This window comes from Uloborus diversus, unplaced genomic scaffold (assembly GCF_026930045.1).
Source record: "Uloborus diversus isolate 005 unplaced genomic scaffold, Udiv.v.3.1 scaffold_589, whole genome shotgun sequence".
In the NCBI taxonomy this organism is placed as follows: domain Eukaryota; kingdom Metazoa; phylum Arthropoda; class Arachnida; order Araneae; family Uloboridae; genus Uloborus; species Uloborus diversus.
In genome coordinates, this window is record NW_026558779.1 from 1 (window position 1) to 120202 (window position 120202).

General features: G+C 32.3%; 3 protein-coding genes across 7 annotated transcripts; 1 reads left to right on the forward strand and 2 right to left on the reverse strand.

Moving 5' to 3' along the window:
- Window positions 1–11838: 11838 nt before the first annotated feature.
- LOC129233655 (zinc finger and SCAN domain-containing protein 5B-like) lies at window positions 11839–40593 on the reverse strand. The gene is made up of 8 exons (XM_054867630.1): window positions 40477–40593; window positions 38029–38641; window positions 36988–37032; window positions 28726–28773; window positions 21289–21761; window positions 20195–20392; window positions 17238–17488; window positions 11839–11926 (listed from the first exon to the last, which is right to left on the reverse strand). The coding sequence occupies exons 1-8, from the start codon at window positions 40591–40593 to the stop codon at window positions 11839–11841; spliced, it is 1833 nt and encodes a 610-aa protein (XP_054723605.1).
- Window positions 40594–49575: 8982 nt separating this feature from the next.
- On the forward strand, window positions 49576–75328 carry LOC129233656 (nicolin-1-like). 5 transcript variants are annotated; one of them, XR_008581473.1, is made up of 8 exons: window positions 49576–49832; window positions 51688–51772; window positions 52760–52866; window positions 54045–54158; window positions 61404–61481; window positions 65141–65242; window positions 67484–67638; window positions 75118–75328. XR_008581473.1 is itself a non-coding variant. In XM_054867631.1 (7 exons), the coding sequence occupies exons 1-7, from the start codon at window positions 49698–49700 to the stop codon at window positions 75151–75153; spliced, it is 657 nt and encodes a 218-aa protein (XP_054723606.1). In that variant the 5' UTR covers window positions 49576–49697; the 3' UTR covers window positions 75154–75328. The 5 variants fall into 5 exon arrangements, 2 of the variants coding, with proteins under 2 accessions (XP_054723606.1, XP_054723607.1); XR_008581474.1 differs by lacking the exon at window positions 61404–61481; XR_008581475.1 differs by lacking the exon at window positions 54045–54158.
- A 10088-nt stretch (window positions 75329–85416) lies between these two features.
- Window positions 85417–93340, reverse strand: LOC129233657 (uncharacterized). Its single transcript, XM_054867633.1, has 2 exons — window positions 92892–93340; window positions 85417–89386 (listed from the first exon to the last, which is right to left on the reverse strand). The coding sequence occupies exons 1-2, from the start codon at window positions 93275–93277 to the stop codon at window positions 88612–88614; spliced, it is 1161 nt and encodes a 386-aa protein (XP_054723608.1). The 5' UTR covers window positions 93278–93340; the 3' UTR covers window positions 85417–88611.
- Between the last annotated feature and the right edge of the window lie 26862 nt (window positions 93341–120202).

Consider the following 120202-nt stretch of genomic DNA (forward strand, 5'->3'; position numbering starts at 1 on the left):
TTTGTCTGTGAAAGAAAAAAAAAATCTGCAGGGCTCTTTAGAAGGCAAAAAGGCGCTACAGGAGGTTGCTTTCTGCCAAATAAAGATGAGTCACCTCGAGGATTGGAGGTACGATAGCAAGAAAATTGATGATTAAAATTGCAGTAGAAAATATTGCGGTCCTGATACACTGTTACAGAAACAAAACAAGCTATACAATTTTATTTCAGAAAAAAAGAGAGGCAAAACAAGAAAAAAGCACTAAAAGCAAGGAAGTTCTCATTTCTAAGGGGGGGGGGGCTTAAGCCCCCCTAAATGGGCGCCCTTGCTTCAGGTCTCAATAAGATAAGTTCTTTTAATTGTTGAAATGCAAAATCTGTTGTTGCTTCGCTATGGAATCAAGACTGACACTTAAGTAATTAACCTGCTTCTCTCTCAGAAGCCAATATGGTAATGTCCACTTTTCAATGCTTTCACACTTTTTCAAATCTTAATGAAATAGATAATACAGTGGTGGTAAAAAAAAATTGCATCAGCGGCGCCGCAAAGGAGAGGAATATCATCCCAACAGCATTCAACACACAGTCAAGCATCCTAAATCCCAGATGATTTGGGGATGTATTTCTGATCAAGAAGTTGATGGGCTTCACTGTGCAAGGAACAGTAAACACTCAGGTGTATATTGGCATTTTGGAGGAGAAATTGCTTCCTACTATCCGGAATCACTTTACTTCAGTTCCAAACATCATTTTCCAAGATGATTCTGCTCTGTGCCACAAGGCAAAACTGATAAGTAACAATTTAAAAACCTTTATCCTGCCATTAGACTTAAATTGACATGGGGTTAAGTATTTTTTTTCTTTAAAGTCACACACAGGTTCAGAAATGGAAAAATGAGCATGGGGTCAGCAGTTTGCCTTGGCCCGGAAGCAGCCCTGATCTATGTAAACAATTATCGGATTCCTGCTGTTAAATATTTATTTCTTAAGTTTTGCAGAATTTCACATACATTCATCGTTAATCGGTCGTCCAAAACTTCTCACATAATCCCATTGTTGTGAAAATGCGAGGGTGATGCAATTTATTTTACCAGCACAGCAGCATTAAAAAATCACAGAAAAGTATATAAAATAATTATCACATATTCAATTATACTTTTCTGATCAAATTAAAACACCCAAAATTGCTAAGTTAAGTGCTTATAAAAATACCCCCCGCCTCCGTTGGATAAAAACGTAATGAAAGAAAAGCACAAAGAAAGACATTAGACTACAAGAATACCAGTTGTATCTGAATTTTAAGTATTTTCAAAAATATTTACTTATTTTTGAATTGTTGATTTCTAACAATCCATGCCTATGTTTTGAGATAAATAAAATCAAGGTTTGGTTTTAGAAATATTTATTTACGTCAGTGACATAAAATTGTACATAGTATAGCAAATTTGCAATATATAAGGTCACTTGGGGCATGGAAATGCAAGTTTGTTTTCACAATTACACATAAAACTCACAAAAAATAAAAAAAGCACAAAATTTATTTTTGCGGAAAAATAGACAAAGTGCCCAGTTTCACTCTAAATTCTTGTTCTGAAACGAATCAAAATATTTTTGGGCAATATTTTCTTACCAGATATACAGTTGAACTTGGTTAATACAAAATGTCAAAAATCCACTAATTTATTTGAATTAGCCATCATTCCTAACAAACGGGAATGAATGATACTGTGAAAAAATGAAGAAATGCTTACCTATGTATTTAGAAAATAGTACTACTAATACACACATTGAAATTTATTAGTAGATTCAGAAAAAAAAAATCACTTCTTTCTTATAAATGAATGTTCTTGGGAAAATGTTGAAAAAGGAAGATGATAGTTGACAATTGCGGAATAGGTTGTAATTCACAATGGAAGATGAACAATTTTATCTCTGAATAAACTGAAATGTCCATGGGTAAAAAAAATGTATGGGCTTTATTTTCTATGCAAAATATTTAATATTTTCTTATCGATACACAATGGGACTTCTACTACCTAACAAAATGATGAATAATTTCTAAAAAAGAAAATTATAGTACTCAACCACGAACAACTCAAGCAAAGAGGTCAGTAATTTTTGTTCGTCTTAGCCGAAACTCAATTTATTGTACATATTATTCGTGAAATTTTTAATTAGATAGCAAAACAAACTTAACAAACAAAATGGTCATTTTAGCCGTGATTTTACATCAAACATAATTGTATTAAGAGAGATCAACTGTAATTCTGCATAGAACAGTGATCATAGCCTAACTAATACAGTACATTTTTAAAGCAATGTAATCCTTCCGAAAACAAAATTATTGTAAGGTATATATAAAATATATGCTGCAGTTCACAACAAGTGGCACCCCAATTCAATTTAGTTCCCGTTGAAAAGAACTGAAAAATGGCCTTCATGATTTTATTCATTAAAAATTACTTTCAATTATTTACATCAAATTTAAATAGTGATAATGAGCATAATTTAAATTTATGTTCATCACACTTCTGTTCTGGAATTTTTTTCATTTTATGGATTGTTCTTAAACTTTTAGGACTGTTATGTATAGTTTAAATGCTCAACAAACAACTAAATTTTTCTTATGTTATACATGAAGGTTTTCTTCCTCGTACCTTCAAGTTTTTTCATTTAGTTCTGAGGCAAAGCGAAGACAAGGATAAAATAGTCAAAACGGCCCGTTATTTAAGAGAGGGGGAGGGGGTGGGCCAATTGCCCCCTGTTTTACACAATTAATGTTTTTACATATAATGGGGCACGGTTTTCGTTTTCCAACAACACGGCACATTACTTAGTGTGTAGTCAACATTACGCATTACTTAATACCTTTGTTACGCCAAATTTTCAAAATAGACTTTCTAACAAAACTCTTTCTACAATTTAAAATCATTTAAAATATGTTTTCATGTAACATTTACAGAAGTCATCTTTAAAAGGGATAACACCAGAACTTACTGTACCAGGTGACAAGGGCGCCCATATAGGGGGGCAGAAGGGGGCTCAAGCCCTCCATTAAAAATGAGAACTTCCTTGCTTTTAGTTCTTTTTTCTTTGCAAAAATGTAAAAACATTTCTTCTCCAGCCATTAATGAATAAGTTATTAAAAATGTTAAATTTTAATAACTCTAATCTGTACTGAAATCGGTTTCCGTGGAGAAAATACTGTGCTAAACCATGGGGAAAATATCTGAGCCCCACTTTAAAATATTGCATATGGGCGCCCATGCCGGGTGACACTACTACTATGAATATAATTAGATTATCATTATTATACAATTCTTATTCATTGTAGAATAGATAGTCATATGCAAAAATTGTATAAAATTTGAGTTTAATAACACAGTAAAACCTCTCTAATGCAGACACTAACGGGACAAATTTTTTTTTTTTTTGTCTGCAATAGAGGGTGTCCGCAGGACAGAGGTGGGTTAAATAATGTTATTTGCCTTGAAATCAGAAAAATTGTCCGCATAAGAGGGGTGTCCGTTAGGAGGGGTTTTACTGTATATATCTAAATATCAACATGTAAGGCACTTCAGATGCTATCTATTTAAATTTGAAAAGTGTTTTCAACATAATATAAATGTCATTGCTCAATTAGTTTTAAAGTAAAATACTTAAAAACATAAAGCAATTTCAATAGGATATCATGATAAAACTAATACTTACTAACACTCTTGTAAAATCAATAATAGTAATAAAATTGTTCAAGTCAAGTTCAACATTTGGACCTACTTAAGATTAAATATCTGTACCTTGGAAGGATGCGACAGTATGTCCTTTTTTTCCCTTGACATAGTGTTGTATCTCTCTAAGGTACAGATATATAGGGTAAATTCAAATTCATATAAACAGAAAATTAAAAAATATAACCTCGGGAAAGTTTACAATCGACTAAAAGATCAACTATGGCATACTAATTATAAATTTTAAAAAAAGAAATAAACAAAAATTGCAATACATTATAATGCTTTTCACATAACACTTAATGTTCAAATTTTTATTTTCAGCAAGTTTCTCTCTTTTTTGTATTGTGAAATATGTGCACAGGGACAGGTAATTGCAGATATTATGTCCTGATGAATGGATAAAATATTTTAAGTAATAATTCATCACAAACTCTGAGAAAATGCAAAGATGAATTTAATAATCAACAGAAGAGAAATAGTGAAAATTAAAAAACATATAGCTGCCAACCAGATACTACTTGTTGGTAACAATATGTTGTATTGAGTATTTTTTTAAAAAAAGTATTTCATGCATCAACATTTTCTCTTGCACATTAGTCTTTGAATATGAAGCTCTCAGGTAATTTTGAATGGTTTGTTAGTTTTTCTTTTCATCTTTTCCCAAAATTAAATAGTTTATAGATAACAATTCTAAGTATTTTTCAAAAAATCAATATCAAAACAAACATGGATACTTTGGCACCTGACTGAAAGAGCAGTCATTTTTGATGCATTATTAAATAATTCTATGAATGTAACAAAGTGGAAAGTTTCTGAGTTAAATAACTCACCAACTAGGTTTTTAGAACTAACTCCTTTGCTTAAGACTTTTCTAAATTCGATTTATTGTTTGTTGTTGTATGTTTGTCAGTTGAGTGTATTTAAGGGATGATAGTGGACTGAAATAAAATTTTATGAAAACAGTGAAATTTTTGGTAACTATGAGGAAACTGCCCCCCCCCCCCGCAAAAACTTCAAATATGCATACAAAAATCATTGAAAAAAAAAACATTTTAAAAGTTTAATTTTTTTAAAAATAATTTTTCAGTTTTAGAATGTGTCAGCCCAATATTTTCGGAAACTGTAACTTAAAATTTTGGGAAAATTCGGATCACAAACACCTTTGGTCTATTTAAAAATTTAACAATTGTTGCCACAGTGGTTGCAATCTGAAACAAGGACCAATACCGATGTTGTTGGTAAAAATTTCGAGATGGTATGATTTTCTAAAATTCCCCATACTCACAAACTCATGACAACAGTGCTTGGGGGGGGGGGGGGGGCAAGCCCATAGGATGTCAATTCACCATTTTTTCCTGCATCCCCCCCCTGAAAATCAATATAAAAACTTGAAGCAAGATGGGTAAGGGCAGCAATTTCAAGTTTTTGCCTTGGCTCAGAAAACTAGAAGACCAATGGCAAAGGGGGGAAATGCGATTTTCAGAACTTGTTGATTTATAAGGGACATAATTAAATCTGAAGTATTGTAAATCTTAGTTAAAAACGTTTTTCAATAAATTAAAATTTATTTAAAAACTTATTTACACAAAAATGAGATTATTTTACCACAAATATTTTATAATTATTAAAAAAGATTTCATAGAAACAAAATTTGGAAATATTAACTGTTAAAAAATTTTCATACAAAATAAATTTGTTTTGAATCAACAAAAAAAAATTACCTTAATTTAAAAATGAAAAACAAAACAACTTACATGAGTTATATCAATACATTGATAAGAAACAAGTTTTTTATGCAAGTGAAAAATTCCAAAGCAATATTTATAAGTAACCTGTCATTGTTGGCACTCAATAATATTTGTCAAAGATTTTTTCTTTTTCTTTTTTTGCAAAAATTAAAAAGAATGACATTTCAGCAACAATGAATGGAAAGTCCACTAAGTACCCCCATCTTGATTAAAAAATAAATAAATCTTTTTATTGTGCTAACAAACGAAAGACATATCTGGAAGACAGTAGAACATTTGTAAGCGATGAAACAGGCTCCATATTTTGTAGTCTCACTTTGGCTACTGAACTTCTAGGAAGGTTTAGATATATGTATATATATTAGCTCAGCATAAATAGTCATAACAAATGCCTTATCATAAAACTTATTCGATTTTATTTAGTTGAATTGTGTGATGGAAAAAAGATGTGTACTTTAGAATAAATTTTGAGACTTATATAAAAACTATGCAAGTGTAATTTCTAAAAACTTAATACAAGAATAATGTTCAACATTAAACAATTATTTATAAAACATTAAAATATTTTTTAAAAATAAAATGCAATTAAACTCCCATTTAAAAAAAGGAAAAGAGAGACAAAAAATAGCATATAGAAATCTAGTAAAAATAATTTAATTTTCTTTAAAATCACTATAACCAACATCTAAGTACTTCAATTTTGTGCAACATAAAGAAAGTCTTACAGAAATATAAGTTTTTTGCCAATAACACAGTATTTTTTTCTCTCCTAACCTTACAATATTGTAATCAATATGTTTAATTTGTAATAAAATTATAAGATAAAATTTTCTTTAGTATAATTGAGGATGAGATAAGGTGCCCTTGGGAATTCCATAAACTGGCTGAATCCTTAAAAATGAATTAAAAGGTATTGACCATTTGATTAATATAACATTCTCTTTTTTTCCTCCTTTATTTTTTTTTCTTGCACATTTTCACTTACAGTACCTCACTTATGTGTCTTTATCACTTGTACATTGGTTTTTGAAAGTCTGGCACAAAAGTACATAGAAAGTAATAGCAGTTGTCCCCATCAATTTCAGAAACTCAGAAACATTTATCAATTGGGTAAAGATAAAATTTTCCCACACATGCTTTCTTTTATCTTCTATTCTTTACAAAAGTTTACTTTTTCAAAAAAGTTATTTAGTAATGGATTACAAGTAATTTTAAAATTACCTCATGTGGACTCAAAACAAGTGACATTCAGAAAGTTTACTGACTAGTCAACTAACAAACTATTCGACAAAACAAATCAAATTTTAAGCAGCAAGTCACTGCTTTTAAGCCGGAGCTACGGCAGAACTACATGCAATATGCCGGCAGCCAGTTTATCTCATCCAGAGACTCCAGTTTATCCATGTTATGAACTCATCAGTCTGGAATAGGAAATAACTGAACGGGGAGGCAGGTGTCATCTCTGAAAGTGCCAGGACGAAATTGCAGTCCCTGGATTGGATAACCAGGCTGTAGGTACATTGCATGCAGTTCAAGTTTCTTTTTAGATTCCATCAAATCTCAGCAAAGAAAATTTTAAGACATAAACTTGTGATTCTTAAACTTTCTGGACCAAATAAGGAAAAGAAATAACTGACAGTAAATAAAAAATCAGAGGTAAAACAAGAAATTCAAAGAGTGACCGTTCAAACATATGAAATAGCCCTCTGTGATGTTTCTAAACACGAATAAAAACTTATGCAGTTTGATTTTAATGTTACATAACAATTGTGCAAGCAATTATTGCTTGGAAGACAGTAAATGCCTTTCAAATACAAAGGGAAAACACCAGTGTCATATACATATATATCAATATATAAATCTTAAATTTATGAAGGCCAGAGGTCTAGCTCAGAGACTCCTATAGCTTTATACACTACTGTCAAGAATCAAACTACAAAAAAGTCACCAGTGCTTGTTCTTTTAAACAGGTCTGTCATTTTTGGGGCAGGGGAGGGGGGTCGTCAAGAGGGGAGCAATTTACTTTTTGGTTTTGAGAAATTTATGTGATTACATATATGTGAGGGAAGTTGAAGTTTTTGTTGTTTTCAAATGTAATATACATAGAGTATACTATCATTTGACATTCTCCCCTGGAGAAATCTGAAATTACAGGCCAGTGTTTAACACAGGGCAACATTTATGTAACATAGAAAAAACAAAATAGTTTGAAATCTAAAGTAATAGCTACAAATAAATATTCAGTCTTTACATTGTTTTTTTCTACAATGAAAACTAGATTTCATGTCAAAACTTAAATTTTTAAGTAAGGGAAAGAGGGAAAATTTATAAACCTAAACAATATGCTCTAAGGGGGGGGGGATCAGTTGGCAATCAGTATACAGCTATTGCATAAATATATATTTGTTCTTTAAAATTGAATGACAAAAGAAAAAAAACCATGAAACTTTGAAAATAAAATTTAAACAATGACATACATTAATAACAAATGACTTGACGAAAAAATTAATTTCTCAAAATGATTCCCTAATATTTAACTCTGTTGCATGGCATAAACTCACAATGTTCTGCACCAATACTTGATATTCGATGAGTAAAATGACAAAATATGAATGAAATTTTGTTTAAAAGTAATTAAAAGATTGGCCAGATAAATGATGATGTATAATTGAACACTTACATAAATGGAAAAAAACAAAACAATGGCTACCATTATAACAAAAACATACAACTCTTCTGATGAACTGATTCTAATAGTAAAAAATTGCAATTAATGACAACAAATAAAAATAAAACAAAACAAAGCTGCTAACTCTTTGAGACTATAAAATATTATGTTTTGGCCAATCTAAGCACATGAAGAATAACTTCATCAACTGTTTGATTGTTTAATAAAGTTTTCACAGCATTGTCATCAATAACAACGGTGAATAATAGCTTTGCATTCTCTCTCAAACGATCTTCATAAGAGTAATTATCACGACTGACAGGTGTGTGCCCACATCGCTGAATGACTAATTCCAAAACTTCATCCACAGCTTTATTTGGCCAACCAAAACCTACAAGTGTAGGTTCATCAATAAGCAGGTAAAGTAGTTCACGAATATTATCAGTAAGATCTTTCTCACTGAGGACACGAGAATTGACGATACTCGCATCTTTTTCATCTTTCTCGTCAAACAGAATTTTATCGAACACATCTCTATGTCGTCTTCTCATGTGCCGCAAAAGACAATCTTTGCGAATGAATGCTCGGCCACATTCATGACAGGAACGAGGCTCTTCTTTTGTATGAGTTAGGAGGTGGAGTTTCAAGGAAGGTTTAACTGAAAAGCGACGGTCACATGTAGGACACTTGAACGGTTTTTCACCAGTATGAGAGACAGTGTGCCTCATAAGGTCTTCTTTTCTTGTAAAAGTTTTGTTACAGTGACTACAGACAAATGGTTTAAGCTTAATATGAACATAAAGTTGGTGCATTTGAAGTCGAGCTTTTCGGTTGAAAATTTTCCCACAATCTTCGCATCTAAAACCATTTTCTCCAGTGTGGTAAAACATATGAGCATTCAACCCTCCAATCTGAATGAATTTTTTCCCACAAAATGAACACGAATGTGGGCGAATTCCAGTATGCGTCCGCAGGTGACGGCTCAATGTTCCTTTCAGAGCAAACCTAACAAAACAGAAAACAGGATAAAATTAAAAAGTGGATCAACCAAAACAGGAAACGCAACAAACTGGAATAATTTTACATTAGAGATAGTTGAATCAAGATGAACTTAAGCCGTATTTTAAAATATTTAGATTTGGAGAGCTAAACAAGAATACATTTTGGTATTAAACCATATGCAATTGGTAACAAATATTTTTGTAGTTTGAAAGAGTTCTGCTCACAAGAACTTTCTACAAGTCATTGAGCCTTTCACTTCAGTTCAAATAAACTAATCAAAGCTTAAACTCAGCTGCTTAAAATGTTTGTTTCTTGATTAGTTGCAAAACATGTATTGGCCTAATCCTTGCCCCCCGATATTCAAGTTGCATTTGTCCAGGCCAATACCAGGTAAATTTCTTAGTTTTAGTTAGGTTTGAAATTAGTTTTTTTTTTTTTTTTGAAATTTGATGGACTGAAACCTGTGGTGTGATAGTTTCTAGGGTTTGATCGATGGCTTTTTTTTCCGATGAGCCAATGCTGATTGTTTTTCTCCAAATGGCCAATGGCCAATGGCAAAATTTATATATATATATACAGGGTCGTTGAGGTAAATCCGGAATTTGTTTATTACCTGCCCTCTAGCGGTTGTTGAGTGCATATTTGCGAATAGGTTATCTAATGTGTAGTTCATATCGTCACGTGGCACGTGTATATAGACACGTTACAACAAGCAACAACATGAGCCGGGAACAAGACAGAAGAGCAGCGATCCTCGAGTCCCTTCGTGCCGGTAAATCACCAAAGGAGATTATTGAGTGCTTATCTTCAGGTCAGTTGAGTGGATGCTTCAGAAATGCCCACCGTCATGCACACCAAATTTCCAGCAGTGGTCATGGTCCTTGGGGTTATCAGCAGCGAAGGGGATGTTATGCCACCTCATTTCTTTGAAGAAGGTCTCAGAATCAACGCCGATGGTACGGTACATATTGGAAATGGTAGTCAAGCCCTGGATGGACATGGTGGCCGCCGGAAGAGATTATGTCTTCCAGCAGGACTCAGCGCCAGCTCACAAGTCGAGAAAAACCCAAGCGTGGCTTCACAGTAATGTGCCCTACCACTGGACACCCGACTTATGGCCATCCTCCAGCCCGGACTGCAATCCTCTCGATTACTACTTTTGGGGCGTAGTTGAGGAAAAGGTTAATGCAAAATTTCATAATACCAAGGACGTGCTGAGAGCAACCATTACTGAGGTGGTGCCCAACGTGGACAGGAAGGAAGTGAAACATGCATGCGGTTGGTTCCAGTCACGTCTTGAGCGAGTGGTGGCAGCTAACGGCGGCTATATAGAATAATTTCTTTCTATAACATATTTTCTATAATATTGAAAAGTTGTGTACAAAATAAATCCTTTTTGTTTGCGTTATAAGAGTTTTAATACTTGTGTCCCATTTTCCGGATTTACCTCAACGGCCCTGTATGTATATATATATATATATATATATATATATATATATATATATATATATATATATTTATTTATGTATATCAAACAGAATTAAATTGCTAAGGTTGTGAGAGATTTGAAGGATCCTTCCTCTTCCCTTTCTTACTCTTGTCACCATTTTCCTGACATGATGTTAAACATGATGTTCTGTTTAGAACTAAACGAGCTTACTTTCCCGCATACCAATATCGACTTTCTAGGATCTGATCAATATTCTCAAAATTAGCTAAAATCGCAAATTATTTCAAATATATTTTTTAAACACTTTAAGTTGATTTCTAGAAATAAAATATGTCTCGCTCATCGAAAGAATTATGTGCGCAAAAAATAAATAGACAAACAAATTAAGTAGGAGCACCTTTTAAACAAAGCAGCAAATACATTTTTCCATTAAAAAAAACCTTTAATTGCTTTCAAAAAGAAAAGAAAATAATTAAAATTAAAAGCTCATTAAAATAAATACATCACATCAAAAAAAAAAAAAAAAAAAAAAAAAAAATCCTGTTGCCAAAAAATAATTTTTAAAATTAATTAATGCATCTTTCAAAAATAAATGAAAACAATAAAATGTCTACTTAAAGAAATAATTTTCATTGTCGAAAAAAAAAATCATCTGAGCAAATTTTTATGCAAGACTATCAAGGACTCCGAACAAGGCCGAATTTAGCTCCATGCTGCCTCTATGCAGATTTGGAATCTGCTGCCCCCCCCCCCCCCCCCAAAAAGCAAAAGCTCAAAAACACGCAAAAAAGTGTTCCTGAAATTTAAACTATCAATCTTATGAAGAAATGATGACGTTTCACATTCAGGGGCGCCCCGATGAGAGGTCACAGCAATCTCTCAAAAAACTCCTTATTCAGCAAATTTTGATCATGATTCAGAAAATTTAGAGATGACACTGCAACATATTTTTTTCTTTTTTTAAATTCTAAAAACTGTTTTTTAATGACACCTAACGATCCTTCTGATTAGATGCTATGTATGTATGTATGATATGCATATAAGCTCGTGTTTTATCATTCGGTAAAATTAGAATTCTCCCCCTCCCAAAAATTTTAGTTCGATGCTCCTATGTTTATATTATTTAATTTTTTACATCGTTCATGGCTCAAGTACTGCTCTTGGGCATGTTATCAAGTGATGCACATAAGATCAATCTAAATAATATTTACAACATGTATATTTATTTGCATTTGTCAATTAATAGAGCATGTTTTTTTTTTCATGGCCTTATAGTATCATAAAACATGTTCTCTTTCATTCTTTGAAGTTTTAAAACATCTCCTTGTAATGGCAACGCAGATGAATTACTGAAAAATGATATAGACTTAAGTTAGATCTATAAGGTAAAATATAATAATAGAAAATGGGGATATAAAGAGTAACCAAGATTTTTCTAGAATGCTAAGCATGTTAGTATATTCCATATAAGATAGCATCTTTATTTTCAGGGGAAAAAAAACTAACTTCTTTGTTGTTTCATTATTTCTTATTATTTGCTAAAAAAGACATTTTGAATTTAGAAGGGGGGAGAAAAGAAAAAAAAAAAAAAAAAAAACACGATTACATTCCCAATAAATTGTTACCTTTTTTATCAAGTTACGGTATTAGTGCTCTTTTGATCAAAACTGTATTTTGAAATCAAACCTGGCTCAATTATTTAATATATATATTGTTGAATCTTTGATGAGCACTGAACTTTAGTGTCTTGTGTGTTTACTGTTTTATCAGTTGTCATCTTTATTTATAGCAGCATCTTTATCCTGTTTTTTTTTTCATCTACAAATCAACGATTTGAAAAACTTCCTCTGTTATTACGTTCCCTCTCTTTTGTTCTTACCGCTCCTCACTGCATTACGTTGCAAAGTCTTAAGTTTCTGCTTTTGAAAATTACCCATTTGGAAAAAAAAAAAACATATCATGCTTAAAAATTCTTTGATGAGACACTTTTTTGTTCTTTGGTTTTTAATTTAGCATGTTTCCTTTATTTAAAATCATTCAGCCTTTTTTATTCGTCACTTATTTTTATTTGCCTGAGACAATATTAACAGAAAACAATTTTTAAATATTAGTAATGTAAAAAAGAAAATAAACGTCAATCACTCAAGAAACCAGTGCTGAATAAACTTAGATATAGCACTAAAATCTTAGTCAAACTCCAATCTTGTTGCGAATTCTGGATAAACGCAAAGACACTTTTTGAAATTGACATCCTCTTTTTGTCTTCACTTACTATTTTACACTGATCAATTACCATGATTGAAAAATATTTGATTTTCATAAAATGTGTGAAAGAAATCATTATTAAATGATAAGAAAAATTGTATCTGTGAAAAATGAAAGAATGTGAATATTTTACTTTCAAGAATAAAAAATAATTTAACAAACGTGTAATTAAAGCAAAATTTGCCGCCCTTGAAAATTTTGCCGCCCTAGGCAGCTGCCTACTTTGCCAATTGAGAAATTGGTCCTTGACTCCGAATTTCTCCCCCAAAAACTGAATACATAAATTGAAACTTTAGAGTGAAAATAAATACAAACCATAATAATAAAAATAATTATTTCACAGTAAAAACTATGACTCTGGAGTAAGAGTCAATTTGATTTTGGGATAAAAGAGTTAGATTCGAGAGCCAAAAGTTTTTAATTCAAAGACTCGAGTTGGAATCGGTCATTTTCCCTCAAGTCCGCAAGTGTGCTAATGTTTGTGGAGTTGGAATTGGACTTATTTTTGATACAGGAGTCGGAGTTGAATTTCCAAGAGTCAGAGTCAGTCATTCAGAGTCAGACTCCTCCATGTATAAATTTTTGTCAAAGCTAGGAAGTCAGAGTCGAAGAGGGGTAGTCGGAGTCCGTCTAATTTTTGGGCACAGGAGTAGGAGTCCAGTGCACCAAAAATTCTTGGAGATGGAGTCGGGAGTAGGTTGTCGAGAGCTATTTCCAACTACATTTGTTTGAAGTAAATCCGTCTTTATGTTCGGAATCTATGCTGACTTTCAATTTCCCTGTAAGCAGTAAAGTTTAAGAGATTTGAACTGTTCAAAATTGAACAGAAAGTTGTTCAAATAAAAAACATATTTTCGATACATGTTCTTCACCAAAAGCTTTTTCCTATAAAGTTTGCTTGAAGCCATTACGCCTCTAAGTTCTAGATTTATTTTTGCCTTGAATTTCCCCGTAGGCACTAATGGTAAGTATTTTTGAACTGTTGAAAATTGAACGAAAATTGTTCAAATCAAAAAGTGAAATATGGGAATGAGGTGTATTCGGCGAGATCTTTCGAACAATTTTTTTTTGTTCAAATCGGACTATTCACTCAACAGTTATTAGGTTGGGGGGGGGGGGGGGGGGTTGGAGGCAAACAGACAAACCGACAGACATTTCCCCCATCTCAAAACCCTACTTTCCTATTTTCAATTTTTCGATATTTATTTAATTATTTTATTTATTTTCGACTTTTTTTGTTTTTTGCGACATTTTTAAGATGCATTAAGCCTTCTTTCATGTATTTTTTCTTCTTTCTCTGACTTTTACTGGGAAAGTAGGCTAAAAAGGGAAGTTTTTGTTTTATTAGGAGGTTTTTAAGAAACTCTTATAATCAAGCGTCAACTTTTTCTTTATAACGAAATTTAGGAAAACTTCATTGTTTTCTTCCTCCTCGAGTTAACCTCTACACAGTAGAAAAAAAATTGGTTCCATGATTTTTCTCTGCCATCCCCTCAGAGAAAAACAAGGAATTGTACTGATATGTATGCTATCAAGAAAAATTCTTGCTTAAGTAATTTTACTATGGTAGCGATATGAAAGACTTACATTTCTAAGAGATTTTCTATTTGCCTGCAAATATAGATTAAAAATATGCTATCCTTTTTGGGAAAATACATTTGTTTTTCCAAAGTATTGAGAGTAAATTTACCCCTCTAAAAAAGTGCCGCCTGGGGCAAACACCCCCTCCACCCCACTCTAGCTATGCACCTGGCCTCACATATCCCCTCCCCCCCCTCTATCACCTCAACTGTATTTAGTCAATACAAGTGTAGTGCAATTGGAAAACCGGGATTTGAAACTGAAGCAGGCTTTCAAGTGCAAGTAAAGTAAGTTCGTACGCAAAATGTATATATATATTACTACTACATTTGAGCGTGTTATTATTAGAACTCATGAAATCAAAGAAGCAAATAACTAATACACATTATTTTGAGGAAATTTATGATCTTTGTGAGATTGGCATAAAAGACCAGCTTGGTGGGAGGGCTACCATTGTTTGTGATTGATAAACTTCTGAATGTTATGTTGTAATTAACTCAGTGCATCAGATTACTTTTAATACCTTCTTCGATGCTTTGACTTTGTATGTGGTGTCAATGCTGAAAATTCAGATTCACTCATATGTGGATGAAAATTACATCAACAACCTGAAAAAGGCGATAATGTCGAAAATATTCACATGTGACCAAAAAATTGAGCAAATTAGTTTTACTTTTTCATTTTATTTTTTCTAAACATGCACGCCTCCCAGGACACTCTTCTTCGCCTACTAGGGAGGTGTGCACCTCCCTGCCTCAGTTTGAGAACCCCAGCCTTAGAGCAAGCAGAAAAACCCTTTTAAAACTTGCACCCCAGTTTGTTTTGACGTGCAGTGGCAAATTTAATATGTCGCAAATGTTGCAGTTGCAAGAGGCTCCCCATGACTGTACGCCCCGTAGGAGTTACAAAAATGCTTATGAGAAATGTTTTACAAGTTCCATGAAAGAGAAAGAGGGCCCCAAAATGTATTTCGACGAACCTCAAACTTGTAACTCCACCAAAGCGGTACAGAAAAGACTGCATTACTGTGATTCATATAACAAATATCCAAAAAATAAAAATTACTGCCGGTTCAATGGGAATCTAACAAAATGTCCCAAAAACCGGTTTGGCCATCTCATATTTGTTTCCAAGTTGGTCTCCAATTCGGCAATATATCACCAAATGATCAGTCTAAGATGCTATATTAGTTTTGCATTGAAATAAGTAATTGATAGCCACAAGAAAAATTAGTAAATAGGCCATTCAGAACACCTGATTGAAAACAAAAAGGGAAGTGCACAGCTGAATCTTACGCAGACCCCACATATGAAATTTTAACCTTCTAACAGCTTACCATTTTTGAGTTATTACTTATGAGAGATACATACGTGCATCCAGCCACAAAAAACAATGCAATAATTAACTTGTTTGTACCTGAATCCAGTATTAAAAATTCTTTCAGGGCTGACTAAAATAGATATTCATACTGAAATTCAAGTAAAAATTTTTATATGAAAATAATAGCTCCCTTTATTTTGTATTAAAAAGTAAAACAGCAAAGGTCCCTTTTCTTTTAAAAAAAAAACATCGGCCAATTCCATTGGCTTTGCGATGTTTTTTAAGGTCGATGGGCCGATGTTTCCTCCAAGTTAGCATTGGCTGCCAATGCCGATGGCTTAATTGTTGAACCATCGGCATCGATGCATCGGTCGAGTCCTAATATTTTCTCTTTCCATTTTGGTACTATCCCAGACAAACCCGAGTAAGTTTTTCAGTAATTTTATGAAATTCTTCATGCATTATTTTCTTTAATTGTTCAAAAGTACTAATTATTAAAAATAATTTCAATATTTTTTATAATTAGTACTTTTTTAATTTGCAGCAAAAGACAGCAATCTATCCTTAAGTGTCATGATTATTGGCTAATACTTGCAAAAAAATTTGACAGGACTTTTAAAGAGCTTTGAATAGATACAAGCTTTCAATCCTCATTCAGATTTGAAAAAAAAAATATTTACTGTTTTTAACAAATTGTTAATATCTTGTTTATGCCTATCAGCCATAAATATCTTCAGTAATTTTTGATATAATTTGAGCATTTATGGATATTTTTAAGTGATAGTAATTTTGTGAAAACTTTGTTAAGTCTAAACAGGCTCCTGATTTTTCTCAAAATATTCCAAACAGTAAAAAACACCTTTAAGACACAAGTAACAAAAAAAAAAAAAAAAAAAAAAAAAAAAAAAAAAAAAAAAAAAAAAAAAAAAAGCAAATTAACAAAATGAAATGCAAGTATATTTCAGGGTTTCAAGAAGTCCCCTTTTCTTGCAAATAACATTGAAACCTTATGAATGCAAATACGTCTGAAAATAGGTCAACTTTTGTAGTTTGGAGAAGGGTTTACCCGAAACCTTGAATTATGCATAAAAACTCTGCAATTTCTATTGCTGCTATTTGTACATCTAATGATAATTTTGATTTTTAACTCATATCAATGATTAATAAAATTTTTATACAATGGCACTGATTCAAAAAAATAATAAATAAATAAGTCCAAAAGAAAAAGGATAAAGGAAACAGTGGTAGAATTATTTGAAAATTAAAAAGTGAAGGAGTGATTAAAATGAAAAACAAGCCATGAAAATTTAGATTTAAAGTATAGCTAACTACTAAAATGATATTTAATTTGTTTCAAATGCTTGTTCATTACAGATTTAACTTCCCCTTTAATTTCAAACATATTTAAGAAGTGAAAAGTGATAAATTTAATTAGTTTAGCAATTAGTTAAACAGTTAATTTACATGCAAAAATATGAAACTTTTTTTTCAAACCTGCGTCCACATTCATTGCAAGAATAGGGTCTCTCTCCTGTGTGAGTCAAGCGATGTTTTGATAAAGCACCAGCAGACGGAAATTTTTTTGGGCAAAAATCACATTCAAATGGCTTTTCTCCAGTATGCTTGCGGATGTGAATAGCCAGTAATGATTGTCCATGAAATGCTTTGTCACAAAATTGGCATTTATGGTTTTTTCTACGTTGAACTTCACCAGTGTGGGAACGAAGATGCTCCCGAAGATTATCCTAATATAAAAAGAAGTTCATGTAATGATTTAATTTACAAATGATAACAAACAAAAACTGTTAAAGGACATAAGTGACATTTTTAAAAAAATTTAGTTAGCTGTGGTTTTCCCATGCTTGTATGTAGAGACATCGACTAATGTAGCAGAGAAGTCAATTCTTGTACAACAAAGCACTTTATTTAGGATCACATTTTTCGTTTAGTGCAGAAAGGGCGTAAGTCCTTGACTTATGCCCTTTCTGCACTAAACACAAAGGAAAAAATAGTAAGACGCAATGGAAAGATCGTAGAAGAACTAGAAATTTTGGCGTAATGAAGTAAAAACAAATAATTCCTTTGGTCTAATATAATTTCGGTAATGGTAGGTTTGTCATTTCGGGGGGTTAGGAGGGGGGTTTCGAAATCACGGAATCCGAATGAAATTCGCTAATTTCTCAGGGGTTTTATTAACATCACTCTAGGAACAGCAAAAATATAAAAAACGCTGCAAAATAAGAACAACACTGCAGGAGACTTTTTCTAGAAATAACACTGAAGAAATTTAATAAGATTGCTCATGACTTTCCTCTGAGAGGACATTCGTTTGTTCTTTGCCAGATTATAACCATGTGAGATCCAACCTCTTATAAGTGAAATAAAGAAATTATATCAAGATTCACTGTCAAATCAGTTGAAAACAATGAAATATGTAACTGTTCAAACAGGCGCCCTTCATTTTTTAAGAGGAGTTATCTCCCAAATTGAGATTTTGGAAAAATATTCTACTGGACGACAAATGTTTTCAATAATCAACCATCAACATTCATGATGCTTAAATATTCGATAGAACATCAAAGGAACGATTTCAGGCTAGTTATTTTATAGAGTTTTCAAGAGAATATTGCAAAGTAACGTTTGTCGACTGCACTACCTTTGCCCATATTGAGTATAAAGGGAAAATTTTCATATTGTTGAAAACAAATATCAAGATGATTATTCAGTGCAATTTTGAACATAGTCATACTAATATGTATATCGAACTTGGTACAGAAAACTAGACAAGAGTAGATTAGAAAAAAAGATTTCCACAGAGGATGTATTTGATGAATATGAATATAGTTTTATACACATGTAAAACTTTTGCTTTTTATCTCAGTTTGTTAGTTTTTGTATATATATATATATATATATATATATATATATATATATATATATATATATATATATATATATATATATATATATATATATATATATATTATTTTTTAGACTTTATTATTTCACTAAAACAAGACGAGAAAAAGAGGAAAATACATGTTTTTTTTTTCTTTTTAAGATAGTGAATTTATGAGTAAGGACTTTACTAATTATTTTTGTCACTTTGTAATATTTTTTATTATCACAAATCAGTTTGAAACAAATCTGTTTCACTTGATTTATATTTTCATCACTGTAAACTAGTCTTTCAGGATATTTATTGCAGAAAGGGCATAAGTCCAAATTCAAATTTTTTTTTTAAATTAATTTTAGTGACGAAATGAAACATAATTTAAGGTGAGGTAATGATCCCACTTGTAGCTAGATTAGTCATAAAATTTTTTGTAGAATTTAGTTCATTTCTGAATGAAATAATCACTTATTATTGATTCCTAAAAAGTTGCATTAGTTAGATTTATGCCCTTTCTGAAATAATCGATTCAATTGCGTAATGACTTAAAAATGCATAATCTGTCATAATTCAGGGATGAGCAGTTTAAGAACTGAAGCTGCATCAAGGAGTCAAAAAAAGTGAAGAGCATTCTTGCTACATTAATTTTAATGTCTACAATGTTGTACACAAAATGCTCACTTTGAAAATGCTATTGAAGCAATCCACTCCACTCAGAGTTTCAACCCTGGACCAGTTGGCTGAAAGTCCAAAGCATCTACTGTAAAAGCTACCCGAATCTCCCTTTTGACTATTCAAGCAGAAATTTGTAATTCAACCAAACAAATCCAATTGGATTCTTAAAGTTTAAATGGTTTATAATAGACAAAATATGAATTGTCTGCTTTTTTTGCCGAAAACAGGGGAAAATACCTAAAAAATGATATCCTACTTCAGTTAGATGACATACTGAGCAAGTTATGTAATTGCTACAAAAAAAAAGAGAAATTGTTAGTTGCTTATTTGTAAAAGAACATACGTCAGCAATAAGTTTTATCGTTGCACTAGGCCATGCATTCTCATAAAAATATTTCATTTGGGTAATCTAGTAAAATGAAAGAACTTGAGGGAAAAAACGAAGCACTCTCACTTTAAAAAATCATTTTAAAAGCCTTTCTTTCACAGCAGAGTGAGACAGAGAAAAGAACTTCTAAAGTACTTTAAAACATTGTATGCATCCTTTTAATTATTACTGGTTTAGTTACATCTAAAAAACTATACAAGAGGAATATTATGTTAATGTTTATAGAAGACTTGGTACCTGAAAAATATGCATACATAGCAAAACTAGAATAATTTATAAATGCTAGAAAATGAAAAGAAAAATGTTTAGCCCATTTCTTTCTTCATCTGTGTTTCCAGTCAATCTTAAACAAAGTTGTATCCAAATGTTAGTTATGAACTTCTGTCAAGCTTTACGGCTATATCCTTACAACAGCTTAACTAAATTTCCTTTCTTTGGTTAAAAAATAATAAAATATGATTATGCCATTGATTTTATAAAGAAATGTAAGTATACCTTTCTGGTGTAAACTCGATTGCACAATTCACAAGGAAATGATGGCATGGGTAAACCAGAACACCTTGATATGCGTAAATGTCGATCAAGGTGAAACTTTCTAGTAAAATTTTTATGACACACAGCACAAGTAAAAATTGTTTGATTTGGTAAGCGATCTAAAGCTCCAGGATCTTCAGAAGGATCAGGTTTTTCAGCCTGTAAGAAAAATAATATTAACATTTATTTCTCATATAAATTAAATTTAAAATATTTTTCTTCTTAATAAATTGAAAAAAAGCTCATTAATCCTTTGCAATAAAGTTTATCATTAGTTTTTAATAGTGCATTACACTAACTTAGTAAAAAAAAGGAAGACATTTTTGATAAAAGAAAGGCGTAAATTAATTTTAAATATATTGAGTGTTTATAAAGTCTTGCGCTAAAAAAGAAAATTTATTTAAAAACAAAATAGTGAAGATTTACATAAATTTCTGTTTCATTTCAATCCTTACCTCATCAAGCCCCTCCCCCTCCCCCATTGAAAATTAGCAAAAACTTAAAATGGCGTCTATGAAAGAAAAAAGAGGATTTGAGGGTCTACTTCCTGAACCTTTGATTTTAACACATATTGCCAATTCTAATATGATAGTTTAATTATATTTCTATAAGAGAAGTGCTATGAGCAAACCTTCACCCCAAAAAAGTAAAGTCTGGTTGCGTTGGTGCCTGGCAAAAAGTCGCAAAAATTGTCTGAATCTTTTCACAGCTTTGAAAAGTGTACACATAGAACAGGAATAATGTTGCAAAAAACAAAACATTTTTGAAATAAGGATTTTTTTTAAAAAAAAAAGCAAAAAAAAAAAGTATTTAAATCTTGAATAGTATTTTAAAGCTGAATTTTTTAAAAAATCAGTACAAGATATAAACAAACTGTAATTGCATACAAAATTACAAAAGTTCATAAAAAAAAACTAACTACAAAAATAACTTAAGTTTTTACTAGTATTGTTAACTAGGCAATTACTACATCAAAAGCATGCAAGTAAATTTCCATATCATACATGATTTCAACTAAAAGTCTCATTGCGAAGTTCGAAAACAAAATTACAAACCTTAATGGCTGGTGCAGTTGTATCTAGAGATGAATAATCAGTAAGAAGGTCCACCATAAAGGCTCTAGCATCTTCGTTATTGGAAGTAGTAGTTTCAGATTGAGTAAGAATTTCAACAGAACCGTTGGCAGCATCAGATGAGCCATTAGTCACAACAGGAGGGTCATCAATATCATTTCTAGATTCATCAAAATGTATATTAGGTCCATTATGACCTGAAGAAGGATCAACACTTTTAGAAGCTTGCTTACTGTTAACTTGTTTATCGACAACTGCTATTTCATTGGCATCAGATGTTGGAACATCAATCTCCACATCCTGACTTGATGCTTGAGAGATATCATTTGAAGATTTAGCACTTGTGGACTTCACACTATTTGGTTTGTCGTCTTTTTTACGCAATGGTCTACGACCTCTTCTTCCTTTAGATACAACTTTAGCAGCTGATTTAGATGCTTGCTTCTCTTCATGAACTAAAAAGAGCAAAATAAAAGAATGTGATGTATATTGAAAATTGCACCCAAATTAACATTTTATTCTTTGTTTTGTGACATTAAGTAGAAAATTAAATTCCCTATTTTAGGTACTTTTCTTTAAACAACATGAAAAGGGAGGGGGGGGGGGAATCAAAACTATGGTCAAAGTATAGTGAAAGAAAATTACAATACTTTATGCACTGTAGAAGAAACTGCTCATCACTTTGAAAACAAATGTGCAAATGATAAGACTGCAAAAAAGATTGCATAATTCAATACATAAGAGTTGTAAATTAAATAGAAGTAGGGACACTTTGGGGGGAGGGGGGCACACAAAAAATCAGTTATACTTTCAATATATAGATATATAACCATAACCATTACTTCATTCATCTAATAACTTGATAAATTTTTTGCACTTCTTGAATAATATTGGTAACACTTCAAAAATGTAGCTTTTGAAACAAAATTTGCAAAATTTTTGAAGTCTTCCTCTAAACCAGTGGTGCCTAACTATTTTCTACCCAAGAGTCTTACCTCACATTAAAATGATTATTGCTGGCCAGAACACATAAAATTTGAAAATATTTAAAAGTTTTCTAAATAACATGGTAAAGTATGGAAAAAGGAAAAAAAATTAAAACCTATCAATAACAACAATTACTCGATGCTTCTTTTACTTAATTTCATTTCTTTTCAGAAACCAATTTCTGAATATTTGAATCCAAATTTATAACATTGTCATTAATCATGCTTTTCGACTTGTAGCATTTAAACAAAACAATGGGCTGCTTGGATCAGCTTTGTGGGCCATAGGTCGGGAAACAATGCCCTAAACAATGAAAATTTTGTAAAATTAAGCCTTCATAATGTAATCTTTTCATGAACTATTGAAATGTATTAGCTCTAAGAATGCCTTATGCTTATAGTAAAATGAATAGCTTTAAATTTGCGTCTGGATTTTTGGTATGGTTACTCCCGGTAGTAAAAGCAGCACGACCCTGCGACATGCATCTCAGAATCTTGAGAAAGTCTGCAAACTATTTCTTATTTTGAGACGAAAAAACTTAAAATTTTTTAAGAAAAAGAAATTTTAACTATCAGCTAATGAAGATTTGTACCATATTTTCAGGGATATAATCTACAGGTTGCATCCTTGCATTGGCATCTTATTTTTTTTGGTGCCAATTTAGATTTTATGATTGATATAATATTAATTAATACTGGTCTACGGACCAGTTTTTGATTTTTAATCAATGTTGTAGAGGGCCGAAAAAAATTCTGCTACCGGATGGTTGCTTAGCCCACACTGGAACGCTCTTACAGGGTTGGCATAAAAGAATATCTCGGTTTTAAAAACTTATATTTCATAAACCATTACACTTAGCACAACAAATGATACATAAAAATAAAAAGAACATTTGAAGTTTGTTTTTCATTTGCAAATGTTTGATGTTTGAGCCTTTAGTACATACATTTAACATACATTTTGAAGCGTTTCACGGTCAAGTTTTTGGAAGGCTGCACATATGCAATCTTTCAGTTCTTGCTATGCAGTGGGGGTGTATAAAAGTTGTCTTTGACAAAACCGCATGAAAAAAAGATCACTTTTGCTTAAGTCTGGGGTTCTGGCTGGCCAATGCATAAAGGGTAAATCATCATCACCTGTATGGCCAATCCAGCGTAGTAGAACGTCAGTGACATTGCAAAGTGGGAGTTTTGGAGGTAAAAACAAACATTATTGCCGATTCCAATACAGTAGTTAATACACGTGTCAGGACTGTCGTGGGCAAAAACCCCCCTCCAGAAGGAATTTCCGGCTGTGCTGGTGCGGAACGTGCAACGTTTAAGTAATCACGTACGTTCAAAAAAACTTAGACAGTTTATCTTTATATTTATGCATCATTTTTGCAGTAAGTGTAATAGTTTATGAAATATAAATTTTTAAAACCAGGATGTCCTTCTATGCAAACCCTGTATATAAAATGGGTAGATAAGCAGCAAAATTATTTTTAAAAAAACCTTCCAGTCATTAGAATGAATTAAAATAAGTATGTTTTTTAAAAAGCATGTCAAAGTGTTAAAAAAAAAGAACAAAAAACAAAACAGGCATCAGAACCCCTTAAAGCACGATTCGACCAACTAGGCCACCCCAAATCAGAAGCACGGTACTGATCAACAACATCCTGTCCTGTTTGGAATTTGGATACGAGTTCAAAAATGAGGAAGCGTTGTGGGTTACAGCCTATACCATTGTTCCCTACATGTAGCATTCACAAAGAAAAAAAATTGACATAAGACACATGAATGTAAAGCAGATATAGCACATATGGCTTTAAAATGATATATGTCTGATGATAGCTGGTATTTTTACGAGTCTTATTTCTCATTGTATCAACTGATATACTTGCGTAAGATCTTATTTTTTTAAAGCTACAAATATCATTACTGAATCAACTGTTCAGTGTTATTATAGTACATAATTTTATTATAACTACATACTGTACATACCGTATTGGTTTATTTTATGTCTCTCCAGTGGCGTAGATAGGGAGGGGTGGTTTGCCATGGGCGGCACTTTTTGGGGGGCGGCAAATTCACACCTTTGATGCGGAAAAATTTAATGCATTTTCCCAATAAGGAAATCATGCTTTTGATCTATTACTGGAGGCAAAAGTCTTCCAATTGTAAGGTTTTAGTACGACTACGACAATAAAATTACTCTAATACAAAACATGCAATCACATGTTTTGTAATAGAGTGGTTAGTTATGGTTTGTATTAGAGTGGTATACTATTAGTTGTAATATTATTTGTGGACATCTCAGCACTATTGTTGTTTTTCCTCTTCTTTTGTCTGAAGCTACAGACTGAAGGAGGTGGTAGTGTAAAGTCAAGGAACCATGTTTTTTTTCTTTTCTTTTTGCTGTTAAGGTTAACTATTAAAGAGGAAACAATAAATTTCATAACTTTTTGTTCTATGATGAAGCTACTACTTGATTTTAAGTAAGTTCCTACAGGAAACCACCATATTTAAAAAAGTACTCAACAAGAGTAAAAGGGGAGAGGTTTCAAATGGTGGGTGATTTCTTGCTCATTTTCAGGATTGCATTATCTATTTCAACAATTGGTTTGATTAGTCATTGACTACAAAATTAACTCGAATAATAATTGCTTTTACTCCTGTATTATATCAACTAATTCCTTTATACAATGAGTTTTACATTTAGTCATGTATTTTAAAGAAAGGTTTTTAATTAGTAAAATGATCTCTAGGCCAAATCTTAGAACATTTCGACTTCCATTGGTGAAAAAGAGAATCATCCAAATTTGGTAATTATCCAAATTTGCTACCAGATCTAATGAAGGGTAGGGGATGAGGCTTGCTCGTACCCTGAGTGGTAACTTCTGAGTTTCTCAACATTAGGTGAGTCGCTCAAGCATGGATCCAAAAGGGAGTACAAATTCATGAGGGTGGTCTAGCCCTGACCTTTCCTGTATAATGATTAAAGATAGTCTAAGTGTGTATTTAGGACATCAACTTTGAACTTTATAATCCCAATGTCTCCCAAAATAGCTTAAAGTTGGGTTTTTGAAACTTAAACTTCAGAAAAATTCTGAGGTAAGGACCCCAGATGTGCACGAAATCACTTAATGCCATCACAGATGGCTCCAAATTTCGTTTTTAGACATTTCTGAGGGAAGACCGCAACCCCCCCCCCCCTTTTTTTTTGCTCAGTTGTGAAAAGCTTAAGATGAGCAACAGTTTCGAAAAATATTTTGGGTGGAAAACCCTTCTCTGAATTCTCTCTCATAATGCTGTCCGTCAAACAATGGCTAAAGCCACGTTTGTAGGAAGTCATTTTCAAGTTTCAAGGGGAGACGGAAAAACCATTTGACTTCCCAACATTTTTGGAAACATTTGGCATCAAAGACAGCCTACAATTGCGTTTTTGAAACTTCGTCGGTGAAAAATTTTCAGAAAGCTCCTGAATGCTCCCTATTCTCTTTAATGTCATCAAAGATGGACTAAAATTGATTTCTAGTTTGAAAATATTTCTGCAGGAAAATCCAGTCTTTGTTGGAATTAGGGGAGACCTGTACACCACTAGATACAGCCTACATTTACGTGTTTTTCAGTTTTGTTGAAAAGCTTTCTGAACAGCGCCCCCGAACTATCCCCAATATCTTCAGGTATTCAAAGATAGCCTAAAAATGCTTTTTTAACACTTAAGTTTCAGAAATTTTCCTTGAAAAGTCCTGATCCCCTAACATCATCAAAGAATGCATAAAACTAAGTTTAATTTAAAAAAAAAATCTGGAGGGGGCTAAAAGCATTTTTTCTACAAAAGTTACTGAAAATTGCTCAAAATTCCGAATTTTGACTTAACTTTTGGAATGTTTTGGTAGGACTCTGAATTCGTTATTTTTCTTCTGCAAGAAAAATAAGAAGGAAAAAAAATAAGTTTCTTTTCTTGTTTATTAAAATCTTTAAACTCTTTAATGTGTCAACTATTTCCCATCATAAAGGGCGGCAAATTGAGGAACCGCCCCCGGGCGGCAGAAAGTGTAGCTACCCCACCGTGTCTCTCTTTCCTGTTGATCACTGATTTTGTGCATCATAACAGTATTTTATGTTGATTAAAACAGCTTTTGAATACAATTAAAAATTCAGTTCTTTATGTAAGAAATGGTAATGTATAATTAAGGAATGGTTTAAAACAGTTTGAGGTGGTGTTAACAAGTGTCTAAAATAATTAGGTATGTTTATGAAAAATTTTATACCTTTCCTTTTCCACAATGCGAAATTTCGACTTACGCAAGGGGTCTTGGAACACATCCCTCGCCTAAGTCAGGATTCGACTGTACACCATCCAACCACATGTTAAGCAAATACAAGTCAGAAAAGTAATTGCTCAACATACTCTTTTACTCTAAAACTTACACGATGATGGAAACCTTATTTTTAAGCAAAGCCTAAAACAAAATCACTTCTTAGCTAAGTATTATAATGTATTAGTGAATCTTAAAAATGTATTGAATTGTTAAAGAACTTATCTTAGGTTTAAAAGTAAGCTTAATGGATTCATCTATTGTACGAAATATATTACATTAAAAAATCTAATGTAATTAATAACTACAAAGTTTCGAAAATTTGAATAAAATAAAAAAAATCCGATTTAAACAAAAAAAAAAATCGATATAAATAAAAAAATCAGACTTTTTTTTTAATTAAAAAAAAAAAAACCTCACCCTGCAAACTAAAAAATGTAGCTACTACAGTAACGTTGCTACTTATAGCGCAAAACTTCCAACCTCTGATTTAAGTTTATGTGAGAAACAAAAGACAAATTGAAAACAAGTTAATTACTGCCAGACCCATATTTTGCATATTACAGGGTGGCGACAGGAACTGTGAAAAAAAGTTCCCTGACTTTTCCCTGATTAAGTTCACCAAATTTATCTGATTTATGTTAGCAACGACAATGGTTTTCATTCTTTGCTCTACTTGAAATTCATTGTATGTTTGTATAAAATGCAGTATTTTAAAAATTTTAAGTTCTGTAAGTTGTTGAACTAAAGATATATTAAAAAAAAAAATGCTACTTTTTTAATAAAGTGGTTAAAAAAAACATATCAAGTAAATTTTTTAGGGGGGGGGGAACGTACAAAACAGTATACTAAATTTTTCTACAATGGAAAGATTATAGAAAATTAAAAAAAAAACTTTACTTCCAGAAACCACTTTAGCATAAGAATTTTAAGAAACTGAAGTAATGTAGTTATTCTTATATAACTAATTGACATATTTATGCAAAACAGATGAAACCATTTGACATCCATTCATAGGGAGCATTTTTCTAATCAAGAACATAGGTTTTAATGAATAAATACAGCATTTTAACAATAAAAATATTTACCTAAGTACACAAGTTAACTCTATTTCAAATGATTTCAGTATGTAACGCAAAAAGATCTTAGATTGCTTTTGTAACAAACAACATTGAAATGCAAGAAAAAAAAAAAAGCAATTAGTTAATTTTAAAATATATAAAAGAAGAATGCAACTTGGTTATAAAATAAAAGAATCACTTAAGTCTGAAGAAAAGAAAACCTTAATAATCTGCAGTGACAACAAATAGTATAACCGCAAAAAACAAAGTTTTTTTTATTGAAAGTTCAATTTTAGCAATTAAATTAAAAACGCAAAGAAAAAATAACTTTTAAGCTTTTATAGCGTTAATTCAAAAACCAAAGATTTCTTTTTGAAATTGTGATTACAGTACGCTAATTACTTTGAGACAATGGAATAAAGGCAAAGGAGCTAAGGCATTAATGAAGGCTTCCTCTTTGCCTGTATGGTTGTTTATTTTACGTAGCATTGAAAGCGTAAAAGGAAATTTCAAGTTTGGTAAAATAAACAACCTAACAGACACAGAAGCAAGATTCAGTACTTTGACGCTGAGGAAAAAGATGCACAAATATGTGGCAGTGTATAATCGCATCTCATTAATTAATTTTTTTTGAACAGATAATTGGCGGAAAGTGCATAGGTAATTAGAGTACTTAATTCTGTAAAGCAAAAAAAAAAAATTTTTTTTCTTTATAAAATCAATTTTCCCTGATTTTTTCAAAATTCCCCGATATTTCCCTGATTAATAAAGTTCCCTGACTTGTCCCTGATCTCCCTGATAATAGTTTATGCATATGATAGGGCTGTTTTGATTTAAAAAAAAAAAAAAAAAAAAAACCTTTCAGAAGATATTTTTGATCAAAAAAACCGCTACAGAAGGTAATTCCTGCTGCGCTAGTGAGAACAAACGTATAGGAAATTTGTTCAAAAACACTAGGATATGAAATATAAAAATAATCTATAAAATGCAATTATTATTAGTAATAAGGTAAGTACAGCCAATTCCATTTAACTTTTCATCATTGCATAGTTTTAATATTTCTATTACCTTTTACAACAGTGTCAGCATTATTTTCAGTCGTTTTTTCTTCATTCACTAAAAAAAAATCACTGTTTAGTACAAAAACAAATACTACATTATTATACTTCATAGAAAAGGGCTAACTTTGTTAACCCAAGCATCAATGACCTGGTACCTGGGTACTTTTTTGCGACTTTTATCATAATTTTTACGCTTTGTAACAAGATCTTTTTAAAATTGCTTTTAATCCTTGTTATTTACATGAATCTGAACTAAAGAAAGTTGTAATCGTGTTTTCAAAAAAAAAATTTGGGGGGCGTTTTTTAGCCTTTAAAATTTTTACATTTTAATATCCCTCCCCCCTTCGGCATCGCGCCCCCAAGTTGTATAACGCTTTGGGCAATTACATAGTAATTATTTATATTTGATAGGGAAAACAGCATTGTATTCCCCATTAATATTCTTCTGAAGGGTTAGAGAAGAGTATAGTTCAAAAGCATGAACATTTGTAGCAAAGCAAGTTGGGACACCTCAAGCGCGTACCCCCCTCCCCCCTAAAAAAATCTAAAAAATCCTCAGAAACGATTTTTTTTTCCGTTAAAGGTTCGTTTTTCAATTTTTTCTGGTGTAAAACTGAAGAATTGGACTCGCTTCCCATGTCCGAAAATTTTTTCGTGCTGTAAAAAAAAGTAAAATAAATAAAAATTAATAAACACTTGAAAACATTGCAATTACACAGAAGTCACACTGCGGATCGTAAACGCAAAGAAAGTTTCTGTATAATGTACATTTATTCAAATTACATATACAGATATAATTAAGATTTTAAATTAAATTAAGTATACTCATTATATTTCACAGGGCACTACACTCGTTGGTTTTCACCATTCGATCAAATGCTTCGAAATTATCAAAATTTGATCAGTCGTGTCAACACTACATTTTGTTTTGTTATAAAACGAAATCGTTGTGACTTTTGGTTGCTCCAGAACTTCTTTTGTTATGATGTGAAGTGGAAAACAATATTACGGCCTTTGTTGGTTATCTCTTTTTGTTGATGTACGAACATATTGTTACATCATCAATGATACCGAATTAGGAACTTCGTTTCGCTCAATATGTAGACAATAATATTTCAGTTGGAATATATTATCTGTCCCTTTTTTCTTTCTTTTTTTTTTGAGTATACCTACGAATGTCAGACGGCATGACAGCAAAGGTTGAGCAAATGATAGTGAGGATAAAATCACAGATAATATTTTTTGGTACAACAGGCCTATGTGTATATGGTATGAGCTTCATGGGCGTCATGTGGTCCGCGGGTCGTAAGTTGAACATCACTGGTATCTTTACTAATAATAAAGCAGAAAGTCTCTCTGTCCGGAGGATGTCTGGATGTCTGTAGGATATCTGTAGGATGTCTGTGACGCGCATAGCGCCTAAACCGTTCGGCCGATTTTCATGAAATTTGGCACAAAGTTAGTATGTAGCATGGGGGTGTGCACCTCGAAGCGATTTTTCGAAAATTCGATGTGGTTCTTCTTTTATTCCAATTTAAAAAAAACTATCATAAATTACGAAATTATCATAACGTGGAACCGTAACATGGGCACAAGCCAATTGGCGAGAATCTTCTTTACTAATAATAAAGCAGAAAGTCTCTCTGTCTGGAGGATGTCTGTAGGATGTCTGTGACGCGCATAGCGTCTAAACTGTAGCTGTCTGTAGCGTCTAACAAAGTTAGTATATAGCATGGGGGTGTGCACCTCGAAGCGATTTTTCGAAAATTCGATGTGGTTCTGTTTTTATTTCAATTTTAAGAAAAAAACTATCATAAATTACGAAATTATCATAACGTGGAACCGTAACATGGGCACAAGTCAATTGGCGAGATACGAAATTATCATAACGTGGAACTGTAACGTCGGTACAAGCCAATTGGCGAGAAAATTCACCATACATTATCTTCTTCTTCTTTATCTTCTTTACTAATAATAAAGCAGAAAGTCTCTCTGTGCGGAGGATGTCTGGAGGATGTCTGTGACGCGCATAGCGTCTAAACCGTTCGGCCCGATTTTCATGAAATTTGGCACAAAGTTAGTATATAGCATGGGGGTGTGTACCTCGAAGCGATTTTTCGAAAATTCGATGTGGTTCTGTTTTTATTTCAATTTTAAGAAAAAAACTATCATAAATTACGAAATTATCATAACGTGGAACCGTAACATGGGCACAAGTCAATTGGCGAGATACGAAATTATCATAACGTGGAACTGTAACGTCGGTACAAGCCAATTGGCGAGAAAATTCACCATACATTATCTTCTTCTTCTTTATCTTCTTTACTAATAATAAAGCAGAAAGTCTCTCTGTGCGGAGGATGTCTGGAGGATGTCTGTAGGATGTCTGTGACGCGCATAGCGTCTAAACCGTTCGGCCGATTTTCATGAAATTTGGCACAAAGTTAGTATATAGCATGGGGGTGTGCACCTCGAAGCGATTTTTCGAAAATTCGATGTGGTTCTGTTTTTATTTCAATTTTAAGAAAAAAACTATCATAAATTACGAAATTATCATAACGTGGAACCGTAACATAGGCACAAGTCAATTGGCGAGATACGAAATTATCATAACGTGGAACTGTAACGTCGGTACAAGCCAATTGGCGAGAAAATTCACCATACATTATCTTCTTCTTCTTTATCTTCTTTACTAATAATAAAGCAGAAAGTCTCTCTGTCCGGAGGATGTCTGTAGGATGTCTGTGACGCGCATAGCGTATAAACCGTTCGGCCGATTTTCATGAAATTTGGCACAAAGTTAGTATATAGCATGGGGGTGTGCACCTCGAAGCGATTTTTCGAAAATTCGATGTGGTTCTGTTTTTATTACAATTTTAAGAAAAAAACTATCATAAATTACGAAATTATCATAACGTGGAACTGTAACGTCGGTACAAGCCAATTGGCGAGAAAATTCACCATACATTATCTTCTTCTTCTTTATCTTCTTTACTAATAATAAAGCAGAAAGTCTCTCTGTCCGGAGGATGTCTGGATGTCTGTAGGATGTCTGAAGGATGTCTGTAGGATGTCTGTGACGCGCATAGCGCCTAAACCGTTCGGCCCCGATTTTCATGAAATTTAGCACAAAGTTAGTATGTAGCTTGGGGGTGTGCACCTCGAAGCGATTTTTCGAAAATTCGATGCGGTTCTTTTTCTATTCCAATTTTAAGAAAAAAACTATCATAAATTACGAAATTATCCTAACGTGGAACCGTAACATGGGCACAAGCCAATTGGCGAGATACGAAATTATCATAACGTGGAACTGTAACGTCGGTACAAGCCAATTGGCGAGAAAATTCACCATACATTATTTGTAAATATACAAGCGAACCAAAAGACCTTTAATTTTTCTATTAGGGGTGAAGCCGTGCGGGTGCCACTAGTAAATTAATAAAATACTACAAATTCACTATAAAATACCAAAGTGGAAAATCTAATACATCCAGTATTACGAAAAAACTGGAGAAACATTTGTTTCTAACAGACAATTTAGCGTGAAACGTAAACATAGAGCGCTGGAAAACAATAAACCATTTCGTTTTTTGGTAAAAACAGGATACACAAACTTCCCAGATGATGGTGGAAGAAAACGTTTCAATTAAATATAAGAGGTGTCAGAGAAAAAATTATTTACGCTCTAAATCTTCGAAATTCAAAATGGGTACCCGGTTATTGAAAGTAAGGGAAAAGTTTGGTCATTGACGCTAGGGTTAACGTTCAGCATATTCAATAATATTTTGTTCATGAATAACTTAAGTACAATTAATTCGTCCTACTCGTTTAGTATTTTTTGGGTGAAGAAAATTTTGTTAATGTTTTAAAATCTGAATAGTAACACATCGCAAGAATATTTAACTTAAAAATTTTACACTTGCCGACTTAAAAATAATAATAACAATAATACAAGGCATCAAACACAGTATAGAGATCAAGAAATCATTTAAAAAATGCACCACAAAAAATAAATTACAGCTTATAATAAGTATTTTAAGCATATTACTAGCTATCAACCTAATCAAGTGCTTATGCAGGAGTTAAAATCAATGGTGGGATTGCCGGACTCCAGCAAAAATTTCTGAGATTAATTCCGTATTTACTTGAGTATACTACTCCCACAGAAGATCAGATTTTTTTTCTTCACAAGAATTGAGAAATAGACAAAAAATGAAAGACAACTCTAATTTCAGTAGAATTCTGCCGTGTGCAGGTAAAAGGCAGAAACTGCAAATTTTTCATTTTTTTGCAAATTTTTCATTCACTATTCTTCCCCTCTTTGTATGCCATGTTTCACTTTTAATCTTTTCTAATTTGTTATTGTCTGCAACATTTATATTTTTTTGTGTTAATTTAATTACTGTCAGCACTATATATATATATATATATATATATATACACACATATGGCAATGGCAGCAACAAAAGAAACTAGGCGGAATAGTGAACATTTGCAGAGTTAAGCGAAATTGACAGTATTTTTAACGACTCTACAAGCACATTTCATGCATTGAAAATTGGAACTAGGCATAAAAAATTTAGGTATTTGTATTTTCATATTTTGTAGGGTAGCCTGACCAGTGGCTGACCCAGTAAATGAACAAACTCGGAATACGTTTTAAAAAATAGCCTTCAAAAGATTTTTTCTAAATAAATTGTTTACAATAGCTTTCTGTATTGATATTCTAAGCTACCTGACACCTGATTGGTTACTTCGGTCTCGTATGTTTTCGCTGAAAAAAATATAGAATGTTCACAATTGTGCATCTCTGCCAAAATTATAAGACTGGTTTTGTGCATGCCACTACTTTAATAAATGAAAACTGTATTTATAAATTTTATTTTTCAATTTTGCAAAAGATAAATTAAGGAGGCATATATAGGCTATGGATTTAAGTTGTTTTAGTTAATGCAGAATGCATAGTATTTCAGGCAGAGAGGTGTTCAGTCACTGGGTATGAAAAATTACGAAAAACCAGTGAATGAACACTCACAAAATTTCTTTTGATTTAAAAAGAAATTTAAAGTTTCTTTGAGATATTTTTATTTTCCTTGTTTTTTTGTAATGCCGATAGTTTTATATGTTTATGTATTTATATATTTCATCATGTATATATTTTTTTCTTTGCAAACAATACACTTTTTAACATATTACTGATTTTCTTTTGTTTTCTTTAATTATTTCATATCATATTATTGCATATTTATTTATTTATCTATCTATATCCCTCTCTCTGTATCTACACTATATGACCAAAAGTATTGGGACACTTTCAAAACTTCACATTTTTACGGATTTTTTGAGAAATAAAAGCATGGGCCGAATTAAGGGGGGCTTAAGGGGGCTAAGCCCTCCTTGACAGCTTATTAGGCCCTGTAAAGGAAGAAAAGCACAAAGGTTAGGCTTCTTTCTACTTTTTTTTTTCTCAAAAAATAAAACTCTCCTAGCAATTTCAAAGAGAGTAAGATGACTAAAAATTACTTTTGTTAGCATCACCATAGAGAACTTTATCATGTGTTTAGTGCTTTAGATTAGTGCTTTTAAAGCTTCAGAATATGTCACACTTTTTCTTAACACAATCAAAGATAGATTTAGAATTGCATTTTTATAGCCTCAAATTCGAAAAAATTCTGAGGAGAGCTCCTGAACTCTCCTATCTGTGCTTTATCATTCCTTAAAAATAAAGATCTAGTCTAGGAATTCTGAATAGGGTAGGCTACCTGAGCTACAAAAAATGATAGCCACTTTTGGCTTGAATAGCATTTTTCTTTTATACATATATATATAAACCTTAAGGGAGTTTGCTCTGAATTACGTTGCCAAGATGGAGTCCACTAACATGCCGAACGTCTCAGGAATGAAAGTGTGTCGTCCTAGTAAGATATACAATATGATTTTTGACAAATAAAGAAACACATGGTCGCCACTTCTGGCGACTAAGACTTGATTTTTTGGTATTAGGCCTTCGATTTCGAAAAATTTCCAAAGGAGATTACTGCTGTGAAAATAAAGCAGTGTCTGCAGAAATGAGTTATTTAGTTATTTAAAACACGCGTTTTGTATTCCACAGTAGCAATAGGGAATTGTTGGAATTTTACGCTTTTTTTGTGCTCTATTATCAGAGGAAACCAAATAGAAGAGTTTATACAATGAAGCAAAAGTGCAATAATTAACAAAAATGCAAAAAAATGAAAAATTGAATGTTTGTAGATACTGCTCTTTACCTTCCCACATCAGAGCGCCCATTTAATACTTCCCTAGCATCTCAAAATATAGAATGAAATTCTTTTTTGAATTTTCAATATCTAAAAAAGATAAGTGAAATAATGAAATAAAGATCTGCCCCGACCCCTTCTCCTAATATTCCTTTCAGATGTTCTGAAGGAAATACATAGTAGTGCGACTGGAGGACATTTTGGTGTCTTGAAAACCCTCAATAAAGTTCGAGAGCGCTTCTTCTGGACCGAGGCAAAGGATGATGTGGAGAAGTGGGGCCATTCTTGTGACGTCTGTGCTGCCTGTAAAAGACCGAAGATTAGAAGCTGTAGGAAGCTACATTTGTACAACGTTGGAGCTCCTTTCAAACAAATCGAGATCGACATTCTGGGTCTTCCACCAAGAACTGCTGATGGGAACAAATACATCCTTGTTTCCATTGACTATTTCACCAAATGGCACGAAGCGTATCCCATTTCAGATCAAGAAGCAACCACCGTAGCAGAGACTAGTCCAGCATTGGATCTCGAGATATGGAACACCTTTGCAGATTCATTCCGATCAAGGGAGGAATTTCATCTCTGCTGTGTTAAAGGGCCTATGTCAAATTCTCAAAATTGAGAAAATTAGGACAACATCACTACATTCACAATCGGACGGCATGGTGGAGAGATTTAAACGTACAATCCTGAATAATCTCTTGCTTATGGTCTCCAGAAATCAACAGGATAGGGATAAGAAGCTACCTTTGTTCCTTCTGGCCTACTGCAGTGTTGTCCAAGAAACTACCGGGTATGCCCCATCTTGGATGCTCTTCGGACGAAAGAGCTTCGGCTATCCTGTGATCTTGTCTTCGGTCGCCCTCCAGATGCGCCTTCATCGCCTGAGGAGCTCATACAGGATCTCCAGGCTCGGTTGGAAGATGTTCATAACTTCGCACGGGAGCGAATCAACATCGCAGCAGAGAGGATGAAGACCTGACACGACACAATGTCCACTGGACATGAATTCCACGAAGGTGACAGGGTTTGGGTTATGGAATCCCATCCGAGGGAAAGGTCATTCACCCAAATTGCAGTTGCATTGGGATTGATCATACAAAGTCCTTAACTGACTGAACGACGTAGTAGTGAGGATCCAAAAATCACCTAACCTAGGGTTGTACATTATGATCAGTTAGCCCCATACTATGGCCATAGTTCATGAGTAATTACGTAAACAACCAGGGTTGATAACATCAAAGTTGTAAATAAATTTTGCTTTTGATGTTTAGTAATATTTCTTGTTATTATTGTGTTTTCTGTGTTTGATTGGTTATTATTTAATGCGTGTATTTGTAAACTTGTGATATAAGTTTGGCATCCTTTCTGGAAATTGTACAGCCCGAGACAAATTATGTATATAGTAATTATCGTTGTGATTAATTTGTTGTAATCTAGCTAAATTTGGCATTTATTCCATTATCTTTCATCTAAAATTATCTTAGTAACGTAACCTGTAAATAGTTTCTTGTAATGTACATACAACCCCCTAACATTCGAGACTAAAGTATAGTCCCCCCATTTCTGAACGATAAGATTAGTGAAACGAATAAAAAGAAAATATGAGACGTTTGCAGACCTTTGTAGGATTTTCTACATATTTCTTGGCTCAGTATAAAACGCCGGAAGTCTTGTGAATGGAATGGTCAGTTACTTTGTTTTTCAGCTGTGGAGTCTCGTTTTCAGCATTCTGCTGGAAGTGTGTATTAGACTTTGAGCTGTGTTTTTGCGTATTTTGATGTAAATAAGTGTGTGACCGTTGAGTTTATGGTGTTGATTGATATTTGCCTAATTGCTATGGTTAATATAGCATTTGCTAACGATATTTTTTGTACATAGTTGTAAATAAATCTCTTGTGTTTTCTCAAGAACTGTGTCGTCATTTAAAGAAAGTTTGAAGTTGCATCAAATGCATAACAATACATTATACATAATAAGTTTAATCAAAAAAAAAAAAAAAAAAAATCAACCTTTTTTAGATGGCTTGACAGGTTGTTCATTTTTTCTTTGCTTTTCTGAAAAAAGGAAAGAAAATTTTTTTAGGTCAATTGAACACTTAATCATGTTTTCAATTATTTTTTGAATATGATTTTTAAAAGTTAAAAAATCAACAGCTTAGTACTTGTTGCACCAATAAAAGATTTTATTAGAAACAAAAAAGGAAAAGTAAAAAATCACGTTTTCAGTCATTACTAAAAAAAAAAAAAAAGTTCCATTTCTTACCTTTTTAGTTCAAAGTCAATAAAAATACTTCTAGTCATTTTTCTTTTGCCAAGGGTGGGAAAGGAGTCAAGTGAAGCTCATTAAAGAATGTTTTTCTTTGTATATAATTAGGGTAAATATTGCAGTGCAGCGATGATATAAAAACTTTTAATGTAAAGGATTCTCTTGTTAGAAAATATGAAAGAAAAAGTACACTTTGTAATGTAACTTTTGTCCTTGTTCAGAACTTTTAAGACATTTCAAAACTAATTTTGATACAATTGAAGTTCAGAAGATCTCATTTGGAGCATGATGTTCAGTTTTGGGAGGAGAGATATTTTTTATTGGAAAGGGTTCATAGAAAGGTTACTAGGCTAGTAAGGGGACTTTCAGATTTAGGTTAGGATATTAGACTTAAAACCAGCCTAGCTGGGCCCAGAGCCTGATGCTGGTCGTCATATTTGTGTAACTCCAAATACTCAAAACTCCACTCATGGAAGAATTATCTGCTTTGCATTTTCTTCAAGTTTTCCTCATTAAAAAAAAAAAAAAAAAAAAAAAAAAAAAAATCCTTGCATTGAGGATTTATTGAATGCAGATGAATAAACTCATTTTTCTTTCCAAGTGCAAAACATTTGTTCCTATTTTATAGATTATACACAAAATTTGCTTACCCGCCAACCCTATTCTGTGGAAAATTGGGAATTTAGTGTAGTTTGAATACAAAGTTTTTCCCGAATATTCTACAGCTAAAACAAAATCAAAAGTGAAAATAAATACAAAAATAAAAACAAAGAAAAGATAAATACCAATTTGCTTGGATGATTTTTCAGTAGTTGCCAGAGCATTACTTTTAGGATCTTCAGTTTTACTCTGTTTGTTGGCAGAAATGTCCGAAGATTGATTTTGCTCCTCAGGTTGACGTCTTGATGGCCTACCTCTCTTCTTTTTCTGAACAGAATTGGAACTATCCGGATCATCATCTTTCTCAGAAAGTGAAGAGGTTACAGGAACTGCAGGTTGGGATGCTTCACAATGATCAGACTTTCGGTTACGGGATTTGCTTTCGGAAGACTTGTTTTTCTGCAGTGATAATGCAATATTTTTTCGCAAACTTGATGCACAAATAGAAACTTTATCCTTCTCTGCAGATTTATCAGTAAGATCTTGCTTTTCTGCAGAAGAATTATCTTTTTGTATTGATTTGGCATTAGCAGAAGATAAGAGAGACTGCACTTTGCTTGACATAAATGCCTGAAGAATACCCTTCTTATTTCCTTTCTCATTTGGAACAACAACATCAGAGCTTTCATCCACATCAGAACCTTCTTCAACATCATAAACTGGTTCTTCAATTTTCTTCTTTTTCACTACTATTTCTTCAACATCATCTGAAGGACTTGCTCTTTTTTTTGGCGAAACCTGATTGAAAATATAATTTGATATGATCATAACATTTATTAACTGTAAATGATAAGAAAACAAGTACAAAAATGGATCTCAATTTTGGAATAAATTTATAACTAAAAAAATTGGATTTGTTTGTGCTTTGTACCCCGGATAGAATAATTTAGAATTTCTAAAACCTTTTAAGTTAACTGAACACTTACCATATTACCCCGTATTCGCTCGAAAAAAGCAAGGTTGACCAACATGCCAGAAAATTCGAATTTCCTAGCAAGCCGAATTATTCGAGGTTCATTTTGCAACAAAACAAAAGTAAATTTCCCCATTCAGTTTCAATCAGAAAGCAAACTACTAAAGAAAAAAAATAATAAATTCCAAAAGTAACCTTCTTTCAAAAAAAAAAAAAAAGCTATTGCATAAATATGTGCGTAATATTTATGGTAGGTCATTATTAACGGATTTAATTATATGCCAATAAAGTAATCAATTTAGAAGCAATCCGTGTTACTGCAATGAGTTCATAATTTTTTAAATAAATTATTTTAGGTTCCTTTTACAGAGGTAAGTTTAATTTTTATTTATTGAATAGCTATGATGGTAAATTCTTCTGTATGGTTTAGGGGTGGTAAATTACAGCTTAAATATTGGCTCAGTTTTAATTTAATTTTTATAAAATTATTTGTTATTAAACAATATTTTTTTGTTATAATAACAAATGACATTGTTAGTAAATATTCTTACGAAATCAAACTGTCTATTGACACTAATAAGATATGTATAGAACTTATATTTATTTTCAAGCTGAACATATATTTTTTACAGTATTAATCTTTTCCCCTGACCTCGATTTTTCCGGCATGCCAGAAAGGACCAGGCAAGTGTATTGAAATTCTGGTGACACCCGAATTTTGCGGCATGCCGGTTAATGCAGGGTAATACGTTACGACTATAGCACTTTTGAGACCCAACTTTCTTTTGCATATAGAGTAGGGATTTAGGCAGGGGAAACAAATCTAACTCTGGAGACCTTAGTCTCACTGGCACTAAGAGGGTTGCCAGAACGTAATGCAGATTCAGAGCTAAAGTGGATCAAGTTAATTTTGACCTGATTAACTCTGGACTTTAGGTCTGAACATTAGATTTTGAAAACAAAATAATACATTCATAAATGAGGAGTTGAGAGCTAAAATGGATTAAGTCAAAATGGACTTGATTTACTGTAGCTCTGAATTCTGAATGCCTCATGTAAAACGCATATAAAGTGAGAGCAGGGGCTGATTCAGGTTTTTATTTTTAGGTCCAGATTTTGTGGAAAAAAGAAAAAAAAATTTTTTTGGGAGGAAAAAAAAAACTATTTTCGGGGTATTTTTCTTTAAAATATTTTTTGTAAAACTTTATAGGGAATAACTTGGAAGCTGGAGAATTTTTCAAAGAGATGTTTTTGCTTTTAACGGAAATGATAAAGCTTAAAAGTAATGAAAGAATAAGATAAAAAATACCTTTGTGCTGAACAGTAAAGTAAGAAAAACAATGTTAAAAAAAGCACAAATTTGCCAATTACAGCAAACACGTGTTTCGGCGTTACAGGGAACGCCTTTTTCAATGCAAAAAGTAATGATCTTGTGGATGAAAAGACATCCTACAAAAGTCGGATAAAAAATAATAGTCTTCACAAATAAAATTTTGTGGAAGGTTTAATTATAAGGTTCGAAATTTTGTGAAGTGACAGCTTTTACAATATAGAATTTTGTGTGAAGGGGATACAATTAGCATCTGATATAATATTCTACTATCCAGGGCATCGAGCCCCGGATAGTAGAATATTGAGTATTATTTATTTGTATACTTACTTCTGCTTTCTTCTTAGAACATGATACTTGATGTCTCTTCAGCAATACCGAAGTAGGAAAATTTTCTTTACACTCTGAACATGGAAAAACCTTTTCATTCACTTGCTTTTCATTCATTGTTTCTTTCTTCTTATTCACTACAGTTTTGTTTATTTTCATTTTATCAGGTTCTTTTGCTTTCTCCACGGAAAGCTTTTTCTTACTTTTTGCGATTTTATTTACATTGTTATTTTTTGTTATAGCTTTTGGTTTCTGCAAAGTCTTGGGGTTTTTTAGGTTGACTTTTAGCGGTCTACCTCTTAAAACTTTTGTTGCTTTTGGTTGAGGAGTCTGTTTTGTGCCGCGCTTTGGAGGCATTATTTCTGCGATAAAGAAAAATAATTTTAGTTTTTGGAAATTAAGAAAAACACATGATGAATAAAAGGTACGATGCTGAAGAAATATTCATTGGATTGAATATATAATGACAATCTTTGATACAACACATATGAATAAAATATATAAATTTTTACATTTATATAATACAGCTTAACTTGTGAAATTTACATTTTAAAAATTTAAAAACATTATATCTTTACTAGTGCTTTCCCAAAACTTTCTACAAAGTAACATAAAATCAATTCTAATGTAAATATACATATTAAAATGAAACTTAATGCAGAAATGCAGATATCATAGAAAAGCAATACCCAAGCTCCACAAATCCTAGGCATCAAACAAAGCGAACAAAAAAAAAAAAAAAAAAACTCTTGGTGACCTTTTTTTGAAACAAGATCCAGGATACATTTAACTTTTCTATGAACTCTTATGAATACCTTATCTGGCACCTAAACATGCTTTCTGGCTTCTAAGATTTTACAATTTATTTTTTGTGTCTAAAAAAAAAGGTAAAATTAACAAATTGAGTACATACTAGTACTATGCGGGATGAAAATCAAAGCGTTTAATCGGGGGAAAATCATTTGATTTTATGGAAGCATATCACAAAATAATGGACATGCTTGACAGAGACACCCAGGAGATCATGCTTTGTAATTTTTAGGGCAATGGGATCATTTTAGAGGGTTTTTGACTTCATTTCGATAGTTACCACTCCTAGGAAGGAGGTCTGTTGTATATTTGAAGAGGGTGAGTCATTGCCCTTGGTGGAGCTTTAGTGTTTTTTTTTTTTTTTTTTTTTTTTGTCTTTTTGAAAAAAAATATTTTCACAAAAGTATTTATCCTTTTAAGTGCAACAACAAACTTGCTCCAGAACAGGAAAATGCACAGAAATTTTGAGGCCAGCACAAATAATTTTTATTCCCTCCCTCCCTGCTAGGGTGCATCATACGCCCCGTCAATTTTTTTTTCGTTTACAAATGCTTTGTCCCTAAGCTATTTTTATTCTACATACAAAATTAATAATTTGTGTGAAATTTTTCCCACTTTGAACAATATTTATGTGTGCCACCTGGCAATTGAAAGTTACGAAAACTCAGAAAAATAACAAATTAAGCAATTTTTTATATTTATTTAATTACTGAGAGAATTATTTGATTTACTGAAGCAAATTTGCAGTATATTTCGTAATATTACTTTGATAAATATTAAAGTTCGGTTTAAAAGTTAGTTTTTAATCAATTTTCCTCTTTTTGCGAAGATTTGAGAGTTGTTTTCGATCATGCTCAACTGCTTGTAATACATTCTGGTAATGATCTTCTGTTTTGGCTGATATTAAAAAGTCATTGGTCAGCTTTATTCCTCGCTCAGCACAATCGTTTACTACATTGATTCCTTTCAAATTAGTCTTTGAAGTCTGATAGGAAATACAATTTGACCACTGTTTAACATCTTCCACCATGAATTCTGAATCTAACTTCAAAATTAAAAATAAAAACCAGGAATCAATGCCAACAAAATCAGACAGTGTTGATGATAAATGAATTTGTGTTGGAAACTGGTTTTCCAAAACCCATACCAAATCTGTGTTTTGGATTAGAAAGATTAGCTGGTCTAATACTAACATACTGTCAGCAAGATCACGTCGGTCTGCTTCAGGCAATTTATCACTCCATAGTGCTAGAGGTAGTTTCTTCTGTCAGATACCAAAGGTGATTTTTAAAAGCATTAATTGGACTTCCAGAAATTTCTGAATTAATAATACTGTATTTTATAAGTAAATGAAAGAATTGCATGTCATTCCATGGTGCATAAAAGACAGAAGTGCATGTCATCCACCATGAACTATGTACCAAAGTGACAAAATTAACAAAGGTTCTAAATTTTAAAACTTTTTGATGTGTAGTTATTGTTGCAGTTGATAGTTCTTGGATTTGATGTTGAAATAAGCAAATTTTGATTGAATAAATTAATTTTTCCATCCATCGTGCTTTGTGTAAAGCTCCTGGGCGTTTAAAGTTGACTGCAGTTATCTCATTTGGATAGTTTACTGAGAATAAAAGACAAAGTTGAACAAATTCTAAGTAATCAACTCTGCAAAACAACATTTGATTTAGCTAATTTGATAACATTGTTTTTGCACTCGTCAATTAATCTTTTTGCTGACTCACTGAATGAACTGTCATCAAATTTGGATAAATTTATAGGTATATTAGCGGTATATCTTTCTTCCACAAACTGCAGTAATGTATAAAGTTTGTCAAATCTTTTAAACACAAATATGTCTGGTGACTTTGATGCTTCAATTTTTAAATTGTCAAACACATGTGACAATATAATTTCTCCAATGTGGTACGCAAGCTGATCACAGGAGCGCTTTACCCAAACGCTCTTAAATAGCTACACATGCTGCAGTTATATGTCCTGTATTAGAAGCAGTTGTGTCAAATGACACATAAACTATTGAATCAGAACAGTTCCATGAATTTAGCAAATTAGTTGTTAAATTAGCAATGATATCGCCGTTCTTTTTTTTTTCTCTCTGTTCCTGGTGGATATGCTGGTACAACAAGAAGCTTAACTTCATACGAATTACCCACTATAACTGCAAGCTTTTCTTCTGCAATATTTTGATTCGTTAAAGTTGGTAAGCGCTTAGAATGCCAGTGCAAGTTGCCAAATCATAAGCATTCCATTGATCTTTACAAGCTTTGGCAATGTCTCTGACACTTGATCGTCTTGCTCTGTCTGTTGTTGCATATGATGCTGAAATTTTGGATGAATCACCATCAGCTTCTGCTATTAAAACTTTAGTGTATGAAGCTTGCTGTGCTAGTGTCATTTTTAAACGTGTTGCTAATGATATAACATCAGGTCGTTTTATAATATCATGTGGAATAAAAGCATATGTACCAGTTCGTACTGTACGAGGATGATTTCTGGTATGAGCATTTTAAATCTAATCTCTCGGATCTGTCTCATCACTTGCCTCACTTACATCACTATTTTCATCTCTTTCAATTTCATCAATAATAGCTGAATTAAAACTTGTATTAATGTTGCTTGTTTTCTTGACTATTTTTTCATAAAATGCTGCTTTTGATATTTCACGCATTTCCCGACGCTCAATTTTTTGCTGTAATATTTTATCATGTGAACCAAAGGTTGCTAGACGATCACTTTTCATAGATTGAAGAAAAGCTAAATCTTCTGAATTTTTTATAAGGCATTCTACACTTTTAAGTCATAATGAAAATGTTTTAGATAATTCTTCCATTTTCTTTACTTTATTAAAAGAATTCGTTGTATTTCTTCTTTGAAAAGGAATTGCTTTTAATTTTGTGTTGTCTTCATGAAGTTTTAGTATTTTCTCACAGGATTTACGTTCAGTAATCATTGGAATGTTTGCTTTTGCATAGAAATCATATTTTTGACAAGACAAGCTTTGAAGACTCCCATTTGGTAAGATTCCGATCGGCACCTTTCTCAATATGATACATCAAGCAACGAAGCACTTGCAAGCTAGTGGGTAAACATGAACCCTTAAATTCTGAGTCCTCTTGAGTTATTCCACTTCCAAGTCCAAATACCGTTAAAGATTGTCTGGTTTTGACTTTTACCTTTTGTACAGATGAACAAGGCTTTGTTTGTGGAGAAAATTCACTAATTCAACAGCAGCTGATTCACTCATGTTTATTAAAAGTTTTCAAAATATGTTACTTTCAAAAATTCATGCACCTTATGAATTAAAATAGAATATATTACTTATTTAAGTAATTTACAACACATATGCATAGAATAACAAGAAGAAAACTTAAAGAACTAGCATTAGTAGTTGTATGGTAGAAGAAAACGGTAGAAAGTTGAAAACAAATAGTGAACCTGAACTGTTACAGTTACAAAATATGTTATGGAAAGTTACTGAAAAAATGGTAACAGTTAAAGTTAACACAGGTACAATGTAAATTAAATAATTTAAAAATTATTTACCAGTATTGCATTTTGAGTCACTTTTTATTGTTATAATTGTTCATTTACCTTAAAAAAGAAACTTCTTGCTTGAGGTGGGATACCTAAATTAATTTTGATTTTCATAAAAATTCACAGGAATACTATCTAGTGGTATGAGAACATTTTTAAATTAGGGACAAAACAATTTTAGAATAGTTGGGCAAATGATGCACCCTACTCCCTGCATATATTTCACGCCTCATTTTAAAGCCTCCTCATAGTCAGGGCCGATCCTAGGGTGTCGGCCGCCCGTGTGCAAAGACCTAATGTGCCGCCCCTCAAGAGTAATTCGCATATTTTGACTAATCTTAAACGTCTATATAAACCTTTCTTTAAATTTCTATGCCAAGTTCGAATTTTTAAAAAAGCGGGGCGGGGGGGGGGGGGGGGGGGACAGAAGAATGGTCTTATAAAAAGGAAGAAATTTTTTATAATAAGAAACTACTTAGGTACAATTTATATCTTTGAAGAAAGTAATTGATACCAAAATTTACTAGTCGTAAAAACGCATTTTATAGTCTTTCTTTGGTGACATCAGAGAAGGTACGGAGGAATTGGGAAGCGTGGGGGGAGGTGTCAGGGGTTCAGGGGAGGAGGATTGCTCTAAGAAAATTATCGAAAATGGCGTATGAAAAATATTTTTAGTTAATCTTTAGTTGTGTTTGGTTGCAAGGACAAAAGATTCAAGTATATTCAAGGTGCATGGAGAAATTTTCGAAATTGACGTCAAATATCGCAATTTTAGGAACTTTTTCGAGACTTTAGGTGAAAGTAATGTTGCAGTTCTTTCCTAAAATTCTTTCAAAATCGAAATCAATTTGAAGCTTATTTTTTAAGACCGTAGCTAAGGTACGTAGACCGTACCTTAGTAAAAGAATCGGCGTTCTTCCCTAAAAATCTCCGAAGCTGAAATTTTAAACCCGCAATTTTGGGTTACCTTTGATGACGTTGCAAGAGGGAAATCGTCTCCCATCGAAAGATTTCGAAATATATGTTTAAAACGCAAATTTAGGCCGTCTTTGGTGACGGTAAGGGATCTGACGGCTAATATCCTCCGATAATTTCTCGGCACTATTTTTTCAAAAATCCATTTTTGGCTATATTTGAAAACAATAGGGGAAACGTGAACATATTCCGAACCAAAATATTTTTCGGAACTGAAAGGCTATTTTTGGGAAGGAAGGATTTTGAAGCTCTTAAGCGGATATTTCTAAAATCGCAATTTTATATTATCTTTGGTGACGTTAACAAAACTGGGAAGCTCTACGGATCTTTCTGGTATTTTTTCAACATTAATATCTGAAAAATATAACTTTGTCCACCTCACGTCGACGATTGATGGATATGCCTTAGCGCAGTGAAAAGTTACAAAGCCTGGCAGTTCTCCTCCGGAGTTCTTTAGAAATATAAGTCCCAAAATCGTATTTTAATCATTGTTTGATAACGATGGGATTAAGAGCGGGCGGGGGTTCAGTGTGTCCTCACGAACTGTGTTTTTGAAACTGAAGTCAATTTCAGGCTAGTTTAGGCAGGAAGCTGTCGCTCCACGGAACCGTCTGATTGCGTTGGAGAAAAGGGGGATTCGGGGTCTTTTCCCAAAAGTTCTTGGAACTGATGTTTGAAAAACGCAATTTTAGTTTGTTTTTCAATACGTTAAGTGAGAGGGGATGGAATTAGGGGCTTCTCTATAGACGCTAATTGAGACTGTCTTTGATAGTAATGTTTGCGAATGGGTTTCGGGGTCTCCCACTGCAAAAATTTCAAAAAATGCCAAAGCAATTTTATATGACGTTTGATGATAGGAAGGGCTGTCTTCTGCAAACACGTTTTGGATTTTGGAGCCAACATTTTTAGGCTATGTTTGATCAAGTTAAGGTGGAGGAGGGGAATCAGAAACTTAATTAGGTCCTTAAGATCGATGGTTCAACCAGCGAAATTTTCCGAAAGTCAAGTCCTAGAAACCCAATTTTATGCCTTCTTTAGTTTCGTCAAGGAGGAGATAGCATCCTTTTGGATCTTCGTTTTGGAGCTACATTTAAATTTACTTCCCGTGGCAAGGGCCCTGTCCTTCTACCTGATCTGAAACCGGGCAGTTCATTCAAGATTTTAATCAGAAAAATTGTCGTAAAGGGGGAAAGTACAACATTTTAGTTCGTCATTCATATACGTTACTCTCAAGGGAGTGGCAATTTTCCACTTTCTCTCCACGCATCCTCGATTGTTAAACACAGAGTTTGTTACAAAGTTTGTTGTTTGAAATGCTTACGAGTGAATCTAATCAGTATAGCTTTTTTTTAATAAATAAAATATGTCTTCATTGTTTAGGTCTATAAAAGCTTGGGGGGTAAATATTAGTGGCCGCACTCGGTGCTCCTTTTAGACGGCACCATTTCATGCTTCAGAAGGGGGCCTTTCCCCTCCCCTGTATCCATGCCTGATTACCGGTTCTGTCACAAACTTTGCAACCAATGAAGCATGTGTGTTAAGAGTAGATATTAATGGACAATGAACCAACACAATGTTCCCTAACATTCTATTTTTCTTAAACTATGCAATGCTATCGGGAAATCGACATACTTTGACAATTGAACATTTAAAAATCAGCATATTTATTCTGCTTATTATAAGTTATCTTGTGAGAAATTCTTGAGGAATTTTGCTTGATTATAAGAACGATATGATGCGGTCTGCGGCCGCCCCTTGCTTTGGCCGCCCTTGTGCGGCGCACACTCTGCACACCTGCTAGGATCGGCCCTGCTCATAGTTTTTGAAAATTTCAGTGTCTTCAAAAAATGTTCCATGAGGTGTGACACTATTACCCCTGGCCATGCTCACCCCCCAAATGAAACCCTGTATCCACCCGAGTATAACTTGCTTTTACGGAACAAACCGTGCTTAATCCACAAGCAATATTTTTGTAAATTCATAAAATTTCTAGTAACTTTTGGCTCAGCTTATTTTTTATTGGAAAAAATGTCTTTAATATTTTAATGCAAACATCCTCAGAACAAACCATGTTTTCTAAAAGTTAGTAATAAAATTTAATTCTAAGAACAAGTGATTTTATTTTATTTAAAAAAAAAAAGTTTGTGGAGTAGAGTAATTTTTGAAAATTATACATATTAGTTGATACAATGTAATTATTCAGAGAATATTGTGACTTAAATTCAAGCTAATGCAGATGAAAAAAAATGCTGAAAGCAATAACAAATGTGAAGGATTTGAAGCTGAACTATTAAACTTGATGGCATCTGATGTATGAAAATCTTAAACCTTTTTGAAGCCAGGAATGAAAATAAATATATCTTTCCACCATATACATCCACCCCCCCCCCCGGGAAAAAAAATAAAAAGAGGAAGAGACAATAGGACGGTTCAAAGCAAATTAACTATTTTTTGGAACTGTACAGAAGCATATGAATTTTTGCAAAAAAATTTATTTTCATTTATTCAAGGAAAAATTTCCAAAATTAATCGAATTCAGCCAGGTAAATGTTTTGGGATTTTTAATTGAAAAATATAAAATAAACTCTAAAATCTTTAGTGATCATTTTAAACACAAGAAAAAAAAAAGAATCAAGAAATTTCGGCTAGCTACATCTGAAGTATACTATAGTATTAGCTACTATTTTTTTCTTAAAAGAACTACCCAACATTAAGAAAGGAAAATCTAATCTTCTCATAAATTCATATTTATGATCCTTTCTGGCAAACTTATGCCCCAAATTATTTGTGAAATATTTATAAACATGAGAAAAGAAGTTCTTAACTAAATTACGAGCGATTTCTTGTGTTAGTTTCAAAGATTGGAAAGTGATCTTTTTCTCCCACATCAAAAAATATTTAGTACAAATTCATTCAACATCATTTATTTTGTACTGCTAACGAAGCGTTTTTGAGAATTTAATTAGTTTTGTTTTATGAATATAAGGAAAATCAACTATTCTGTTAGAAGTTAAAATTCAACAAACCGATCATTCATGAAATCACAATAACAATGAGAAAGCAAACAAAACTAAAAATAATTGCAATATCAAAATAACATCTCTGAAATCAAATCTCACGACGAACGTAAATGAGCCGCTTTGAACTTTGTTAAACAAGCATGAAAAAGTAATAAATGTAAACATGACACTAAATATTTACCTGAAAAATTGCTTTTCAGCAATACCTAGAAGCTCGTTTAACCGTTACAAAAAAACAATTTCGTACTTCTTTGCTTCCGTAAAAACCTGTAAAGGACGCTCCACCTTGAAGCTAATATGGCTAAAGGAAAAGTAGATGTTACATACAAAATTATTAACAACCTTATCAAAATTTCCACTAGGGGACAATAATACTCAAAAAAAGGTTGCGTTCGACGAACAGACTACCGGTGAGTAACCGGTTACAAACCGTAGCGTTCTATTATCTTTAAGCTGTTGATTGGTTGATTGAAGCTCGTGATCATTAGCTGTCACGTGATTGGGTAACCGTTAGCTACCGGTTGAGTTTGTCGAACGCAATCAAATAAAAATTAATAATTTTTATTTGATTTAGGGATAGAACAGAGGAAAATCAGATTCAAATCATTGTAAAAAAAGACGGTGAAGAAACATGTCAGTTTTTTTTATACTACATGTTTCCTTTTCATAAAAAATGATTTTAGTAAAAAAAAAATATCCGGAATACTTTTGTTTTTTTAAATATGGCAATGACTAATAACCGAACCAAAACAAAAAAGTGTCCACTGTGTTCCGTGCGTGTTGACAACTGATTATTAGTTATTTGTTGCTTGAACTATTAATAATGTTATTATTTTATGCTTGATTTGGTAAAAGATCACCTTCAACATGCTCATAGAGGAAGATAGGAAAACTTTAGAGTTTAAAGCAAGGCCCGTAACGTCCATATTTTTAGATGACGAACGAGCTGATTATAAACCTGGCTGCAGTGTTTTAGAAGTTTCTTTTCCAGAACCAGTTTCTGTATGAATGTTTGATACTTTTTAAAAATTTTCAACGTAATATATTCAATAAAAAAATCCTTTAATTAATTCAAATGAAATTGTTTCTTAATACATGTGTATGAGCGGATACTCAAAATTGATTTTTGTCTAATTAACAGTTGTGATAGTAATTCGACTAGTACTCCAACAAAGGAATATTTCGATAGTTGAGATTCAATTGCAGTCGACAAGTTTTAAGCAATAATCTATTTAATTCTTTCAATAAAATAAGGAATGCCGAAATACATTACTATGTAGCGTCAAAAAGATAGGCTGCAGTCAAAAAATTACCTAGAATCTTAGTTTTGGAAATCTTCCAATCTTTTCCTCCTAACAAAGGTCTAGAAATACGCTTGGTTTTCCGACAAATCCTGGTGTCCCCACTGATTTACTTCAGGTCCCATTAAAAGATAAATTTGCTAATTGATGACCAAACCAGTCAAAAAAAAATTAACGGTGAAGGTTTGTTTTAGATAATTGCTTTGTCATTTGTGTTATTGACACGTAAAATTGATATCAAATTAGCTTGTGAAGATCTACAAGAATACCATCTTATGTTCCCGCAAATGATTCTTAATCGGCTCAAAACAACATTTTAGAACAAAAAGTTATGTGATGATCATACAAAACCGGTAGTAATTGAAGGAAATGTTGTTGCCAAATCTTGAGTTATTAGCCATTTTGTACAAGTGTCACAGAAATATTTTCTAGCAAAAATGTCGAATTTTGAGCCGATTAAGCGTCTTTTGCTACAAGTTTAGATCTACATCTAATCTAAAGAAATCTGCAAGATTTCTAGAATGTCTGCAAAGTTGCTGCTTTAAAATGAAGATATCTGCTGAGTTTGCAGAATTTTTTCTGCCTTTCTACCCCACTTTATGTCCCTAGCAGCCTGATTGCAGACAGCAAGGGAGAAGGGTGGAATTGCTCCACAAAAAAATAATCTTTCAGTGCTGTTTCTGCAGAATATTTTCACAACAGGCTGTTTTACTTATTAATTTTTTCCTTTTTTCTCCCTTACCACAAAAGTCTTTCATTCTGCGACAGCGTTGCTTCGTTTCTGGCATGGGGCTGACTTTCTGTTGTTGTAGATGTACCTTTTCGTGTAAAATATGATAAATCCTTCTCATACAGGAATGCTAACTTTTTATTCATTGAGTTGATAGGAATTACTGAGCCAAGGCAGGTTATTTAGTGATTGCCCTAGGACCATTTATTGCATTTTCATGAGGTTGGTAAAAATAAGTATTATTGAAAAAGAGAAAAAAAAATCATTACAGTAAAGGGTTTTTTTTTTTTTTTTTTTTTTTCCAAGGATGGTAAATAAAACATCTTTTGAGAACTTGCAATTGTTAAAAATTTTCCTTTAAGAAGCTGCCTACTCTGTTTATTTACAAATTTAGTAATATATTCAATAGTCTATGGCTTATGTCATTACACTACATGCACTTGTGGCAGTGGTACAGTTAAAAACATTTTGTGGATAATTATTTTGTTATAATTTCATCATGTAACTGAAAGTAATGTTTTTCCTTGACAGGTTCAAAAATTTTATAAGCCAGCTCAGTATGAGTTTTCTTTTTCATGTATGCGTAGATGTATGAATTTAGAATAACAGAGGAAAATAAGTCCTTAGTTCACCCATATAAAATTTTTAAATGTTGTTTCTTGTTTTCTTGTAGCTTAAAAGCTAAAAAAGTGTTTGACATGTATGTATACACATTTTTTTTTGTTAAAAATTTGGTTGGTATGCAGTTTGATTTGTAACAGTAGTTTATGTTTTCAAATAATACTGTTTTCTTTTTGTTTACAAATGAATTGGCATTTATTTTCAGATAGATGAAGTAAGATTTCGGAACAACTACACTGCTTACATTAAGATGTCATGTAAACGGGTGCCTGCAGAGAAGGATGTTAAAAGTAATTTAATATTTTATAATTGATAAACACTTTCATTTAAAAGCTAATTGTTCGGAGATGTTATAAGTAGCGTTGGCTTTTTGCCATCAAAAACTGGTTTTTTGAGGTAACAAGCATCAAAAACTGGTTTAACTCAAAAACCTAAGTAGATGCAGAGAAACTAATAAAAAATATTTTTTTTAGGTAAAATAATTTTTTAGTATTTTCGTACCTAATAAAATCATTTCAAATTGGTTGATCCGACTTGTCCTATGTTTAAACCTGAATACTTGCATTTAACTATGCAGAAGTCTTTTAATGGTTAGAGAAATAATAGAATAGATGGTATACACTGTGAAATAAGACAAATAGCAAAGTAGCTGTATGAAGCAATGTCAAACCTTTATCTTTAAAGATCAAAGAATAAAAATCATATTAGTGCAAAATTTTTTTATACATTTTTATAAAAATGTTTAGATATTATGGAATGATACTAGTGCATCCCAAGTAGACTTCTAAACTTTGATCGGTTTGGATTCCCAAAAATTCTTACCCTGTCATAAAGTAATTTTTGAAAATACAAAAAAAAAAAAAAAAGTTCAAACCGTTTTGGGACAATGAAGAGAGTTTCATACTCATGTGAATTCAAGCCATTTTAGACTATTAATATTGTTTTATTTTTGTGGTGTCCAAATGTAACCCAAATATGTTTAATTGTACCCGATGTTAGGCATATATGGATACTTTTTGCTTACTTTTAAATATACATATATTAAAAAAATTTTTGTCGCATCTCCTAATATTTGAGCATATACATTTGAAGGAATTAGATGTAAGATTATAGTTAGTAAAGAAATTAAGAAAATAAAATGAAAAAGGTTAGTTTTCCACCATGGGCTCAAAACAAGAAACCAACTGCTGATCGTAACTAATTAAAAGCTTTTTAATATTATGAGATTTATGTTTATAATTTACAATCCAAATGTTCCAATCCTTTTTTAATTTTAGATAGAGACATTCTTCCATGGCAGACATCGGTGAGGCACTTCAATTTAATGCCAGAACCTGAATGTGAAAAATGCTCGCAAGACATATTCTCTCTTTTGGCTAAAGAAGTAATTTTTTCTTTTTAAATTAATAATCTACTTTCTCATGAATTATAGTGCAATTTAGCATATGTTTACTATTAATATTACAATTAAGTCCAGTGGTTCCCAACCTGGGGGCGATCGCTCCCAAAGGGGACATTTGACTCCTTAAGGGGTGAATTAAAAGACAAAATAATAATAATTAAAAGCCCCCCAATATCAAATTCAAAAGTGTATAAGAAACCACTTGTTAAAAAGTCAGACTAGGAATCTCAATAAAAAAGAATCAAATTTAAGTTTAGGAGCTTTCTTCTTGCATCTCCATTGATCCTTAAGGACCTATTTAATCGTTTATTGAAAAAGAAAGGTTCCAATTTAAAAAAAATTCCCCAGTATCCGATTTAAAAGAAAAATAATATAAAAATGTACAGTAAAACCTCATTGATCAAGACAGCCTTATAGATGTACATATTGTACGTATAAAATGCAAGTTGGCAGTAGGCTGTATTTTGTAATTTTGTCTTATTCAATTTTATATTTCATTCTCTTGAATTCAAGATGCAACTTTTATTGTGTGCAGTAGTTTGTTTATAAACTTTGGCTGTATTTATAGGTTATTTTGTTTATTTCATACTTTCATGAATTTGAACTGCCTGGATCCCTTATTAGTCCAGATTAATGAGATTGTACTGTGTTTCTGTTTTTGAAAAGTAAATCAATTATCTTGTATTTCCCTTCAAATACCTATCGATTCATTTTGTTAAAGAAAGAAAAGCAAAAAGAAAAAAAAAACATTAAAAAAGGTGCTTTTATATATTTATTAATTTTTTTGTTCTAAGACTTATTGGATAAAATTCTTTTATCAGTTCATATCAAATTTAAATTAGGCATTTATGTTTTCAATAAAATCGATCATGCCAAATCATGAATTTTTTCAAGGAAGAAAATGGCAAGGTGGGGGGGGGAGAGAACGCATAGGGTGTCTGCGAATCTCAAAAGGGATTTGGGGCGATTTGCTCAAAAAAGTTGGGAACCACTGGTTCAGTCTCAGCTAATGTAGCATAGTTGTAAAAACAGTAAAAAAATGTTGCTCTATCAGAAATAAAAGAAGTAATTTAAATCACAAATAAAAGTGATACTGTTTTTATTAGTACTTTTAATTGACTCTTTTACTTCTCATAGTATAGTAATTGTATCCTTTATAGAGTTTAATTTCCTGGAGTGGCATTGTGAGCTTGCGAATTATATTAAAACAGCCTTCATTTCGATGGAAGAAGTTTGGGATTGAAGAACTTTCGTTTTTTGGGGATTCAACTAAGGTAGTTTTTGCTGGATTCATTTTGAATGTGTTTCATCTTCAAGTAGAAAAAGCAAAAGAAACATCTATTTACCTATTTAAGTATCTATATATGGATGCCTCACTTGTCAAATCAACTAATTCCATAAAAGAAAAAGTAGAGAATACATAGTTGTTATCCATAGGAGTAAATAGGCCCTCGTGTTACATTTTCTGCCATCACTTGGTCAGAAATGTACTGAACCAAAACTTCAATGTGAATTCACGTGCTAAGCATTGTTAAAGCACTATTAAAGCAGAAATGAGCTTTTTTTAAAAAAAAAAGTGGAGTCAATTAATTTGGCAATTGCGGCATCCATATATTGTTCAGTTGTGAGTGTGACATTTGTATAATCATATTTCCTTGTTTAATTCAGTATCTTTAACAGGTTGTGGGTATGATTTTTAATGCTAAAAATACTTAAATACTGAAAATATACTGGAGTGTTTTATACGTACTGGATATACTGGAGCTACTCCTGAATTTTAATTGAAATGCTGGAAAAATAAAAGTGAATGGAACCTGTATTATTGATGTGATCTAAATAGCAAAATACTGTGCTGCAGTTTATAATAACTCACACTGTGATCTATATTTTTCTTTTTCCAACTGAACATATTTTTAACCAGCAAACATGGCCATATTATTATTAATCATATGCCCCAGAAGAGAGCTATTAGTTTTGGAAAATACTGAATTTTTTGGTATTTTGACTCATATTGACCTTTTACAACTAAGTAGGAAGATATCAGTGGCACATGCAGAAATGTTTCAAAGGGGGGAGGGGGGGGTCCAGGATTGAAGGCTACCAGTCTCATATCATACTCCAACATGCATCCAAACATATTCTTTTGATTTTATCGATTTTCGAGAACATAAAATATTAAAAAATTAATGCTTAAAAAATGAATAATTACTTAGCATTAGTTAATAAAATTAATTTGCTAACAACAAAGACTTAATTAAAGTACCAAAAAGCCAAAGAAAGAATGAATTTATTTACTTTTTGCAAAATTAAAAATTAAAGCAGCTAAGCAAAAATAACACTATAAAACAATTTATGTTTACTTACAGTTCAATTTTGCAGGGGAAGAAAGAAAGAGCATACATTTTATTTTTTCATTTATTAAACCTGAATTTAGTGTTACCTTTGCTTGAACTTATTTTAGGTACTACATAAATAGGATTCTAGTCAATCCAAAAAACTCCAGGGCAATGGGAGAGATCCGGACCTCCTGAACTCCCCCTTGTGTGTGCCACTGAAAGATATAGATTTTGTAGTTAATAGGCCAGGGTTGGTATAAAAACTTTTTTTTGAAATGCAAAAGACTGAAAAATAATGATAATTAAAATATTATAAAAAAGGTACTTGGATTTTTTTCATGCAATTTTAGAAAAACTTAGTTGGTCTGCCATGTATATTTATGTACCTAATAGGAAAGCTGCATGGATTTAAAAAAAGAAAAATAAAACAACAATAAAATAAAAACTATTTAGCAAACTTACATTACCTTAAAAAATATGTTTCTGAATTTATTAAATCTGAAATTTATCTGTAAAGCTTTGCTAGTTACTTTGCATTAATTAGATTTTACTCTTTGCAATAATATGTAAAATTTATGGAAACATTATGGAGAAAAAAATGTAATTTAAAAAAAAAATTTTATGAGGAAAAAAAACACATGGTTTAAAAAAAAACCACTTGGTTTAAAACATGGTTTAAACCAAACAACCCTGATGCAGGGCCGCGCCCTTGTGCAAATGTCTTTTGAGCGCCTTTATGCTCTGGCATTCGGAGAAAATATAGTTAACACCTGGAAAAAGGTTTTGTAAACAAATATAAAATGGGAAAAAATACGTTTGGCATTTAATTTATTAAAAAAATAATGTGTGAATATTTAATTTTGGAATATGGTGTGCGTTTTTACTTCATGTCTCGAAATTATTTAGAGTTCAGCAGCTCATCTGATATGCTAATAATGCATTTCAGAAAAAGGAAAATGTTTGAAATATCAAAGTTCACGCCACTGTATCTATCTAATCTTAAAGTGATAAATAATTAATACAACAGTTATGCCTGTCAAAACATGACAACAATAGTTTTAGAGGGGTACATTGAAAAAAAAATATCTTTTAAAATCTTTGAAATTTGTAGTTTTAAAAACGCAATTTTGGACTGTCTTTGGTGGTGTTATCGTAGAAAACGGTACAAGGGGCACCGCGGAAATTTGTAGAAGTTGAAGCCTTAAAACGCGATTAATAGGCCATATTTATTGATGTTAGAATAAGAGATGGAACTCTGGGATTCTACCCGATTTTTTTTTTCTTTTTTTGTAAAACAGATAGAAATCAATTCCTCCTGTCCCCTACAATTTTTTGAAATTGAACTTCTAAAAAGGCAATTGCAGACAACTTTGAAAATTTTTTACGGGAAGGAGATTTTGGAGCTCCCCCTGGAAAATATTTCAAAATCAAAGCTCTAAAAACTTAGCAATATTCTATGATGTTAAGAGAAGTTCAGAGGGTATTTCACTTAAATAATGATATTAAAGGAAGGGGTTTGGAGGCCCTTGCTCGAATGTTATCTGAAATTGAAGTCTTAAAAACGCGATTGTAAGACTATTTTTGGTTACGTTAGGGCCAGCAATCTTTCAAAATTGAAGCTCCAAAAATGCAATTTTAGGTGATTTTCGAAAGTAGCTTCAAGCGATGTTGTTTGGTATTTGAGCACTTTCCCTGGAAATTTTGCAAAATTGAAGATCTGGAAACGAAATTTGAGATGCTACGTAATGCTTTTGGTGGCGGGAGAGGGAAATAAACTGGAGGAGTAGCATTTTGAAGACGATCTTACTTTCAGACAAACTAGAAAAAAGAAAAAGTTTTTGAAAGAAACTTAAGTTTTTTCCTAACATATTTTTTTTTTTTTTTTTTGTTATCAAAATCACTTTGTTTTCCTAAGATGTGTGTGTGTGTGTGTTTTGTCTTGAATAATAAAGAATATTTTTGAAAAACATTCAACTCAGCACTCTGGAGGTGCATAAATTATAATATAACATATTCATTTCAAGAACTAAAATGGGGAATAGCAAATTTCTTGCGCTTCGTATACCCAACCTTGTAAAACTACACTGTTAAAAAAATTTCCTGAAAATAACGGATAAAGTACCGGCAGCAAAGTTGCCGTAAATATTCCGTTTCCATTAAATTATTTTCCGTGACTTAACAGAAGTTCTATTTCTCATTTCTCCATTTAGTTCTGTTCTTCCATTTATAAATTTCCCGGGATTTATCGAAAATTATATTTCTCTTTCCGTTGATCTATTTTTCCGTTCATCTATTTTTCCATTTTTAAATTTTCTGTGTCTTTACAGAGCTTTCGGTTCTTGATTTTTCGTTGCACTATTTTTTAGTTTTTCATTTTCATATATTTTATTGAAATTTCATTCTCGTTTTTCTATCCTGTCTTTAAAATGATATATAATAGATAAATAGTTAACCATTCAAAAACTATTATTTTTTAAATTTGTATTTATTACTCAAATATATATTGCGAGTGAAAATTTTGCTTGATAACTTACCTACCATACAGCTCTTCTTCAAGCATCTATCACGAAATTTTCAGATGAATAAAACTAATCAAAAAGTACCAACAAGGAAATTAGTGGATTTAAATATAACACCAAATTTTGATGCTGATACTGCTTGATATTTCCTTCGTCATCCCCTCGTACATATTCTGGCGTGGCATGGAAAAGCATACATGAAAAATAGAATATTTTTATTTGTAGAATGAGTCAAATAAAATACCATTAAAAATCGGTTAACTTTATCATGAAATAATATACTTGATGGAGAGTACCACATACCAATTTACTGTGTTTAAAAACAGAATCATTGACATACACGTGAAATTTTTTTGGCTCAGATGATGTATACCCCCCCTCCCCCAGGTGATTTCCGCATTTTTCACTCATTGGAATAGCAACATAGGTTTTTAGTGCATAATCATAATACTTAGGCTAAAAATATCAATCAGTTCGTTTTACCTGAAATGTTTTTACAAGAAATTTGCAATTATCTCAAATAAGTTGTTGGATGAGATCCTAATAAAATAAATTAAGTAATTTATATTTATTATTATGAATGAAATCCCGAAAGGAGTAATGAATGTTTCCAGATTTCTAAGTAGTCAAGAAAACTTATTCTTGTCAAAATTTTAATTGTATTTTCAAAGAATAACAATCTGCTATGCCTTTTCGCAAAAAATATAACAGCAAGAAATACTTTTATTTAGAGATTTAAAATATTTACTTTCAATCTGTCAGAAAAAAAGAAAAAAACTGAGTGATTTTTTCTGTCCTGCTTGCACACCACGGTAATCTCCGGTTGATACGCAATGTTGGCATTTAACGTTTTAATGACTTTCAAGAATACAATGCATTAGAGCAAAAACAATAACTTTATAATAGTTCTATAAATTCTAAATCAGCTACCATAGGAATTCTATCAAATGCATATTAACAAGAAAAATACATTTGTATATTAACATGTACAAAGATATTCAACAATACTTACATGTGACCAGCGGTGCTAAATTTAAGTATCTCCATTACATCTGGATACAAGTAATCCAATAGCCTTTAAAATGGATAACACAAGATCTTAAAACTATTCTCACCGCTAGAACACACAATATGGCTAACGAATAGAATTGTTCGAAGTATTGTGCAAAATAATACACTGCAATAATATTCTAATACTAACTTGCTAAAACCTACATGAAATCACCAGGGCGATCAAAACACATCTGCCTGTATGAAAATGGCGCGAACATTTTTCCTAACCTACAAAACCCAAAGGTGTAAAAATACGAGTATATTACTCTCCAGACATGAAATAGCAAGCTATCTATTTTGTCTACGACATCTGAGTTGTTATTCTAAATAAGCTTTTAATTAACAAAATGTAACAGTGCGATTTAATAAGCACTCTCAAACAGTGATGTTTATCATAACTTGAAGGCTAATCAGAATGCTAACAAAGTACAGCAACCTAAAAATGGAAAAATTCCGTTTTCGTTATTTTCTTTCGTGATATGACGTTGTTGTAAGGAAAAAATACGTTTTGAAGCATTACGGAAATATTCTGTTAAAATAAGTCAGAAAACTACCTGAACTTTCAGGTTTTTTTAAACAGTGTATAGTCATACCAAAGCAGCATTCACGACTCCACATATGAAGAAAAATGCTCCTGTATGCATAAATTAAAATCATGTGTTTTCAGTGTAAAAGATTGCGCTTTTGAATAGCATGTTTGGACACTAAGGCAATTTTTTTCTTTTAGAAAGACAGCAAGGAGGATTGCTTGTTTTAATGAGCAATATAATTTCATCATCACTATTAGATATAATGAACAGTTCAATTTTATTTTTTTGGTTGGAGATTTTTTCCACTCATTTGGAGCATTTTTGATTGATAGAGTTCAGGGCCTTTTTGACTCTGGCGCCGTCGTGTGCCGCACGACCTTGCACATAGGGACGGCGCGGCCCTGCCCTGCCCTGATGGAGGCTCGTAAAAATTCAGTGTTACTGCAGTTTATGCCTGCAATTACTGCTTATAATTTCACACTTAATCTTCTTCTTTACTAATAATAAAGCTGAATGTCTCTCTGTCCGGAGGATGTCTAGATGTCTGGATGTCTGTAGGATATCTGTAGGATGTCTGTAGGATGTCTGTGACGCGCATAGCGCCTATACCGTTCGGCCGATTTTCATGAAATTTGGCACGAAGTTAGTATGTAGCATGGGGTTGTGCACCTCGAAGCGATTTTTCGAAAATTCGATGTGGTTCTTTTTTTATTCCAATTTTAAGAAAAAAAACTATCATAAATTACGAAATTATCATAACATGTAACCGTAACATGGGCACAAGCCAATTGGCGAGATACGAAATTATCATAACGTGTAACCGTAACATGAGTACAAGCCAATTGACGAGAAAATTCACAATACATTATTTGTAAATACAGGTGAACCAAAAGACCTTTTAATTTTTCTATTACGGGCGAAGCCGTGCGGGTACCACTAGTTACTAATAATAAAGCAGAAAGTCTCTCTGTCTGGAGGATGTCTGGATGTCTGTAGGATGTCTGGATGTCTGTGACGCGCACAGCGCCTAAACTGTTCGGCCGATTTTCATGAAATTTGGCACAAAGGTAGTATGTAGCATGGGGGTGTGCACCTCGAAGCGATTTTTCGAAAATTCGATGTGGTTCTTTTTCTATTCCAATTTTAAGAAAAAAAAAACTATCATAAATTACGTAATTATCATAACGTGGAACCGTAACATGGGCACAAGCCAATTGGCGAGATACGAAATTATCATAACGTGGAACTGTAATGTCGGTACAAGCCAATTGTCGAGAAAATTCACCATACATTATTTGTAAATATACAAGCAAACCAAAAGACCTTTCATTTTTCTATTACGGGCGAAGCCGTGCGGGTGCCACTAGTTACTAATAATAAAGCTGAAAGTCTCTCTGTCCGGAGGATGTCTGGATGTCCGTAGGATGTCTGTGACGCGCATAGCGCCTAAACCGTTCGGCCGATTTTCATGAAATTTGGCACAAAGTTAGTATGTAGCATGGGGGTGTGCACCTCGAAGCGATTTTTCGAAAATTCGATATGGTTCTTTTTCTATTCCAATTTTAAGAAAAAAAATATAAGATGGACGAGTAAATTACACAATTATCATAACGTGGAACCGTAACACGGGCGCAAGCCAATTGGCGAGATACGAAATTATCATGACGTGGAACCGTAAGATGGGTACAAGCCAACTGGCGAGAAAATTCATAATACATTATTTCTAAATATACAGGCAAACCAAAAGACCTTTTGATTTTTCTATTACGGGCAAAGCCGTGCGGGTATCACTAGTGTGACATAAAAAGTAATTAAAAATTTCTTTTTTCAAACTTGTTACTCCTGTAGAGCTGTAACAGATTTAAAAAGTGTTATTCAATATAGTACAATGCATCATAAAAATGAATGGACTTCTCTTCATTATTATTATTTTACGATAGATAAAAGTTATAATGCGTTTGTGATAATATCAGTAAAAATAAAGACTGCTGTCAGTAAAAGTGATGTATAAAATATATTGCAAGATTGATTTTGAAATCTAACTGCACGACATTTTTTAAATTATTTTTTATTCTTCTTAGGATGGTAGACAGTCCTCTGCTTCACATTCCTCATCATCGTCCAGAAAGTTTGAAAATAGAATTGTTGTAGTAGAGCCAGTAAGTTATGCCGAAATATTTTAGAATGTTATTATCTATCATGTGGGAGTACACTTTTAGGTCATGATGAAACTAATTGGCATTAAATATAAAAGTTATTTTATTTTTTTAAAATTAAATTTGCTGCTATATTTTACAATGAATGATTTTCCATTAAAGATGTAACAGATCGATTAATGTGTTTAAGGCATAACTTACTCTACATCAGTGATTCCCAACCTGGGGGCGATCGCCCCCAAAGGGGCGATTGAACTCTTAAAGTAGGCGATAAATTTCTGTGGGGCAATAGGGGGCGACTGGTATTCGGATACCTGGTAATGGGAAATTCTTGACCTTTCAAAAATTATATTTATTAAAACAAATCGGTACAGAATTCAGAAATATCTTTCAGAATACCTATGTTGTGTAATACCGAACCAAGCATATGGCACGTCAAATCAAAGAAAGTCGTTCTCAGAAAATAAGGCATGTATGATTTACAGCTCAATCAAATCTGTCTGGATAAAAAAAAAACAAAAGCAAAAAATAATATCTTTTCTTTTATTGCCGTTTTCACGAGGAAGAAAAAAAATCTTGTAAGCACTGTCTGACCGTTGGCGCCAGCATATATTAAATGCCTGAAAAGTGGATGGATATGTGTAGGAATGGATTTTTGCATTTACTTATCAGTTGTCATTCAGAATCTTGCAATCAGCGCATAAACCTCTTTACATAGTTTCTATTGTTTGATTTAATTTAGTGAATTTCTGTTCAATTGTGCATGTTTCGTAGTGTGAAAGTTCGATATGAATTCGAAAAAGAAGTGCCGCAGTATTCAGCAGAGTATTTAAAATTTGGTTTTGTCCGCAAAATATGCGGTTTCCGCATAATCTTTTGTGCGATAAAACATTTTCTAGCAATGAAGCGATAAAGCCCTCACGAATGAAAGAGCATTTGTCAAGAGTTCATGGTGACAAAGTAAATAAACCTCTTAGTTATTTTCAAAACCTCAAAACAAAAGCGGATAAACGGCCAAAGGTGGGTGAATTTCTTAGAAGACAAGCAACAGATCTTGACAAAGGGCTTCTTGCTTCTTACGAAGTGTCTCTTTTGATAGCAAAATGTGGTAAGCCTCATACGATTGGTGAAAATCTTATTCTACCGGCTGCCAAAAAAATAGTAGAAGTTTTGCTTGGTGAGGGCTCCGGTAAAAAGATAACTCAATCCTCCCCCTGAGTAACAACACAGTTTCAAGGAGAATAGATGAAATGGCTGCTGACGTTGAGTGCAAACTGATAAATGTTTTGAAACAAAGTAAATTTGCACTGCAGATTGATGAATCAACTGTGACAGATAACAGAGCTATTTTATTAGCTTACGTGAGGTTTATTAATGAGCTGAAAGAGATAACTGAGGAAATGTTGTTTGCCAGAACTTTGATTACTGCTACAAAGGGAGCATCGATTTTTAAAGTGGTGAAGGATTATTTTGAAGAAAAAGAAATTCCATTGACAAATGTAAGTGCTTGTGCAGCAGATGGTGCCCCTGCCATGGCGGGTCGTCATATTGGGTTTCTTGCACACCTTAAAAAAGAAGTGCCAGAAGTGATTACCATCCATAGTGTCATTCATCGTCAACACTTAGCTGCAAAAACATTGAGAGGTGTTTTACATGAAACCTTACAATTAGTCATTACTGGTATTAACAAGATCAAAGCTAATTCTCTCAATGATCGCCTGTTTCGAGAGCTTTGCCATGAAAATGATGATAAATTCGAACGCTTGCTTTTACATACGTCTGTGAGATGGCTTTCCAAAGGAAACTGTTTGCGCCGTTTCTTTGAATTATTCGACTCTGTAGCTGAGTTTCTCGACTTGCATAATCCTGATTTAAGTGAGAATTTGAAACAGCGAAAATTGGAACTTGCGTATCTCACAGATATTTTTGAAAAAATGAACGAAGTCGACATTAAGCATCAAGGAAACAAGATGAACCTTATCAAGGCCAAAAGCATAATTTCAGCATTCATTGCCAAATTCGAAATCCACAAGGCAAATATTGGCCGTAAAGAATTTATCCTGTTTCCGACTAAAAAAAAGTTTAATCGTGGATGATGAACTTCCTGAAGAAAAAATTTTAATTTTTATTGATCACCTTGATCAGTTAAAAAAGAACATGGAATCAAGGTTTGCAGATTTGATCAACTTACAAATTCCTGACTAGATTTTAGACCCATTTAGTTTTGAAGATGTGAATGAACTGGAAAACTCTTTGCAGACAGAGTTTATGGATTTGAAATTTGATTGTGAATCAAAAATTATGTTCAAGCAATACGGTTACGAACTTGCCTGGGTGAAGCTTATGGTTACTTACCCACAACTTTGGAAAAAAGTTGAACAGCTCCTCATCTCATTCCCCTCAACATATTTAGTTGAAAGTGGATTTAGCTCTGTAGTGCAGCTTCTCACAAAGCTAAGAAATAGATTGGACATCTGCCTCAAAGGGGACCTCAGATTAAATCTCACAATATAAAGCCAGACATCAAAGCTTTAATGGAGTTCCATCAAGCACAAGGCTGCCATTAAAAAGGTAAAAAAGAACAAATCTTAACAGTTAAAATTTTAATTTTTTTCCGGATTTCAATTAAAAAAAAGTATGTTACTGAAAAATGTAGTATTCTTATTTTTGCTAAGTATGTAAATGACATTGGTTAATTAAAGCACTTCAAATTGCGTTTTTTCTTTTTTTTTTGGGGGGGGGGGGGAGAGGGGAAGGGGTTAAAAATAAAAAATTCAGTTTTAAAGCTAATTATTACTTTATCATGCACTTTTTGAAGCTTTAAACTAAAATTAGTCATTCAGTAACATTAATCTTCACTAAAATCAGCGCCATCTAATTTGTGTTTTTAAGGGAAGAATGTGTGGGGGGGGGGGGAGATAGGTGTAATTTAACTTCCAAAAGGGGCGATGGGCCAAAAAAGGTTGTGAACCACTGAACTCTATCATTTCATGTCTTGAATCAAGTGACAGACTTGATTACTGATGTGGATTAAGCAACAGCAACATGACTTTTCTTGCTTGATTGATTGCATTATACATTTCATTAACATTCTTTCTCAAGTGGAAGAAAGTTATCCAAGTAAATCTTTAGTTCTATCGTTTTTATCTAGAAACCTACACCCTAATGCTTTATTAAGGGGCTTCTAGATACTCTAAAATACATACATTCAATTTAGTTAGAAATAATAATAATTTGGAAGAACTTCGTTTTCTTGCACAAAAGTTAAGATTATTTTCTTACTAGTATGTTTTCAAAGCCTGTTTAACAGCTATAGAGCATTGTGAATGTAGTACTGCTATACAATGTCGATGTTTTTTTTTTTTTGTTTGTTTTGTTTTGTTTTGTTTTTGAAGTGATGCATTTATTTTTATGAGAGATTGTATTGTATTGCACTTGAAAACCTATTGTAAAAATGAATTTGTTATTTTTTAAAAAAACCATTGTAAAAAGTACAAGTAGAATATTTCTTATAACAGTTCTATTCTCATGGCATATTGTGTCAAAAAATTTATTGTATTTCAAATGTTGTAATAATATTATTATAATTTAAACTTTTTCAATTGATTCTTATTTTTCAAAACAATTCTTTTACAATTTTTGTTTAATATAATTCGTTTCAGGAGAAAAGTGAAAATATAACAGGAAAAAGTAGATACATGTGGACAATTACAGATTTAATGAAAGATAAACAACCAACAAGTGTAGCTGTTGGCAGATTTGAGGTAACCTATTTTCCTTTTAATTTTTTACATCTTAATGCATACATATTTTTAATAAAACATGTATTAACAGTTACCTATGCAGTCGATTATTTACATAATATGTTTGGATCTCTATTGAAAATGAAGTGTATTCAAAAACTAAGGTGCGGTGATCAATATTCAACTATTGGTAGGCCGAAATCATGGTTAATGCATGCAGCCTTATCAACAAACTCTTTACAATAGGGTAACAAACCCAGTAATTGGCACTTTAAGAGTTTGACCTTAAACTTACCTCTGTTTTCATCTGTAAGAGAAGAAATATTTACTTGTAAATATTTTTGTATCAAAGAATGCACATCTGTGCATCTATTTAGTTCACTGAAAGCAAAAATCTTTGAATAGATATATTTTTATAAAAATTACTGTATAAAAAATTACCGAAATCACCAGTAATTGTCACCTGATACCCCAGTGTATGACACCTTGTGATCCAGTGATTGGCACATGTTAATAGAACTGGAAAATCACTTTATTTTTCACTTTTAGATTACATACAAATTTCATCATCATAAGAAACATAACTAATGTAAATTTAAAGTGGATAATTTTACATAATTTAATGTTAAATCACACATCTCGACGTTAAAAACGTAGTTTAGAGAAATAAAAATTTAGAATGTTACACGGAAAAAAATATTGACACTATTGTTGTTTCATCAGTCGGCATGCAGTTTTGATTTTATGAATTATAGCTATTTTCACAAAAGAAGGAACATTAACCCGATGATTTAAAGGGACCATAAAAAATGGAACAGTTCTCTACAGTCGCAATATCTGATTGTGATGGCCAAACATATTTGTTTTTTATTGTTTCTTTTAAAAATTTAATAGAAGATTCTGAAGGATTCAAATCAATAGTAGAACCCATATAATTGTTGCTGCAAAAATATCAGAAATCAAATTAGTGACACATTGCACAACACATTAGGGACTTTAAGTACATGTTCCATTTACTGGGGACTAGCAAAAACTGAAGCACCACTAAATGGCATCCATCATTTCTTCAAAAACTCAAAACGAGACAAAAATTTACTTCTATCCACTCAAAGTAACATCTTTCAACTTAAAAAAACTTTTGATAACAAAAATTTAAAATATATTTTAAGTCAGATTTTAATGGATTGATGTGCATGCTTCTCTTAAGCCAGAGAAGAAGCTTTTGCAACAAAAATGGCTGATTTGATGCAAGCCACAATTGTTTCTCTTTCCTATGCACTGCTACCATTTAGTAACATGAATTGAAGTTATAATATTTAAAGTAAATGTACATTCAGTTGGTATATAGCCTTCTACTCTTAAAAGATTGGATATGAATCTTATTTTAGGACATTTTTGTTCGAAGTGCCAGTCACTGGTGACCTGCCAATTACTGGTGTTGTTACCCTACTACTGTAGGTTTCACTCAATTTTTGTGGTCTCATGTAAACTTTAAATAACAATGCTAGCTCTCTCATTAGTGTTGTAGAGGTGCATGATATTGCCCCCCACCTCACCTAGATCCTAGACTACCTCAAAACTATCTTTATTCATATCTTTTTTTCTTGGATTTAATTTGTTTTAATAAAGTAATAATGCATTCAAAATAAATTTATGTGTAGTAATATTAAATTCTGTGAAAATATCTAGAATTTTATTTAATAACCAGCTTAAGTTTCCAAATGTATTGCATATATCAATTACATATTGTTGAGGAGGACGGTGGGGCATAACTTCCCACCAGTGTTCGTAAGAAGGTATAGAGCCTGAAAGGTTGATAACCCACTGTATTAAGTAATCTCATCAAATCATTAATCATCAAATATTGTAGGTGTGTACAGCATTATATTAAGGAAGGAAATTTTATCTCCTTTTATTAATGGAAAGTTCATCATCATGTAATAATGCTATTTATTATTTAAAAAAAATCAATAATGTCTGTTTTCTTGCAGCTGTTGAAAAAATGCATAAAACAATTTCTTTGTTTAATGCTAATTCTACCCCAAAATTCTTTTTTTCCTCTTAACTAAGAGCATGACTTGCTTTTGCAGGTAAAGCTTAAACTACATTGTATGCTTTTGTTGTTGCTCTTAATTAATTTATACAGTACTTGATGTGAAACAACTGTGCATAATGTCTTGCTCGATTTAATTTTTATTTTAGCAATCTTATTTCAGCAAAGAAATGCTTTTTATGTATTTTATTTGTTTATGCTTTTATTAGGATGAAAATCCCGCCAGTTCAGAGCATGCAGATTCTGAAATATCCGATACTGATGAGGATGTTAAAAATTAATGTTTTGGACTGAAAGCTTCATAAAAAATCCTACTTAAAAATTGCATGGGAAAATATTTCTTTTATATTTTTGTAGCCTTCAGGTATTTTTTGATTTGCTTATAGTTTTGTTTATTTTCATGTTCATTGCAATGCCTCATTTATTATGTTCTTGCTTTTTTTGCAGAAATCTTCATTTATTTCTTTTGTGATGTTCATGCTCGAAAAAAAAATTCTGCTTCATTTATTTTTTTAAAATGTTTCAGTTACTTGCTTTATTTATTTTACAAACTATTGAAAAATAAAAATTTTGTTTTTCTTACATAATTAATTCAGTTCAGAATTATTCATAAAACATGGATAAAATTACTTATTTATTACTGAAAGCTCTTATATCTTTTTCTTAAAATATCCTTATAACCGAAATTTAGAATTTCATGAATATCAAGAAACTTGGGGTTTCTCCTAAATAAAGGGTGTGGGAGGTGGGGAATGCGGAAAAATCCAACATAATATCTTAGTTAAGTTTCATTATTAAATTACATACATATCTGTGGCGGATCTTCGATTTTTTCCAAGCCAGGACAGTAACTTGAAATTGCCACCCCATCCATTTTCCTTCAAGTATTTATATCGAGTTCAAAGAAACCCCCCACAGAAATGAGAGGAATTTGCCGCCCCTAGAAGTTGCTGCCTGGGGTGAGGGACTCAGTTTGCTGCTTGTATATATATATATATATATACAGTTGGCTCTCTATTTAACGACTTTCAAGGGACCACAAAAAATTGTCCTTAAGTAGAAAGCGTCCTTAAATAGAATGCTTTTAACACTACAGTGGACCATCTGGGACCGTGAAAAGCCGTCGTCAGGGCCGTATCCAGAGGGGGGGCCTGACGGGCCCGGGCCCCCCCCAAAACCCGAAATGTTTTGTACCGTAAAACAGAAGAAGGTTTTTTTTTTTTTAATTCCTAATGTCAGAAAAGGAGAATACCGAAGTTTTTTTAATTCTTAATTTTGCTACTATTCAAGATTTATAATATTTTGAAGAAATACAGAAAAAGCAATTCTATTTCTCATTAGCTGCAAGGCACACTTGAAATTTAGACCTTTAATTAGGACTTCCTGCTCTTTTTCTCAATTCAATTCAGGGCAGTCCAGGGTCAAGGCAGGCCCTTTGTCAGTTTTGGTAAAGTCTGGTTCGACAGACTTTTCAAGTCTGCCGAACTGACTTCTGTGCACTTCCTCCTCCAGGGGCGTGCACAGAAATTTTGGCGCTGTTACAAATACCTTTTTTGGACCCCCTCCATATTGTTTACCTATACTTTGAACCCTAGGTTTAAAGATATTGGGCTTCATTTAAGCTCGAGCCCGGACCAACAGGTGTCCCTTCTCCCCTCTGTACACGACCCTTCCCTCCTCCCCCTAAAACTCTTATAAAACTTACACTGTACTGATTTCGAGCCGGGGACTCCCCAAAGGCTGGGCCCCTAGTTTCCAATTAGGCGAGTATCTTCTTACCAAGATGTGCCAAATTCAGCTCCTTGATACATCCTGCGTAAAAAATGCAAAAATCACGATTCTCGCGTTTTTGTAGCATAATTTTCAAGATCATTTTTGTGACTGATATGTTTCATGTCTTGCATTTATTTAATGCCGAATTCAGTATCATGGAAGTTCTTTTGTTATTGCTTGTTTTTTTTAAATTTTTTTTCTTACTTCTACGGCATACTGTTAATACCTTAAGTATGAGAAAAAAAATAACACTTACTCTACTCTTTTTCATTTTCTGCACTACTTGTGATTGAAAAAAAAAAAGTTTGTTTCGAGAAATATTTCGTTGCATTTATTAACTTAAAATGGGTGTGTCTTACAAAGTTATAAGAGCTTCAAATAATTTCAACTGTTCGAGAGTCTGAAAATTATTTAAGTTTTTGAAATTCCTTGAAAAGTTCTTCAATTTTATATCTCATCAAGAAAATAAAGTATGAATTGTCCAAATGACCAGAATATTACCCTTCCGTTCTTATTTTCTGCATGTCTACACTATTTCTTTTAAACTATTTTGTACAATTTTCATACTGTAGGGCAGTTAATGAAAAATAGTGGGGGTAGGGGGAGTGATCAAAAACAAACTTCACTAAAAGTCGATATGAGCAGATGACGGGGTGCTTCTCTTTTCTCCTCTCTCGTTTTTCCTCTCTGTCCATTAATTTCCAAGATTTGTTGAGCAAGCAATTTTTATTTTGTTTGATCTTGATTGGAAAAAGAATGTATAACTTTTAAAAAACTTTTTTTGCCTATTTTGTTTTTCATATTTTCGTTGTTTCAATTACCTAACATAAGGCCTCAAAATACAGATTTTTTTTTCAAAAATTTCTCGGGGGGAGAAACCCCCGGACCCCCTGAAATTATGGATGTTCTACATCCGACTTAAAGGGACACCCTCGTGTTATCCTTACCACTACAAGGTGAATGAGAAAAATAATAAGAAATTAAAATAAAATAACAACAGTCCAAACAGTGGAATCGTTAAAAATTGAGACAAAAAGTCTTCTATGTTAACATTTTTATGCTTTTGGTGTGTCTATATATATTATATGGTGTGTGTGTTGAGCAATGTGCTAATCCGGGCCCCTCCCGAAAAAAATTTCTGGATACGGCCTTGGCCGTCGTTAAATAGATAAAATCATTAAATAGAAAGTCATTAAACAGAGAGCCAACTGTATATATATATGTATATTAGGGTGGGCCGAAAAAATCGAATTTCTTCGGAATACTTAGCCTTAGAGCAGAAAATTTGTGACTCCCTAACACTAATTATTTTGCAAAATTTTAATACTCTGAATGAATATCTTCCGCTCAGGCAAGAGGCTTGAATTTTAGAGATTTTTAGAAAATAAAGTCAAAAAAAGAAAAAATTTCCAAAATATTTCAAATCCGCAGAAGAGCGAATAATTTGTTACTTCCTTTCACTAATGTCAGAGCAAAATTTTAGAGTTCTGGGTTAATGTCTTCCGCTCTGGCAAGAGACTTGAATTTTAGAGATTTTTAGAAAATAATATAAAAAAGAGAATATTTACAAAATATTTTAAGATTCCGTTGAATGTTAAGTCTTAATAGGGGAATGTTTTAACTTTCTATCACAAACTGCAGCCTAAAATTTGAAGCGCTTATGATGTAATTATTTATGCTCTGGAAAGTGACCTAAAATTAGATAATTTCATAAAAAATCCTTAAATGCGACTAACACATAACAAAGTTCATACATACCTAAAACTCGGCAATATTTCAAATTTTTATCACCTCAATGACAAATCAGACCATCCCTTAAATTATGATACGTCTAAACAGAAACGCTCAAATTTTTTTCTGCGAAATATTTCTAAATGTGACATTTTTGGATATACTAAGGTTTTTGACTTCATGCTTCCAGCCTATGGAGATGTTATAAAATGTTGTATGTACAAGAGGCGAATACTTTCTTCCAAGATGGGTGGTAATATGGAGCCTAGCTTCCCTATTATTGCTGATCGTGTAGCAAGAAAAGTTGTTAACTTGTACAAGGACTAGTGCATTCCTGGTAATTTCTAAAGAACGTGTTATTGCAATGATACATACTTAACACAAAAGAATGTAGCCATAAAGGATGTTCTTAAAAGAGTCAAACACAGTGAGAACACAAGAGATCGACTTACAAAAATTAAGGAGGATGCAGTGAAACTCTTTGATATAGCTGCTTGTAATTGCCATAATTTTGATTCATGTACGTGTCCTAAAGAGATAAAAGTTCCATTTAAGGAAAGGTCATTTCTCTCCGATCGAAGCACTACTAGGTTAATGCTAGGTTAATCGGTGCGGTAGATATTAGTGAAACAAAGAAACTTCAAAAGAGAGACAAAAGAAGGTCACAAGCCTCTATTCGCTACTCATTTGGTGTATCTACTTCAACTTCTGTTCAATTGGAGAATCAAGAAAAATCCCTCCAAAATTTGGACTTTGGAATTTCTAGTAGTTTAAACCTTTCTTGCACTGATAGTTTCAGCGAAAAACCTTCTACATCTACATCTTCTCAAATGCGGATTAAACTAAAAAATTCAGTTATGAGGAGTTTGAGGTTTGGGATATCCAACAGAGCTGCAGCTGCGGTTGCTTCTAGTGTTTTGCAGGATGTTAGTATGATTTCCGAAACCGACACTTCACTTGTCATTGATAAAAACAAAATCTTAAGGGAGAAATCGAGAATTGGAAAGGAATTGAAAACTATTTCCACAGGTGAAAACGACACTCCTTTACTCAGTCTTTACTTTGACGGCCGTTGTGACAAAACAGGATGAGTGAAAGAAATGAGACAGGTAAGTCTTATGTGCGATCTGTAGTAGAAGACCACTGCTAGCTTATAAAAAAGCCCGGGAGTCAATATGTTGGACACGTAACCGCCAAATCAGGGTCCAGTCAAGCCATTATGAAAAGCATTTATAGTTATGTGGAAGCTCACTGTGATGGATTTGAAAACCTTCTTGTTATTGGAGCAGATGAAATAGTTGTAAATACTGGAGTAAAAGGTGGACTAAATTGTCGATTAGAGCAAAATCTTTGCAGGCCCCTCCAATGGGCTATTTGTCTATTACATTTTAACGAACTCCCATTGCAACATCTCTTCCAATTTGTTGATGGTAAAACATCAGGCCCAAAATCTTACTCCCGTGAAATTGGAAAAAGCCTATATGACTGTAAAAAGCGTCCCATGGTTAAGTTTAAGCCAGTGGATTTCAAGTTGCCTAATGTTGACCCGATGATACTGAGTAAAGATCAACGAAATTCATTGCAAATATCTTATGCCATTAACTCAGGTGTATGCTCTCCGAATCTTGCTAACCGGGAACCGGGTGCTATAAATATATCTCGACTGACTACAACCAATAGAATCTTGAGATTGTACGTTTCAACTATAAAACCAACAGTTGAGTTGAAAATCTTTTTCAAGTTCATTTTAAACGTATATTCTCCCATCCTTGTTTAAAATAAAAATAATTCTATTAAATACAGAGCAAGACGTGTGGGAAATCATTCATGCATCAAGATACTTGCCAAAACGTATCTTAACGTAATCGATCCTGTCATTGCTCGGAATGCATTCTTCGCCTCTCCAGAAAACATTCTGTTAAGTATGCTAACAGATAAAATGGTGAATATCAGAGAGCTTGACATTCATAGAATCCTAAAGGATACAGAGAGTGCATCTCCAGATAAAAACTGTGTGCGCATATTCCGTATCCCAAAGCTTAACTTTGAGGCGGCATATTATGTTGGTTTGATAGATTGGAACACTTGCAAAATTACATCTCCACCAGTTCTCTGCAACTTCCCTTCAGATGATGGTTGAAATATGTTGGTTGATGGAGTTCTGTGTGAAAACTGGAAGTTTATTCAATTCCCTTGCCACACACAGGCTGTTGAACGCATCATGAAGTTGGTTTTGAAGGCATCAAATCAAGTATGTGGCCAAGAGAAAGTATATTTTCGCTTTTTTAAAATCATGCAGCAATATGCCAGCATTTGAGCAAAATGCGTAATTACAAATTGCAGTAATACATGATGAATCTAAAACTCTAAATTACAAAGTGTGAACTGTATACTTTAAATTTTTAATAATACATAAAAAAAATAAGCTTTCAAAACCATTTTGTAATTTTTTCCATAATGAATAAAAATCTGTATGATAAAAGCAGTTCTGATTTTTTTCCATACATCTAAATGAGATTTTCTAACAGTATAAATACTTTGATATCTAGTTAACTTTATTTCTACATGCAGATTTTAATTTAAGACCTTCTAAATTTTTAATTGCTCTCCTTTACAATAGTTGTACAGTAAAAAAAAATTGTTTTTTGGGCTCTTTTGACTGAAGTTGAAGTCTCTTGCCAAAATGGAAGACATGAAATCAGAGTCATAAAATTTTGCTTTGACATTAGTGTTAGGAAGACACAAATTTTCCGCACTAAGATTAATTTTTCTGCGGATTTGAAAATATTTTGGAAATTTTTCTTTTTTTTGATTTTTTTTCTAAAAATCTCTAAAATTCAAATTTTTTGCTTTGGAGCGGAAGACATTCACTCAGAGTATTAAAATTTTGCAGAATAATTAGTGTTAGGGAGTCAAATTTTCCGCACTAAGGCTAAGTGCTCCGAAGAAATTCAATTTTTTCGGCCCACCCTAATGTATATGTATAAATATGAAGTAGTAATTGAAGGAGAGATTTTTTTTGCATCCAGCTGTAGAAAACGATGGTCGATGAGAGGTAGCTAAGGTGGATAGGCAGCACATGTCCATTGGGTGCAGAGCACTAGAATACAATAAAGTATTAGTGACCTAAAACTGTAGTTTTGCATTTGCTTTAAATGAATATTGTGAGGCAGAAATGTTAAATTAAAAAAAAATGAATTACGATGAAAGAATACGATGTACTTGAAGTAAGAAGTAACAATGTCAAAATGCACAAATTACAGATTACATCAGACACATGTTTCTGCTTTACAAGGAATGCCTTTTCAGTGCAAAAAGTAATGAGCTTATGGATGAAAAGACATCTGACAAAAGCCAAGAGCAGGTAAGCAAACAGCTTAAAAGATAAAAATAGGGTATAAACCAAACACCAATGAGAAAATTATAAACCAATGAACCAATAGGAATGCAAACAAAGGGCAAGAGCTCTCTCAGAGGCACAGTTAAGCCGAAAGATAGAATACGATTGGACAAAGATTAAGCCAAAGCTAAGACAAAAAGAAAATGTCAATAACGGAACCGAACCTCAAGAAAGGAAAAGTTTATTGACATTCAAATGTGTTCGAAAATGTTAATGTATGATTTAATGATTACTACTTTAATGCTGTTACAATTTTCAATCCCAATTCTTTTAGTCTGCAAGTTTTATCTACTTGATACTGATTGTGTTTATGATTTACACTTTTCCCCATCAAACATATGGTAATTAAATAGTTATTTATTGGGTGAGGACAACATTGTGAAGCATATAGGTTTCGAGCTTATAAAGAACAAATTCTCAAAGGCAAAAAATAATTTTCTTACAACTTGTTTTAGTACTGAGGTATCATAGCTTAGCACCTTTTAGCATAGGAAAATATCGATGTATTTTTGTTCAACATCCAATTGTTTTCAAATTTATACCTATTTTTCTATCAATTTTAGGTTTTTTAACACTATTTTTAGTAAAACCCAATTGAGCTGTTTAATATCTGTATAAAGCTCTATAAAATTGTTAAAAAAAAATTTCTGTCCAAGTGTGATCATAAGTTGATTGGAGACACATTACTCCGGAATCTCTGATTCATTCCATTGTTACGATGGTTCCCCATTTGACCTCTAAATTAATATTAAGAAAATGCTCACAAGCTTTAGTACAGCCAATATTTATTGGTAATAAGTGAATATATTACTAGTGAATATGTATGTAACTTGTAATATGTATGCTCTTGTTGTGAATAGAAATGTTGGCTGAAATGCCCTTAACAATCTCCTCTTCAATTCATTTATTAGCAACTTAAATGAGTTATCTTTTTAATAGGTGGATGGTTCATACGATGTTGCCCACCTGGTCTGACTTCTTAGTAATCTTATTGAAAAGCATTAGTTGTTCTTCATAATATGATCTTTCATTTGTTTTAAGATAGCATCCTTTGTTCATCTTTAAGTAAGTTTGTAGTGTCTTTGTTATGTTTATTGTACAAATGTAAATTTAATCTGTTAAAATTAAAGTTATAGAAAATAAATGCTGAATACTGTTTTGTGTGTTTTTTGGGCAGGGCCGATCCTAGCAGGTGTGCAGAGTGTGCGCCGCACAAGGGCGGCCAAAGCAAGGGGCGGCCGCAGGCTGCATCATATAATTCTTATAATCAAGCAAAATTCCTTAAGAGTTTCTCACAAGATAACTTATAATAAGTAGAATAAATATGCTGATTTTTAAATGTTCAATTGTCAAAGTATGTGTCAAATTCTCGACAGCATAGCATAGTTTAAGAAAAATAGAATGTTAGGGAACATTGTGTTGGTTCATTGTCCATTAAGATCTACTCTTAACACACATGCTTCACTTGGTTGCAAAGTTTGTGACAGAATCGGTAATGAGGCATGGATACAGGGGAGGGGAAAGGCCCCCTTCTGAAGCATGAAATCGTGTCATCTAAAAGGAGCACCGAGGGCGGCCACTAATGTTTACCCCCCCCCCTCCCCCAAGCTTCTATAGACCTAAACAACAAAGACATATTTTATTTATTAAAAAAAAGCTGTACTAATTAAATACTCTAGCAAGCACTTCAAACAACAAACTATGTAACAAACTCTGTGTTTAACAATCGTGGATGCGTGGAGAGAAAGTGGAAAATTGCGACTCCCTTGAGAGTAACATATATGAATGACGAACTAAAATGTTGTACTTTTCCTCTTTTACGACAATTTTTCTGATTAAAATCTTGAATGAACTGCCTGGTTTCAGATCAGGCAGGAGGACAGGGCTCTTGCCCCGGGAAGAAAATTTAAATGTAGCTCCAAAACGAAGATCCAAAAGGATGCCATGACCTCCTTGACGAAACTAAAGAAGGCTTAAAATTGCGTTTCTAGGACTTTACTTTCGGAAAATTTCGCTGGTTGAACCATCGATATTAAGGACCCAATTAAGTCTCTGATTCACCTCTTCCACGTTAACTTAATCAAACATAGACTAAAAATGTTGGCTCCAAAATCCAAAACGTTTTTTCAGACGACAGCCCTTCCTATCATCAAACCTCATATAAAATTGCTTTGGCATTTTTCGAAATGTTTGCAGTGGAGGAACCCGAAATCCATTCGCAAACATTACTACCAAAGACAGTCTCAATTAGCGTCTTTAGAGAAGCCCTTAATTCCACCCCCTCTCACTTAACGTATTGAAAACCAACTAAAATTGCGTTTTTCAAACATCAGTTTCAAGAACTTTTGGGGAAAGACCTTGGATCCCCCTTTTCTCCAACGCAATCACTGTACCTGAAAATTTCGTTTTTAGACGTTTCCGTGGAGCCACAGCTTCCTGCACTAAACTAGCCTTAAATTGACTTCAGTTTCAAAAACACAGTTCGTGAAGACACACTGAACCCCCGCCCGCTCTTAGTCCCATCGTTATCAAACAATGCTTAAAATACGATTTTGGGACTTATAGAATTCCGGAGGAGAACTGCCAGGCTTATGTAACTTTTCACGGCGCTAGGGCATATCCATCAATCGTCGAGGTGAGGTGGACAAAAGTCTATACTTATATTTTTCAGATATTAATGCTGAAAAATATCAAAGATCCGTAGAAGCTTCCCAGTTTTGTTAACGTCACCAAAGATAATATAAAATTGCGATTTTAGAAATATCCGCTTAAGAGATCCAAAATCCTTCCTTCCCAAAAATAGCCTATACAGTCGACTCCCGCTACAACGCGATTCGACTTACGCGAAATGGCTTTAACGCGAATTTTTCACGACTAACGAATTTATAGCTAACGCAAATTCGGAGTCCACAACACGAATTGTTTTTGAAGGAAGTTTCGGCTTCGTAAATTGGTTACTAAGACTAATTTCGAGAATATTATTACATCCTTTTAGCATCGCTATCGGTGAAAGTTTTCACACCTAATTAGTTTACACATCGGGCTGTTAGTGCATCAAATAACCACTCAGTATCGTTCATTTATCTTTTTTTTTTTCATTCTAAATTTAAAAGATGATGAAATATAATGGCATCTTAGTGCGCTGTTTCATGTAAAGTTTGTGAAGATGGGATGAAAAAGAAAGTTTCTGACAGAAAAAAAAAAGGGTGTAAAAATTCTCGACATGCTTGAACAACTACAAAATGTCGACAGTAGCACGACAACAAGTATGAGTGAATCTACCATACATACAATTTCAGAAGTCAAAACAAAAAGATATCCGTAAAAAATCAGAACTTAGTTTCAACACTGAAGCTTGCAGAGTAATGTCTAACCAAAGTAAATATTATGAAAATAGATGTTGCTCTTATATTGTGGATTGAAGGGATAAGGTAGAGGGGATGTTTCCATAAATGGAAACGTTATAAACGGCAGAACAAGCGTATTTAAAAATATATAAGATAACGATTTGATAATGAAGCGTAAATCTTCATCATCTTCATTTTTTATTGCTGTATCTACTGTACAGTACTGTTATAGTGCAGCATTTTATTATTACTGCATACTCTGCGTACCGTGTTGTTTTATTTAGGTCTTTTCCCCCTACTGATCATTCATTTTGTGCACCTTGGAGCATTTTATCTTCTATACATATAATAAAATAAGATGTTTGTGTGTGTGTGTGTGTGGCGCGCATCTCGGGAAAACGGTAAGGCCTAGAAAGATGAAATTTGGTATACAGGTGTAGTTTTTGCTGAAGTTGTGCACCTCGGGCTTCGATTTTTGATATTTTAATTAGAAAAAAGTTATTTAATGTTTTATGCGTTTTTTCACACTTTTTAGTACTTTTTACCCCACAGACCCTGAACCAATCGCACCACACAAATATTTTTTGTACTATAGTGTAGGAAATTTAATTTTAAATAGGATGAATGAAAAAAATTTTGAAGATAGAGCAATTTTTGTATTTTTTATAAATTTTTGAAAAAACTTTTATTTCGCATTTTTTTCTGGGTTTAGTTTTTTTCGAAACCCACCCTGCAAAAAGTATTGAGCCCTCAATTCCAAAATTTTAGTTGGTAATAGTAAAAACATTCTGCCCCCTTCAGAAGAAAAAAGTTTTTAAAAATACGCAAAAGTTTTTTTATTATAATTTTTTAAATGCAGAACACGGCGCGACCTGTAAGCATTGCCGGCTGAGTTCCGCAGTTCCTAATCACGTGACCTAACTGATATCGGTTGCTTTCTCTTCACTTTTTCTTTTCCAACGTTCAAAGATTTCATATCTTTATTTTCCCAACTTCTTTTTTTTTTCTGGACATTTTGCTATATTTATGGGTATTCAGAGCCTTTTTTTTTTTGCGTGCAATTTTAAGTAAATAAATAAAGCCCGCGGTATTTTGCATGATTTTTGTAGGGGTTGGTGGTTAGGTTTGGTAGATAGAGAGATGATATTAAGTGAGCAAAAAACTTTTTTTTACACAGAAAAGGATTGTTAATTACTATCAGAGGTAGATATGCATGGATCGTATAGATAGATAGATAGAGAGAAAGAGGGACTATATATGGACAAATATAGAGGTGGATACAGTAGATGGACAGTAAGAAATAGAGGAATTTCAACGGAGGATCAATGACCCCCCCCCCCCCACACACACAAACACACACCATGACTTTGAAAAAACAATGCTTTCACATAATAGTGGAAGTGCTTTTTGTTATTTTCCGACAAAATTTGCATGAAGAGTCCCTTTGTGCCTCCCCCCCCCTTTAAAAATATTACAAAGGACATAACGGGAGATAGATCTAGAAAATACTTTATTCAACACAAAATTTAGTTAAGCAGCCGCCGAAGAAGCCAACGTTGGCGTAAAAAGGCGAATGATAATATTGATATATAGAGAAAAACATTGATTAATACCGTCGCTAAATTGTCTAATCAGCCGCCGAAAGCGGCAACCCTGGCACAAAAAGGCGAATTGCGTAAAAAGGCGGACCAGCTGGTCGCCGCAGGCGGCTAGTGTTGAATAAAACAGCTTTTTTTTATTTTTCAAATACCTACAGCAAAAGTTTAGTTCTTTATGTAAGAAACTGTAATGTACAGTTGAGGGGATGTTTATAAGTGCCTAAAAGGATTTGGTATGTTTCTAAGAAAAATATATACGTACATTTTTCCACAGCGCGATATTTCGACTTACGCGAGGAATCCTGGAACGCATCCCTCGCGTAAGTCGGGACTCGACTGTAATGGATTTCAATTCCGAAAAATATTTTGGTTCGGAATATTTTCACGTTTCTCTATTGTTTTCAAATTTAGCCAAAAACGGGTTTTTGAAAAAACAGTGCCGAGAAATTACTGGAGGATAGCCGCCAGATCCCCTACCGTCACCGAAGACGGCCTAAATTTGCGTTTTAAACTTATATTTCAAAATCTTTCGATGGGAGACGATTGAATCTCCCTCCCTCTTGCAACGTCAACAAAGGTAACCCAAAATTGCGGGTTTAAAATTTCAGTTTCGGAGATTTTTCGGGAAGGACGCCGATCCTTCTTAAGCGACGGTCTTAAAAAATAGCTTGATTTCAATTTTGAAAGAATTTTAGGAAAGAACTGCAACATTACTTTCACCTAAAGTCTGGAAAAAGTTCCTAAAATTGCGATATTTGCCGTCAATTTCGAAAATTTCCCCATGCACCTTGAATATACTTGACTCTTTTGTCCTTGCAACCAAACACAACTAAAGAGTAACAAAAAATACTTTTCATACGCCAATTTCAATAATTTTCTTGGAGCAATCCTCCTCCCCTGAACCCCTGACACCTCCACCCACGCTTCCCCTTCCCTTCTCTGATGTCACCAAAGAAAGTCTATAAAATGCGTTTTTACGACCAGTAAATTTTGGTATTTATTACTTTCTTCAAAGATATAAAGTGTACCTAAGGAGTTTACTATAAAAAATTTCTTCCTTTTTATAAGATCATTCTTCTGTCCCCCCTCCCTTTTTAAATTCGAACTTGGCATAAAAATAGGAATAGTTAAAGAAAGATTTATATAGACGTTAAAGATTAGTCAAAATATGCAAATTACTCTTGAGGGGCGGCACATTACATCTTTGCACAAGGGCGGCCGACACCCTAGGATCGCCTCTGTTTTTGGGTGATGAAAACAGACTACTTCTGCGAATTGTCAATTAAGTAATTGCAATGTTTTAATGCACAAAAATGCATTAAATTGCATGCACCTGTTATGAGATTTTAGAACCCCCTTTTCAAACTGAACGAGGTGAAGTTATGAAAGATATCTGTCGAAAGCATTTGTAATGGAAAAGAATATCTTATGAGTCTCAAGATTAACTTTAAAAAAATCAAGGGGAGCTGTTAGTGCAGTGTGCCAACAATTAAAAAGGCATTCACCCCAAAATATTAAATCCTACTAGTGCTTTTGAAGATGCAATTCAAATTTTTATTGTAAGGTTTACAATAATTACTTTGTGATAACATTATTTTTTATGATGTATAAAGCAACGAAAAATCCAAGGCTCAAATAAAAAATCTATGTTGCAAAAAGTTATCAGTTTTTGAGTTTTGATAGTAGTTTAATATTTGAAATAGTTTTTTTCCCCCCAATAAATGAATGGAACATATTGTTTTTGTTATTACTTAAAGGTCTTCATTGCACATGCGATTGTAATGTGCTTTCTCCTTATGCCAATGATGTTTCTCTTCATAGGGGGTACCATTGTAAGGAACCTCCATTAGCTCATAGAAATAAAATGAACCTTTTATGTGAAATAACTGTTTACAGTTTTATGTTTATAAAGTTCATACCTCATCCGCTTTTATCAGGGTTCACTGATATATATATATATATAAGTCGATATATATGTCACGATATATGAGCCGCTCAGAAACCAATGCGGTTAAGTCCATTTTTTGATATTTTCTGATTTTTGGAAATTTTGATGAAATAAATAATAATCTTCTTAGTTATTAAAGGATTTACTCGTTGGTTACTTTTTTCTAGGTTAGACAGCCCTTTTTTTAATAGCTTCCGAAATTATTGTATAATAATTTCAGAAGACATTGTGAATAAGTCCACCTTTTATCAATGTTTTTGTACATAAATTTTGAAATAAAAATTAAATTATTCTTCTTCTTTCGATATTTGTTGGCAATACTGAAAAACAAGAAATTCATAGTAACTGTAACCGTTACCTTCTAATTAGGATTGTTTGAGTTTTATGCATGTGCGTCAGAACACAAAAATATTACGTTGAAGTGTTTGCGAGAATTATTGTGTCATCAAAAACATTAAATAAATTTTTTTAATAACTGTAAAAACTCTGACTTTTTAAAATAATAGAAAAGATTTATTGTAAGAGTATAAAAACTAAAAATGTCAATGGAAATAGAATATAGTTAAAGTGTTACGATATTTCATTCTAATTCAAGGAGAGTTAACTGTATTGATTACGATACAGTGTCAGATAACGAATATATAGACAATAATCAAAATAACGGAAAATTTGGTAGAAAATGCAGCAGGAATCCTGTGAAATGGTTGAGAAATGTTGAGAAACAAAAAAAGATACAAGGTAAACAATATCAAAATAAAAATAAAAGAAGACTTCCTGCAAAGAAATTTGATAATAAACCTTGTAACTGTTGACGACTTTGTAATCGCAAGATGATCTTTTATCAAAGAAAACAGGCGATGAAATTTTTTTACAAGCTTACTGATCATCATAAGCAAAATTATTTTAAGTGAGTTAGAGTTCATGCTAACAAAAGAAAACGACCCAGGAATAACACCAAAGGACCAAGATCTTAGTTTTTTGAATATTTTATTAGACTTAACTCCCAAGATGTTGGTGTTTGCAAAAAATATTTAAGTTCAAACAGAATTTTGACCAGGATGATACCTTTCATGCAATTGATATTAAAAAAAAAAATAAATAAAATACAAAAATAGGTAGGCCAGTAAATTTTAAAAATATAACTCAACCTATATTATATCCTAACGGCAGAACATTTTCAAAAGAAACAAAAAAAGACATCATATGTTTATTAAAGTATATACCTCCAATTAAACACGACTTTTACAGGACATTAAGGACAACACGTGGAGATCAAGATTTACATTTAAATACCTCGGAAGAAGATGATGTTTGTTATGATGAATAAACATAAAACTTATGACAATAAATGTTATTTTATTATTTTTACCTAAATTTCTTATCTTTTTCAGCTGCCAAAAGGTATAAGTCCTAAAATTTTTAAGATGCTGTCATTATTTCAATAAATACTTACGTTTTTATTAACACATCCTGTACATATCTTGTTTTTTTGCAGAGTTTATAACTTGAAAAAAGACTTTATACACTTTTCTAATTAAATTAATAAACCAAGAATTTTAAAAACTAATGTATCAAAAACCATTAATTTTCTCAATTTTTGTGTTTTGGACTTAACCACATTGGCTTCTGAACGGCTCATATGTCCGACTTTTTTTTTTTTTTTTGAAGATATGATATTTTGATATTTTTTCTACTACAGTATTTTCAATATAAAACTTATTAATCATAGTAATATTTTTTGTTTATTATTAACAATAACTAAAGAGTTGTGGGCTATGATGTATTAATACATCATAAATATTACAATGGATCTGTTCAGGGTGACTGAGGTTACAACTTTACTCTATTTTTAACTTATAAATTAAGAACCGTTTTGAAATTAAATTTTGTTTCTTCTCAAATTGATTTAAAGTATCGTGATATGGTTCATCACTGCCCCCACACTTGTTGTCAGACTGTAGGAAACTTATTTTGTATGAAATTAAGGGGCTTAAAAAAACGTGACTGATGTTACACAGAAGATACATTGAGGAAAGTGACTTATATATAATTTAAAATTCTCTTCAAACTAATAACGTAAAATCTAAACAGATTTCTTCCCCTTAAAATAGAGACTTTAGACTTGATGGAAACACTTTGTTTCATTGAAAAAAAACTTAAAAACTGAAAGTATAAAAATTATTTAACACCCGTAACTGATGATACAAAGATTTTGTGACTGATGTTACATTTAAAAAAAATTGCTGCAATTATAAATTATTTCTCCTTAAAAATAAAATTAGCATATGTTTTGTTTAAAATTGTATTTAAATTACAATAAAAGTACATTTATAAAGTTTTAAAATTTATATTTTTAATGTTTTTCATAAAATAAAAAGTCCTCTTGCATTTACTACATCTAGTGCGCTAAATATTTTATTACTTTCTCATGTGAATAATAAATTTCATTTACACTCACAGACTATTTCTAATGTTTTTCTGCTTGAATCTTGACAATCACTAAATACTCCTAGTTTTCAATTTCAATGCCTCTAACTTCTTGTGAAACAATTATTTGTCATATTCTTCAAGAACCTGTTCTCCAGTTGCAGCTAACAATTTTGGAACATGTTCTGCTGGAAGTGATTCCCTCCTTTACTGTAAAAAAGGTGTTGCTAAACACCTGCTGCAGCTTCTGAATTAAAAAAAAAAAGTGTTACTCAAATATAACTCTTTATAACATGACTGCAAGTCGGATGATGATAGCTCTGAAATTTCCATGTAGCTGTGACATTTAGAAATATTTCTGTATCGATGATGTTGCACTTTTATTCAAATGTAACACATGGAGGACGAGGAGTATCTGTTTGTCAAATTTCTTGTTGGAACAATTTTTTACAGCTGTTGTTTTCTTTTGTGAAGATATGACAAAGAGCGCTTTGAATGATTAACAGATTTTACCAAGGTTTAATTATTTTAAAGAGGGGCAACGCAGCTGCTAATTTAAGCCTGGGACTTCAATACTTTAAATTTGTTCTACTTTTTTCTACTTCTTCACCTAATTTCTCTTTTTAGTTTTATTCTGAACAAACTTTAGTAATTATTCTAGTTTTTTAAAAATTATATTATTTATTTTTTATCATTTGCTCTTTTTAGCTTCTACTTTGTTTTACTTTTTATAATTTTCATGTTTTCCTGTATTTATTAATTTATCTCGCCTCCTTTTTTGCCTTTCTGCAGCGGTCAGTGCCATTTGTTTGAGGTTTATTAACAAAAAGAGAAATGTGACTGATGTTACATATTTCAAATAAGTTTTAAATAATTAAATTCAACTATTTCTAAGAATTTAAGGGATTAATATTAAAAATATCATCATAAATGAAGAGAATATGACTTTTTATATACTTGGGTTTGTTTTGGTTTAAGCAATGAAAACTTTTATACAGTTTTGTGACTGATATTACATTAGAGTATGAGGCCTAGTTAAAAAAAAAAAACAATTAAAACAGTTTAAAGTTTCTTTATTGGTCTATTCTCTTCCAATGTAAACTAAATTTCAATAAAAAATAAGATTTTAGACATAACAATTAACTTCCTTAGTGTAAAAAAAAGATTAACTTTTAGAACATCTAATACAACGACACATGGACACCGAGTATAGTATTGTCAAAATTTGCCCATAAAGCTTACAAAAAATGTGTTTATAACTTTTTTCACATAGTTTTAGAAATATACGGTCTTTTTTTGCCTCATATGAAAGGAAAGAATTACTGATACCATGAAGGTTTTTTTTTTTTACTGTGGTGTCCCTAGTTTCATGGAATTGCCCATATTCCTTTTTATTTTATATTCATAAAAATATTAGTAATGTAGCAATCTAAATTAATATTATAAGTGCCTGATTAAATATTAAACGTTGGTCAGAATTTTTTTTTCTAATGACTGTGCACCGGCTAATGCCTATTTTTTTATTTCTGAATCATATAACTGTGTAAAAGTAGTTAACAGAAGAAAAAGGAGTAAAACAGCTAATGCTAAATTAACTCCATTAATATTGATGAAAATGTAAAATGAAATATTAGATAAGTATAATGAAAGAAACCTTATTAGAAGACTTTAGTTTGTGCTGATTGAAAATGTCGGATATATACCAAAATATGGAATATTTTCTAAAATATCATGATATTTTCGAGCCCTGGCTTTTATTAATAATTTTTTAAAGTTTTCTGTGGGCGTGTGGGCAAACACTTAGGAGCCTTTCTGAGAGTACCCTAAACCGCCTGGGTGTATTGGTGCCCCCATTTTTGAAGCTGTATGAATGCTAATGTTTGTCTCGATTATTTTTGATCAATAATGCACATAAATCTCATTATGTAAGTCATTTATTTTGCTTAGTAAGCAGGAATGTTACAGGGTTTTAAATGCAATGACATAAATATCTTTATGCTGGAATGATTTCTGAGTGCTTATGATACTCTCAAAATGATTTTTATAAATAAAGCAACCATTTGGCTCAGGCTGCTTTTGTATTAAAATGACAAATATAAAACATACATCATTTATACACAGAACAGTTCATTATACATTCTACAAATGTAAAATTTCTATCAAAACAGCAGATAGCCATGGTTTCAAAATGGAAAATAAATAAGGTATGAAAATATTTGTTCATCAAAAAATAAATTACAAATGCATACAAATTTACACATTACAAATCATGGGGAAGTAAACTTTCCCCACAGAATGGAGACACAAAAATCAGTAGAAAAATGTACAAAATCCATACACCAATGCTAAAAGCAAGCTTGGAATATGTGTTACAAAATTTGTTTTTCCTTAAAATGTCAAAATATTGCTCCAATTTTCAGGCACTTTTTCTGTGAATTATGACTTATTGCTTGCAAAATTCTTTTGATATTAAAATATAAATTTTATGTTGAAATTTATCAATTTTTCACTCTCGGTAATAATTTGCCACTTAGATGTTTGAAGACTTATTTCAACTACTTGTTACTAAATGCTGTATTTAACCATTATACTAAATAAATAATTGACATGTTTAGAAGTTTTCCTGGAGATCTGTTAGGATTTAATTCTCACTTTAAAAGTTTTGAAAGAGGGTGAAAATTCAAGAATTAAAAGATTAATGCCAATGTAATAAAAAAATAATTTAGTAACTCCTTGACATCCAGGCCATATGATGCATAGGTCCTGATCTTGTCATAGATGACAACTAGATGTTTGTCATGTTTTATTTGTATCTGAGCTGTCGTTTTTCAGTTTCTGGTCTCCCTTTTCGGAAGAGACATCGGACACTATGTTGTGCTAGTGTTTCTACCAATAGACCAATTAATTGTCTGATCAGCCCATGAAATAGAAGGATTATATATTAATTTCCTTACGGATTAAGATACTAGCACATGGCCTCTAGTTATATTAAACTGTTTGTCACTTTTTGTCTCATGACTTTGGATAACATGAGGAAGTGTGGTCAGCCAGAACTTAGCCCTGCGCACTGTAAGTATGTAAATACATACCAGTGATAACACTGCTATGTATTTATGTACTTTAGAAAAGCCATTCGGGTGTCAAGGGGTTAAAGTACTTTACATTTACTTTTGATCTGACTGATGCATTATAATAATTTCGAAAAATCACAAAAATATTAAATACTGTAAACTTCTATTTTTTTTCCAAAAGAATATTTTTTGGTTTAAGGTATCAGAAAAGAAATTTGAAAACAAATATTTTTGCTTTTTTAATTTTAAAAATTTATAAGTACAGTAAAATCTTGTTACAACAAACTTTAAGGGAATACACATTTTATTTGTTGTTACAGGAGTTAGGTTGTAATGGAATTCAAGAAACCTGAAGGTTATTACTATAAGACTGAACATTTATTTCACCGAGAAATTTTTTTTTTAAATGCGTATTTGCTGTAATGAGATTTTACTGTATATTAAACGTTTATGGCGATTATCTTGAAATGTCATGGACCAAGCAAAAAGCAAGGAAACAGTCCTTATGAAACTTATGCTACATTGTCATTTTATTGCCGATTCGTTTTGATGTTTTGAGCTATTTAATTCAAAAGTAATAATTTTCACGAGTTTCAGTCAAAAGAGCTTTGAAGAATGATGCTTTGAAAATGATTTATGAATGAGGAAAATATTTTATTTAATGCAGTATGAGATATAAATAAATGGCACAAAGCTTATATGCTTTTGATGAACTGTCAATATATAGCTGTAAAACAGCATATGGTTTCTGAAAATGATTTTCATTCTCTTCCCTGCTTGTTTTATGCATTGAATATATCACAATATTTATGCAACTTAGAACCCATTTTTATTTTTTTTACAGTTGCAAAATATAATTTCAAGAACAGCAAATTTCCTGTTATTCTTTAATGGTTTGTTGCATAAAATGCTGATTTTTAAAGTAATAATGACTTCAATTTTTTGAATTAGGAAATGTGATAAAAGTACTGTAAACCCTTGCTAGGTTTGAACTGGTAACTACATATTCTTTGTATGATATCAGCTAAATAATTTTAAAGGATTTCAACAACAGAAAAGAAAATCAAAGATATTGTATACATTGTAAAAGCAAAGCAGCCAATGATTTTTAGTCACATAAAAAGTTTCTCAAGTTTTACTATGGACATGACAGATAAATAATTGAAAGATTTTGTGTTAGTTATTTGTGGCAGCAGTGATGGTGAAGAAGATTAAATGACTTTAAGTATACAAAAAGTTTAACGAATTGATGAAAAGGGTAGAAATTTATCTGGATTTCAAAGGTATGTGAAACTTGTTTTAAAACTGCTTCTTACCACAATATTTTTTATAATATTACCATTGTCTCAAAAAAAAAAAAAAAAAAAAACACACACCAGCTCAGAGAATATTAATTACAGAAAATACAGATTTGTCAAATCTTAATAATGACTTATTGTTATTTTTCCAGTAGTTCAAGAATGTAGAAGAAGAAACACAGGGAAGACTGCTCTTAGTGTATGTTTACTAACGTTTTGTAGTAGATTGCTCGTTAAAACAGATTGATTAGACTTCGCCATTATTTACAATCATTATGATAAGGGAAAAAATTGGTAACTATCATTAGTATTTTTTTTTTTTTAATTTTAAAAGACTAAAAAACACAACTGATTTGTGGGTCTTAAAAGCTTCTTTTCTCTTTCTGGAAAACATACAATAACTAAACTACATTACTTCTTTCATAATTTGCAATAAATCATAACCAAATTTGTTTAAATTTGTTACTCAGCATAAAGCTATTTTTTAACACAGATTTCCTTTTTCATTCGCCACATTTGAAATCGAAAAGCAATGATTTACATCAATGTTTTAGATGAATTAATATGTAGTTATTTTAAATTTGAAGACTAAATTCATGATATGTTTTCAAGATTTAATTATTTATAGTAATAATTTCAGCTACATGTCTTTTTGTACAAAATAAATATTCCATAGTAAAAAAAGTAATGCCTTATGATTTTTGCAAGTTTATAACTCACGAGCTGCCACAAGCTAGCGCAATATCAAAAGTTACTAATTTTATTTAAAGATGTTTTGGAAGTTTGCTTAGACTTTTTAGGAGTATTCTTTTTTAAAGGGCACATTTTCTTTGAGACATTGAGTAAATTTCTCGGTTGGTCTTCCTTAGCTTTCTGTCTTTCTTGAATTTTCTGTCGTAGGGTGAGTAAGGTAGATATGCTTGCTCCAGTGCCTTGTTTTACATGCTTACCAGTCAAAGCACGACAAGGCCTCTTCCTCTGTGCATCAAGCTGCATGTCCTCCTCTGTAGGAGTTGGTGAATCTGGAACATGCATGCGTAGATTAGTCGTGGAATGTTCTCGCAGTCTTTGGACTAGCTGCTGGTAGTAATCATACACATGCAATAGGTACGGAGATCTACTATGCTGATGTAGCTGCTGGCGAAGAACTTCTGGGTGGGAGTAATACTCTTCATAGGGATGATGTTCGGGTGACTTTCTTGGGGATGGAATCCGATCACCATAAATAGGAGTAAAAGATTTTCTCTTTCTAGCTCCACCTATGACTGGGGAAGTTTCGTGGTATTCGTCCTGCACTTGAGAGTATCTGATTGAGTTAGAATACTTTATGGGCATCCTATCAGTCTGATGGTCATATACTTCAACTTCACGAATGATGTCATGATGGTTAGCAGGTTGATGGCATTTCGGTGGTTTTAAGGCAATTATTTCAAGTAAATTAGGACAACTGCTGGACCGAACAGGAGATTTTTCTTTCACAGAATTTTCCTTTTTGTTCTCCAGTAAGGCATCGATGGATCTGTTGAAGATAAGAAATTGATTTTATTGTTTACCATAATTTGATTTCTAATAAGTTGTAGAGCATTGAAAAATAAATTTTTCAAAATGTGTTAGAATTTAATGAACTGAAATATTTACTTAGTAAAAATTTAAGAACTTTTAATATGCAGGTTTCAAAAGCCACATAATCCATTGTTCTTTGAAACACTTTCGGTTAAATCTTTGCATTCGTTTGTGGTTATCAAATTACAACTTTTAAATGACATTTTCATTAAAATGTGTCTTCATATTAATTATTAAAAACATTAGCAATGAATATTGGGACTAGGGATGCACCGATTAATCGGCCAATTTGCTGATCATTTATAATCAGCCAAATTTTGCTGATCAATCGAAGGAAAAAAATATTTTTCTTTCAAGCGTACCTTCAACAAGAAAATATGATGAATACATTTATGAACAATAAAATAATCGTAATTTGCTGCAAACATTATTTTAGAACTGCAGTATGAACGTGTACAGAGTAAAAACAAATAGTTTAGAAAGTGCGTAAAACTGAATGAAATATTAAAGAATAACTCTCACAGCTGAAATTCGCATAACACTACGAACAATAATTAAATTACAGGACATTTAAATTGGAATGCAAAAATGATGCCCCCTCCCTCCTCGCCAACGTTTTCCATATCACCTGCCTTGCAGCTTCTTTTTAGTTTTATGTTATTTCTATTAATCTTTTGAAGGACAGAAATGTAACAGAAATAAACAAAAGTGTATATGATTCCACAGGAATCTCCCCTTAACTCTCCCCCCCCCCAACTCTTTTGTTTTATTTCTTAAAAGAAAATCAGGATCATTTCCTAAAGTTTACGATGATACCTTAACCCCAGCTTTTGGTGACACAACTTGAATATTTTTTCAGTTATTTTGTTCCTTGTAACTATACATATAATTGCATGACACAACTCACTATTTAAATTATTAAGTTTTGATTCAACAAGAAAAAAATATGTATATATATTCCCCTTTAGAATAGTGCTTTTAGATAACCTTATATATATATTTTTTACAATGAATAAAAAACTTGGGTTAAATGGCTACTAATAATTTAAAAATTAATTTAAATTAAAAAATGCTCCTAAATTTGCCTGCTGACCAAAGACCGCCCCTAATATTTTTAAATTTTCATATCTGGTTAACATTAAGTGCTTTTATTAACATTAATATAAAAATTGACTGAAATAAATTGCATAAAATTTTGAAATTATTTTTGGAAAATTAGGAAAGAGGAGAAAAATCGTCTCTCATAAATAAACTGTTAACTATATTTAAAGTCAAAAAAAAAAAAAAAAAAAGAAAAAAGCATTAAAAATAATCATTATGATCATTAATCGGACGATTATCAACAGCCGATTAATCGGTAATCGGCCAATTTGCTTATCAGTACATTTCTAATTGGTACTGCCATGGAACAGAAAAACTGCCGCTTCCTGCTCAGAAAATATATTTTCTGCTAAAAGGAACGACTGGATTTTTCTTAACTTACTTTTAAGTTGTTAGAACATTACATTAGGATGAGATATAGAAGGCTGTAAAAAAGGAAAGCTAAGTTTTCGTTTTACTGTTGCGTTTTAGATCGTTTCAAATGGTGTGTTATATTCTATGTTCGTCTTTTAGTTCACAGAATTTCATTTGTTTGCGTTTTAAATTAAGTGTTTTAACCTGGTCTATGAATTAGTATCCAGAAAAAGAGATAAATTGAAGTTCATTAACTTAAAAGTCCAGGTTTTGTTTTGAAACCCTTCTCTTTTACATTAAATATGTTACTTAAAACCTGTTTCTTGCTATGATCAAAATTTTCATGCCTTTTTTTTTTTTTCAGAATTTCCGTTTTTAATGACCTTTTTTACATAGCTTATTATTTTTATTAAGCTGTGATTTTAGCCGCTTATTTGCAAAAAAAAAATTCTTTGCTATTTTTGAAATTTTTGTACCATTATAAACAAACTTAGGAATTTATTTTCAAGATTATTTGAAAAGATTTCAAGATCGCTTTATCTTAACTCAACTTTAATTTAAGTACATTCGCGATGTTACCAACAGTTTGCTAGATCCTAAAAATCTTCCAAACGAAGTCTTTTTTCAATCGTCTTTTACGAGCTAAAAAAGGAGGGGGGGGGGGATCTCTCTCTCTCTCTCTTTTTACTTGAGGTAAAAGTTAAAAAAAAAAAATCGAAGTACTTCTTTCTGAAAATCTGAGGTAAAAATATTTTCTTTCTTTCGTTTTGAAGTTTCACCTTGCCCTTAGACTTGTTTTGAGGCACAAAACAATAGTGAAATGCTTATTCATACTGATTAAGTGGAGTTCTGTTATTCAAGACGTTGAATTGAAGATAGCTGAAATTAACTACTAATATATGATACCTAATGAAAATCAGGAAACATTTTAACGAAAGTACAATGGACTCTACTTTTGTTTTGGTCCAATGAGTGTTCAGATTAGAGAAAATCTACTATATTTTTATTGTGTTTGTTTATTTTTTTGAGGATACAAAAGAAAAAAAATTCGATACACAAACCTTATTATATAGCTTGCTTTTAAAATATGCATTTGTTTTCGCTTTATTTTCTTTAATTTTATGAAATCTCGATTTTCTTTCAGATTTTTTTTTTCGTGACTGCAAAAGAGCTCGTAAAATTTGATTTTCAATCAAATCTCTCCTCGGGTGTCTCAAACCGAGAAGGTTTATAATACCATTACAGTTCGGAGGAGAGAGTATTTCTCCCTTATTTTGTTTCGTACAGTGAAGCTCTGACTAAAAGATGCCTTGAGAGAGTTCTCTACTTCGTGGAGAGAATTCTGATACTGCTAACAGCAATTATTCTTCGTTTTTGTTGAGGCAAATCTGCTTTCTTGACCCCTCTCTTAACAAATAAAATAGTTTAATTCCTCTCCCATTGGAAATCTTCGTGGCCAAAGAGTAACAAAGCTTACAGATTTTTAGTTTTCCCTATAGAGAAAAAGGACCTGAATTTAAAAAGAGAGAGAGAGAGAGAGAGCCCTTAATCTTGAGTTTTATACGTTCAAAATAAGGGATGCACTGATTAATCGTCAATAATTGGTCTCTTAGCCCATTATTCATAATCGGCAAGGTTTTACTGATTAATCTGCTAAAAAAATATTTTTAAATAAAAGTAGTTTTGCCTGGAACAAGAAATTCTGCTAAATATATTTCTTATGCACAACCAATGGTTTCGAAATCTGGTTGTCATGTACCCACTTGATTCAGAATCTAGAAATTATCGTAGTAAGGTTATGAACAACACATTCCAATTTTGTTAGAAAAAAAAAATTATAACAGAGGTTAGAAAAAATCGAAAATGAAACTGAAATTTTAAAAGGAAAAGGGGAAATAGGAGCCGATTTTGAAAAAACGCGCTTGCCCTTAAAGGGCTTTTAGGGAAAATTGACCAGTCAAGAGTCCTGATCAATGGTTAATCTAAGAAACATATCTAATACCCACCTGCATCTTTCCTCTTTTCCACTTTCGGAACTCCGCTTCAGCTGGCTGTTGAAGTGCAGCTTCCTGATAGCGGTCTCAAGTGTTCCTCGGTTTCCAGGCCTCAGATCCTGACACCTGTTTTCCTCGGGACTGACTAGTGAACAGCGCACCCCGTACTGCTCCGACATGAACGGGGAGAGCTTCCGAACTGGCAAAATGTGTCGAGGGGACTCATGATGCCTGTCCTTGCATCGGTTCAGAGAGTAATCTCTGGGTTCGAAGGCGTCCTCCGACCTGCGGGATGACTCCTTCTGTTCCCTCTCCTCCAAGTCTCGCTGCAACACCACTTTCTTGCGCAAGTCAATGGGCATGTCATTGTCGTAGCAGGCGGGGCGCAAAGCCCACATTGCAAGGTATCATCCAATGGTCAAGGCGTAAGTATGGACGGAAGGTTTCAGGCTTGCCTTTCTGGAAAAGAAACTGGGGTGAGAAAAATACACACGCATATAAAATTGAGGAAAAGTAATCTTTAATTTCAATTGGGAGCAATCAGTCACGTAATTAAGAACGTGCTATGGGCTATGCTTCTGTTCTTTTTAATAACTAAGAAAATTCTTGAAAATTTACTGACCGACCAAGACAACATAAAGATTTGCAGCAGAATGAAGAAATCATGCCCAGGGCACCAGGGTTAGGGCGGCTACGTAAGTGTTAAGAGCGGAAATAAAATGAGAAGCACTAACCCTCTGCTTTTTTAAAACTATTTTATTGAAAACTAGCCGCTTGCGGCGACCAGCTGGTCCGCCTTTTTACGCCATTCGCCTTTTTGCACCAGGGTTGGCGCCTTCGGCGGCTGCTTGGACAATTTAGCGACGGTATTAATCAATGTTTTTCTCTATATTATCAATATTATCATTCGCATTTTTACGCCAATGTTGCGGTCTGCCTTCGGCGGCTGCTTAAATAAACTTCGTGGCGGTATCAATCAATCTATATCTATCTACATCATTAGTAGTTTGAATAAAATATTTTCTAGATCTATCTCCAGTTCCGTCGGTTGGAATATTATTAAAGGAGGGGGAGGGGAGACACAAACGGCGTACTTTTCATGGAAATATTTGTCGAAAAATAACAAAAAGCACTTCTACTTTTATGTGAAAGCATTGTTTTTTCGAAGTCATGGTGTGTGTGTGTGTGTGTGTGAGGGGGGGAGCATTGACACCTCGTTGAAGTTCCTTAAATGACGGGCATGTCTCTTTCTTTGCTGTCCATTTACTGTATCAACCTCTATATTTGTTTATCTATCTATACGATCTATGCATATCTATCTCTGACAGTAATGAACAATCTTTTTTTATTTATATAAGTATTAATTCGAAAAAAACATTTTTTGTCCACTAAATCTCAATCTCTGTATCTACCTAATGCCGCCTTCGGCGGCTATCTACCTTTACGATCTATCTCTAAGTTTTCTTATCCATCTCTATTTAGTTTAACTTCCCCGCTCATTTCCTATTAAAAACAAAGATCACTTAAAAAACCGCTTTTTTTATTTAAATAGAGCAAAAAAAAAGTTATCTCCAAAATTTCCCGTAGTGTGCAAAAAGTTATGAAGTAAAGTAAGTGACGAAGAAAAAAAAATCTCGCTGTTTTTCTTGAATTAAATGCGCACATCTATGAAATGTAACGTAATATAGATACAGCAAAAGGTCCAGCTTGGGGGGAGGGGGCGGAATTCGAAAAAGAAATGAATGCAATCCTTAAATTAAACAAAAAAAAAAAAAAAAAGGAGAGGGGGAAAAAAAAGCACTGCCGGAAAAACACGTGGTCATCACGTCATAAAATGTAGAAGTAAGCTATATAGTAAAAAAAAAAAAAAAAAAAAAAAAAAAATAACATTGTTTCCGATTAAGATTCCGTCGTAAATATCGAATCGAAATCTAAATAGTGACGTCAGAGGCATAAAAGATTAAAGAACGCTTTTTTCGACCGATGCGTAGAAAGACATGATGTGTTCAGCATTAAAAAAATTGTAAAAAAAAAACTATTGCGTATTTTTAAGAACTTTTTTCTTCTGAAGAGGGCGAAATCTTTTTACTATTACCAACTTAAATTTTAGAAATGAGGCTGTGATACTTCTCGCATTATGATATTAAAAAAATATAAAACCCAGGAAAAAATGCAAATTGAAGGTTTTTTTCAAAAACTCATAAAAAATACAAAAATTGCTCTATCTTCAAAATTTTTTCATTCATCGTATTTAAAATTAAATTTCCAACACTATAGTACAAAAAATATTTGTGTGGCGCGATTGGTTCGGGGTCTGTGAGGTAAAAAGTACTAAAAAGTGCAAAAAAACACATAAAACATTAAATAACTTTTTTTCTAATTAAAATATCAAAAATCGAAGCCCGAGGTGCACATCTTCGGCAGAAACTGTACCTGTATACCAAATTTCATCTTTCTAGGCCTTACCGTTTTCCCGGGAAGCGCGCCACACACACACACACAAACATCTTATTTTATTATATGTATAGATTTAGCTGTCATAAACAAAGAAAATGCGTCTAAAAGAACCAACTATGGGAAGTTAACGAAGTTAAAATTAATTTTTCTGTGTAATAATCATTTTAAAAAGTAAACCCAATGTACAGGTTATCAAATTTTTTGGAGAACGGAGCCGCAAGACATGCTTTTCTTTACACAAATAAGTTTCTTGAAGAAGCAATGTAATTATGTATTAAAAACAGAAATAAAGTTAAAAACTCTGATGCTTTGATTTTTTATGATTTAATTGAAATTTAACAATGGCAAATGAAAAATGCGTTGCGTCTGAAAAAAACAAATATATGCGCGGATGGGAAGTTTAATTTGTTTTCTTTTATTAAAAAACATCTTAAAAAGAAAACACAATTTACAGGTATGTTTTGGCATTTTTTGTTAGTGAACTTCAAGACATACATACTTCTCTTTACATATATTTGTTTCTTGAAAAAATAATGTAATTATTAAGAAATGAAATAAAATGAGAAACAATAATCTTATGATTTTTCATAACTTAGTTGAAAATTTAGCAATGACAAACAAAGAAAAATTGCCTCCGAAAAATAAACTATGCACTGTTTGAGAAGTTAAAGTTGTTTTCTCTTTTAATAACCATTTTAAAAAAGAACCCCAAAGTACAGGTATGCTTTGCAATTTTTCTGGAGAGCAGCAAATTATGCTTCTCTTCACATAAATAAGTTTCCTTGAAGAAAAAAAAGTAATTATTAAGAAATGAAATAAAATGAAAAACACCCATCTTTTGATTTCTTATAATTCAATTGAAAACTTAACAAAATGAAACGAAGAAAAATGCGTTGGGTTTAAAAGAACCAACTGTGAGCCGTTTGTAAAGACAAAGTTGTTTCCTCCTTCTAGTAACCATTTTAAAGAGTTAACTCCCCCCCCCCACATACTGATATGTTTTATTTATTTATTTATTTTTGGAGAATTGCAAGACATGCCTCTCTGTACACAAACCCGAAAGCAGAAACTGCGATATGCGTCGCAGATTCTTAGGAAAGTTTGCAGACTATTTCTTAGTTCGGGGGGAGGTACATAAAAGTTTTCAAGAAATAAGAATCTTAAATTTCAGCTAACGAATGTTTGTATCGTATTTTCTATGTGCTTCAGTTATCATCTTATTTTTAAGTATTTCTCGGTGCCGTTTTTAGATTTAACGCGTATTCTAATGTCGGTTTATTTTGCAGACTATTTTTTGTTTTTGATCAGCGTCGCAGACTGTTGAAATAAATTCTGCTTCCGGGTACATAAATAAGTTCCTACAAGAAACAATGTAATTATTGAGAAAATAAATAACACGAAAATGTTTGATATTTTGATTTTTATTATTCAATTGAAAATTAATCAGGACAAATGGAGAAAAAAGCGTTGCCTCTGAAAGAATTTATAATGAGCTGTTTGAGAAGAAAGGTAAAGTTGTTTTCTCTCAGTAATAATCATCTTAAAAATAAAAGGGAAACCCAATGTACCCAGTGTCAATTTTTTGGAGCTGCCAGATACGCTTCTTTGTACATAAATAAGTTTCCGATCCTGCAAGAAGCAATGTAAGTATTAAGAAATGAAATAGAATTAAAAGCAGTGATGCTCTGCTTTTTTTTAGCCTACTTTCCCGAAAAAAATAACAGAAAGAAGAAAACAGCATGAAAGAAGGCTTAAATGCATCTTAAAAATATCGCTTAAAAAAGTCAAAAATAAATAAAATTAAAAAAATATTGAAAATTTGACAGTATGGTCTTGAGACGGGGAAAATGTGTGTCGGTCTGTCTGCCCCCCCCCCCCCCGCTCCAAATAAATTTTGAGTGAACTGATCGATTCAAACAAACTTTGCGTTGCGTTCGAATATCTCAGTGATGACACCTCTTTCCCATATTTCGCTTTTTGATTTAAACAATTTTTCTTTCAATTTTTGAACAGTTCAAGAAAACTATACATTAGTGCCTACGGGGAAATTTAAGGCGAATGTAGATCCCGTACCCTGAAGACGGATTTGCTTCAAAAACACTTTGTTAGAAAAAAAAAATCTTAATGAAGTACAAGTACAGAAAGCATCTTTTGCGTTTGAACAATTTTCGTTCAACTTTGAAAGGGACAAAAAAAAAAAAAAAAAAAAAAAAAGCACCGGCGGCGAAATTTAACGAGATGAATCTCGAACTTAAAGGCTAAAGTGCTTTATACAAACTCTGCCGGCAAAAGCTCTAGATAAAAAACATGTACTACAGTAGATCTTTTTGATTTGAGCAATGATCCCGAAATTGAAGCCGGATTTGCTTCAAACAAACTTAAGCGTAAAAAGGTATTGATGAGAAATATATAGAAAAGGTTTTTTTTTTTCCCATTTAACTATTTTAAGGGTATTTTTTGAGCAGTTCAAAAAAAAAAGATATCATGAATTATTTTAGCACAAGAAAATTGTGCTGATTCTAAATAAATTCTGAATTTTTGATTTCAAGAAAGTTGTTGATAAAAATAGAAATATCATATCAAGTAGACTAGACATTGACGTAGTCAGATGGCTGAATCAAAATGAAATGAACTCGAAGCGCAGATGTTTTCACCAGGGCTACGGAAGGAAAAGGACCAACTCCCAACTCCAACTCTTAAAATTTAAGGCCGTCTACTCCGACTCCTGTACCCCAAAATCAGTCCGACTCCGACTCCAATTCTGTAGCAGAACAAATTGTGTCCAATTGGCAGAATTGCAGACTCAGACGGCAAGTTACCGACTCCAATTTTTAGAATTTTAAAATCTTCCAACTCCCGTCTCCTTTATCGCAAAATCAGTCTGACTCCAACTCTGCATGTACTGGCAGAGGTGCAAACATGGAGGGAGAATGACCGACTCCGACACCGACTTATGGAATTTTAAATCTTCGACTCCCGGCTCCGACACCCAAAAATCAGCCTGACTCCGACTCCTCAGCCCTAGTTTTTACTGTGAATGTACTGTTGATATGATTAGGTTTTTAATTTCTTTCTAAAGTTTTCATTAATTTATTCTATTTTTGGCAACGGGAGAAATTGGTAGTCCATAATATTTTAACAAAAAGAGCCGAGCATGATTTCTTTTCTTTTTGATGTTGAAAATTATTTATTTAAGCGGACATCTTATTTTTTATTTGTTTTCTTAAGTATATTTATTTATTATTTTTTGGAAATCACTTGAAAATAAAATCCTAGGTTCTGTACTTTTACCAAGAAAAAAAAACTTACAAACGATTATTATTATTATTATTTTGATATAATGAATTCTTTTTTTTTTCGAAAGTGATTAAAGAGTTTTTTTTATGAAAAAATCTATAAGCTGCATTGTTTAACAAGTACTACTTTCTTTATTTGTTCGTTAATTTTTTACGCATCTATTTCATCAGATGAGCGAGGCATATTTTGTTTCTAGAAATCAGCTTAAAATGTTAAAAAACATATGTTTGACAAAATTTGCAGTCTTGGCAAATTAAGAGAATATTAATTAGATTACTAGAAAATTGATGTTGGTTTTCGGGAAAGTAGTCTCGTTCAGTTCCGGACGGAACTTTTTGTTACAATTATTGAAAACTTTAAAAAGGCCAAACGCGGGGAAAAAAAAAAAAAAAAAACTAAAGTTGATTTTCTTCCGTAATAACTATCTTAAAAAGAAAACCAAATGTACAGGTAGGATTCGGCAATATTTTGGAGAGCGGCAAAATCTGCTTCTCTTTACATAATTAAGTTACTTGGGAAAAAAAAAATGTAATTACCTATTAAGAACAGAAATAAACGAAAACACTGACCCTTGGGTTTTATCATGTTTTTAATAACTTAGTTTGGTGTATGTCTGTTCGGGTGGAATCTTCCAACTATATTTTCCCCCACTTCCCGTCATCGGATTTTTTTGAAATTTGGAATGCGACCTTTCACCCAATGACAATGCAATATTCTATGATCAAATTAATTAATTAATAATTATTTAGTAATTTATTCCAATTTTATTAACTTTGTTTGGTGTACTGTATGTCTGTTCAAGTGGAATCATGCAACTCAATTCTAGCCCAATTTCTGTGATCGGATTCTTCTGAAATTTAATATGCGACCTCAGATCCGATGACAATGCAATGTTCTATAATCAAATTCATTTATGAACTATTAATTATTTGTTTATTCTAATTTTAATCAACATTTTTGCATAAATCTTCTAACATGACGACGGAAGGGAGGATATATTTTTATACTTTTTAGTTCATTTTAAAAACGTGGTATATTAAAACTTCTGTATTTAATTTATAATTTTATAGTTCAATTAAAATTTGACAATGAAAAAAAAGAAAAAATGGGATGCAGCTGAAAAAATTAAAGATACTCCGTTTGAGAAGTTAAAGTTGTTTTCTCTTCCTAAAAATCATTTTAAAAAGAAAACCCGAAGTACAGATATATTTTTGGAGAGCTGCTATATTAAACTTCTCTTGACATAAATAAGTTCATTGATGGAACAATATAATTGTTTAGAAATGAATTAAAATTAAAAGCACTGATCCTCTTATTTCTTATAATTCAATTGAAAATTTAGCGATGTCAAACGAAGAAAAATTGCATCTGAAAGAATAAACAATGAACCGTTTGAGATGTTAAAGTTGTTTTTTCTTGGTAATGAACATCTTAAAAAGAAAACCCTATGTACAGGTATGTTTTGGCCGTTTTTTTTTTTTTTTTGGAGGGCTGCAAGATATATTTCTCTTCTTAAAACAAGCTTCTCGAAGAAACAATGTAATTGTTGAGAAATGAAAAAAAAAAAAAAAAGCAATAATCCTCCGATTTTTTTTATCTTTTAGTCGGAAAATGTAGCAATTACAAACGAAGAAAAATTTCTGAAAGAATCAACTATGCACCGTTTGATATGTTAAAGTTGTTTTCTCTCCGTAATAAACATCTTAAAAAGAAAACCTTATGTACAGGTATGTTTGGCCGGGTTTTTTTGGAGCGCTGCAAGATATACTTCTCTTCTTAAAATAATGTTACGCGTTCGGTGCAACTTCAAACTTTCTTTGAATGACGACACAGTTCTTGAGAAAAGCACAGGAGATTTATTTACAGCTATGTACAGGAAATGTAGTTACTACTGCTAAATCAATCATCGGCACTTAAGCAAATATCAATTAACACCGTAAACTCAACGGTCACACACGTATTTACTTCAAAATACGCAAAAACACAGCGCAAAAGCTAATACACACAGAGCTAAATATATGCTTTCCAGCGCACGGCTGATACGATTCACAAGCAAAACTAACACTCATTCAAATGCCACACGGCTTTTATACTTGGCAAAGAAATATCCAGAAAATCCTACCTTGTTCTACCGATTTCTCATATTTTCTTTTTACTCTATTCGCAAATCTTATCGTTCAGAAATGAAGGGACCATATATTTCATTCGAATGTAAGGGGGCTGTATATTCATTACGAGAAACTATTTACAGGTTAGGTTACTAAGATAATTTTAAATGAAAGATAATGGCATAAACGCCAAATTTAGCCAGATTACAACAAATTAATTATAAAAATAATTACTATTTACAGAATTTGTAACAATAAGTTTCTCGAAGAAGCAATGTAATTGTTAAGAAATGAAACAAAAAGAAAAACAATAATCCTCCGATTTTGTTTTCTTTTAGTCGGAAAATTTGACAAAAGGTGAAAAATATCCTCTGAAAGAGTAAATATGCACCGTTTGAGATATTAAAGTTGTTTTCTCTCCGTAATGAACATCTTAAAAGAAAACCCTATGTACAGGAATGTTTTGGTCAGAGGCGCTGCAAGATATACTACTCTTAGAATATGTTTCTCGAAGAAACAATATAATTGTTAAGAAATGTAACAAAACGAAAAACAATAATCCTCCAATTTTTTTTCTTTTTTAGTCGAAAAATTTAGCATTGATTAACGAAGAAAAATTGTCTCTGAAAGAATCAACTATGCACCATTTGAAATGTTAAAGTCGTTTTTTTCCCCTAATGAACATCTTAAAAAGAAAACCCTATGTACAGGTATGTTTTGGCGAGTTTTTTTTTTGGAGCGTTGCAAGATATACTTCTTTTCTTAAAATAAGTTTCTCGAAGAAACAATGTAATTGTTAAAAAATGAAACAAAACGAAAAACAATAATCCTCCGATTATTTTTTCTTTTAGTCGGAAAATTTAGCAATGACAAAAGGTGAAAAATATCCTCTGAAAGAGTAAATTATGCGCCATTTGAGATGTTAAAGTTGTTTTCTCTCCGTAATGAACATCTTGAAAAGAAAACCCTATGTACAAGAATGTTTTGGCCAGAGGCGCTGTAAGATATAATACTCTTCTTAGAGTATGTTTCTCGAAGAAACAAATTGGTAAGAAATGAAACAAAACGAAAAACAATAATCCTCCAATTTTTTTCTTTTTTAGTCGAAAAATTTAGCAGTGATTAACAAAGAAAAATGGTCTCTTAAAGAATCAACTATGCACCGTTTGAGATGTTAAAGTTGTTTTTTTTTTCCTTAATGAACATCTTAAAAAGAAAACCCTATGTACAGTTATGTTTTGGCGAGTTTTGTTTTGGAGCGTTGCAAGATATACTTCTCTTCTTAACATAAGTTTCTAGAAGAAACAATGTAAGTGTTAAAAAATGAAACAAAACGAAAAATAATAATCCCCAGATTTTTTTTTCTTTTAGTCGGAAAATTTAGCAATGACAAACGAAGAAAAATTGCCTCTGAAAGGATCAACTATGCACCGGTTGAGAAGTTAAAGTTGTTTTCTCCTCATAATAACCATTTTGAAAAGAAAACACAATGTACTGGCATGTGTAGGCAATTTTTGGAGATCGACAAGAGATGCTTCTCTCTTTAGTCAATAAGTTTCTGAAAGAAGCGATGTAATTGTTAAGAAATGAAATAAAATGAATAATACTTAATACTGATCTAAAAAATACGTTGCGTCTGAAAGAAAGATAGAAGATAAATGAAAGTTGTCCTTCCGTAATAACCGTTTTAAAACGAAAACCCGACATACAGGTACGTTAGGGCAACATTTTGGACAGCTGCAAGAAATGCCTCTCTTTTCATAAATAAGTTCTTTGAAGAAACAATGTAGTTTATTAAAAAATGAAACAAAAGAAAAAAACGTGAATTCCCTGACATTTTATAATCCAATTGATTATAAAATGTTCCCACACTGTAACGTACTAGGGTAAAACCTCGTTTCGTTAGTGTGCACGAATAACCACTCCATATCCTATTGATCCTTTTGCGTTCTAAATGTGAAAGTTAATTTAAATAAAACCTAAGTGCGCTGCTTTATCTAAAGCTTGTGAACGTGAAAAAAGAAAGTTTCTTACAATTTTTAAAAGATTTTCTGTATTGTAACAGCATTTTGCGTTGAAAGTACAGCGTTTTTTTAATATATATTTTTCTATAAAGTATAAATTTAATTCTTTATGTAGGAAACGGTAGTTTAAAGTTAAGAATGATTTAAAACAGAGGGTTGTTTACAAGTGTCTGAAATTCTAGTGTATGTTTATTAAAAAGTAGTATATGTACCATTTTTTTACAGTAGGAAATCTTGACTTTCGCGAGGAGTCTTGTAACACATCCATGAGTAAGTCAATACTCCACTGTATTAAGAAATGAAAGCAAGTTAAAAGCACTTGTCCTTTGTTTTATAATTGAATTGAAAGCGAAACAATGACAAATGTAGAAAAATGTGCAGCGCCGAAAGAACCGACCCCCCGCTCCGTTTCAGAAATTAAAGTTGTTTTTTCTCCGTAATGAATGACTAAAAGGAAACCCTATGTACAGGTGTGTTTTGGCCCTTTTTCAGAAAATAAGTCCTTAAGACATAATGTAGTTATATATTAAGAGATGAAGCAAAATAAAAAGCACTGATCTCTGAATTAAAAATTTACCTAACTATCATAAACGAAGAAAAAATGTGAGTTACGTCTGAAAGAGAGAGAGAGAATCAACTTTGCACATTTCAGAAGTTAAAAGTTGCTTTAACATACTAACTTTCTCAAAAAGAAAACTCAATGTACATAATACATATTTTGGAAATTTTTTAGAGGACTGTAAGATATGCTTCTTTCTACATGAATAAGTTCCTTGGAGAAATAATGTAATTGTTGAGAAGGAAAACTTCCGAATGGACAAATTTTGCCTGTTGGAGTTTTGTTAACTGTTTTTGATTTTTAGTAAAATATGTATAATATTTTAAATAGCTAAGCTCGATAAAGAGAAAACGTGACGATAAACAATACGTACTGTGAAAATATATACTCGATACATATTCTCTGAGACGTTATATATTATTTTATAGACAATATAGATATTGGTTACACCGAGCGTCTAAAATGGAACCTGTGCAAGTGCGGGAGGTCGAATCGGTGCGCTGCTGCCATCTATTGTCCTAGAAGAAATTCTCTGAACTCACTGAGGGTACCTCAATAGAAAGGCACAAATAAGAGTAAAAAAATAAAAAACATGAGCAAAAAATTATTTATTTTTTGAATTTTTAAAAATTCTATTTTTATTGTTTTTATTTTTAATGAATGCGTGCATGATAAATGTGCGGAATTCTTTTTGTTTTATTTATTTTAAATATATAAACTGCTAGAAATCAATTTTTACTTTTCGAGCCGTTCTTTGTAAAATCTTGACAAATGTGTCACTCGTTCTTTATGATCGAAAGAACGGTAAAGAATAGGAATGGTATTCATGTAATCAATAAAAAAACATTACTGAGGGCTTGTAAATAAATGAACCACAAATTTTGAATTTTATTTTTCATCAATATTATATCTATGGTTGCAAAAAGAGAAAGTTTCAGAAAATAATAACTAAAATAGACTTAAAACTCTGATTTAAAAAAAAAACTATTAAAGTTTTTGAATATAGTTAGCGTTTGCTGTATCATATGCATATTTATCCCAACACTTTATTTATTTCTTATTTATTTTTATATGTTTTCTAGAAGATTCCATTACAAGAAAACTCAAGAAGGTAAATTTTAATACTTAATGAAAGCAATTAAATTTTTTGTTTTATTTTATTTTTGTCTCATTCAACTTCTCTGGGAATGGATGATGTATCTTCCAAACATACGACTCATATATATAGGATAGTATAGGTAATAATTTCAACATAGGTCTCGATTTTATGCACTCTTTCCTTTTTGACAAAGTCCTTGCAATTGCGTGGTTACCGCTAATCATTTAAAACCCATTACAAATATGCACGGTGAAAACATTTTAAATGCTCCCCCAAAAATGTGGACAGAATCCAGTTTTTCAAAAACTATGCACTGTGTCATCCCGAAACTGCTGACGTATCGTAGCTCTAATTTCTGCACCTTAGAGCCAGACTGAAGTAAGTCACGTTATTGTTATTTTGCAAAAGAAAAAAAAAAACTGTCGTCTGCTCTCTGCTGTATACGAAGGATCGGACTCGCGCTCTTTTATGCCAGCAAATAACTGTAAAGATTTTTTTTTTTTAATAGAATGGGGTCGTTTCCAAAATTTTAAAAAGTATTTTTTTTCTGAAAGAGCATGTTTGAAAACATAGGATCTGACCATTTTTTAAATAGTTTATTTAAGTTTAATATTTTTAAAAAAATACCTAAATCGGCGCTCTTTCATTGTTTACACTTCTGTCATGTGACATCACAAATAATTAAGTGCCATTCACAGAACAAAATATTTAATTCGCATCTTTTCTCACGTGTATTGGCAACGATATAGTTGATAGCAAGCGTAGAGCGCAATATTTAATTCGCTTCTTGATTATCATAACGTGAAACCGTGGTAGAAAGAATGCGCCAAATTGCATCATTTGTGACGTCATAAAGACCACTCCTTGTTTTCAAAATCGACATTTAAAAAATTAATTAAAAAATAACTGGTTGGGAAAAATGAAAGTATTTTTCTGGGTCTATGTTATTTTTTTTACTCATTCTATCAATTTCAGTGACTAAAAGTAGCATTTTTGACTGAAGGAAACAACCCCATTACGAATGTACTGACTCAATGAGAAAGAAGATTCTGCACATAAAGCAGTAATAACCTGAAAAGTGCCATTTTTGGACTTACTTTGGTCAGGCGCTGAGGTAGAGATTTTAAGTCTACTCGTAAAATGTCTACGACTTATCAGTACTTAGCAAAATTCATTCGCACGTAACATATTCACATACTTAAAATTTTTTCCCTCTCATTTTCCATTAAAACTACTTTTTTACAGGGTTCGTGATTTTTTTTAAGATTAAAATTCGATTTTTTAAAATTTAAATCAAATTTTTAAATTTTTTTTAAATTTTCAAAAATTTGTAGATATTAATTACTTTACATTTATAATCATAATATATTTCATACAATAGATTAATCCTATCAGTTTAATTTTAAAATTCAGATAAGTTCTCTAACTATTCAATACATTTTTGAAATTTATATATGTGTTATAATGCTTAGATAAGATGTGATTTTGTTTTATGCTTTGCTTAAAGATAAGGTTTATACCATTATGTACATTTTTTTTTTATTTTGTTCTGAACTGTAATTTTGGAGTGAAGAGCAATTTTGGAAGAGTGAAAAAATGTTACACACACAGAAAGACGGATTCTATGTAGTTTTGCATGTTGAAGTGAAGATAGTATAATGCAGCGCAGTTAAATTTAGAGCAATACACTCTAAAAATGCAAAATTAATGTATAAAAGTAAAACCAACTGATTTTTAATTTTGTTAAAAAAAATCACTTGATTTAAATCATAATTTTAATTATGATTTAAATCAAGTTGATTTAAATCAACGAACCTTTTTTTTTTAGGTTGCTCATCTACATTGCTGCTTACCTCATTGATAAAATGGCACATGATTACATTTTTGCCGACTGCAAGAAAGCTGAAAAGGTTAATTTGGAATGATGATTTTGATATGTGTTTTGGAGATGCAAAGAATCACGAAAACGGATCTACAAGGGTAATTCTACAAAAAGTGAGAAAATTTATGTTCCATACTAATATGTTTATTTTGTTTTATTTCTTGAAGAAACTTAATTTTGGATACTTTTATTAGTTTTTTAAAAATTGTACGCGGACGCAGTTTCATCCCGAAAACGGGGATGAATTGGTACCCTAATTCTAGTCGACCAGTGAAATATCTGTGACTTATCAGTGCTAATCTATGCAAAACTGAACCACACTATATATATTTCAGATACATAGATATTTCTTTCCTGTTTTTTTTCTTTCATTTTCTATTAAAATTGCTTTTCTAAGCTACTGCTTTTCCCATGTTGGATGCGCAATTGTGCATCATTTCATTTTTGTAGGCTGCAAGGAAAACGAAAATGACTAATTTGGAATGAAAGCTTGATACATGTTTTTGCCGAGTCCAAAGAATCTTGAAAACAGGAGCTATGTGTATTTTAATTGCGTCAGTGCTCTACACAATTGAAAAACGTTTTATAACTTCCAAAAAACATGAATGCGAGTTTCGCTCAAGTTTGATCCACATGAATAATCTACACATTCTTACTTATCTTGTAGTAAAACAATTAAAACTTTTAAGTCTAAATATAAATTTTTTTTTCCTAACAATGGGGGAGAATCAAGGAAAACAAATTCTAAAAAGAAATAATGCGAATTAACTTACCTATGGGGAAAATTATAGAGCAGCTGAAGCTTATGAATATAGGGACGACATTGACTAATCAATGGACTTATAATGAGCAGAATGAAAGTATTAAAGATAAACATAGTTCTGAGTTTTGATGAAACATAATTTCGTTGCTCACTGATTTTGTCATAATGCATATGGAAGATCTATAAATATAAGCTCATTTCGTATAGATGCCTAAAGAAATATGAAGCACATTATATAAAAATGCTGTAGAAGAATCGAGATACCTTGTTTTATGTAACATAATGATTCAGATTTCAAGAGTCGTCTTTTTCAAAAGCAAGGCGTGGAAGATTGCAAGGAAAAAATGACGAATTGACCCATAAACCTTGCTTACATAATATACAGCTTACTGATCGTGTTATATAAGTAAGGTTTTCACGAATGCCAATAAACCAAATCGTGTCTAAAAATATTCTCATTACCGACTAATAATCGATTTATTGACTTCTCTTTTCCCCCCTTGAAGCATCTTTTCGTCTTCTTTTATTGTAAGCGTAATAATTGAAAGTTATATTGAGTGAAATTTCTATCCTTTTATTCAATAAGTGAGATAATTTCTTTTCTCTTTTTATCTTATTTTTGAAATAATAATTGAAACATTTTCTTTCTTTTCACCATGAGAGGAAGAGTAAAAATTTATATGCCCAAAACAAAATTTTTCTTTTTATCCTGTGTCTTTTTTTAAAAACTTTTTTAAAGTTTTACTTAAAAAAAGTTTTTAAGCACATTTTTTCCATAAAAATAAGACTGGAAAATTGAATGTGCGCAACAGCTTGTTTTTCTTTTGTCTTGAGGGGGGTAATTAAGTTTCTAAGTATTTTTTTAAAACTAATAATCGGTGCACATTTTTCCCCCCTGAAGAGTAAGATCGGAAAATTATATATGTGAGACAGATTTCTCTTCTTTCATACCAAGGGAGAATTCCCTTTTTTGTTTTTAAATTTTATTTAAAATCACTAACTGAACTTTAATTTTTTGATCAGAGCAAGAACACAAATATGTGAAACAGCATCTCTTTCTTTTATAAAGAGCGACAGTTCGTCCCCCCCCCCTGTTCTTAATTTTTGTTTTCAAAAAAATAAAATGGTCACTCTCCTTTCTCATCAAGATTAAGAGTAGAAAAATATACGAGTGAGACAAATTTCTTCCCTTTTATTCCGAGGGACCAATATTAACACGTTTATGTTCGTTATCTAACTTCAGGTTAAGAACAAACAGAATCAAATATGGTCCCTTTCCAATGGTCATTTTGTCCCGCACATGACGCTTCATTCTTAAAAATAATAATTTAAATCGATATTGAAAAAAAGTTTTATTGTTTACGAAATTACACACTTATGTGTGATTATTTAAGTAAAAAAATGTCGTCATTACCCTGTAAAATTATTACTTTTTAATGAAATATAGGAACCGTCATGTGCGGGAGAAAGTGGCCTACTTTTTCGTGGAATGCCCTATATCAATATCAGGGCCGTCCCAGGGGGGGGGGGGCGAGCGGGGCAATCGCCCCGGGCGCTACGAAATGAGGGGACGCCGTAAGGCGCCCCTCGTTTCGACGAAATACGACGACATTCACACGAAAACGACATTTTCACTAGGGGCGCCCCTCATCGTATAAAATGCCCCGATTTTATGAAATTAAGGGCGCCTTGTTGCGCCCCTTTGCTTCGTGTATCATAGATACAGTCATATACACGCAAAATGGAGAATCATTGCAATGATTCACTATTTTTCCTAGGCACGAAAATATTCCTCTAAGTCTCCAAAACATTCATTTCTTTTGTGTATCATTGAAACAGATAAAATTTCTAAGGATATAACTGTTTACAATCAAACAAAAGGCTCTTCTTCTTCGTCTAGTTCTTACTAAATTTACTTGAATTCTGCCCCTGGGTGCAGTGACGTACCCATAAAAAAGTTTTAAGGGAGCACATTCAAAAAAAAAAAAAAAAAAAAAACTTTTTGATTGGATGGGGAAAAAGGTTAAAAGCTGTCCGGTCAAAATTTTGAAACTTTTCGTTTTAAAAACGCAACTTTAGCCTTAAAAATACGATTGTAGGTCTTGTTTATTGACGTTACGGTAAGCGGCAGAGACTGTTTCCGATCGATTATTTTTTTAAATAGATTGAAATCAATTCCTTCTCCTCATGCAAGTTTTCGAAATTCAAGTTTTAAAAACGCAACTTTAGACAAACTTTGAAGATTTTATGGATAGGAGAATCTGGAGCATTTCCCAGGAAAATTGTTCAAAATTATGGTTCAAAAAATTTAAACAATGTTTTACATTCAGGAGCTCTTCAACTTAAATTTTTTCTAAGTGTCCTTTAAAAAACCGATTGCTTATGATGTTAAAGAAAGGCGACATGGGGACCCTTCCACGAAAATTTTCTTAGACTCAAGTCTTAAAATGCAATTTGTAAGGCCATATTTTGTAATATTAGGGTCAGTGATTTTGTTGGGAATTCCAAATAATATTATCAATAATTCACAATTATTTTGATATATTTGGCATTAATTAAATCCCCATTTTCTTTTATCTTGCAAAGTCACAAATGCTAATTTCAATGTATATAACGTATTTCCTGATCTTAGACACGTGCGGGCCTTACGTCATGAAATGACGAAATTCCTTATCCATTTGATTGGCCGCCGTTCTAACATCGGGAAATGCGCATTTCACATGCAAAATGACTCTGGCTGACTATATATGTTGCTTCTGTAGCTCAGTTGCTCTCTCTCTGTTAAGGTGCTGTATTTTAGTTTCATAGTCAGCCAAGTCGGCTGCTAGCCGTCATGCTCTCGAATAGGCATTTATAACTGTAAACTTTATCTGCAAACCTTAAGTTTAAATAACTGTAACATCGATTGCATAAATGATTCTTCATTTGTCCTAATGCAAATTTACAAATAATGGTTTTGCCTGTTTTTCAAATCTATCTATGCTTCGAGAGAACTTACTTTGCAATATCATATTTCATATGTAAATAGCTCGCCCTGGATAACACTGTATCATATCACCAAGGAGGAAATAAATTCATAATTTCAAATACATGTATTGTTTTCTAAAAAGGACTCCAGTTACACTCTGCAACTAAAAATGCACTAATTAAATTAGTCATCGGTGCGATAACTTCATTGATAAAACCTCATCGCACAATAGATTTTTCAAAATTAAAGCACCCAAGACGCTATTCTGAGCGATTTTCGATGTTGTTGAGTATTTGTGGGCTTCTCCCTAAAACTATTTGATGCAAAAGAATAACATTTTTGTTTATAACATACTATATGAAAGCTGGTATTAAGTTGGTACAATTAAAACCAAAAACCTCTTGAAAAGAATCATTGGATGAGTCCCGATCGAAATTTAATTTTGATGTAATTTACTTTGATAAATACCTTTTATATTTATAATCAGTAAATTACGAGTAACCAACTCAGTTCTAATTGCTTGTTTTTTATCTAGTGGAATAACATTTTACTAGATAAATATTTGGATTTTCAACATTTCCATTTTTCAAAAAGTTTTTTGGAGCATTAGTTTCCTTAATATTCGAAACAGATTCATTGCTTGTGTTTCAATTTTTATTATGCATAGCCCTCTGATTGTTCTGTTCATTATTATGTTAAAAAAAAGTATGTATTATGCATTTATATTATAACTAACTTGATTTTTCTGTGTGTATAGGGGGGGGGGCAGGAAACTTTCTACCCGGGCGCCGTCAGTTCTTCGGACGGCCCTGATCAATATAATACGGTCAGTATTTTGCCCGTATAAAACTGTTGCGAAATCAATTTTTAGCTAAAAGTTTGATTCATTAATGACTGTCAGAAATTTTAAGGAATGATAGATAAAGAACTTATTGAACTTATCGGACGATAATTTTATGGAAAGTTAGGAGCATTCTTTGGTTGGTGCAAAGATCGCAATTTTCTGGAAAAAAAATGAAATCGTTGATTGAAAATCTATTATACTTTATTATTTGAACAAAAATGCAAACGTACATGCTAAAAGATTACTAAACTCTTACGATCATGTGCTAAAATTAGGCATGCTTATTTCCTACATGTAAATGAATGAACTCGTGAAAATTATATAAGGATATTACATTTTTAACATGGGCTGCAACAAAAGGTAAGCTGGTAAATAAATGTCTGTTCGAAATTAGGCATGCTTATTTCCTACATGTAAATGAATGATCTCGTGAAAATTACATAAGGATATTACATTTTTAACATGGGCTAATCGAAGGTGGAAGACACCTAAAACATTTAAAGAGAGCAATACCGCAACTTTAGTGTTGAGGAATTAGCACACGGAAAACCAACTTTCATTGCAAAAAGCATGGACGGATTTAGAGTCTATTCAAGGGAGTGGCGGTTTTAAAATCATAAAAGCCATCCCCCCCAGATCCATCAAGTAGTGGGGTCATGGAGTCAATTGCCCCCCCCCCCCCCCCCTGCTCCTCGGAATTTGAAAAAGTAATGTGTTTACATATACGTGAGCGTGTTTTTTGTTGTTTTCCGATAAAATTTGCAATGAGCCCCACCCCTCCTGGAAGAAATTCGAAATGAAGGACCTGCACCCTCCCCCTACCAATCTACATCTACTAGTTTATATACACGGACTGCTCACATTACGTTCTAAATCATAGCAACGTCTTATCATACAAGTATTCCTGGAAGAAGATGATAGAAAAGCACTTAAATATACATTTATAAAAATTATTAATGCTTAAAAAGGGGGGAGGGAGAAAGCTTGAGTTAAAATTAAAAAGTGGTTAATGCCGCACATCCTTAACTAGAAAACTGTCTAAAACTAATTTAAAGCAAAATTTATGGAATTTAAATTAACTCCATTAAAATAGTAGCGATTGCTAGTAATTTCTTCAATTCCATGTTATTGGTTTCAGAAACTGATGGTCCTAGAGGAAGCGGTCGCCCCCACCGCCCCTTAGTAAATCCGCCACTGGCAAAAAGGGATTCCTCGTAACCATAAAACACGCAATTGTACAAAGGAATTCCTTAAGCACAAAAATGCATATATATACTTTTCATGGTATATATACTTTTCATGGGAATCTTAGTAACCTAAAAACAGGTATGCACAATTTTGGTAAAAGAAAAGAAATCCTTGTAACCTAACAAAACGCGTATGCAATTTTCTTTGAATAAGCAGATTTCTCGCATCTTAAAAGTACTCATGTAACAGTTATCATTGTAAATGTGTTCCTCATTACGTTGATTTTCTCCAGGTCTCAAAAGTGTGCAAAAGCAAAAGTACGATTCAGTAAAGATGTACACTTATGTTTCTGTTTCTTTTTTTTTTTTTCAAAAATGTACATTATTCATAAAAAATACTACACGCATTGCTAATTAATGAAGAATGTATAGAAAAGGAAGAATATAAAAATGAAGAGCAATATAAAAGCCACTGAACTTGAAAAAATACCTTACAAAAATAAACTTCAATATCCCCGCGGGAAATTAAAAAGTAAAAACATTGCAGAATATCTTTACTGCAGCATATGCAAATAACATACACTTGGGAGAAACTGCAACAGAAGGTAAGCTGGTAATTAATGTCTGTTCGAAGTTCGAAGCTCGAGCACGTAAAGGAAAAGTTGCGTTTCTGAATATTTATTCTAGTGATGAATTCAGGATTTTTTTTTGGGAGGGGCTGATGTCATAAACATTTTTTCGTCTTAGTGTCTCTAACTTTCATTGCAATGTAAGGCTTTCCTTTAATTTTTTGAACAAGGCCGTAGCAAGGTCAAAATGCCGAGAGGGAAAGGCATTTGCAGCCAGTTTCTTTTCAGTTTCAATATATAGCGAGAGATATTTGGTTTGGTGGGGGGGGGGGGGGGGGGGGGGGGGCATAATTAGTATATGATCACAATCACACAAAACAGGAGAACTGCGCAACGTAAGCGGGGAAACAGAATTAACAACATGAACCTAATTTTGTTTGTGTAACATCTGCGAAGTTAAAGGGGGTGCGGAGGGGGCTTCCACGGAAACTTTTCAAAATGGGAACTTTAAAAGTGAAATTTAGACTATCTCTGGTGATGTAGAAGGAGGAGATGTTTGGAGAGTGTTATAAAGGGTTTGGGGTCGGAAACCTTTCATGGGAAATTTTTCGAAGTAAAAAAGTCCTGAAGAAGAAGGATAGGAGATTTTCTATTATTTTTCGAAAATTAAGCCCTAAAACGCAACTGTGGGCCATGTTTGATGAAGCTATGTTCTCCGACGAAATATTTTCGGAAATTGAAGCATCAATAACTTAGTTTTAGGTCATTCTTGATAACATTAGGAGAAGGGTTTCGGTTCAGATGATCTTCCTCTGAAATATTTCAAAATTGAAGTTTTGAAACGAAATTTCAGACGATGTTAGGCAGAGTTGAGTTCGTGGGTTAGTGGTGTCGTTTATAGCAGTTAATGCACAAAGCGCAACACAAAGTAACTCGAGTTTGAGGGCCTTAAAGAAAAGAGAGAGGGGAAAGAGAAAGAAAAAGTTATGCATACAGACATACAGACCACGCATGGACATTTTCAGAAAATGATCAAATGTGTTCAAGATTCAAGCTCTCTTAAAATGTGCAAATCCGTCAAAGTTATAAAACGTTCACGAATTTAGTATAGTATTTCGTCGTTTTGACGATGGCGTTGGAATCACCAGTATAGGCTAACCTTTAATATTCCGGAAACTGCTTCAGATTCTTAAAATGATTGCAATTTTTCAAGAGTCTGTAAAGTACAAAGTTGTTACATCAAATGATAAGTGTTAACGAAACTGAGTCATGCCATTGATTAAGATTCGATTAATTAAATTCATAAGATTCGTTCTGAAGAAATAACGACCTAATCGAATGTTTAACACGGGAGATATTTTTTCTGTACTATAGCTGAAATAAAGACAAAATAAATTTACATCTTTGGACAATGCACTCAAATAAAGAGCTAAAATAATATAATTTCTAAAACACGTTGCAGCTGAATATTAGATGCTTGTTATAATGTTCATTAGGTTCTGTTTATTAGGCTGTGAAAAAAATATTTGGCTATTTACCAAAAGAATCATACGACGCATATTTTTTTTTAAGACAACGAAGTTTTACCTTGGGAGAAGTTGTAAATACTGTGCTGATAAGACAACACAGGCATATAAAAGTAGGTTACGGGTTTATGGAATTACTTAAAAATTTTCTTTGAAGTAAGAATGGAATTTTATCTTAAAAAGTTAATAATGTTACATGGGGAAAAAAAATTAAACCACATTAGGCAAAATTTGGTAAAAGTGATCTTGAAGATAGTACTAATTCAAAGTAATTTCATGAGTGCTAGTCAACTCATATCTCTACAATTTAGAAACTTAATGTAGCAATATCAGTTCATTTGTGTTGTTGTTGTAAATATTGAGTCTGCAAGGTGCATTAAGTTCAATTTAAGCAGTGTAATCAAAATGAATAAAAAATCAGAAGGAAAAAAAAACCTTGGTAAAAAATCGTTATAAAAAAATAAAAATCAATGTATTTCAGATACTACAAATTAAAAAATAATTTGGAGTCATTTAACGAAGTTGCGAAACAATTGTTTTAGTTTTCATTGTATAACTTCAATTTTCAAATTAATTTCAGCTTCATAAAACCTTTTTGTTGTTTAATAATTGTAAAATATTTATTAATCAAAATGTTTTACACTAAAAAACAAATTAAGCATCTTATGCAAAACCAGTACTTCATATTTTGATGAAGTGTTATCAGGGCTGCGAACAGTTGAGTCGGGGGGAAAATGGTCGTCTCCGGAACTTTTAGAGCATTCGACTCCGACTCCTTTACCCAAAATTAGTTCGATTACGACTCTGACTCCTCAAGCACTGGCAGAATTGCGGGCTTTGAGGATAAATGTCCGACTCCGACTCTTGGAATTTTAACTCCTGACTCTGACTACTTTTCCTCAAAATTAATCCGACTCCGACTCCGCAGCCCTGGATTTTATGATCGGCACTAGATACGATATTTTCCTGAATAACGTTCCGGAAATCAGTTTCTGTAAACTCTTAACAGTTCCTGAATTATAGAGTTTGCTAAGGATCAAACGAAATTACTTATCTGGAAATGGAAAATTATAAGCAAGGAATGGAACTCAATTAAACTGCATGCAATTTTTTATATACATCTCCGCAGGATGAAAACAAATCGCTTCATCTACGAAAATAGAAAAGTTATTGGCAAGGAATTGAACTCTGGCAAAAAAAAAAAAAAAAAAAAAAAAAAGATGGAGTTAATGCAGTGAACTTAATTTGAAAAAGTATTACCAAAATAACTGAGTCTCAGTTGGAAGTTGGAAGAAATGTAAAGATCATTCAGGAACTTTGTTACTGATTACTGCTAAACACACAGTGATATGTAGAGCGGGATATGATCTCCCAATTAAGTTGTTATTCAGTATTTTTCTAAAATGCAATTAATCACTATAAATAAGACGAAAATATTATTCAAGTTAGTTTTAAATAAAATTTTTCTGAATGTTTTAACTAGGCCATTAACATTGAGGAAAATAAGGTCGAAAAATTACATGGGGTGAGGTAGAAAATGGTTACTTATAGCGCCATGATACAAAGTTGCAAACACTTGTTTTTTGAATTACAAGAAACTCCTTTCATCAGGGAAAGAAAATGGAGATGTGCGTGTTCTTACTGACTGAAGTAAAGTTTTAAATAAAAAAGTAAATAAAAATGATAGATAAAATGAAAAAAAAAAAAAAAAAAAAGCTGATAATAAACATATTCTATAATAATAATAATCATCGTTGAAGCAGAGTATTATCTAGAAATGTACTTCAAATTGGGTGCAATTAGGACAAAGCATTCAATTTTATGACTTATACGAACTTCTGGCAATCCTATTTTTGTAAGATCAATGGAATGTTTTTTTTCTATAACTCTTTTTTTTTATTTTTATTTTTAAATAGAAATTAAGGACTTATTTTTATATGGGAAACTAACAACCTGCCGTTCTCAAAGAATTCAAATAAAATTTAATGTATGTTATACAGTGAAACCTCTTAGAGCGGCCACCTGTCATAAGCGGCCACCCCTCCTAACGGCCAATTTTTTGCAGCACGAATTTTTTAGCCCATAGACTTAATGTTAAAAACACCCCTAGCAACGGCCACCCAACCTTCTGAACTGCCGCCGAGTGGATGCGTCCATCCCATTTTTCAGGAAAATCTATTCAATTCCTGTTTCTAATCCACAACTTTTCAGTTCAAGGAGGAGAAGTCGCATTGGCTGTTAACAAATTCCGATAATTTTGGAGCAAAAATGTCATTTATATGTACTTCATTAGTTGGTCAGTGTGTATGTGGTAATCTGGGTTGCAAATCACACAGTAGAAGATCATTTTTATGAATCTCGTATTGAAATTCTGATTATGTATTGAAATTCTGAGCAACAAGAGCACGGAAAATCGGCGAGAGAATTAATAGAGTGTGATTTTGAATTATTTTCACAATGGAACAGCAATGGAGTGTTTTGATGATTACAGGGCCGACTGAGAAAAACGTCATCTGGTTAACGAATCAGTGAAAATAAACATTTTTAAATCAAATCTAGTATTTTTTTGGGATTGATTTAAATTAACTTATTAATTCACTGTGTGCATCATTATCGTTTTTTGAACAAAAGCATTTTTATGCCTTTCTGGCGCTTATTCTACCTTTGGCGATCAATTTACTAATACGTTTTGTAATCATCAGCAAACTATATTATCGACTGAAACGATTTTGGGGATAATAAAGTCATCTGAAATTCAGATGCAATGGCAAATAAATTGGCTAGAGGTTAACATTTTGAATTGAAAAACGATTTTGAAAACAGTTGTTGGGGCAGAGTAAGAACTTAAGTCACAAATTGTATCCTTACTTCAAAAGATGTAAACAATAATTAAATAATATACTACTTTCTCTTTAGAAAGGTCTCAAACTTCATTTTTGTGTTAGATTTGCTTATATTATGTATTATATAATTTGTATTGCAACTGTAACGTAAACCCTTTAAAGCGGCCACCTCCTCTCAACGGCCGAAATATTGCGGAACGGAGGAGTGGCCGCTCAGAGAGGTTTCACTGTACAGGGTTGTCCGGTTTTTCACACTGGAAGAAACTGGTGGAAAAAAAATTCTTTTCTGAATTTTTTTAATTTTTATTAAGGCATTTTGTTACTGAGCATTACAATTTATCTGGCACCAACTTTTTTTTTTTCAAATCTTTTCCGAGCTTGTAAATCGTACTCTTCACAAGTATACTCAAAATTCTCAGTCGCTCACGCCCATTAAATGTGTCCATTGTGAAGAATAAAATATGATTGTGTATTCCTAAAGCTAAAAAAGATCGGAAACTAGTGAAAAACTCTTACATATGCATTTCATTTAAACTTTTGCCGTTTTTATGCCCTATTTCATTTCATTTATTTATTTATTTATTTATTTATTTTTTTTTTTGCGCCAACGTCAAAGAAAGCTAAAATATGCATATGACCATATGCATTTTCATTTATCCGAGGTCTTGTTATTATTAACATATTTTGAAATATTTATACCATAATAAATCAATACTTTTGTGGTAGTATACAATATTGTAATAAAATTATGTTCAACTGCTAATTCATTTTGTTGAATTTGATTGCTTTTTCAGTAAAAAGTTACCTGAACTACGTTGGCGTAAAGTGTAATTAACATTTCTTTTGTTGATTTATTAGATTATGAAAAAAATCATTTTATTTTAATTTATATGATCAATGTTAAAGTACTTTATTATCAATAAATATTGCAATAGAATTACAACTGAATTGAATTATAAAATTATTGTGTTGAGTCATGGTAGTAATTTTACGCATGAAACAGATGGAAAATCGGTGGCTTTTCATTTTGTTCAGTTTTGTCCAATTTATCCAATTACGTACATTTCCCCCAGTTTCTTCCGCCGTCTCTTATTTTTTACAAAAAGGTGGACGAATTAGCAATCCTCTGATGTTAGTTCAACGGATCTCAACCTGTAATTCGTATATTTCTAGGATTATGCAAACGATTATTCAGTGATACACAAAGAAATTATTGCTAATGGGTGAAGAAGAATAAATGTCGATTAGGATAAGAACAAAGCACAAGTTTCCGCAATATTTACTGTTCGTCTGTGTTAACAGCTATTAGAGTTAAGTCATAAAATATCATTTCAAAATCGAGAAATAATTCAGATTAATAATCTCTTTTCATTTTAACGTGACATTGCATCATCAATATTTCAGAATTCTGTGATGTTGATATACAAAACTGAAATAAAGCTGAAGATAGTGCAAATATATTTTATTGCTATTTTATCAAACTTTCCTTTAGTGATTTAGAAAGTGCAACATAAAATGTTTATGCGTGATATCTTGCTGTAGCTGTAAGGACGTTTAAGGTAAAGGTACTAGAGACGAGAAAGGTTTATCACAAGGGTGAGAAAGAAAAAAAATTGAGATGTAGAGCATAAGGAAAAATGTCATTATCTAAAAAAACTTTAGTTATGCCTTTTTGAGCAATCACGATTGTTTATTGCTCTCATTTGACTGTTTTGATGTCCTATGATTTTATTTTCCCACCAGCACCCTCTGCAGCACCACCGTCGACCGGCTCCTCACGATGCTGCTCCTCTAGCGAAAACCGTCTCCAGGTTGCGTCCATATCCTACACTTACACGCACGTACACACACATACCTACACCTACACAGACACACAACACGTACACACACACGCATACAAACAGACACTTACACATACACCTACACACAACTATCCACACACAGACACTTACACATACACCTACACACAACTTAACCACACACTCATGCCTGCACACAGACACAAACACATATGCCTATACACATACACATTCCCCCCCCCCCCCCACCCACACACACAAACACTCATACACACAACTACCCACACACTCATACCTGCACGCTGACACAAACACACATGCCTACACACATACACATGCCCCTACACACAAACACACATACCCCCCACACACACACATAAACACACACGCCCACACACACACACACACACTCTCGTGATTGCGAAAATCATAATTTGAATTCAAGATGTCAAAATTCAAATTAATTTTTCTTTTTATGTAAAATTTCTTTGTGCTTGAAAGGTTTTGAGTGAATTTGTTGAATGCTCAAAAATTATGAAAATACAGAGAGATACATAGGTTAAGTGTCACTTACATTTGATTTCCTTCTTTCTTTGAATTTTTTTTCTAACACTCCTTTAATTTGCATAAAGCCACCCCATAATCTATTTAAATAGGGTTTAATAACGTAACACGATTAAAATAGCGGATAGTTCAGAATCAAAATAACAAACATTTTCTTTCCAGTTACGTTCAAAAATAGTTTTATAAATGTTTACTCCCATAAATTTATCAAAATATGTAGGTAAAAAAATAATAAATAAATGAAAATGGAAGAAGCAGATGTAAAGAAAAGATAGCGAAGTTCTCAAACTGGGATAGTGAATATGTAGTCAAAAACATATAAAGAAATATTGATTGGTTAGCTTGAAAAGTTTTAAAACTCCCGTTAAAATTTTTAGTCGTCATTTATTTATTTTTATTTGAATTAACGTTCTTGTGGATATTCTTTTGTCATTTAACAGATTTCGTGTTACTGCATCTCAAACGTTCTGAAAAAAATTCAACATGTAAAGATTTGGCAAAAAAGTATTTTGACAATAATAGTTAAATGATACCTAGTTTTCATTTAAAAAAAATAATAAAAATGATGAAATATTTACAATAATTATAAGCATTTTTTTAATTTTTTCGGGGGAAGAGGGGGGGGGGGGGTGCCAGTGAATTCTGTGAACTTTCCAACAAACAACACGTTATAGTTGGGCTATAAAGAAATTAAAATTTTGAAAAAGCATTTTTTTTAATCATTTTTTTTCGTAAAAAAAAAGATTTCTTGGAACTTTTCCTGCACAAAATAATGTATTCATTAATTTGCAGTGTTCACATTCAAATGTTTTATTTTCTTTAAATATATTTTCT

Excerpts from the sequence above, each read along its gene's own strand:
- LOC129233655 (XM_054867630.1), bottom strand. The coding sequence starts at position 40,593 with ATGAATGAAAAGCAAGTGAATGAAAAGGTTTTTCCATGTTCAGAGTGT. Across the intron at positions 38,642-40,476 it reads GTTCTAAGAAGAAAGCAGAA|GTTTCGCCAAAAAAAAGAGC; the intron begins GTAAGTATACAA and ends ATTTTCAATCAG. Across the intron at positions 37,033-38,028 it reads AAAATCATCCAAGCAAATTG|AAAAGCAAAGAAAAAATGAA; the intron begins GTATTTATCTTT and ends TCCTTTTTTCAG.
- LOC129233656 (XM_054867631.1), top strand. The coding sequence starts at position 49,698 with ATGCTCATAGAGGAAGATAGGAAAACTTTAGAGTTTAAAGCAAGGCCC. Across the intron at positions 49,833-51,687 it reads CTTTTCCAGAACCAGTTTCT|ATAGATGAAGTAAGATTTCG; the intron begins GTATGAATGTTT and ends ATTTATTTTCAG. Across the intron at positions 51,773-52,759 it reads TGCAGAGAAGGATGTTAAAA|ATAGAGACATTCTTCCATGG; the intron begins GTAATTTAATAT and ends TTTTAATTTTAG.
- LOC129233657 (XM_054867633.1), bottom strand. The coding sequence starts at position 93,277 with ATGTGGGCTTTGCGCCCCGCCTGCTACGACAATGACATGCCCATTGAC. Across the intron at positions 89,387-92,891 it reads GGAAAAGAGGAAAGATGCAG|ATCCATCGATGCCTTACTGG; the intron begins GTGGGTATTAGA and ends TATCTTCAACAG.